At 46.0% G+C, this 144,179-nt stretch overlaps 1 protein-coding gene and 1 long non-coding RNA gene across 2 annotated transcripts; one reads left to right on the top strand and one right to left on the bottom strand.

Moving 5' to 3' along the window:
* Positions 1-45,291: 45,291 nt before the first annotated feature.
* Positions 45,292-73,781, bottom strand: SLC48A1 (solute carrier family 48 member 1). Its single transcript, XM_044285314.1, has 3 exons — positions 73,573-73,781; positions 58,258-58,425; positions 45,292-47,814 (listed from the first exon to the last, which is right to left on the bottom strand). The coding sequence occupies exons 1-3, from the start codon at positions 73,703-73,705 to the stop codon at positions 47,678-47,680; spliced, it is 438 nt and encodes a 145-aa protein (XP_044141249.1). The 5' UTR covers positions 73,706-73,781; the 3' UTR covers positions 45,292-47,677.
* Positions 73,782-73,995: 214 nt separating this feature from the next.
* Positions 73,996-98,338, top strand: LOC122931261. The gene is made up of 3 exons (XR_006388226.1): positions 73,996-74,086; positions 94,882-94,991; positions 98,101-98,338. It is a non-coding gene; the product is annotated as an uncharacterized LOC122931261 (long non-coding RNA).
* The last annotated feature ends 45,841 nt before the right edge of the window (positions 98,339-144,179 follow it).

Raw genomic sequence — 144,179 nt, 5'->3', positions numbered from 1 at the left:
TCTACCTTGTGTACCTTACCGTCATTACTAGGACCGCTCTTCACTATAAGTCCCATAGGCCACTCGATTCTTTCGGCTTGCTGGTCCTTGAGCAGAACGAGATCTCCAACTTGTATGTTAGGGCACTGTCATTGCCATTTACTGCGTCCTTGCAGAGTGGAAAGATACTCTATCTTCCAACAATTCCAGAAGCGGTTGGCAAGGTTTTGTACTCGCTTCCATTGATCAAAGCACAGATTTCCATCTTTAAAGTTTCCAGGTGGAACAGGAACGGACACAAGCTTCTGGGTAATCAGGGTAGCTGGGGTAAGGATAGTTGGGCCCTCTGGATCTGTAGACACTGTGGTCTTGAGTTGATTATGGAAGATGCTTATGGAAGATGTTGATTATGGAAGATGCTTCTGTCAAGAAGGTGGTTAGAATCTCGTGGGTAAGTCTTGTGGAGTTCAAGTCCATAAACATAGAGTCCAGTATTTTACGTGTGATGCCAATCATTCTCTCCCATGTGGGAAGAATGAGGAGAATTTAAAATCCATGTACAGCCCTTTTCAGCTAAAAGTTCTTGGATTGGCCTAGAGTTGAGTTGTAACTCTCTACAGGCTCCAACAAAATTAGTCCCACAGTCAGACTTCAGTGTTTTTACTAGTCCTCTGATGGCAAGAAATCGTCTTAGAGCGTTGGTGAAGCTTGAGGCATCCATAGATTCTATCACTTAAATTTGTACTGTGCGCACACTCATGCAAGTGAACAGCACTGCCCATCGTTTACTATTCGATTGGCCACCTCGACTTCTGCGGGCTGTTACTATCCATGGACCAAAGACATCCAATCCAACATGAGAGAAAGGTGGGTCAATACTTAATCTGTCAGCTGGCAAATCTGACATTAGCAGTTGCTGATGTTTACCGCTTAATTTATGGCACTGAACACAGCTGTGCAGCATAGCTGTAATTTGTCTTTTTGCTCCGATGATCCAAAGGCCGGCAGCTCTTATGGCACCTTCAGTGAAGTGTCTACCTTGGTGCTTAACCCTTTCATGGTAGTGCCGTATGTGCAGAGTCGTGGCGAGCAGATATTATGAGACGATTCTGTTCTTGCTCTCCCAATTCAGCCTTGCTTAAACGTGCATCAACTCTTAACATGTCATCATTGTCAATGAATGCGTTCAGGTTAGCATTTGGACTGTTTTCTTGGGAATATCCCTCTTGTCACGGATACATTTCATTTTAGAGCCAAAGACATCCTGTTGTACACTGCATATTATGATCATTTCACCTAATAGCAGCCAAGTATTTTCTGGATTCCCGATCTACTAATATGCATCACCATAATGATTTTGTCCTGGAATTATTGCAGTTTGTATTAACACATAACTACTTTGTCTTCGAAGACCGTCTGTACCACCAGCTCAGGGGCACCGCTATGGGTAGCCCTTGTGCACCTACTTATGCAAATTTGCTCCTGGGCTGGTGGGAAGACGTAACTGTATTTTCAGAAGCCATGTTGAAATGGACCAAACACATATCCCTTTGGTCCAGATTCATTGATGATGTTCTGCTCTTATGGTCAGGAATAGAGTTGAGCGAACACCTGGATGTTCGGGTTCGAGAAGTTCGGCCGAACATCCCGGAAATGTTCGGGTTCGGGATCCGAACCCGATCCGAACTTCGTCCCGAACCCGAACCCCATTGAAGTCAATGGGGACCCGAACTTTTCGGCACTAAAAAGGCTGTAAAACAGCCCAGGAAAGAGCTAGAGGGCTGCAAAAGGCAGCAACATGTAGGTAAATCCCCTGCAAACAAATGTGGATAGGGAAATGAATTAAAATAAAAATTAAATAAATAAAAATTAACCAAAATCAATTGGAGAGAGGTTCCATAGCAGAGAATCTGGCTTCCCGTCACCCACCACTGGAACAGTCCATTCTCAGATATTTAGGCCCCGGCACCCAGGCAGAGGAGAGAGGTCCCGTAACAGACAATCTGGCTTCATGTCAGCAGAGAATCAGTCTTCATGTCATAGCAGAGAATCAGGCTTCACGTCAGCCACCACTGCAACAGTCCATTGGCATATATTTAAGCCCAGCACCCAGGCAGAGGAGGGAGGTCCCGTAACAGAGAATCTGTCTTCATGTCAGCAGAGAATTAGTCTGCATGTCATAGCAGAGAATGAGGCTTCACGTCAGCCACCACTGCAACAGTCCATTGGCATATATTTAGGCCCAGCACACACACAGGCAGAGGAGAGAGGTCCCGTAACAGAGAATCTGGCTTCATGTCAGCAGAGAATCAGTCTGCATGTCATAGCAGAGAATGAGGCTTCACGTCAGCCACCACTGCAACAGTCCATTGGCATATATTTAGGCCCAGCACACACACAGGCAGAGGAGAGAGGTCCCGTAACAGAGGATCTGGCTTCATGTCAGCAGAGAATCAGTCTGCATGTCATAGCAGAGAATCAGGCTTCACGTCAGCCACCACTGCAACAGTCCATTGTCATAAATTTAGGCCCAGCACCCAGGCAGAGGAGAGAGGTCCCGTAACAGACAATCTGGCTTCATGTCAGCAGAGAATTAGTCTGCATGTCATAGCAGAGAATGAGGCTTCACGTCAGCCACCACTGCAACAGTCCATTGGCATATATTTAGGCCTAGCACACAGGCAGAGGAGAGAGGTCCCGTAACAGACAATCTGGCTTCATGTCAGCAGAGAATCAGTCTGCATGTCATAGCAGAGAATGAGGCTTCACGTCACCCACCACTGCAACAGTCCATTGGCATATATTTAGGCCTAGCACACAGGCAGAGCAGAGAGGTCCCGTAACAGACAATCTGGCTTCATGACAGCAGAGAATCAGTCTGCATGTCATAGCAGAGAATGAGGCTTCACGTCACCCACCACTGCAACAGTCCATTGGCATATATTTAGGCCTAGCACACAGGCAGAGCAGAGAGGTCCCGTAACAGACGATCTGGCTTCATGTCAGCAGAGAATCAGTCTGCATGTCATAGCAGAGAATGAGGCTTCACGTCAGCCACCACTGCAACAGTCCATTGGCATATATTTAGGCCCAGCACCCAGGCAGAGGAGGGAGGTCCCGTAACAGAGAATCTGTCTTCATGTCAGCAGAGAATTAGTCTGCATGTCATAGCAGAGAATGAGGCTTCACGTCAGCCACCACTGCAACAGTCCATTGGCATATATTTAGGCCTAGCACACAGGCAGAGCAGAGAGGTCCCGTAACAGACAATCTGGCTTCATGACAGCAGAGAATCAGTCTGCATGTCATAGCAGAGAATGAGGCTTCACGTCACCCACCATGTCCGACCATGTCCACGACCATGTCCACGTCCGCGTCCCTTACTAGATGTTTTTCTCATTGTTATGGTTCACCACAACAACAAATATATTATTTGGCCCAATGTATTGTATTCAAATTCAGCGGGATATAAATTTGAGGCCTAGTATTTAGGCGCTGGGTGACCGGTATGGATTTAGTGACAGAATTAGACTTGGAAATGCACAGAAGCGTGTGTGTGTGAAGTTATTCTGAATGACCCTATGTGCACCTTGAATATTATATACCCTTTTAGGGATAGATTTCAAATAGCTCTGATATAGCAGAAACCACTAAATTATGAAATTGCTAAATTGGGAATTGTATTTCAACCCAGAACAAAAAATGTGCTTTGACGGACACTAAATAACTTTCCCAGCCACAACAGGACAGCGGTAACGAGAGATTTAGCAGGATATAAATTTGAGGCCTAGTATTTAGGCGCTGGGTGACAGGTATGGGTTTAGTGCCAGAATTAGACTTGGAAATACACAGTAGCGGGTGTGTGTGAAGTTATTCTGAATGACCCAATGTGCACCTTGAATATTATATACCCTTTTAGGGATAGATTTCAAATAGCTCTGATATAGCAGAAACCACTAAATTATGAAATTGCTAAATTGGGAATTGTATTTCAACCCAGAACAAGAAATGTGCTTGAACGGACACTAAATAACTCGCCCAGCTACAGCACTAAGGACAGATTTAGCGGGATATAAATTTGAGGCCTAGTATTTAGGCGCTGGGTGACAGGTATGGGTTTAGTGCCAGAATTAGACTTGGAAATACACAGTAGCGGGTGTGTGTGAAGTTATTCTGAATGACCCAATGTGCACCTTGAATATTATATACCCTTTTAGGGATAGATTTCAAATAGCTCTGATATAGCAGAAACCACTAAATTATGAAATTGCTAAATTGGGAATTGTATTTCAACCCAGAACAAGAAATGTGCTTGAACGGACACTAAATAACTCGCCCAGCTACAGCACTAGGGACAGATTTAGCGGGATATAAATTTGAGGCCTAGTATTTAGGCGCTGGGTGACAGGTATGGGTTTAGTGCCAGAATTAGACTTGGAAATACACAGTAGCGGGTGTGTGTGAAGTTATTCTGAATGACCCAATGTGCACCTTGAATATTATATACCCTTTTAGGGATAGATTTCAAATAGCTCTGATATAGCAGAAACCACTAAATTATGAAATTGCTAAATTGGGAATTGTATTTCAACCCAGAACAAGAAATGTGCTTGAACGGACACTAAATAACTCGCCCAGCTACAGCACTAGGGACAGATTTAGCGGGATATAAATTTGAGGCCTAGTATTTAGGCGCTGGGTGACAGGTATGGGTTTAGTGCCAGAATTAGACTTGGAAATACACAGTAGCGGGTGTGTGTGAAGTTATTCTGAATGACCCAATGTGCACCTTGAATATTATATACCCTTTTAGGGATAGATTTCAAATAGCTCTGATATAGCAGAAACCACTAAATTATGAAATTGCTAAATTGGGAATTGTATTTCAACCCAGAACAAGAAATGTGCTTGAACGGACACTAAATAACTCGCCCAGCTACAGCACTAGGGACAGATTTAGCGGGATATAAATTTGAGGCCTAGTATTTAGGCGCTGGGTGACAGGTATGGGTTTAGTGCCAGAATTAGACTTGGAAATACACAGTAGCGGGTGTGTGTGAAGTTATTCTGAATGACCCAATGTGCACCTTGAATATTATATACCCTTTTAGGGATAGATTTCAAATAGCTCTGATATAGCAGAAACCACTCAATTATGAAATTGCTAAATTGGGAATTGTATTTCAACCCAGAACAAGAAATGTGCTTGAACGGACACTAAATAACTCGCCCAGCTACAGCACTAGGGACAGATTTAGCGGGATATAAATTTGAGGCCTAGTATTTAGGCGCTGGGTGACAGGTATGGGTTTAGTGCCAGAATTAGACTTGGAAATACACAGTAGCGGGTGTGTGTGAAGTTATTCTGAATGACCCAATGTGCACCTTGAATATTATATACCCTTTTAGGGATAGATTTCAAATAGCTCTGATATAGCAGAAACCACTCAATTATGAAATTGCTAAATTGGGAATTGTATTTCAACCCAGAACAAGAAATGTGCTTGAACGGACACTAAATAACTCGCCCAGCTACAGCACTAGGGACAGATTTAGCGGGATATAAATTTGAGGCCTAGTATTTAGGCGCTGGGTGACAGGTATGGGTTTAGTGCCAGAATTAGACTTGGAAATACACAGTAGCGGGTGTGTGTGAAGTTATTCTGAATGACCCAATGTGCACCTTGAATATTATATACCCTTTTAGGGATAGATTTCAAATAGCTCTGATATAGCAGAAACCACTAAATTATGAAATTGCTAAATTGGGAATTGTATTTCAACCCAGAACAAGAAATGTGCTTGAACGGACACTAAATAACTCGCCCAGCTACAGCACTAAGGACAGATTTAGCGGGATATAAATTTGAGGCCTAGTATTTAGGCGCTGGGTGACCGGTATGGATTTAGTGACAGAATTAGACTGGGATATGGCCAAAAAATAAACAGACTATTGCTGGTTAAATGCACTTGGTGTGACAGCTTCACCCTGATGTAGGCTTTAGCCAAAAAACAACCACACCATTGAGGGTTAAATGCACTTGGTGACAGGCGCAGCTTGCCCCTGATTTAGTATATGGCCAAAAAATGAACAGACTATTGCTGGTTAAATGCACTTGGTGTGACAGCTTCACCCTGATGTAGGCTTTAGCCAAAAAACAACCACACCATTGAGGGTTAAATGCACTTGGTGACAGGCGCAGCTTGCCCCTGATTTTGTATATGGCCAAAAAATGAACAGACTATTGCTGGTTAAATGCACTTGGTGTGACAGCTTCACCCTGATGTAGGCTTTAGCCAAAAAACAACCACACCATTGAGGGTTAAATGCACTTGGTCGCAGCTTGTGCTGGCGCACCACAAGACACAAAATGGCCGCCGATCACCCCAGAAAAATGTGACTGACAAACGGTCTGTGCAGCCTAAAAACAGTGAGCAATTGAGGATCAGCAGCTCAATGATCCACAGCTGCAGATCGATCAGTTAATCAAGTCCTTTGGAGGAGTTAATCTGCCTAATCTCGCCCTACTGTCGCAGCCGCAACCTCTCCCTACGCTAATCAGAGCAGAGTGACGGGCGGCGCTATGTGACTCCAGCTTAAATAGAGGCTGGGTCACATGGTGCTCTGGCCAATCACAGCCATGCCAATAGTAGGCATGGCTGTGATGGCCTCTTGGGGCAAGTAGTATGACGCTTGTTGATTGGCTGCTTTGCAGCCTTTCAAAAAGCGCCAAGAAAGCGTCACAAAAGCGCGAAGAAAGCGACGAACACCGAACCCGAACCCGGACTTTTACGAAAATGTCCGGGTTCGGGTCCGTGTCACGGACACCCCAAAATTCGGTACGAACCCGAACTATACAGTTCGAGTTCGCTCATCCCTAGTCAGGAACTGAAACAGAATTCCATCTGTTCATGGATGAATTGAACAGTAACCAAATAGGTCTCTACTTTACATCTGAGATCCATTGTAACAGTATTACATTTTTAGATGTTGCCCTGGAACGAGATGAAAACAATTACATCAAAACCACACTTTTTAGAAAAAAACGTCCACCAACAGCCTCTTAAGATGGGAGAGTTTTCACCCCAAGTCCCTAAAAAAGGGTATCCCTAAAGGCCAATTTTTGAGGGTACGACGTAACTGCTCCGACCCTGACATTTTTACACAAGAAGCCTCTAAACTATTTGAACGTTTTAGGGAAAGGGGCTACCCCAGTCAATGTCTTTACGAAGCCTGGAACTGGGCCAAGTCTAGGGATCGTTCCTCCCTATTACAAATAAAAAAGAAAACGATGAATACCCAAGAGCCAATTAGAATAATAGGTACTTTCGACTCTGGATCCCAACAGGTCCGTGATATTCTGAATCGATACTGGTCTTTGATTAAAACAGACCCAGATCTAACCAGAGTACTACCTGAAAATCCCTCCATTACGTTCAGACGAGGCTGGAGCATAGGGGACACCCTTGTCTATAGCCATTTTGATCCACCGGAAACCAGTACATGGCTATCTAATAGACAAGTAGGCACCTTTAGATGTGGTAAGTGCAAAGCATATAAGTACATCTCTCCAGGAAATACATTTAAAAATAGTATCAACGACAAAGTTTTCCTTATTCGCAGCTTCGCCAACTGCAATACTATTGCAATGGTATACTTGGCTACTTGCAGTTGTGGCCTAAAATACATAGAGAAAACTAAAAGGATGTTTAAAACCAGAATTTTAGAACACATTGGGGACATCCGAAATAGACGGGACAAGCCCATCTCTCGTCATGTGTGGGCAAATCATGCAGGGGCCACAGACGTGGTTCGTTTTTCTATGATTGAAGTTCTTAAATCTACAACCAGAAAAGGTGATGTAGATAAGCTTCTAAAACAGAATAACAAAACAATAACAAATACAGGTGCACTCTGCAGTCTCACTAAACCCTCAAACTGATTTTAAAATTGAGAGATTAGTCAACATGTCCTACGGTGTAGAACATGTCTAAGCCCGGGCACCACGTCAAGGTTTCTCAAGTAGCCCGAGACCTAACACTCTCCTACCTGAGCCGTATGGGCGATACCAGGAGCCAGTGGGCAAATTACAGGAGCATGAGGCCGACTCACAAACAGCTCACCAGTTACCTCCAGCATGTAGCCATGCTTGCAATGGGAGGAGGGAGGAGTCTGCGAGTCCCACTCAAGACTGACTGATATGGCCCAGGCCTCACAGGTGCACCTAAATGTGGCCTGTAGATGGAAAACAGGCACATTTAAATTGGAGTTTATACACCTCCAGGAATCTATAGAGTTGTTGCGATACCAAATTTTTGATTCGGTTTCGATACCATGAAAAAGTATTGCGATACTCGATACCATTCGATACCACGCGAAAAAAAATAAACCCAAAAAGCCACGTGCATTCCACATGTTTAAAAATGGCGAATCGCGCAGTTTTTATTAATTTTTTTCTGTTCCGGCGTTCACCACCTAGATTTTTTTTTAATATTTTAATAGTTTGGACTTTTCTGACGTGGCGATATGTAATATGTTTATTATTTATATATTTTATATATGTGAAATTGGGAAAAGGGGGTCATTTATACTTCATATTTTGGTGGGGGGTTTTTTTACTTTTTTTTTTTACACTTTTTATTTAATGACTATTTCCCCCCTTAGGCTACTTTCACACTAGCGTTCGGGTGTCCGCTTGTGAGCTCCGTTTGAAGGGGCTCACAAGCGGCCCCGAACGCATCCGTCCAGCCCTAATGCATTCTGAGTGGATGCGGATCCGCTCAGAATGCATCAGTCTGGCAGCGTTCAGCCTCCGCTCCGCTCAGCAGGCGGACACCTGAACGCTCCTTGCAGCGTTCGGGTGTCCGCCTGGCCGTGCAGAGGCAAGCGGATCCGTCCAGACTTACAATGTTTACAATGGAAGTCAATGGGGACGGATCCGTTTGAAGATGACACAATATGGCTCAATCTTCAAACGGATCCGTCCCCCATTGACTTTCAATGTAAAAGTCTGGACGGATCCGTTCAGGCTACTTTCACAGTTAGAATTTTTTTTACAATATAATGCAGACGGATCCGTTCTGAACGGATCCACCGTCTGCATTATATGAGCGGATCCGTCTCAGACGGATCCGTTCTGAACGCAAGTGTGAAAGTAGCCTTAGGGGCTAGAACCTGGGATCTTTCATCCCTTGTCCTATTCAGCTCTATCAGGGTGAATAGGACTTCACACTGTCCCTGCTGCTCTGTGCCTTGTGCACACAGCATCAGGGATGTTATCATGGCAACCAGGGCTTCTGTAGCGTCCTGGCTGCCATGGTAACTGATCGGAGCCCCAGGCTTACACAGCTGGGGCTCCGATCAGAAGCTGCCACTGCACCACCAATGAGGGGGAGGGGAGAGGTCCCTGTGGCCACTGCCACCAATGATTTTAATACTGGGGGGTTGAGAGGGGCCGGCGCACTGTGCCACCAATGATTTTAATGGGATGGGGGGTTGAGGGGCACACTGAACCACCAATGATAAATTACCCCTTTATACAGGAGGCGGGTACTGGCAGATCAGCAGTTAACCCCTTAGGTGCCGCACCTGAGGGGTTAACTGCCTCTGATCGCAGCTCCCTGTCAGAGGCAGGGTGCCGGCAATGCGATTCTGCTGCCGGCACCCGCCTCCTGTATTGTGTTAGACTGACTACTGTATATGAGTCCAGACTTTCACTATCAGGCCATACAGAGCGGCGCCCAGCGATGTCTCAGCACTCACCATTAGTCCTGGGCGCCGCTCCGTTCGCCTGCAGTGCTCCATTACTGTCTCCTTTCCTGCTCCACATTCTGCTGATTACTATCGGAGCGATGGGAGGAGACATCAGCTTCACTAGTGGGCGTTCCTTCTTCCTGGCTGTAGCGCTGTCCAATCGCAGCGCAGGGAGAAGGAACGCCCACTAGTGAAGCTGATGTCTCCTCCCATCGCTCTGATAGTAATCAGCAGCATGTGGAGCAGGAGAGGAGACAGTAATGGAGCACTGCAGGCGAACGGAGCGGCGCCCAGGACTAATGGTGAGTGCTGAGACATCGCTGGGCGCCGCTCTGTGGGAAATGGGAATAGTCCTATTTGGTAGCGCAGTGCGCCCGCCCCTCCTCCGCCCCTCTATCCTCATTGGTGGCGCAGTGCGCCCGCCCGCCCCTCCTCCCCCCCCTCTTCTCATTGGTGGCAGAGGCAGCAGCACAGGGGGAGGGAGGACAGCTTCCTTCTCCCTGTGCTGCTGAGAGAACATGAGCGCGCCGATAGCAGCGCGCTCATGTTCAGAGATGTGCAGAAGCGCAGCCCAGTATCGAAAAAACGGAAATCCCGGTATCGTATTGATACCGGGACAAAAGTATCGATTGGGTATCGAAATTTCAATACCCGCAACAACCCTAATATATAAAAACTAAAAAGACAGGGTGGCATTAGCAGGAGGTGCTCAAACCCACATGCAGTCGTGCATATATACAGGGGAGCAAATCCTGCACTTGTGGCCCGTTGCTAATGGCGATCCCCAGCAAAATGCATACGGTGGAGGATGCCCGCGGCGAACCACAAGTACCACAATAGACATCTCACACAAGGTAACAAGTGCGTATGTCATAATCAATATAACAATATAGCAAAACAACAACAAATACAGGTGCACTCTGCAGTCTCACTAAAACCTCAAACTGGAGCTTAAGCTTCTAAAACAGAAAGAATCCAATTAGATTTTTAGACTCAACACCACAGCACCAGCAGGACTAAATGAATATATTGACTTTGCATGCTTTCTATAAAGAGGTCATATATATCTTAAATTTGGGGGTTATTACACCCGAGGTATCATGCCTAAAATTTCATTCAGAGTATCTATTTTCATTTCTTTTTTATTCTTATTGGTAATCGATGTAAATTAATTCTTTGGACCCTCAATTGATCAGGGCTTACAACATATAATTCTTTCAGGGACAGTCACCAACAATTGCTACTACATATATTAGGGTAGCAGGATACCCCTTACATAAATAAATAAAAATATACAAAAATAATATAATAAAATATAATAAAAAGAAATATTTGTAAAAAATGAACAAATAATATTAAACAAATAAATTTATGTATATTTATAATATTTAAATACAAATGAAATGTAGTAACATACCAAAATTATATAAATAAATTCCAACAATATTTAATTTTGAATATAATAGGACTAAATTAATATTTTTCAAATTAAAGAGATTGGTAATAACAATTCATTAATAGATATCTATCTCACTTAGTTTTATTTATAATATCCATGTTCTTTGTAGGATTGGCATCTTGTCAGTAGTCTGTACTGGGTATTAAATATAGTTATTTATGTAAGTGGTAGAAATAGGGGCCTAGTTTAATCTGTCACATTTGATATAGCCTCATCTAGACAGACCTGTTACTAGGGACGCCGCCCTCAAACCCATGGCCGCGTCGCTGCGATCATGTGATCTCCTAACTACTGACGACAGCCGACATTAGGTCTGGTATCCAGGGACGCTCTTAGTGGTCACGTGACCGCAGCGATGCGGTCATGTGATCACTACAGCGCCTACGTCATACCCGGAAGCCGTCCCTTTAAATAGACTGCCGGGAATCTTTCAGTTGCTGCCTTGCCTCCATCTAGACAGGAGCACGCCGGGACACCACATTCAGACAAGGGCTCCGGTATGTGGCGAGACCATCATCCTTCCCACAGAAGACATGCATAAAACCGGAATCGCTGGTCACGCAAGTTGAGCGCAATTAAAGCGCAAACCACTACTTCCTTTCCTGATGCACCTCACCTGTTGGTGAAGTACATTTACTTATTACAGTATATTATCTGTTACTACACTATAAGCGGCTGCTGTTTTCTCCTTTTTCTTTGCTTGAAAATCTATTACCTCCATGGACTAGGAGGACATCTCTCATATTTATATTAATTTTTCAAGCTAGAGATTAACTATGGCTGGTTGTGACATGCTGCAAATCATCTAAGACAGGCGTCGCCCTTGATACACTTTGTATAGTGTGGTTTTTCATCAAGTCCCTCAACCTGATCAGTTGTGATATATACATATTTGTTTTATATTAAACATATATTGTATCATATTTCTTCATATTTTTTATGATATCTTTATATGGATCTAGTGACTACCATACTCTGGAGAATAAGACTCATTGTGGATTCTCCTTTATATTTATATTGTTATTGAAGTGATCACTATATGTGTATAGAACACTCTAGGTATTTTTTTTGGTCATTTGTCCCCTGAGGAGCCCTTATACCAACTGGGCGAAACGCGTTGGGACGCTTTGGGTAGGAGTGCCAACTTGACACTCTACCTATTCTGTACAATAATCTCCTGCACAAATCTTCTATGGGTGTACTGTTCACCACCACTATGCTGTGAGGGGAGGTGTTCTTCACATTTAAATTAATTTTTGTTTTTGGTATACCTACAGAACAGTCCCGGTATCTGCTAGGATCCCATTCATCTGTCACCTGCTATAGGGTCCTTTAGGGAACAGCAGGAGGCACGAGACACGGGATCGCCCTTATCAGGGCGGCTATTCCGTTTAAAGGTCCCATTCTAGCCACGATAATTACATCAGGTTGCTCACCCTGATACCAAAAACATTAGTGGCACATAGGTTCTTATTTTGTTTTTTGTTTATCTTTATTTCCATATTTAAAGGGTCCATTATATTAATTTTTGACTATTAAAGGTTATGTTTTAGAATAAAGGTCATTCTGTGAAATCATTTCACCTTTAGCAATGTCCTTTGCCGAAAGAGGCTTTTGACACGTGTGCCAACCTTGACATTGAACATCTGTTCAAAGCGTTGACAGCCCGAGATGAGTCTTTGTTCAGTTTTGGTGGCGAGGGTTATAACTTCAGGACGAATCTCTGGATCCTTGTCAGGTTCTAGAAGACCGAAGACATCAGCCGTGGTCTCTTCTGTGTGATCCAGCAGAAATTCAGGGCCTGTTAACCAGGAAGAATTTGCAAATGCACTTGCAGACACTGGCCTAGTAGCATGATCTGCAGAATTAATTTCAGATGGAACATAATGCAATTGTTCAGGTTTAGATGATTTCCTGATTCTTTCTACACGTTTTTTTATGTAGACATAGAAACGTTTAGTCTGGTTGTATATGTAGCCCAGAACAACCTTACTGTCTGTGTAGAATTTGGTGTCATCTATCTGAATGTCTAGCTCTCGTAATATGAAATCTGCAATTTTTACAGCTAGCACAGTCCCACAAAGTTCAAGCCTAGGAATTGTGTGCTTAGGCTTTGGGTTCTAACTTAACTTTCCCAAACAGAAACCCAATGTGGGTATGATTAGAAGAGTCTCTCACCTTTAGGCAGGCAACAGCCTCTTTGGCCTAAGTAGATGCGTCTGAGAAGATGTAAAGCTCTTTTCTCTGGCTCGTAGCAAGGGAAGCGGAGGTGTAGCAGCGTGGTATATGGATTCTATCTAAGGCGTGTAGAGATTGCTTCCAGGACTCCCACTTTGAAAGCTTGTCAGATGGCAGTGGAGCATCCCAATCTTTAATAGACTCTGAGAGCTGTCTAAATAAGGCTTTACCTTGTATGGTGATGGGAGCCACAAATCCAATTGGATCGTATAGGCTGTTTACCACTGACAGAACACCATGCTTAGTAAATGGCTTGTCTGTAGAGCTGACTTGAAAGCTGAAAGTGTCCTTTAATAAATCCCACCGTAAGCCCAGACTTCTCTGTATAGGTGGCATGTCCATTCCCAGATTTAAGTCCTTAAACCCTGTGGCATGATTGCCAGGTTGAAAGGCTTTTATAACAGCAACACTATTTGAGGCAATTTTGTGTAGTCTGAGGTTAGCCTCAGAAAGCATACTTTGTGTCCTTTGGAGCAGGTCTATGGCTTCTTTGTCTGTAGGTAAAGACTTAAGTCCATCGTCAACATGAATGTCTCTCTCAACAAAGTGTCGAGCATCCGCACCATACTCCTTTTCTCCATCAATGGCAGTCCTTCGAAAACCGTATGTTGCAACAGGGGGTGAGGGACTATTTCTGAAAACATGTACTTTCATGCGGTATTCAATAATCTCATTGTCCATGTTGTTGTTACGGTGCCACAGAAACCTTAGGAAGTTCCTATAGTCTTCGCATACAATGAAGCAATGAAACATCTGTTCAATATCAGCAGTTATGGCAACTGTTTCTCTTCTAAATCTCATAAGTACACCTACAAGGTTAGATTCAGGCCAGTGAGAAGAACATCGTTTAGGGATACACCTTGATGTTTGGCACTGGAGTCAAATACTATCCTGATTTGTTTTGGCTTACGTGGATGATACACTCCGAAGAAAGGCAGCTACCAGCACTCATTGTGTCTTTGAAGTGGTGTCGCAGGTTCGGCGTTATCATTATCAAAGATCCTTTTCATAAAGGCGATGAAATGGCCCTTCATTTCAGGCCTGTTCCTTAGTGTTCATCGAAGTGAGTTGAATCTGGATAAAGCCTGTTCACGATTGGTTGGAAGTTTGGCCCTTGTAGCACGAAGAGGTAATGGTGCAACACAGCTGTTAGACTCATCCAGAAAGAATTCCTTATCCATTATTTTGATAAATTCTCGGTCTTCAACTGACAAGGCTATTTTGTTGTCCTCACTTGTAGTACAAAACACTGTGGTACCTAGGTTGTCATCACAAAGGACAGGAGTAACATCAGGTACTTGGATGATGTCAAGAAGCTTCTCCTTTACTTCATAATGGTGAGGGCACTGTTTGAAGTGGGATGCACGTCCATTTCCCAACATGTAAGTCTTGAAGGAGTGGATCTCAGATGACGTAAACATCCTGTCCAAGCATACGTCGCACACTATTACCCAGCCTAGGTCAAGTCTTTGTGCATAATGGGCATCATCAGGCCCATCGCACTGATCGCGTACTTTATGTACTCTGAGAATGTCTCTTCTTAACAGGACTAAGAGTTCAGCACTCTTGTCCATTGCAGGAATCTCATTAACAAGGTGCCTTAAAGGAGGATGTTGATACGCAGCTTCTGGAGTGGGAATCTCTTCCCTTTCATCTGGTATCTGGTCGCACTCGACTAATGTTGGTAGGGGTATGCCCTCTCCCTCGTTGATATGAGAGACCATGAACCCATCAACCCTTCTGCCAAAGGTCTCTACACGACCAGAACAGGTTCTGAGAGTATATGGCGGTGTGTGACCTTCTATGCCAAAGATCTCAAAGAACTTAGGCTTAACCAGGGATCTGTTGCTCTGTTCATCTAATATGGCATACATCCCAGCAGCTTTCTCAGGATTACTCTTTGGGTATATCTTGACTAGGCATATCTTGGCACAGCATTTGTGGTCCTTGCCTTCTCCACAGACTTCTGTACATGAAGAAAAGACATTATGTTTGGTTGGAGCATGACCTTGTTGCTCCCTGCCATGATTTGAGACAGGAGTGGAAGCTGCTGTGGCTTGTCTGGAAGTGGAGTAGGATGCATGGCTGTAACATGTCTGTTGCTACCGCATTCTGTGCACTTGATGACAACTTTACAGTCTTGAGCAAAATGGCTATAAGAAGCACAGCACTTGTATCATATGCCAAGTTTCCGAAGAATCTCCCTGCGCTCTTGTAAAGTCTTTGCCCTAAGCCCATGACATTTCTTAAGCGGGTGAGGCTTCTTGTGAATAGGACTGTCATGGTCTTACCTCCTTGCTGTTCCCTTCGTTTGACATGTGCTGGCGGCCATCTTGGTTTCTGGGTTTTCTTGTAGCCTCCCACCCTGCGGCTCCTCCTTCCCACTGGGAGGAGCTGGATGCCCAGCTCATATATATAGGAGGTCTGTGGCTTCAGTTCCTTGCTTGGTCCTCCTGTGTTCACATGCTTCCAAGACTGCTGCTGCTTCTGGTTCCTGATCCTGGCCTCGTCTGACTACCCCGTTGGTTCCTGATTCCGGCTTCGTCTGACTACCCCGTTGGTTCCTGATTCCGGCTTCGTCTGACTACCCCGTTGGTTCCTGTTCCTGGCTTCGTCTGACTACCCTTCTGGTTCCTGACCTCTGTCTCCGCAAGACCCTGCTTCGGTTTAGCCATCCGTTCGGACTTTGCTTACGGCTTGCTCTTCAATAAAACCTTCTTATTTTCCACTTATCTCTTGTTGTACGTCTGGTTCATGGTTCCATGACATTAGGACCAAGCCATGAATTCTGACGGTACAGGGCCACCCTCGCTACCTACGCTGGTTGCCAGACTTGATCAGCAGGATCACCTGTTGGGTCGGTTCGCTGTGGCGTTGCAAACCCTGCTTGAACGCACGGCTCATTTAGCTTCCGTTGCCGATGGGTCGGTTGTCGCTCCTGGGCCCGCTCCTACTGCCGCTCCGGTTGTTGCGCCAGAGTCTACCCTGACACCTGTTGCTGCGCCTGTGGTGTTTCAGGGTATGACCGGTTCTGCCCCCCTTCCACAGCGCTTTGGGGGAGAGCCAACTCAGTGCCGAGGTTTCCTTAACCAGGTGGGCATTTACTTCGAGTTGCTGCCACATGCCTTTCCTACTGAGAGATCAAGGGTGGGCTTCTTGATCTCGCTGCTCTCGGACAAGGCCTTGGCCTGGGCCAGCCCTTTATGGGAGAACAACAATCCGGTGGTTGCCGAGTTTTCCGGTTTTGTTGCTTCTCTTCGGAAGGTATTCGATGTGCCGGCTCGTGCTGCCTCTGCTGCGAAGCTCCTTATGTCCATCAGACAGGGTTCACGATCCGTAGCTGAATACGCCATTGAGTTTCGTACCCTGGCAGCAGAGGTGGGCTGGAATAATGAGGCTCTGGTCGCTGCTTTCTCTCATGGTCTCTCGGATGCCTTGAAGGATGAGGTTGCAGCTAAGGACCTACCAGTGGAGCTCGAGTCTCTTATTTCTTTCCTGATTTTGATTGACACCAGACTCAGGGAGAGACCTTCCTTTAAGGAGAGCCTGCGGAGGTCTCCTAACAGATTGGCGCCTACGTTTGCTGTCCCACCCGTGCCTCCCTCTCCTCCCACGCCTCCTGGGGATGACTTGTCTGGGGGTGAACCCATGCAGCGGGGGTTTGCTCGCCTGTCTGAGGGGGAGAGGGTACTCCGGAGACGCGAGGGCCGATGCATGTACTGTGGTCTCGGTGGGCATTTTCGGTTGGCATGTCCGAACCGTCCGGGAGAACGCTCGCACCTGAGGTCCTGTCGGGGGCAATAAGAGACTCGAGCTCCACTGGTAGGTCCTTAGCTGCAACCTCATCCTTCAAGGCATCCGAGAGACCATGAGAGAAAGCAGCGACCAGAGCCTCATTATTCCAGCCCACCTCTGCTGCCAGGGTACGAAACTCAATGGTGTATTCAGCTACGGATCGTGAACCCTGTCTGATGGACATAAGGAGCTTCGCAGCAGAGGCAGCACGAGCCGGCACATCGAATACCTTCCGAAGAGAAGCAACAAAACCGGAAAACTCGGCAACCACCGGATTGTTGTTCTCCCATAAAGGGCTGGCCCAGGCCAAGGCCTTGTCCGAGAGCAGCGAGATCAAGAAGCCCACCCTTGATCTCTCAGTAGGAAAGGCATGTGGCAGCAACTCGAAGTAAATGCCCACCTGGTTAAGGAAACCTCGGCACTGAGTTGGCTCTCCCCCAAAGCGCTGTGGAAGGGGGGCAGAACCGGTCATACCCTGAAACACCACCCTCTGCTGCCAGGGTACGAAACTCAATGGCGTATTCAGCTACGGATCGTGAACCCTGTCTGATGGACATAAGGAGCTTCGCAGCAGAGGCAGCACGAGCCGGCACATCGAATACCTTCCGAAGAGAAGCAACAAAACCGGAAAACTCGGCAACCACCGGATTGTTGTTCTCCCATAAAGGGCTGGCCCAGGCCAAGGCCTTGTCCGAGAGCAGCGAGATCAAGAAGCCCACCCTTGATCTCTCAGTAGGAAAGGCATGTGGCAGCAACTCGAAGTAAATGCCCACCTGGTTAAGGAAACCTCGGCACTGAGTTGGCTCTCCCCCAAAGCGCTGTGGAAGGGGGGCAGAACCGGTCATACCCTGAAACACCACAGGCGCAGCAACAGGTGTCAGGGTAGACTCTGGCGCAACAACCGGAGCGGCAGTAGGAGCGGGCCCAGGAGCGACAACCGACCCATCGGTAACGGAAGCTAAATGAGCCGTGCGTTCAAGCAGGGTTTGCAACGCCACAGCGAACCGACCCAACAGGTGATCCTGCTGATCAAGTCTGGCAACCAGCGTAGGTAGCGAGGGTGGCCCTGTACCGTCAGAATTCATGGCTTGGTCCTAATGTCATGGAACCATGAACCAGACGTACAACAAGAGATAAGTGGAAAATAAGAAGGTTTTATTGAAGAGCAAGCCGTAAGCAAAGTCCGAACGGATGGCTAAACCGAAGCAGGGTCTTGCGGAGACAGAGGTCAGGAACCAGAAGGGTAGTCAGACGAAGCCAGGAACAGGAACCAACGGGGTAGTCAGACGAAGCCGGAATCAGGAACCAACGGGGTAGTCAGACGAAGCCGGAATCAGGAACCAACGGGGTAGTCAGACGAGGCCAGGATCAGGAACCAGAAGCAGCAGCAGTCTTGGAAGCATGTGAACACAGGAGGACCAAGCAAGGAACTGAAGCCACAGACCTCCTATATATATGAGCTGGGCATCCAGCTCCTCCCAGTGGGAAGGAGGAGCCGCAGGGTGGGAGGCTACAAGAAAACCCAGAAACCAAGATGGCCGCCAGCACATGTCAAACGAAGGGAACAGCAAGGAGGTAAGACCATGACAAGGACACTGACGATTAGGGTCTTTATCTCTCTCATCCACAACGCCCTGATCAGTAGGTGAGGTTGCGAAGGGTGAGATGTCTGTCCTTTAAACAGAGATTGCTCTTATTTAAGTCTCTACATTTAGCTGCTGTGTTATCATACCTTGATGATGGTGAGGATGAAGCAGGCAGGTTGAGCTCACTGAAGCTGAAGCTGGGATCATTTCTCATCCAGGCTTGATCACTAATGAACCTGCATAAGTATTAGAATGGAGGAAAGGATACATCATAGTCTCTTTTGAATCTTGAGCCCTGTTGTGCCCATTTCTCTTGTAGGCCGTATAGCAGTTTAGGTACCACTGGGTTGACACCATGAGCAGTGTCCAAGAAGCTTAGTCCAGGTAGACGTGGGTCAGTCTTTGCCAACTCTAGCTCCATGAGGAGGTCACTTAGTTCTTGGAGCTTGCGATATGTCTTTGTTCCCTATTTTTGGGAAGTTTTGCAGTCTCTTGAATAGAGCGCTTTATATGGCTTCAGAGCTACCATAGGCTTGCTCAAGTCTTGCCAATGCAGCAACAAGACCTGCATCTGGGTGGTCAACATGTACTGTTCTGAGTCATTTAACACAACCTGCAGATTCTGGTCCCAGCCACTTTATGACAAATCAAGCTCTTCCTTAGCAGTAAGGTTGAGATCGGCAATAGTAGCCTTTGAAGGTTGATCTCCAGGCTCTGTAGCTCTCTGGACAGTCGTCAAACCTTGAGAGGCTAGTGTTAATGAGCTCACGGTGTACCATGTATCTGGCAAAGTCATTCATGTCTGGTCTCTCACTCCTTGGTGTCAAAGTAACTTGTGGAACCCCTTGGGTGTGAAAGTTCTCTGGTGATGTAGGGTGAGGTTTACCAGGGTAAAATTATGTTGCATGAGCGTTTAACTGTGGTGTAGTCTCTAAGGCTTGTGCTGGCTTTGGTTTGAGCTGCGGCTTATCACCAGTAGTCACCTTGTTGTTGACATGGGTTGATCCGGTTTGCTGCATAGATATACTTGCGTTGTAGACTTGAAGAGGCTCAGACATATAGAGCTGAGAGGTCTCTGCGTTGGGAGTCAGAGCAGTGTTGATAGTAGGAGGTACAGGAGATGACGACTCTGTATCTTTGCAGATGTTATGCTTTAGAATGTATTCACCGGCGCATTCAGCTGGATCTTCCAGTTCTGCTGGGATAAAGCAGTCTGAATTAGTACTTTGTCCCATTGCTTGTTCAAGGACTTTCAGCCTTGCTAGGGAAGCTGATTTCTCCCCTTCCATTTGCAGAATCTTTATTTGTGAATCTGCCTCTGCTTGGAGAGTTTTGCTTTGAGCTCATCTTGGCTTGATGAGCTGCCATCTCTGCTTGACAAGCTGCCATCTCTGCTTGACGAGCTGCCATCTCTGATTGATGAGCTGCCATCTCTGATTGATGAGCTGCCATCTCTGCTTGTTAAGCTGCCATCTCTGCTTGTTGAGCTGCCCTTTGAGATTCCATCTCTGCTTGCTTTCTGGTAAAGGCTTTGCGCCTTTTTTGATTCAGCATCAGCGCGGGCCTCTATTAACTTGTCGCTTAATGTTGATCTTCTGGAACGAGAGGATCTGAAAGAAAGTGCAGTGTGATTGGTTGTTGTGAGATCTGGTCTCTTGCAGTTGAGTAATGCAGAGTTCTGCCTTAAACTTAGCATTTTGCACTGCGAGATCCCTTTGTTGGTTCAGTGCATCAGTCCTGGTCAGTTCTGCTGAAGAATCTTCTATATTAGAGTCCTGCAAGAAGGCTGAGTAGTTTGCAGACAGCTGCTGGTAGCGTACATACACAGCAAATAGGTGATTTATAGAGTCTCTTATTTTAGCTGGTTGATCATTAGAGTGTGACAAAACTAACATGCGGTGTGAGATTCTGTCCCAGAGTTCTGACAGATTACTGGAGAACTCATCTCTAGTGGCTTCATAGTTTTCTCTTAGTTTTGGTTTTATTGTACGTTTGGGTCTTACACTCTGTTCGGTAATATCTGCAGAATCTGCTCCCTGTATGTCTGCCGGTTCAGATGCATGATGTTTCTGTGTTGGTTCAGCCATAAAAGAGTGTTCAGAGCCTTGTCTAGACATTTTTTACGGTTTTGCAAAAAATGGTACTGTCTCTTTAAGAAGACGAAACACAGCTTAGACAGGTGAGGTAACACAGTGCAATGTAGAGAAACAGTTTTCAACATTCATTCGAAGTGCAGTAAGCTTGTGCAACCATGTGCTTTCACAAGATGGCGGATGGCACTGAGCTTGATTGCAGATTAGGCACCCACATATACACAGCAGGCTGTAGGAATTCCATGCATCTTTTGACTATTCTGACTCCGCTTGTTGTAATAGCGATTGATCCCTAGTGAGATCTCTATGCCTGGCCTGTATGAGCAGATATAATCACTGCGGACAATACTCATCAGGTAGCTTGAACTCACCAACACCGAGTTTATCTGTGTAAGTTGCTTTATTCTGTAAGCCAGATAACAAAGTACAGCAGAAGAGATGGATTCCGGTATTGTGCGGTCAAAAGCTGATGCTTTCATCAGCGTACATGAGAATACATGTGTACCTGTACATATGGCTGGAGCAGTAAGAAGATACAGGAAGTGAAGTACACAGAAGAAGGGGTAGAGCAAAGAAAGGAAATGAGTCACAGATATCAAAGAACAAGAAAACAAGTGCATTACCAAAAACGGCCACTAGATGGGAGCATATAACCAAATATAAAATATCATATGAATTAAACTATATATAGATTTTAACTGCGTACAAGAGATGATGCAACTGAAAGCTTTTTTCTGGGGATGTAAGGAGGAAAAGGAATACCGTGACCCCTGGATCCAAGGCATGGTGTCAGACTCTGAGGTGACATCAACATCATCCTGCTGTGACTGAGAGAAGTGAGCCTTTCAGTCCACAATCTCAATCCTCTTTGTCCTCAATAATAATGCAGTTTGTCTTTTGTTGATCTGAGGCTCCATTCCCGAGTTATGATACCTTTTCTTAATATTGATATCAGGCAAATGGCCTTAAACGGGTTATCCAACCCCTATAATGAGCCCCCCCAATGCTCAGGCCCTTCATATAGATTATACTTACCCCGTTCCCCACCACCCGCGTCGCTCCTGATGTCTGCACGGCTGCCATTGCATCTCCCTGTCATGCGGATCAAAACATCCGGACACCGGGGGAGGGGAGAAGTTAATAGCAGGCCGTGACAGGGACGAGTCTCCCTAGTGTCACCTGACTTGTCCTCGTCGCAGCCTGCTATTGGCTGCTCCCCCCATCGTGGGATGTTTTGATCCGTGCGACGGAGCGGTTAAGTATAACCTATATGAGGGCCCTGGGCATTTGGGGGTCATTATAGGGGTTGGATAACCCATTTAAGGCCATTTGCCTGATTTTTTTTATCACACAGTGGGTGGACCTCGTGCCACCCCTCACCTCCTACATGCATCCTGTTTCTTTAAAGGCCTTCGGTGTAACCAATCCTTAAAATATATTGTCATTTAGAGGGAACTGTAAAAGGTAGAACAATTCTTCATGGGGGTGGAGTAAATGATGAGAAAGTAAACGTGTGTGGGTGTGGGGGGAATCTTTAAGAGGTGCTGTGTAGAAGAGATGGTCTGAGGAGCACGTCAACCGCCTGAAGCCCATCTGTCAAGACCACAACAAACAATTTTAATTTCCTGCCTGTAAACTAACTCGTCTTATTCAGACTATTCTTATACAGTAAAAGGAAGACTAAACCTGCTCACACTTTCCGTGGCGGCTAATAAAAGTACAGAACGGTCTTACTAATGATGGAAATCCACAACCTCCAGCCTCTAGATTTCCATCATGCACAAGCTGTAACGTTCTAACCTGCAAATTAAGCTAAAAAGTTGAAAAAATGAAATTTAATGTAAAAAAATGGTGGATACAGCAGATGACATCACCAGCGAATAAATTCCACCATTACTGCTAGAGATGAGCGAATTTCATGTTATAAAATTAGTTCACATTTCGTTTGGTGGTAAAAGCAGAATTGCGTTATTGATTCCGTTACCAAGGACCATAACGCAATTCTATGACGGAATGCATAATGGAATGTCTTTAGAGGCATTCCGTTATTCATTCTGTCATAATAGAAGTCTATGGCCTGCATAACACAATTTTGCTTTTACCACCAAATAAAGCGTGAACAAATTTCTAAATATGAAATTCGCTCATCTCTAGGGGTGCACCGAAATGAAAATTCTGGTCCGAAACCGAAACCGAAAATTCAGGATACCCCTTGACCGAAACCGAAACTGCCTTTTTGCCCAGATACTTTTAAAAGACCCCCCACCCCATAACAGTGCCATCCACAGACCCCCCCCCACCTCATAACAGTGCCATCCACAGACCCCCCCACCTCATAACAGTGCCATCCACAGACCCCCACCCACCCCATAACAGTGCCATCCACAGACCCCCACCCACCCCATAACAGTGCCATCCACAGACCCCCCACCTCATAACAGTGCCATCCACAGACCCCCACCCACCCCATAACAGTGCCATCCACAGACCCCCACCCACCCCATAACAGTGCCATCCACAGACCCCCACCCACCCCATAACAGTGCCATCCACAGACCCCCACCCACCCCATAACAGTGCCATCCACAGACCCCCACCCCATAACAGTGCCATCCACAGACCCCCACCCCATAACAGTGCCATCCACAGCCCCCATTGTACAATTAATAGATTAATAGAAAATAGCGGGGAGGGACTGGGAGGAGGAGCTGGGGGCCGGTGCGTTCACTGTGCTCCGGCCCCCAGCTCCAGTAGTTATAAAATGTTGTACAATTAATAAGCATTCTATTCATTTGGCCCCCCTCTGCAGTATTACATTCAATACAGCCACATCATACTCACAGGGCTGTCATCTTAATGCTGGCCGGCCGGGCAGAGGAGCGGCAGCGTCACAACTGACGTCATGTGCCCGGCCTACTTTCTGAATGAAGGAGGCGGCGCAGGCATGTGACGTCAGTCGTGACGTTGCCGCTCGTCTGCCCGGCCGGCCAGCACAGCCCTGTGAGTAGGATGTGGCTGTATTGAATGTAATACTGCAGAGGGGGGCCAAATGAATAGAATGCTTATTAATTGTACAACATTTTATAACTACTGGAGCTGGGGGCCGGAGCACAGTGAACGCACCGGCCCCCAGCTCCTCCTCCCAGTCCCTCCCCGCTATTTCCGGCCGATATGTAAAAATATCGGCAGAAACAGATTAGGTGCATTCTCGGCCGATATTTTCGGCCGCCGAAATTTCGGTGCACCCCATCATCTCTAATTACTACTAACCCACACTGTAATAAACCACAGGAACTTACATCAAGACATGGTATCACATACATATTTCCACAATGTTAGGCCTCATTCACACTGCCATATTACAGACCTGCATTGGCCCAGTGTGCCTCTGATTAGACAAAATTACATTTAGGCTACATGCACACGACCGTTATGTGTTTTGCGTTCCGCAAATTGCGTATCCGCAAAACACGGAAGCTGCCCGTGTGCCTTCTGCAATTTGCGGAACAGACCAGGCGGCCCATTGTAGAAATGCCTATTCTTGTCCGCAAAACGGACAAGAATAGGTCATGGTATATTTTTTTTGCGGGGCCACGGAACGGAGCAACTGATGCGGACAGCACACGGTGTGCTGTCTGCATCTTTTGCGGCCCCATTAAAGTGAATAGATCCGCTTCCGAGCCGCAAAAACTGCAGCTCGGATGCTGACCAAAACAACGGCAGTGTGCATGAGGCCTTACACATAAGAAAAATGGGGCATGCTCCACCTCATGATATTACGGAGGTGGTGCACCATACACTGACACGTGAAGTGCCTACAGGTCCATAATAGGGATCTATGGACTGTATGTATGAACTCAAGGGAGGTTGTTTGCATAATTTCTCCTGGTTTTCAAGATCTCTGCTGGTTGTCATTTCATACAAATCTTGCATTATCTGTGCTGGTCATGTGATAGACACAGATGGTTTTCAAGGCTTCCATCAGAGGTATACATCTGGAGGACTTTTTAGACGTACACCGCCAACTGAAGGCCGTGATGTGCAGCATTGTAAAAGCCAGTGGTGGCGAACCAATGGCACTCAGATTGCAGGGCCGGATTATAGGCAGACCCGAACTGGCATTTTGGGGACCGGCCTGTCAGCTCTTTAAATGTGAGGCACTGTGACGCATCCTGGCTGGCCACTGCACCCATCCTCCAATAGCTCTGTGTGGGACGTCGGCAACATTGCCAAGCACAGGAAGGAGTATGCTTCCAGCTTCCGCCCTCCCGACTGCAGCCTCAGCGTGTGGTGGATTCCCATACAGTTTTGGACCTTTGAGGCGATGTAGGCAGGCCTCAGGCCTCATATGGACTCCATATTACGGAAGTCCTCCCTTGGAGGATGTATGTAAGGAGATGGTGAGCTATGTAATATACTGCCCTGTGTATGGATGATGTATATATGGATGCTGTAAGGAGTTGATGACCTATGTATTATACTGCCCTGTATATGGAGGGTGTATGTAAGGAGCCTATGACCTTTGCTTCTACCTATTTAAGTAGAAGAATGCAATGGTGATTTCCTCATCTCAATTTATTGAAACAAAATCCAACACCAATGGTGGATATACCCCCACAAAAAATTTCAATGTCTCAATAACTCGTCGTGGCCTAGAGCATCAATTACAGCTTGACAACAACGTCTCATGCTGTTCACAAGTCGACTTATTGTCTGCTGAGGCATGGCATCCTACTCTTCTTGAAGGGCAGCCCTCAGGTTATTGAGGTTCTGGGGTACAGAGTTAAGAGCATCTACACGGTGATTCAGCTGATCCTATAGCTTTTCAATGGGATTCAAGTCTGGAGAAAGTGCAGGCCACTCCATTTGAGGCACCCCAATCTCCAGAAGCCGTTCCCTAATGTTGCAACCTCGATGAGCTGGTGCATTGTCATCCATAAAGATGAAATTAGGCCTGTGTTGTTCACACAGAGGCACAATGACTAGATGAATTATGTTATTCAAGTAGTATGGGCTTGTCACTGTACCATTCACAAAGTGTAGGGCAGTTCTGTATTAACTAGACATACCTGCCCACACTGTAACACCACCAAAGGCTCGTCAGGTGACAACAGTGGCTGGTGCATAGCGCTCTCCTTGACGTCTCCAACATCATTATCAGCCATCATTTCTGCTCAGCGGGCCCTGGGAATAGACTATAATCAGTGAACTGCATTGAGGCCCACTGGTCTCTAGTCCAGCGTAGATGCTCCCTGGCCCATGCAAGGTGATGACGCCTGTGCCTGGTGGTGTGGTCAGTTACCTTGTAGGTCATCTAGCACGTAGACCATGCAGATGTAAATGGTTTTGAACGGTCTGACAAGACACTTGGGTGTCTCTCCGCATTCATCATCCGGTTCCACAGGGCATTATTCCCAATGAAGCGGTCATCAGTGTGGGATGTGGCCAAAGGACGTCCCCTTCTATGCCTTTCTGTGACTCTTCCAGTCTCTGTTTCTCTGTGGTAACCTGCTGATGACGCTGTGTGACACTCTAAGCTCAGTTCCCACTTCCATCTAAGAACATCCTGCTTGAAGCCTCGCAATGACAAGCTACTGTTGATCACTTGTTAGGAGTCATCCTGGTCTCCTGATGTCAAAAGGTGAACGGCATGATGAGGAGGACTGTTTAATTGTTTTTAAATGTTTAAATACCAATTAAACTGGCTGACATTAGCGATGTTCTAACCCTAACCCTAACTAGCCTATTCCTAGTTTTCTCCATGCCCTTTTATAATATGCAAATTAGCATCTAGGAGCCAGGGGTGGGGGCGTTGCCGTTCTCCCACCTCTGTCACCTCCCTCCAGGTCTTGATTGACAGGGCCAGGCAGCGTTCGCATCCTCCTGCCGGCCCTGAGGCAATTGGTAAATTTCGCGCCTGCGCCGTTCAGTATTCAGCGCAGGCGCAGTAAGGAAGTCGGCAGCCAGTAAGCGTCCTTCCTTCACTATGCCTGCGCCGAATACTGAATGGCACGGCGCAGGATTTACCATGCGCTCAGGGCCGGCAGGATGATGCGAACGCTGCCTGGCCCTGTCAATCAAGACTTGGAGGGAGGTGACAGAGGTGGGAGAACGGAGCAGGAACAACATCCCCCCCCCCTCTCCTAGAGGCTAATTTGCATATTATAAAAGTTACATTTATGGCGTAACGGGGCATGGAGAAAACAAGGAATAGGCTAGTTAGGGTCAGCTGACATTAGCACATCTCTAATGTTAGCCAGTTTAATTTAGGTATTTCTGGTGACAGAAACCCTTTAAGCTCCTTGTTAGAGAACAGCAAGTTGTGCAAAAAGTACTGAAGCACTGAGCAGTTGGACATGTGCATTCAAAGGTTTAGAGAAGGTCACATTAAGTTCACCTGTAAAGGTTAGCGTGCATTTCAGGTTCATCCTGAAATTTCACCCACAAGCCAAATATCCCTAACTTTTTGTGTAGCAAGAAAATTTAGACTAAAACCTTCAAAGGTGCATATCCATGAGGCAAACATAATTACAAAAAACAAAATGGCTGCACACCATTATATATACAAACAATAGAGCTAAGAAATGAATGTCATTCTAGATAAAAGTGGTACAATACCGACTATAAATGAGTATACATGAATAATGGAAGCTCTTAGCGCACATACGTGTCGGGCCCATCTACCAGGCGTCAAGGTGGCTTCCACAGATGGGTCCCTATCACTAAAGAAACTGCCTCTCTTTGGACTTACTAAAGTCTCCAATATTCAGGGCTGTGTAGGAACCAGCTACAAACATACTCTGCTCAGAAGTCCCAGGTAGATGGGCGTGTTCAGTCTAAAAGAGGTGCCAACCACAACATATTGTCGGGCCCATCTACCAGGCGTCAAGGTAGCTTTTTGTGTATGTATGGAGACTATGAGCTATGTATTATACTGCCCTGTATATGGAGGATGTATGTAAGGAGACTATGACCTGTGTATTATACTGCCCTGTATATGAAGGATGTATGTAAGGAGACTATGACCTATGTATTATACTGCCCTGTATATGGAGGATGTATGTAAGGAGACTATGACCTGTGTATTATACTGCCCAGTATATGGAGGATGTATGTAAGGAGACTATGACCTGTGTATTATACTGCCCTGTATATGGAGGATGTATGTAAGGAGACTATGACCTGTGTATTATACTGCCCTGTATATGAAGGATGTATGTAAGGAGACTATGACCTATGTATTATACTGCCCAGTATATGGAAGATGTATGTAAGTAGACTATGAGCTATGTATTATACTGCCCTGTATATGGAGGATGTATGTAAGGAGACTATAAGCGGTGTATTATACTGCCCTGTATATGGAGGATGTATGTAAGGAGACTATGACCTATGTATTATACTGCCCTGTATATGGAGGATGTATGTAAGGAGACTATGACCTGTGTATTATACTGCCCTGTATATGGAGGATGTATGTAAGGAGACTATGACCTATGTATTATACTGCCCTGTATATGGAGGATGTATGTAAGGAGACTATGACCTGTGTATTATACTGCCCTGTATATGGAGGATGTATGTAAGGAGACTATGACCTGTGTATTATACTGCCCTGTATATGAAGGATGTATGTAAGGAGACTATGACCTATGTATTATACTGCCCAGTATATGGAAGATGTATGTAAGTAGACTATGAGCTATGTATTATACTGCCCTGTATATGGAGGATGTATGTAAGGAGACTATAAGCGGTGTATTATACTGCCCTGTATATGGAGGATGTATGTAAGGAGACTATGACCTATGTATTATACTGCCCTGTATATGGAGGATGTATGTAAGGAGACTATGACCTGTGTATTATACTGCCCTGTATATGGAGGATGTATGTAAGGAGACTATGACCTATGTATTATACTGCCCTGTATATGGAGGATGTATGTAAGGAGACTATGACCTGTGTATTATACTGCCCTGTATATGGAGGATGTATGTAAGGAGACTATGACCTATGTATTATACTGCCCTGTATATGGAGGATGTATGTAAGGAGACTATGACCTGTGTATTATACTGCCCTGTATATGGAGGATGTATGTAAGGAGACTAATACCTGTGTATTATACTGCCCTGTATATGGGGGATGTATGTAAGGAGACTATGACCTATGTATTATACTGCCCTGTATATGGAGGATGTATGTAAGGAGACTATGAGCTATGTATTATACTGCCCAGTATATGGAGGATGTATGTAAAGAGACTATGACCTGTGTATTATACTGCCCTGTATATGGAGGATGTATGTAAGGAGACTATGACCTGTGTATTATACTGCCCTGTATATGGAGGATGTATGTAAGGAGACGATGACCTATGTATTATACCGCCCTGTATATGGAGGATGTATGTAAGGAGACTATGACCTATGTATTATACTGCCCTGTATATGGAGGATGTATGTAAGGAGACTATGACCTGTGTATTATACTGCCCTGTATATGGAGGATGTATGTAAGGAGACTATGACCTGTGTATTATACTGCCCTGTATATGGAGGATGTATGTAAGGAGACTAATACCTGTGTATTATACTGCCCTGTATATGGAGGATGTATGTAAGGAGACTATGAGCTATGTATTATACTGCCCTGTATATGGAGGATGTATGTAAGGAGACTATGACCTGTGTATTATACTGCCCTGTATATCGAGGATGTATGTAAGGAGACTATGACCTGTGTATTATACTGCCCTGTATATGAAGGATATATGTAAGGAGACTATGACCTATGAATTATACTGCCCTGTATATGGAGGATGTATGTAAGGTGACTATGACCTATGTATTATACTGCCCTGTATATGGGGGATGTATGTAAGGAGACTATGCCCTGTGTATTATACTGCACTGTATATGGAGGATGTATGTAAGGAGACTATGACCTGTGTATTATACTGCACTGTATATGGAGGATGTATGTAAGGAGACTATGACCTGTGTATTATACTGCCCTGTATATGGAGGATGTATGTAAGGAGACTATGACCTGTGTATTATACTGCCCTGTATATGGAGGATGTATGTAAGGAGACTATGACCTGTGTATTATACTGCCCTGTATATGGAGGATGTATGTAAGGAGACTATGACCTGTGTATTATACTGCCCTGTATATGGAGGATGTACGGTATGTAAGGTGACTATGAGCTATGTATTATACTGCCCTGTATATGGAGGATGTATGTAAGGTGACTATGATCTATGTATTATACTGCCCAGTATATGGTGGATGTATGTAAGGAGACTATGACCTATGTATTATACTGCCCTGTATATGGAGGATGTATGTAAGGAGACTATGACCTGTGTATTATACTGCCCTGTATATGGAGGATGTATGTAAAGAGACTATGACCTGTGTATTATACTGCCCTGTATATGGGGGATGTATGTAAGGAGACTATGACCTATGTATTATACTGCCCTGTATATGGAGGATGTATGTAAGGAGACTATGACCTGTGTATTATACTGCCCTGTATATGGAGGATGTATGTAAAGAGACTATGACCTGTGTATTATACTGCCCTGTATATGGAGGATGTATGTAAGGAGACTATGACCTGTGTATTATACTGCCCTGTATATGGAGGATGTATGTAAGGAGACTATGACCTGTGTATTATACTGCCCTGTATATGGAGGATGTATGTAAGGAGGTGATGACCTATGAATAAAATACGTGGGTTTTGGGTTGCAGTTTGGATACTTGGTATAAGCATAAAGTGGCATCCATGAAGAAGAAATGTTTTTTACTGAATGCTTCTGCACAGAGGCCTCCGCTGCAAAACCGCAAACTACATTAAACTGCAAATCTACACATGGCGCAGTTTTGGCTGTGGAGCATATGTAATGCATGTACCCAGCCTTAGGGTATACTCGCATATCTGTAGTGGGGGGCACAAAACTGTATCAGTACTACACTGAATAAAGAACCCCACGCAGGCTGCGGACATGTTTTATGCTACAGTTCTCCAGTGAAGACTATGAAAGAAAAAAAGGCAACATAAATGCAATGATGCCATTCACACGTCAGTGTTTGGTCAGTGATTGTGAGATGCTGTAAACACAGAACAGGAGCAGATCTCTCCATTATACCTTATGTCTGTGGAGGCTCCAATCCTGGTTTTGGTTCACAATCACTGATGGTAATCACTGACCAAACACTGATGTGTGAAGGAGGCTTAGGGTCCATTCACACGTCCGTTGTTTCTTTCCTGATCTGTTCCGTTTTTTGCGGAACAGATCTGGACCCATTCATTTTCAATGGGTCCTGAAAAAAATCGGACAGCACAATATCTGATTTTTTTTCAGGACCCATTGAAAATCAAAGGGTACAGATCTGGTCCAGATCTGTTCCGCAAAAAACGGAACAGATCAGGAAAGAAACAACGGACGTGTGAATGGACCCTTAAGGTGTAAAACTGAATCACGCTGGAAGTAGATTCAAATGCGTGTTTTAAAAGTCCCATTCAAACCTTGCCACATATGACTACAAGCATATATGAATAATTACAGTTTGTTATGAGGGTCCGACCGCATCTGTAAATTATAAATAGAAGTGACACATACGTCTGGCATAAAAACTAAAGAATAAGACAACATATTTGTCAACTGTACTAAAAAAAAACATTGTGAGATCAGAGCCTTAGAACCTCAGAAGCAATGTTTCCCTCTGCACAGCTGCCCCCTTGTGGTTATTTACTTGCAATACAGCTTTATCAGCCATTACACTAAAACCATCTGCCTCAGGCCTCATGCACACGACCGTTGTGTGCATCCGTGGCCGTTGTGCCGTTTTCCGTTATTTTTCGCGGACCCATTGACTTTCAATGGGTCCGTGGAAAAATCGGAAAATGCACCGTTTGGCAGCCGCATCCGTGATCCGTTTTTCCTGGCCGTGAAAAAAATAAGACCTGTCCTATTTTTTTCACGGCCAACGGTTCACGGACCCATTCAAGTCAATGGGTCCGTGACAAAAACACGGATGCACACAAGATTGTCACCCGCGTCCGTGATCCGTGTCCGTTTTTTCCTATCATTTCAATGGCAAACTGGACTTAGATATTTTTTTCATTTTTCATGTCTGTGGATCCTCCAAAAATCAAGGAAGACCCACGGACGAAAAAACGGTCACGGATCACGGACCTACAGACCCAGTTTTTTGCGGACCTTAAAAAAAAACGGTCGTGTGCATGAGGCCTCAAGGCCTAGTTCACATTTACGAAAAAATCAATACATGTTACATCCTTGAAGATTTCCATGAAGGATCAGTGTTTGGTCCGTGTGGCATCAGGTGAAAATGAATTTCCAGAGCATCTCCTACCAGTGGTCAGTAAAGACGGATGCCATCCGTGTGGTGCGATTTCGTTTTTGATTTTCACAGACCCACTGATATCAACGGGCATCTGCATCATGGACAAAAGTAGCGCATGTCTCAGTGAATTTTTTTCAATGGTTCACGGTCAATAAAAAAAATACTGATGTGGAACACATTTAAATCAATGGGTATGTGTGCTGTCAGTGGAAATGTGAATGAAGCCTAATATAGCGTGGACCCCTTGTCCACCTCTGATGTGTTGCGGCATGGACCCCACAAGCCCTGTGAAGGTGTCCTGCAGGATCCTTTAAGTCCTGTAAGTTATAGGGTAAGGAATCCATGGACTGGACTTGTTTTTCCAGCACATTCCACGAAGGTTCCACTGGCCTGACATCTGTGGAACTTGGAGGCCAAGTCATCACCTTAAACATACGTCACATTCTTCAAAACATTCCTTTTTTTAAATAAGATTTTTTTTTTTATTAAACAAGTATTCAAGATACAGAAAAAAAAAGGAATGAGTACAGACAATCAAATTTGGCATTTAGACAATAGTTAAGACTTTTTCCATAATTGACATCCATATTTCAAAAGTGAGAGCAAAAGAAACTAAAATATACCCTTTCACATGCAACACAAAAACTAAATACTATAACACTTGTATACAGGGCCGGCTCCAGGTTCATGTGGGCCCTTGGGCGATAAATCTCAGTTGGCCCCCCACACAGTATAATGACCCCATGTGCTACATTTTTGAGGTGCGGCGGCACGTACAGTAAACCCACGGAAGCACTCCGTAGTGCTTCTGATCCGTGCCTCTGTTCCACATCTCCCAGATTCAAGGGAATGGGTCTGCGATCCGTGATGCACATGCGGGTGCCCGTGTATTGCGGACCCACCGTATGTGGACCGCAATATGGCCACGGCCAGGCAACGGCCGTGTGCATGGGCCCTTAGGAAAGTGGCTGCTCTCCTCAGAGCCAGGTGAAGCCATGAATGAGGGGAAGGAGCAGCTCTCCTCATGCTGACTGAAGGCTGGACTACACAGACATCTCCTCCTCTGCTTCTTTTCCTATAAGCACCAGTGTACCCTGCTGTGGATTTTGGGGCTCCCCGTCCATGCTGAGTGACAGGAGGGATCGGTGGGGTTCACATGACTGGAAGGATAATGAACTTTTGGGGCTGATTTGACCCGGACACTGGCCATATCGATTCTGTGCTAATGGTGACAGGCTGTTCCGTGTTGGAGGAGGTAAAGCTATGAATGGTGCCTGTTGTGTGGCTGCTGAGGGAGATTTGTGATTTATCACACACATATCGCGACTGGCCATATCATTAATACCACCGCACCCTAAGTCACTAGCCCTTCTCCTGTCCCATACACTGGCAGCTCTCTGTGGCACTGAACGCTCCTGATGCGATGCCTCGTAGGCACCAAGTTACTGGACCTGGTCTCACCTGTCTAAACGCCTAGTTTCTTCCAGCTCGGCTGCTATGCTGTGCGCTGTCTTCTGCAGCTGCGCTGCTGATCCGCTCCGCCCCTGCTGGAGATTCTGTGAGATGGCAGCAGCAGTAAATGTTTAAAACTACAACTTCCACAATGCCCTGCTGTAGGTTGATAGCTGTAGGCTGTTCAGGCATGCTGGGAGTTGTAGTTTTGCAACAGCTGGAGGGTCACAGGTTGAGCATGCTTGCTATAGGGGATTCATTTTCTATAATGTGGGCTATCAGCTGCACAGATGCGTTGTCCCCAGGGGTCCTTCCACAACCTCTCAATTGCTGCAGCAGAGAGGAAATAAAATATAACCATGGACTAGGAATAGAGAGACCCCCTGAATTCTTCCCTCTTTGTAGAGTATCCAACCGCATCCTGGCCCTTTTCTGCGCCAAATCAAACTTCAGAATAAACCTTGTATTCTAAAAAAGATCTGTTGTGGGATCCAAACAGGAGAGTTATGTAAGACATACATAGGTTTCGGCATAAGTATAATTTTAAGGAGGTTAGGTTACTTTCACACTTGCGTTCAGAGCGGATCCGTCTGGTGTCTGCACAGACGGATCCGCTCCTATAAGGCAGACGATGGGATCCGTTCAGAACGGATCCGTCTGCATTATAGTTTAGAAAAAATTCTAAGTGTGAAAGTAGCTTCAGACGGATCCGTCCAGACTTTACAATGAAAGTCAATGGGGGACGGATCCGTTTGAAATTGAGCCATATTGTGTCAACTTCAAACGGATCCGTCCCCATTGACTTACATTGTAAGTCTGGACGGATCCGTTTGCCTCCGCATGGCCAGGCGGACACCCGAACGCTGCAAGCTACATTCTGGTGTCCGCCTGCTGCGCGGAGGCCAAACGGTGCCAGACTGATGCATTCTGAGCGGATCCGCATCCACTCAGAATGCATTAGGGCTGGACGGATCCGTTCGGGCCGCTTGTGAGAGCCTTCAAACGGAACTCACAAGTGGAGCCCCGAACGCAAGTGTGAAAGTAGCCTTACTTCTACCTATTTCAGACATTGGGAGTTTACACCACACACTGATTTTTTCAGACATGTTTAGGAGTGGATCCACATTTTTTTTCACATAGTGCCCAATATTCGATGAGACCACAATTCCAAAGTACTGTACTTAAAACTGAGAGCAACCTGCAAACGGGTGGACAGGAGGGAAAAAGTCCAACGGAAACAGAATAGACTTGTCCCAGTTTGTATGAAGACCAGACTGGTCTCCAAAGGCTTGTATAAAAGGACATTAGTGGGCCCAACGACCCCTCCACATCCCTCACATATATGAGCATGTCGTCCGCATATAGGGAGATGCGTTCCTCTCTGACTCCCATTGGGAACCCCACAATTCTATTAGATGATCGAAGCAGGCATGCAAGTGGCTCAATTGCAATGGCGAATAGAAGAGGGGATAACGGGCATAATACCTGCCATAGGTAGCGCCATTCAACACTATCGAAGGCTTTGGCGGCATCAAGGGATAGTATAGCCCGACTTCCTATCAATTCCGACCACCTCTGGATATTAAGAAATAGCCGTCGAAGGTTAATTGAAGTAGGGTTATCAGGCATAAAACCGGCTTGATCACTATGTATAATGGTCAAGATTACGGCTTGTAGCCTGTTCGCCAGAATCTTAACGATCTATATGAATCAGGGAGAGTCGGGTCTTTCCCAGGTTTTTGCAATACAACGATTATTGCCTCCTTCATAGAAGCAGGTAATTCTCCTTTTTGAAGGGAGTCGTTGAAAACCAATAGCAACTGAGGTAGTAAAAGGATGCTATATTTTTTAAAGAACTCCGCCGGTAGTCCATCTAAACCGGGAGCTTTTTCATTCGGGAATGATTTAAGCACCACTTCTAAATCCGTCAATGACAGAGGTTGATCTAAGTAGGCCACACGCTCTGCTGGGAGCCGTGGGGTAGAGATCTTAGCAAGGTAATCTGCAATATTTTTGGGGCCCACCGTTAACTTAGACTTATATAGAGTTTTATAATACGTGTGGAATACCGCCAGAATATCAGAGTCTGCCGTGACCAAAGATCCATTGGCTCTCTGGATGGACAATATTTTTGATGGACCATCTTGTGCCCGAACAATTTTGGCCAGCAGCCTGCCAGAGCTCTCTCTCCCCAGCTTCAAAATATTTTTGCTTGAGAAAAAAGCGTCTTATCAGCGGTATGGAATAAAAGGTTTCTTTAGGACTGTCTGTGCCGTCACCAACAACGTCTCATGCTCACGTGAGGGGTGTTCAACAAATCTCTTTTCCATCTCCATAACTAGGTCCTGGAGCGGTTTTAAAGCGTCTCAGGACCTCGTTTTGTGTTGACTAACCCGCTGGATGTATAGTCGACGGATAAATGCCTTACAGGCATCCCACACTACTCCCGTAGGTGCCGACCCTTCATTGTTAGTAAAAAAAAATCCCGCAGCTCTCCCGCGATACCCCCACCACCATCTGCAACCAAAAAGGGTTGATCCTCCATGTACCAACACCAAAAGATCTCCTTTCACCCAATTTAAGAACTAAGTGAATAGGGGAGTGGTCAGATAGACCTCTCGGTAGGTAGATAGCATCCACTATCAAAGACAACATATCCAGGGACCCTATAGCTAGGTCAATCCTAGAAAGAGAGTGGTGAGAGCTGGAGAAACAGGAGAATCTGCGTATGTTTGGATTTCTCATTCGCCAGATATTGTGCAAATCCAGCTCTCGTAGTACTGTGGCAAAGTTAGTGTCTCAATCTGCATCCAACGCCCCCATCCTGTCCAACCTTGCGGATGGGCAAGTATTGAAATCACTAATTATTAGAATGGGACACGGAGGGAGCTCCTAAACATAGGCCATTATCTCTTTCAGACCTTCACCACTAAAGTGGGGAGGAATATATACCGCGACAAAGGATAAAGGAGAAGTGGTAACAGGTACAATACAGGCACACATATCTACCCATAGGATCTATACGAGACGAGTGACATGTAATTTGCAGAGATTTGTATATAAATCACCCCCTAGAATGCGTGGAGTGTCGAGTGAGATGAGTGGCCCACCCAAGATTTGTGTAGCAAAGGAGTTGTGTTGGGAACCAGATGCGTCTCTGACAGGCAGATCACCGCAGGCGGACAATGCTGCAGCGCAAGAAACACTGCAGCACGTTTTGCTGCCTCTTCCAGTCCCCTTACATTCCATCCTACAAGTTTGTCAGCTATATTCTGCATGGTAATAAGACATGCCAGGATAAGTATAATCTCGGGAACTCTGGTGCTCTGACCATCGCTCCATCCAAAACCAGATCATCAGTGTACCCGTCTCACCGCTAAACCCACCCAATCCCCAAACCCATATAAACAGTTTAAACATAAAGACATTTTCCAGAAATGAGTTCCATGAAGAATGTAACAAATAAAAAACATTACTGTAGCCGGGCACCGGCATAGTTAAAAATAAAAATAATATCAAAAACATATTTTGAATAAACATTAAGCAATATCGCTGTAGTAGGGATCTGTTGGATCGTATACGTGTAGTCTTTCTATATCCTTTGGCTTTGCTGTCTGAGATAGAAAGTATACTCATTGGCGTCAAAGAAACACGTGATCGCAACTATGAATGAAAAGAGTGTATTCAAGTGCTGAAGTTTATGAATGAAGATGTGTAACTTATTAGTGGTTGGATTTCAACACGTGATCGGAACAACCTCTGAATGAGTAGATACTTTGTTATGGTTTATTTATGAAGTAAAAGGTGAATAACAGATGTTTTTATGTTAGGCTAGGTCTGCGCAACATTTTGTCGCACCAATGTCACGCGGCGATTTTTCTAATAATAGTCTACGGTGTCGCACTGCGACATGCTGCGACTGTCGCAAAAAATCCATTCAAAATGGATTTTTCTGCGACTGTTGCGTCACATGTCGCAGTGCGACACCGTAGACCAGGAGTAGGCAACCTCCGGCACTCCAGCTGTAGTGAAACTACAACTTCCAGCATGCATCCTTCCTCTACTCTTCTCAGAACTCTCATAGAAATGAATAGAGCATGCTGGGAATTGTAGTTTCACAACATCTGTAGTGCCGAAGGTTGCCTGCCTCTGCCGTAGACTATCATTATAAAAATTGTCGCGCGACATTGGTGCAACAAAATGTTGCGGGACACATGTTGCAGTGTAGTTATGCCCAATGTGTCGCGCGACACATGTCGTCATGTAGACCTAGCCTTAATGGATGGATATTTAATTAAAGAAAAAGAGTGCTTATGGTTGATTAAGTTTTATTTTGGAAGTTTTTGTGATCGGGGAGGAGCGAAAGTTCACTCTTGACCAAATAAATTGATTGCATTAAGGTGAGGAATGAAAGCGCCCCTGATGAAGCGAAAGCGAAACCTAGGTCGGGTGAACTGAGGAGGACTGATAGGATTTTGTGATATGCGCATTTACTTGCTGTGTTTGTGAGTATAATAAATTCTTTTATCTAAGTTTGGTTGGTGGTCCTTCACTATTTTGCACCGATTTGGCTTTCACAGAAAGGGACTTGGGACCAAGAAATCCTTTGGGTTACCGAGTTCCACCAAGATAGATGTGAGGATCGTGGTCTCAAGGAAAGTGTGATACCAGCGGAGAAGTAAGAGCAGCTTAATAAACATTAAGCAAGGTTGCTTCTCTAACCTGCCTCCTAGGCAGTACAGTCTGCAGTGTGCAACATACAGACGTGGACAAAATTGTTGGTACCCTTTGGTCAATGAAAGAAAAAGTCACAATGGTCACAGAAATAACTTTAATCTGACAAAAGTAATAATAAATTAAAATTCTATAAATGTTAACCAATGAAAGTCAGACATTGTTTTTCAACCATGCTTCAACAGAATTATGTAAAAAAATAAACTCATGAAACAGGCATGGACAAAAATGATGGTACCCCTAGAAAACACAGAACATAATGTGACCAAAGGGACATGTTAATTCAAGGTGTGTCCACTAATTAGCATCACAGGTGTCTACAACCTTGTAATCAGCCATTGGGCCTATATATATGGCTCCAGGTAATCACTGTGTTGTTTGGTGATATGGTGTGTACCACACTCGACATGGACCAGAGGAAGCAAAGGAAAGAGCTGTCTCAAGAGATCAGAAAGAAAATTATAGACAAGCATGTTAAAGGTAAAGGCTATAAGACCATCTCCAAGCAACTAGATGTTCCTGTGAGTACAGTTGCACATATTATTCATAAGTTTAAGATCCATGGGACTGTAGCCAACCTCCCTGGACGTGGCCGCAGGAGGAAAATTGATGACAAATCTAAGAGACGGATAATCCGAATGGTAACAAAAGAGCCTAGAAAGACTTCTAAAGAGATTCAAGGTGAACTTCATGCTCAAGGAACATCAGTGTCAGATCGCACCATCCGTCGTTGTTTGAGCCAAAGTGGACTACATGGGAGACGACCAAGGAGGACACCATTGTTGAAAACGAATCATAAAAAAGCAAGACTGGAATATGCCAAACTACATGTTGACAAGCCACAAAGCTTCTGGGAGAATGTCCTGTGGACAGATGAGACAAAAATCGAAGTTTTTGCCAAGGCACATCAGCTGTATGTTCACAGACGAAAAAATGAAGCATATCAAGAAAAGAACACTGTCCCTACTGTGAAACATGGAGGAGGCTCTGTTATGTTCTGGGGCTGCTTTGCTGCGTCTGGCACAGGGTGTCTTGAATCTGTGCAGGGTACAATGAAATCTCAAGACTATCAAGGAATTCTAGAGAGAAATGTACTAGCCAGTGTCAGAAAGCTTGGTCTCAGTCGCAGGTCATGGGTCTTGCAACAGGACAATGACCCAAAACACACCGCTAAAAACACCCAAGAATGGCTAAGAGGAAAAAATTGGACTATTCTAAAGTGGCCTTCTATGAGCCCTGACCTCAATCCTATTGAGCATCTTTGGAAGGAGCTGAAACATGCAGTCTGGAAAAGGCACCCTTCAAACCGGACACAACTGGAGCAGTTTGCTCATGAGGAGTGGGCCAAAATACCTGCTGAGAGGTGCAGATGTCTCATTGACAGTTACAGGAAGCGTTTGATTGCAGTGATTGCCTCAAAAGGTTGCGCAACAAAATATTAAGTTAGGGGTACCATCATTTTTGTCCATGCCTGTTTCATGAGTTTATTTTTTTACATAATTCTGTTGAAGCATGGTTGAAAAACAATGTCTGACTTTCATTGGTTAACATTTATAGAATTTTAATTTATTATTACTTTTGTCAGATTAAAGTTATTTCTGTGACCATTGTGACTTTTTCTTTCATTGACCAAAGGGTACCAACAATTTTGTCCACGTCTGTATAAACGAATTGTCTACTATATAAAATGCGTCCTCTCAACAGAGTGGCCTAAAACGGACGTATACACTCTAGTAAAAGTACACTACCTCTTGTGAACCAATAGTAAGTATTATTACAGTTCTATCAGAGGTCTAATACTAAAAGAAAGAAACCACAGTAACAAGGTCCTGCGAACCGAGCGGGATCCACAAAAGTCCCAAGCAATTGTAGGAGACGTATTCAGCCTGTGCTCACCGAAGCTTTAGCGTTCGTTGGTTTCCAACCACTGCACCGCATCCAACTGTGTTTCAAATATGCAAACTTCTCCATGCGCTACCACCCGCAGCTTAGCAGGGTACAACATAGAATAGGGAATCTGTAAGTCCTGCAAGTCTCCTGCGCTGGACCTCAGCGGAAAGATAGATAGTTTATTTCCATTGATTAGGAGATCAGGATGATCCCTGGCCTTCTTGAGGATCGTATCTCTGTCCCTGAAGTGCAGCAGCTTCATCAGGACTGGACGAGGGGGGCCCCTGGTGGCGGAGCGCGGAATGGCACCCTATGTGCTTTTTCAATGGCAAACACACGAGACAGAGTCGTTGCCAAAATTAAGGGTCAGCCAATCTTCAAAAAAAACAAAACACTGGGTCAGATCCCTCAGCCTTTTCAGGGACATTAATCAGCCTGAGATTACCTATTTTCTAGGTCGTCAGTTTTGCACATTAATAAAGACACATTATGTATAATTCTGCCGAGATCCCTCTTCACTGGGGGTAGCTGATCCTTAATAGTGCTCACTCTATCTTCCACCTGTTCGATCCTCACATTCACCTGCCTAAGGTCTTGCCTGATGAGAGACATTTTCCTACAGACTGCCCATGTGCGTATTAAGAATATGCAATGAGCTGCTGCAGTGTTACACAGCCGTAAAGATATCTTTAATGGTGGGCTCATCTCCAGTAGTAAGAGTGCTCCAACTTCATAGGTTTGACTGGTACTTCACCGGATGGGGCATTTTCCTGTATAACCTTTTCCCCTGCTGGGTGTAAGGCGGCCATTGTGGGGGCCATGTGAACCTTTTCAGAGCCTCCAGAAGGGTTTAGCATTAGCTCCACTAAGGGGTGTCTACTGCTAGTGTCGGAGGGGGGCACAAAGGAGGAGCGAGCGTATTTACCCAGACAGGCTGCGACCTCTGCGGCACCATCTTATTTCGGTGTTGCCAGAGGCCCGATGTCTCTCTGCTCTCTCTTCCTTCTTCCCGATGCAAGTCATTCTGGCACAGGGGGAACCACACAGCTCGGGGAAGCTGCCCAGCGTCTATAGAAGCGGTAAGTAGCGCTGCAGACTGAGGATGTTGGAGGAGTAAAAAAAAGGCAGGACAGGAGCCTCTCAGTGCTGCGTCCTCTCACATGCCCGACCAGGCTACGTCCCTATCCTTCCAACTATTCCTGAACAATTTAAAATAGGCACTGTCATTATGGAATGGTTACCATGAAGGGGTGCACTCGATCTGTCACAAAAGTGTAGGTAGCAAAGTAACTTCCACATGAATGCCCAGAACCAAGCTTTCCCAGCAGAACATTACCCACAGCATCACATTGCCTCCACCGACTTGCCTTCTTTTTTTAGTACCATCTCCTCCCCAGGTCGGCATGGGCATTTTGGCCGGTCTATGGCAGTTGCCTTGTGTGTTCTGATACCTTTCTATTAAAGGTGCAATAACTTTTTCAATAATCTGTGCTGTCTCAAGAATTGGACCTGACGACCTGTCTTCATTCTCCACTTGCATCACTTTCATGACCTTGTCACCAAGCATAGTTTCTTCTACCAGATTTGTTAGGCACTAAGGCACACCACCCAAGTTTTGGAGATGCTCTCAACCAATCATCTAGCCATCACAATTTGGCCTTTGTTAAGGTTGAACAGATCCTTAAACTTGTCAATCTTTTCTGCTTCCAAATAACTTGAAGAACTGACGATTCAACATATAACTAGAGATGAGCAAATTGAATCATCTCATTCACAAGAGTTCTTGACCTACAAAGGGTGGTTCCTGCTGGTGAAGAAGCTCCTGCTTGATTGACAGGGATAGACATCTTGCCCCACCCTGACAATCTCACGCTCTGCTTAGTCTTCCGGAGCAGTGACTGTTCATTTGCCACTACTCTATTATTTCATCTTTATGTTTGTTTCAATTACTTTTTTTTCCTTCCTAAATTAAAAAACAATGTCTAACCAGCCTGGCTACAGCATTTCTGTTCCAGCACCACTTCTGGTCCCTGCTGGACCAGAAGCAGCATGACGTGCCATCTACACACGTCACCACTGCTGGCCAGTGAGCGGCCTCAGCAGTTGTCCTGTGCAGTCTCTGTAGAGGACACTACTGAACGTCTATCAATGGTGACGTGTGTAGATGGCACACCATGCTTCTGACCAAGTGGAGACCAGAAGCGAAGAAGGCAGCTGGGTGTTGTGTGACCGAAGCCCCAGAGACAGGTCATTTATTTTTATTTTTTTATAAAACCCTTGCAACCTCACCTGCACACTTCAAAAAAGGGGTTCCTAGGCTCAAAGAACCCCTTTTAATAAACGCCTCCCTCCATGTATTTTACTGGGGTTCATGAATGATTTGTGTCACTATAATTTTTTGGAAATAAAGAGAAAATTTGGCTCACCTGAATGCTGGATCATCCTGTTTTTTTTTTTTATGCGAATACCATTCCTGCAAAAAAAAAAAAAAAAAAAAAAAAAAAAAAAAAGTGTGGGGGCTGCCCACAGCCCAGGGATATAAAAAAAAAAAAAAAAAAACAAAACAAAAAAAAAAAGGTAAATAACCAGCCACAACATCACATAAAAGCACTAAACGCTGTGCGTCATATTTATTTAAAAAGAACTGACCAAAGTTACAATGACCAATGCCGTATACATCATGTATGAAAAGGTTACTTGTTCCAGGTTCTTAAGGAGATCAATAGAACTGTAAAAGTGATACATATAGAAAAGGACATCCCTTACACATCAGTAACGCCCCCTAAACCTTCTTAACGAGCCGCCATGTGCGGAGCAGAATAGAACATGGATCCAGCGCAAAGCTATAGCTGACAGTTCTGAAGGACTGCACCCAACATAAAAGTATAGTATAGCAGTTCTAGTATGAAAAATACGTCTTTTGTACTCGTTTCTTCAGAAGGATTGGCACAATATGCAGAATTGTACAGAAAACGTAGAAATTGCAGCTCGACTTCTAGGTGTTACATCGCTCTCATCAACGTACTTGTGCTTTACAATGGGGTCGTGTGATCAGGTCTTTGAAACAGGGGCTGCAATACCATGACTTTCCTGTCGATGGCAGCATGTCCCCAGTCATATTGACTGCAATAATTGAGCAACGTACAAAAAGCGAGAAATAAAAGGAACTGTGGTGAAGGCAAGAATGCCATGCTGCCATAACGGCTCTTATGTGGTGAGCTGCGGTGTCCTTCTGCCCAAACAAAAAGACATGATAAATGGGGAAGCACTGGAAAGGACAGAATAGATAGTTTTCCTCATTATATAGTCCCTTTTAACACCTTTAAAAAAAAAAAAAACAAAAAAAAAAAACACAGACATGAACTTGGTTTGCGCCCTAAGACCATTGCACTGAATAATACCTGCCATATTACGGTGCTATAAGGGGACACCATGTGGCAGTAAATGGATGGTCTGACTCATCTGCACCCTCGTGGTCAACGATTTCTTCTCTGCCACATGAAACACCCGACAATGCAATAGATTTATTACCCCTTTATTCTGTTCTGGTTTGCTAGCCTTAAAGGGGTTATCCATTTTTTTTTTATGGTTCTTCCCTTCATGTGACTCAGTGATAATGTTGAAAACATCCCTGGCAGGCCAGCACAGCACTCCCTTGTGTCATCAGGCTGCAAGCACTTCCAAATGTACGGCACAAGATCCCAGTCCGATTATGCCCTGCATATATTGGGCACTGGCTGCTCACAGTGACCGAGGCTGCCTGATGGCGGGTTGTAACCGGGCGACCATCACATGCCGAATGTATGGCACGTGATTCAAGAAGTGCCCGCAACCTAATTACACAGGGGAGCGCAACGCTGGCCAAGTAGGAGTCGCATGAAGGGGTGGGGTACATAATATATTTCACATAACCCCTTTACTACATTTTGATGTATAATTGTGGCATAACAAACGCCAACTAATAGACGGTATAAGGGTGAACTAGACAGCCGGGAGATGTACCTGACACCGGCCACTGTGGGCGACATGCTGCATCTTTATACTGGGTCTAAATGTTCGGATCAGTAGATCTGTTACATTGTACTGCCATAAAACTGGAAATGCTCTTCTAACATTCTCCCTGCATTTCTATAAATCACAGCTGTAGAAGCGACGTCTACAAGTGTTTGCTTCAAACTCGAGGACTCTCACGTCTTACTGAGCCTGGACACTCGGCATACCTATTGCACAAAGCCCCTCCGATTCATCTGCAGCCATGTAGATTCTTCTCAGAGCGCCTCGCAGCCAAGAGCTCTGCAAAGTGCAGTCTAAGAACTTACGGTACATTCACATTCATCCGATCCGTTCCGCATTTTGCGGAATAGATGCGGATCCATTCATTCCTATGGGTGAATAAAATGTGCAGACAATGTTCAGTATGTTGTCCCCATCCGTGTTTCTGCAAAAATATGAAGCTTGTACTACTATTGTCCGCACAGATCGGTCCGCAGCCCCTTTTAAGTCAATGGATCCGCAAATTGCAGAATACATACGGAATGGTTTCCGTATGTCATCCGTTTTTTGCAGATCCGTTTCCGTATTATTGAAAGCCTTAATAATAATTTCGTTTTTCTTGCGGACTGTAAAAAACGGAAGACATAGGGAACCCAAACGGAAGTCATTTGTCCGCAAAATGCAGACACACGGCTCCGTTTTTTTGTGGACCGCAAAACGGAAAGGATTACACAGGGTCGTGTGAATGTACCCTTAAACAGGTTTTCCAGGACTTGGGCTACTTTCACACTCACATTTTGGGCGGATCCGTTATGGATCTGCCCAGTTTGATCCGTTCAGATAATACAACCGCATGCATCCGTTCAGAACAGATACGTTTGTATTATCTGTAACATTGCCAAGACGGATCCATCATGAACTCCATTGAAAGTCAATAGGAGGACGGATCCGTTTTCTAATGTGCCAGATTGTGTCATAGAAAACGGCTCCGTCTCCATTGACTTACCATACATTGTGTGCCAGGACAGATTCGTTTGGCTCAGTTTCGTCAAGCAGGCAGCAGAAAGCTGCAAGCAGTGTTATGGTGTCCTCCTCCAGAGCTGAATGGAGACTGACCGGAGGCAAACTGATGCATTCTGAGCGGATCCTTTTCCATTCAGAATGCATTAGGGAAAAACGGATCCGTTTTGGACCGCTTGTGAGAGCCCTGAACAGATCTCACAAATGGAAAGCGAGTGTAAAAGTAGCCTTAAAGGGGTTGTCTCATCTTTACGTTACTAAGGGCTCATGCACACAACTGTTTGTCTGCGTCCGATCCAGATTTTTTTGCGGGTCGGATGAGGACCTTCATTTCAATGGGGCTGCAAAAGAGGTGGACAGCACACCATGTGCTGTCCGCATCCGTATGCCCACTCTGCTGCCCCTCAAAAAAACATGTCCTATTTGTTTTACGAACAAGGATAGGACTTTTGTATAGATGGCAGGACGTTCTGTTCCGCAAAATGCAGAACGCACACGGCCGGTATCAGTGTTTGGCAGACTGCAAAAACGGCAACAGTTGTATGTGTGAGCCCTAAGGCTGGATGAGACTAAATCCTGACTACCACGTGGCCGGGAAAACAGCAGAGCAGACTAGTGCATGGGAGCCAAGGAAATGAAGTAGCACAGCAAGCCATGCTGGTTCCCCAACTCGGACCGCAATGGGACCTACTGAAACAGCTGAGCGCCGGGTGCGCTGTTATCACTTTACCAGGAGCAGCGCTGCAGTAACCAGGCACAACCACTACATGGTGTACAGAGCTGCGTAGTTATGGTCTCACAACCTAGTAAAAACAGGTGATAGTCAGACCCCCTCCAGGTGTATATTGAGGAGCCATCCTAAGGATAGGTCATCAATAAGCAAGTCATGGAAAGTAGACCCACAGATTACGGATGATCGCAGGGCTTCAAAGCAGAGGGAAATTGTGCCATCAACCGCTTTTTAAAAAGTAGGATTTGTCTGAAGTGAGGAACCCTTTAAACCTTTCATACAGCTGTTCCTAGAAGGTGACAGCGTGCAGCATCTAGCTACCCATACGGAAGACTCTGCTTAATATGTTGTGCCAGAAGCTAAATGGCAATTTCAGTAAATCTCAAAAAAAATAAAAAAAATATAAGATCTTGTTCTATAGTGTTTTCCAGTTCTGGAAATCTGAAGGGGTGCGAGACTGTACACTTCACTAATGAGATCCTCTCTATGACAGAACTCATCTCCTATCCACAGGATAGGGGATAACGGACTGATCACTGGGGGTCAGGCCACTAGGACTGGGAAGAGAGACGAAAGGTGGAAATAAGTATTCAGTACGACTTAAATCTTGGTCAGGAAATTCTCCTCAAGATAGGCCATCAATATCAGATCAGAGGGAATCCAAGTCTCCACACATCTGCAAATAAGCTCTTTGAAAGGACCTCGGAGCCCTAAGGGCTCTTCGCCGTCTACACAAGGCAGTCAGCTTAGTAGCGGAGGTGCAGGATATTGCAGCTTCCCCCGATTCAAGAGAATGGAACAAAGCTTCAATACGCTGCACCGTCACTACCAAGTACATGGCGTGCGGATAAATGGCCCCATGTAAGCAATGAAGACCCTAAAGGGAAACCCCTTTAAGAAGTTCAGTTTTATCTTAAGATTCCGTTTTCAGAACAGATTCCAAAGATCCTCTCCAAATGCACAGACGGGTCACACATAGTGCAGGTTATGAGGGTCATACACTGAGATGCTGAATAAGTACATCAGGGCCGGGGCTGTAGTTTACCATCCAGCGTCCTAAAAACTGTTTATTTGTAACTTTGGAGGACAAACTCCAAAAATATCCATTATTTTAAGTTGCACAAGGACACGGACATTCAGTTAGCATGTGTTAAAAAGAAAGTAAAATCCTTGTGATGTAATTCACCAGACATCTTCATGAAGACATGTGCCGCTTTGCGGAATCGCCAGACCTAACCAATCCATTTCCATTTGCGCAGAGCCGCGATAAAGTGACTGTGCCGATTAGCTCTGTCTGAGAGAAGCAGCGCTCAGCTACTCCTCTTAAATCACTGCAAATTCCATAACCAGAATAGGTTACGAAATAAGAAAAAAAAAAAAAAATACTAGTTATGGAGGAAGCAGGTGCAGAAACAAGAGTGTGAATGCAATGTTCTTCTTCCCCAAGGGTCCTTCAACTCCTTAGAGCAGTTTCCTTCAGAAGCCATTGTGGAACAGCTGAGCAAAAGACGGGCTTGTTATATATCCAAAGAATTTAAAAAATCCACTTTCAGTCACTCAGAATGAGGGTCAGAAGTCACTGAGGATACTGATGTCAGCAAACTCTTTTCTGTAGCGGTAGGCGTAGAGGCCCAGCAGGAAGGACCACTTCATGGACATGAAACTCCATACACAGGACAAGTAGAAACTCTTTGGATCAACGAAAGCTAGAAAGAAGGAAAAACAAGCAGAAAATGAGAGTCTGAATGCATTAAATGTGTTATCTAGTAATAAGTATTGATGGCAAATCTCTGGATAGGTCATCAATATCAGATCAGCGGAGGTCCGACAACCGGGACCCCCCACCAATCAGCTGTTTATTTGAAAGTGCCATTAATTCCATGGCGTTGTGCATCAAGAGGGGTTACAAATACATAAAAATACAATCATCAGGAAAGTATTAGACTGGTACAGAGGGGGAGAGGATCCTGCCCACAAGAGCTTACAATCTACAAGAGAAGGGAGAAGAACCCAGAAGGTGTGGGTAAATGCTGCCCATCTGGCTGTGTGGTGGCAGCACACTTATTGAAAGTGGTAGGCTTTCCTGAAGAAGTGGGTTTTCAGGTTACCTTTGAAGGTTTGGAGGGTGAGGGAGCATCTGATGTGCTGGGGGGAGTTCCAGAGTATAGGAGATGCACATGAGAAATCTTGTAGTTGATTGTGTGAAGAATAGATGAGAACAGAGAAGTAGGTCCTGTGAGGTAAAGAAATTACGAGTGGGGATGTATCGAGAAAGCAGGTCAGAGATGTAAGGAGGGGACAGGTTGTGGACGGCCTTACATGTATGTACAGTGCCTTGCAAAAGTATTCACCCCCCCCCCTGACTTTTTTTCATATTTTGTTACATTACAGCCTGAAGTTCAATGTTTTGTTAAGGCCTCATGCACACGACCGTTGTGTGCATCCGTGTCCGTTGTGCCGTTTTCCGTGATTTTCTGCGGACCCATTGACTTTCAATGGGTCCGTTGAAAACTCGGAAAATGCACCGTTGTTCATCTGCGTCCGTGATCCGTGTTTCGACAGTATATTCTAACACAGAGGCGTTCCCATAGTGATGGGGACGCTTCAAGTTAGAATATACTACGAACTGTGTACATGACTGCCCCCTGCTGCCTGGCAGCACCCGATCTCTTACAGGGGGCTGTGATCCGCACAATTAACCCCTCAGGTGCCTGTAGGAGATCAGGGGCTGCCAGGCAGCAGGGGGCAGACCCCCCTCCCTCCCCAGTTTTAATTTCATTGGTGGCCAGAGCAGCCCCCCCCCCTCCCTCTACTGTATTAATTTCATTGGTGGCCAGTGTGCGGCCTCCCCCCGGCCCCCCCTCCCTCCCTCTATTGTATTAATTTCATATACCATCGGATTGGATAAAACTCTGATCCGATGGTATAATAGGGACTCCTGACTTTACATTGAAAGTCAATGGGGGACGGATCCATTTGCAATTGCATTATATTGTGTCAACGTCAAACGGATCCGTCCCCATTGACTTGCATTGTAAGTCAGGACGGATCCGTTTGGCTCCGCACGGCCAGGCGAACACCAAAACGACTTTTTCCTTAATGTCTGTGGATCCTCCAAAAATCAAGGAAGACCCACGGAAGAAAAAACGGACACGGAATTACGGAACCCGTTTTTGCGGACCACAAAAAAAAAAGTCTGTGTGCATGAGGTCTAATCTGAATTGTATGTGATGGATCAGAACACAATAGTCTAAGTTGGTGAAGTGAAATGGAAAAAAAAAAAATTTGAAAAATATATAAATAAAACTATTGTTTAGAAATGGAAAACAGAAAATTGTTATGTGCATATGTATTCACCCCCTTTGTTAGGAAGCCCATAAAAAGCTCTGGTGCAACCAATTAACTTCAGAAGTCATATAATTAGTGAAATGATGTCCACCTGTGTGCAATCTAAGTGTCACATGATCGGTCATTACATATACCAACTTTTTTTTTTCTTAAAGGCCCCAGAGCCTGCAACATCTAAGCAAGAGGCATCACTAACCAAACACTGCCATGAAGACCAAGGAACTCTCCAAACAAGTAAGGGACAATGTTGTTGAGAAGTATAAGTCAGGGTTAGGTTACAAAAAATATCCAAATCTTTGATGATTCCCAGGAGCACCATCAAATCTATTATAACCAAATGGAAAGAACATGGCACAACAGCAAACCTGCCAAGAGACGGCCGCCCACCAAAACTCACAGACCGGACAAAGAGGGCATTAATCAGAGAGGCAGTACAGAGACCTAAGGTAACCCTGGAGGAGTTGTAGAGTTCCACAGAAGACAGGAGTATCTGTACATAGGACGACAATAAGCCGTGTGCTCCATAGAGTTTATGGGCTTTATGGCAGAGTGAAAGCCATTACTTTTAGCTAAAAACAAAAAGGCATGTTGTGAGTTTGCGAAAAGGCATGTGGGAGACTCCCAAAATGTATGGAGGAAGGTGCTCTGGTCTGATGAGACTAAAATTGAACTTTTCGTCCAAAGAAAACGCTATGTCTGGAGCAAACCCAACACATCACCCAAAGAACACCATCCCCACAGTGACACATGGTGGTGGCAGCATCATGCTGGGGGGATTGGGACTGAGAAACTGGTCAGAGTTGAGGGAAAGATGGATGGTGCTAAATACAGGGATATTCTTGAGCAAAACCTGTCCCACTCTGTGCGTGATCTGAGGCTAGGATGGAGGTTCACCTTCCAGCAGGACAATGACCCCAAACACACGGCTAATGCAACACTTGACTGGTTTAAGGGGAAACATGTAAATGTGTTGGACTAGCCTAGTCAAAGCCCTGATCTCAATCCAATAGAAAATCTTTGGTCAGACTTAAAGATTGCTGTTCACAAGCGCAAACCATCCAACTTGAAGGAGCTGGAGCAGTTTTCAAGGAGGAATGGGCAAAAATTCCAGTGGTAAGATGTGGCAACTGCTCATAGAGACTTATCCAAAGCGACTTGGAGCTGTGATTGCCACAAAAGGTGGCTCTACAAAGTATTGACTTTAGGGGGGTGAATAGTTCTGCACATTGACTTTTTCAGTTATTTTGTCCTATTTGTTGTTTGTGTCACAATAACATTTTATATATATATTCAAAGTTGTGAGCATGTTCTGTAAATTTAATGATGCAAATCCTCAAACAATCCATGTTAAATTCCAGGTTGTGAGGCACCAAAACACGAAAAAAGTAATGGGGGTGAATACTTCGGCAAGGCACTGTAGTTGTTAGCATTTTAAACTGAATTTGCTGGGCAATGAGGAGCCAGTGAAGGGATTGGCAGAGGGGGGAGGCAGAGGACAAAACGAGGGGACAGCTGAATTAACCGGGCAGCGGACTTGAGAATAGATTGGAGGGTAGCGAGTAGAGTTGTTGCGATACCAAATATTTGATTCGGTTTCGATACCATGCGAAAAAAAAAAAAAAAAAAAAAGCCACGTGCATTCCACATTTTAAAAAATGGCGAATCGAGCAGTTTTTATTTATTTTTTCTGTTCCGGCATTCACCACCTAGATTTTTTTTTATATTTTAATAGTTTGGACTTTTCTGACGTGGCGATATGTAATATGTTTATTATTTATATATTTTATATGTGAAATTGGGAAAAGGGGGTGATTTATACTTCATATTTTGGTGGGGGGTTTCACTTTTTTTTTTTTTTACACTTTTTATTTAATAACTATTTCCCCCCTTAGGGGCTAGAACCTGGGATCTTTCATCCCTTGTCCTATTCAGCCTGATAGATCTCTATCAGGGTGAATAGGACTTCACACTGTTCCTGCTGCTCACAGCATCAGGGATGTTACCATGGCAGTCAGGGCTTCTGTAGAGTCCTGGCTGCCATGGTAACCGATCGGAGCCCCAGGATTACACAGCTGGGGCTCCGATCAGAAGCTGCCACTGCACCACCAATGAGGGGGAGGGGAGAGGACCCTGTGCCCACTGCCACCAATGATTTTCATACTGGGGGGTTGAGAGGGGCCGGCGCACTGTGCCACCAATGATTTTAATGGAATGGGGGGGTTGAGGGGGGGCACACTGCACCACCAATGATAATTACCCCTTTATACAGGAGGCGGGTACTGGCAGATAAGGGGTTAACTGCCGCTGAGGTGCCGCACCTGAGGGGTTAACTGCCGCTGATCGCAGCTCCATGTCAGGGGCAGGGTGTCGGCAATGCGATTCTGCTGCCGGCACCCGCCTCCTGTATTGTGTTAAAGACTGACTGACTGACTACTTTTCCTGGGTCCAGACTAAGTATCAGGCTACACACAGAGCGGCTACACACCCAGCGATGTCCCAGCACTCACCATTAGTCCTGGAGCGCCGCTCCATTCGCCCGCAGTGCCCCATTACTGTCTCCTCTCCTGCTCCACATTACTATCAGAGTGACGGGGAGGAGACATCAGCTTCACTAGTGGGTGTTCCTTCTTCCTGGCTGTAGCGCTGTCCAATCGCAGTGCAGGGAGAAGGAACGCCCACTAGTGAAGCTGATGTCTCCTCCCATCGCTCCGATAGTAAATCAGCAGCATGTGGAGCAGGAGAGGAGACAGTAATGTGGCACTGCGGGCGAACAGAGCGGCGCCCAGGAATAATGGCGAGTGCTGAGACATCGCTGGGCGCCGCTCTGTGTGGGAATAGTCCTATCATTGGTGGCACAGTGCACCCGCCCCTCCTCCGCCCCCCTCTTCTCCTTGGTGGCAGCGGCAGCAGCACAGGGGGGAGGGAGGAAGACAGCTTCCTTCTCCCCGTGCTGCTGAGAGAACATGAGCGCCGATATCAGCTGTATCAATTGAATACACAGTAAAAAGTTGAAATAGGGCCACCAAGGAGATAATAATCACCACAATCCAATACTCAAAAAAAATAAAAATACGACAGTTATACTTTAAACATCTCAGAGTGGTCAACCCTGCTCTGAGGTCTTGACATGCATCGATTGTACTGCCACCAGCACAAATGCAAGATTTGCGGGCCCGGCATTGGAGCAGCGAGGGTGCCTGACCACATGTAGGCGAGTGGTAACAGGAAGAAGTGGAGCAAAGATCTAAAAATAAGAATTTTAAGAGATTATCATTGTGACAGGAGCGCCAGCACCGAACGGACTGCGTCCAAGCCACCGCACTAAGCCCGCCAGATATGTACTCTACACTGATGAGGGCAACCGCCCGAAACAGCGGTCTGTGTACAGATATCTGGCATGGTTACTTCTCCTTGTCCCGTTCCAAGGTCAGTTAAATCATCGATTCTTAGGAAGTCCCAACAGATGGTACCATGTACTGTATGGTTCTCTTTCCCCGGAATATACCTTTTAGCATATTTTTTAGCTTTAGAACATTTGCATCTGTTTATAATTTTATTTTATTTTTTTTGTTATCGGACATCCCCTTTAAAATTCGCAGGGCTGCCGTCTATACAGTTAGCCATGACAGTTCCAAGTGAATGGTGTGCAAACAGAATTAGGGAGAAAAATCTAATTATATTGTCATCATATTATACTCCTGCTATATAATTAAGGCCTCATGCACACGACCGTTGTTTCATTCCGTGTCCGTTGTTCCGTCTTTCGTGATTTTCTGCGGACCCATTGACTTTCAATGGGTCAGTTGAAAACTCAGCTAATGCACCGTTTGTCATCCGCGTCCGTGATCCGTGGTTCCAGGCCGTCCAAAAAATATAACCTGTCCTATTTTTTTCACGAAAAACGGTTCGCGGACCCATTCAAGTCAATGGGTCCGTGAAAAAACATGGAGGCACACAAGATTGTCATCCGCGTCCGTTTTTTTCCCCTATCATTTGCATGGCAAACTTGACTTAGACATATTTACTTTCCTTCATGTCTGGAGATCCTCCAAAAATAAAGGAAGACACACGGAAACAAAAACAGAAACGGATCACGGTACAACGGAACCCCATTTTGCGGAACGGAACACAAGAACGGTCGTGTGCATGAGGCCTAATACAGTTTATAAGTAGGTCTTGTCCAGATAACATTTGCAGTTACAGCACACAGATGTCATAGTGTTCTCATCCTGGGAGGTGCGATCACATGTGTGGTATCACCTGATGTTAAGCATTGTACGTCCGGTCACATGGAGTGAGGAACGATATGGCAGTGACAAGTAACACGTATGCAGATATCTGTTCTAATCAAAGTGTTCCCTCAGCCAAATGTTCCGATTTATGTCCACTCTAGTAATGAAGCTTAAAGGGAATTTGTCACCTGGTTTGACCATATTAAGCGGTCACCATTGCCATGTTTAATAAAATTATCTCCTGCAGTGGTTTTCTCTTTCTTATATTCATGCTTTAATTTTGCTAAAAAAGCAATTTTTTTATTATGCCTGAAGATGCCCAGAGGGGCATTATTCTTCACCCTCTGATCCCAGTAATGCCCCCCTGCGGTGCCTAGAGCTCAGCTCGTTATGCATTATCGTCCCACAGCCTAGTTTAACGGCGCCGCGCTCTCTGCTACGTCAACTAATTAATTCAAGCCACGCACCTGGAATCTTCAATTCATCCGTCTGAAATCTCGTGCAGGCGCAGTACCGCCTACTGCCTGTGCGATCCAACCGCTCCTGAGGGCAACAGCCTCAAAAGTGTCACTAGGCATGCGCCGAGCTCAGTGACGTCGTGGTTGGATCACACAGGCGCAGGCAGTACTGCGCCTGCGCGAGATTTCAGATGGATGAATTGAAGATTCCAGGTGCGTGGCTTGAATTAATTAGTTGACGTAGCAGAGAGCGCGGCGCCATTAAACTAGGCTGTGGGACGATAATGCATAATGAGCTGAGCTCTAGGCACCGCAGGGGGGCGTTACTGGGATCAGAGGGTGAAGAATAACGCCCCTCTGGGCATCTTCAGGGTTCATTTGCATAATAAAAAAATTGCTTTTTTAGCAAAATTAAAGCATGAATATAAGAAAGAGAAAACCACTGCAGGAGATAATTTTATTAAACATGGCAATGGTGACCGCTTAATATGGTCAAACCAGGTGACAAATTCCCTTTAAGCTTCATTACTAGAGTGGACATAAATCGGAACATTTGGCTGAGGGAACACTTTGATTAGAACAGATATCTGCATACGTGTTACTTGTCACTGCCATATCGTTCCTCACTCCATGTGACCGGACGACAATCTTGTGCGCCTCTGCGTTTTTTCACGGACCCGTTAAACTAGGCTGTGGGACGATACTGCATAACGAGGAGGCGTGCTTGGGCTCTAAATTAAGTCGGTCTAGGCACTGCAGGGGGGGCCTTACTGGGCTCAGAGGGTGAAGAATAACGTCCCTCTGGGCATCTTCAGGGTTCATTTGCATAATAAATAAAAAACTAAACAAAAAATAAACGCTTTTTTAGCAAAATTAAAGCATGAATATAAGAAAGAGAAACCCACTGCAGGAGATAAGGTATTTTATTATCTTTAAAGGCTGATGGACACCTCTGCACTGAGATGTTTTTTTTTATTTATTTATTTTTTGGGTGTTCATTTACTTCCCAAGTTCAAAATTAAGCAACTTTCCAAAAAATCTTCATTAAACATGTTGCCGCTGCAGAACTTGTGGTGCTGCTGTTTCCTATATACAGCTGGCTGTCTCGTTCCCCCTCTCCACCATGACAGCTCCTGCAGCCAATCACTGGCAGCAGTGACTGGCTCCTCTTATAGCATTACAAATGGTCACATGACTCAAGGGAATCCGATCACTGCCACGGCCAGCGACAGGCTGTAGGTGGCGTCAAACCAGATGTTTTCAGCAAGGGAGCCCAGCAGAGCATCGCCGGCCAGAAGAAGGAGCCAGAAACAAGTAAGTAAACTTCCTTTTACAGGGCCGACCAAGTGGGAGGTTTGCCAGACCCCCTCCCATTATTGCACAACCCTTTTAATGATATCGTACTAGACCTTACTCTACAGAGGAACATGAAAATATTTTTTGATCACTTTATAGATAAGAACCCCTCCCCCTTAGATGGACCACTAGGAACAATTTTTTATAGTGCCCAATTTTGGGCACCAGCGTACAGGTAAGGCATAATGGAGTTCAAGCAGGTTCAAAGGTGGGCAATTAAGTAATAAATGGAACGGGTGGACTACGGCACCCAGATTTTAATTACTGAACTCATGGTTATTTAGTATAGAAAAAAAAAAAAAAAGATGGCTGAGGGGAGATCTAATAACTACTGTATGTATAAGTACAGCGGTCCCTCAAGATATTATGTTAAGGGTCCATGCACACGTCCGCAAAATGGGTCCACATCGTGCTGTCCGCATCCGCATTTGTGGATCCGCACTTTCTACGAGTGCTGGCGATGTGCGGGCCGCACATTGCCGGTGTCCATGTGAATGGACCCCAATTGTTTCTGGAACGACCATTGTAACCCAGTGACATAACATGCTGGGTCCTGTATAGCACACAGTGTACCAGAAAAATTAAATGGGGCCACCATCACCTGACATGCAAAGGAGTAGCTTATCCTGGCACAGACAGAGGGCATGTAGTACTGCACTGTACTGTAAAAAGGGGCTACTAGACCAGGGATGGCCAACCTGTGGCTCTCCAGCTGTTGTAAAACTACAATTCCCACCAAGCCTTGCTGTAGGCACTCTGGGCATGTTGGGAGTTGTAGTTTTGCAACAGCTAGAGAGCCGCAGGTTGGCCATCCCTGGTCTAGTATAGTAAAGATCAACAGATCAATACACAGCTCTCTCTCACGATCTATTTATCCCCAGGACGGTGACTGTGACGAGGGGACATCCTCTGCGTCTGGAGGAAAGAAGGTTTGTACACAAACATAGAAGAGAATTCTTTACGGTAAGAGCAGTGAGACTATGGAACTCTCTGCCTGAGGAGATGGTGATGGGGAGTTCACTAAAAGAGTTCAAGAGGGGCCTGGATGTATTTCTGGAGTGTAATAATATTACAGGTTTTAGATTCCTGGAGAAGGGTCATCAATCAATGGAGTTATTCTGCTGGTTGACAGATTGGGTGCCAGGAAGGACCCCCCCACCTAGATGGATTCTACCTCACGGTGGTTTTTTGTAGGGGTGCACCGAAATTCCGGCGGCCGAAAATATCGGCCGAAAATGGGCCTAATCCATTTCGGCCGATATTGGTACATATCGGCAGAAAATAGCAGGGAGGGACTGGGAGGAGGAGCTGGGGGCCGGTGCGTTCACTGTGCTCCGGCCCCCAGCTCCAGTAGTTATATAATGTGTACAATTAATAAGCATTCTATTCATGAGGCCCCCTCTGCAGTAGAACATTCAATATAGCCACATCCTACTCACAGGGCTGTTATCTTAATGCTGGCCGGCTGGGCAGACGAGCGGCAGCGTCACGACTGACGTCATGTGCCCGGCCTACTTTCTGAATGAAGGAAGCGGCGCAGGCATGTGACGTCAGTCGTGACGCTGCCGCTCGTCTGCCCAGCCGGCCAGCATTAAGATAACAGCCCTGTGAGTAGGATGTGGCTATATTGAATGTTCTACTGCAGAGGGGGCCTCATGAATAGAATCCTTATTAATTGTACACATTTTATAACTAGTCTGTACTGGAGCGGCAATGGGGGGGGGGGGTGGGGGGGGTCTGTGGATGGCACTGTTATGGGGTGGGTGGGGGGGTCTGTGGATGGCACTGTTATGGGGTGGGGTCTGTGGATGGCACTGTTATGGGGTGGGTGGGGTCTGTGGATGGCACTGTTATGAGGTGGGGGGGTCTGTGGATGGCACTGTTATGAGGTGGGGGGGTCTGTGGATGGCACTGTTATGAATATCATTTAAAAAAAAGTATTTTTAAAAGTATTTGGGCAAAAAGGCAGTTTCGGTTTTCAGTCAAGGGCATCCTGAATTTTCGGTTTCGGACCAGAATTTTCATTTTGGTGCACCCCTAGTTTTTTGCCTTCCTCTGGATAAACACTGCAGGATTATAGGCTAAACTGAATGGATGCACTTCTTTTGTCTGCCTTATAAAAACTAGGTTATGTCACTGGGTGTGATCACGGACATGTCTAAGCCTCCCACCTCGGTTGTTTGTTGGCTGAACTGACAATCTAAGAAGCCACAGAAATAATAGTCTGTCTGCAGATCATCCTGCCAAGTAACAAGTGGATGAGCTTCTGGCAATGTGCAGACTGCATGCGTGATCGTTGCATGATTAATGATTGTTCGCTCTGAATGCAGTTTGCATCGGCCTGTGTAATGGCCTTCCAGACAGGCACCAATCAGTGGACCATGGAAAAGGATCTGTAGCCTTGGTCCAGCAGTAGTGATCATCAGCAGCTTCACTCTGAACACCCACTGCTCTGTCCTGCAGGATAAACTACCTTACATGCAAGGAATGGGACATCAGCCACCAAACTACTCTTGTAGGCCATCAGTTTATTTGCAGTTCATTACATTGAGAAGTCACTAGTGATCCTGTAGGCACCTCAGCTCCAACTTGCCAAACATCAGAGCATTATCTGGACATTCCTTGGCCTTTTTGGAAAGATCCAATCATTAGGACCAGTTACACATTGCCACAACTTCAAAATACCTGGTCAGATCATGCTACATGCAAGTTCTACCTACTACAGTGGTCATTTGGCTGAAGGCTGGATACTTACATTGATGATTGGTTATGGCTAAAGCAAGGAATGTGATGAAAGCTATGGCAGCCAGGATAAAGAAGAAAATCCCAATAGAGAGGAAGAAGCGCAGTCCCTTCAGCCATGTTCTCCAGAAGTCCTGGACATACATGATGTGTGTGATGAGGGCCCACAGGGCCAAAACGCCTACAGGGGAAAAAATACACACCAGATTACATTGTTGAATAAGGAGAACATCGTTTTCCTACAAGAATCAAGTTCAAGGGCTTAGGAGGCTTTCTGCACTACACATTTATAGCACACCACCAGAATAGACCATAGGCACATCCACAAATTTTCGGAAATGCTGTGGATTCCCCAACCGGATTTGTGGAGGAGAACTCTGCAACAGTATACAGTACCAGCAAAGTGGATGAGACGATCACTATTTTTATTGGTCCATATCAGTAACAATGTTTCTATATGGTGTTTTATTAAAGGGCTTTTCCAGCTAGACAAAATCTGCTTCAAATAAAAATAGATGTAGCTTACTGATACAATTCTAGGGTTCTATGATGTCAGCGGCGATCCTGGTACCTACATATAGACTTCCTCCCTTTCATTGTGTCAGTGACGTGGCTGGCTGACTGGCTCATTCCATTAGCTAAGCCAGCTCCCTTCCCCATTGTGCCTAATGCGGCAACAGAAAAGGACACTGGCTTAGCTACTGAACCGAGCCAGCCAGCATGCCCCTTTCCAGTACATCACCGACACAGGTAGGGGAAGGAAGCCTTCTCCAATGTCAAACTCTATGCAGAGCTAAAGGTGTTGGTGTTATCCAAAGAACAAAGTCCAGACACAGGGAATTCTGTGTACTAATCCCGGTACTGTATTTAATCACCATAAAAAAAAAATATATATAAAACGTTTCTGATGACAGTGTCCTTCTTCAGGGCTGAATGAAGCTTGGCTGAAGTCTACATTCCATGGTTTCAGAGAGGTGGACTGACAAATCTGTGAGTACTATGCTGACGAAGTGAAATATTAGTGAATACATAAATAATATCAGTACAATACCAAGCATACTGCCACTATACGATGTATGGCACAGTGCTTGGAAGGCTGGTGGGGAGCCTGCATTGCTCACCAGAGCGCCTGCGAGTCCTGAAACAGCTGATCGGCGGGAATGCCAGGATTCAGACCCCTGCCAATTTTTTTGTCGGACAAGAATAGGCATTTCTATAATAGCCCGCCCGTTCCTCAAACTGCGGACCGCAAAACACGGTGTAAATGCGCCCTTCCTCAAAGATTTTCAAAAAGGCACACCAGTTACTCTCCGTTAACTCTAGTTGGAACTTTGCACATGGACCAATCTGTAAACAGGCACTCAGGCTTAAAGGGGGTGGCCCATTTGGGACATTGATGGCACCACACTAGGATATGCTGTCAATGTCAAATAGGAGTGGGTTCCAGAGGTGGGACCTGCACCTATCTAGAAAACTGAGCCCCCGAAGTGAAGGAGAGCACGCCGTGCTCTCCATTCATCTCTATGGGAGTTCAGAAAATAGCCTAGCGAGCAGTGAACAGAGGATGGCCATGCATGCGTGGCTGCTGTCTGTTCACTTAAAAGGAGTTGCCCCATGATTAATGTAAAAAATGAAAATCAAACTTAATACAGTACATGACAATCTCTTTCTAACAAAGCTAGAACCAGCCCTGCACCTCACATGGATCCAGAGATCTCCACAATCATTGCTCTGCTAGATTTATATCAAGCTGACAGCTCAGGGGCGTGTCTGTTCTGCTGCAGCTGAGGGGGCGTGTCCATGCTCTCCCTATCACAGCCCAGGGGGCATGTCCATGCTCTTTCACTATCACAGCTGAGGAGGCAGCTGAAAAGTGAAACTGAGCATGTGCGGCCTTCTCAGTGAGCAGGGCAAATAAATAAGAAAAAGAACAAGCAGCAGGTGGCGCTATACAAAATACATTATATTGAATAACTCAGTGGCTATGCTAAATTTCTAATTACACGCAGTTACAAAAGTTTTCAGATACAGGTGCTGGTTAAAAAACGGTAGAATATTTTTTGTAGGACAACCCCTTTAAGTTGTCCTGTTCTGGAGCTAGGAGAAGGTCCCAGACACTAATGCCATGGCCAACCTGCGGCTCTCCAGCTGTTGTGAAACTACAACTCCCACCATGCACTGCTGTAGGCAGTCTGGGCATGCTGGGAGTTGTAGTTTTGCAGCAGCTGGAAAGCCTCAGGTTGGCCACTCCTACTGCTTGTGCCTGGCAGCAGCTGTGCCCCAGATGTCAGTCCACACAATCACATTCTAACAGGAACACATGAAAAGTGTTAACCACCTGAAAACCTTTCTGGCCCTCAAAAATGTGCTTGTGTACAGTCACTACAATACAACACTGCAGTACTGTATAGCAGGAACATGTTTTTTTTTAACCCTTTACCGTTGCAGCCAGTTTTGACCTTTATGAGGTGATGATTTTCCATTCTTTTGCTGGATGAGCTGTAGTTTTAGCTGCACCATATTGGGGTACATTCAATGCATTGAAAAATGTATTAAATACTGTTACTTAGAGGGAATGGAAAGGGGGAGAAAATATAAAAAATAAAAATTAAAAAAAACAACCTTCTGCAAGCATTTTTTTACGCTGTTGACCATGCAGTATAATTTTAGTCTGAGGGTCAGAACAATCATGGCCATACCAATTTTTATTTTTTAGGTTTTACATTTTGCATCTCCACATTCAAAGAGCCAGAACTTTTTTTTTTTTTTTTCATGGACACAGCTGTGTGAGGGCTCGATTTTTGCGGAACGAGCAGTAATTTTCTTGTTTCTGTTGTTGTACCATATTGTTTTGTGGAGGAGAGATGTATAAAAAATAAAAAAAATTATCAACTATGGATTTGTTTTTTGTCTGCTGTTTACCATATATGTTACACATCATAACTTTAATTCGTTAAGTTTTATATTTCAATTTAAAAAAACATTTAAAAAAAAACTTTAGTCACACTACAGGACTTGAGTTAGGCCTCATGCACACGACCGTATGTATTTTGCGGTCCGCAAAAAATACGGATGATGTCCGTGTGCATTCCGTATTTTGCGGAACGGAACAGCTGGACCCTAATAGAACAGTCCTATCCTTGTCCATAAAGCGGACAATAATAGGACACGTTCTATTTTTTTGCGGAACTGAAATACAGTCATACGGAAATATGTAACTTCCATTTTTTTGGGCAGACCTATTGAAATAAATCGTTCCGCATACAGTCCGCAAAAAAACAAAAACGGAATGGACACGGAAAGAAAATACGTTTGTGTGCATACTGTGATTGCTGGTATAATGCAGTGCAATCCTTCTGTATTGCAGTGTGCTATACCTGCCAGCATTATACCGACAGCCTGCCTATTATAGAGCAGTCTTCTATACATGTTTTTATTGGGTTGAGTCAATGAGATTCCGATGTTGCCCCTACCTCCATAAAATCCCCTGCCGAACATAAATACCGGAAAAAAATAATATATATATGTGAAAGTAGCCTTTAACAAATGACAAAACTGCTGACAGACTCCCTTTAAATGGTCCCAGCATAGGTTATACCTAGTAAATAAGTACCAACATCAAAATAAATAAAACCATGTTCACATTAAAAGGTTTTCAGGATCATGACCCCATACGCAGATAAAATACAACAATTATATTTATCGTTTCCTCCAATTTTACAAAAAAACTGTCAAAATGGACAATATTTAAAATTTTTAAGGGGTTGGCCCACAAACAAAATGTATCGCCTATCCACAGGATAGCTGATAAATGTATGGTTGCTGGGAGAGGGGTGGATTCCTGGGACCCCCAACGATCACAAAAACGGGGTCCAAGATAGGGTTGGCGATATACCGGTATCACGATATACCGCGGTATTAAAAAAAAACTTCGATATCGCAGTTTCCTAAATACCGCGGTATTTTGTGACGTCATAGAAGCGGTCATGTGCGCTGACCGCTTCTAAATCTGCGTCCGCGGCCACCCGCCCCAGCATGAACCGTACTGCACATTTACAGAGTACTTGTACGCTAGTGGCGGCGCTCTTAGCCATTGGGCCGGCGTGAGGGAGGGAAGGAATTCTGTGACTCGTATTCCCGGCACCCGACCTCTGAGAGGACGCTGTGATCCGCGCAATTAACCCCTCAGGTGATCACAGCGTCCTCTCAGAGGTCTGGTGCCGGGAATGTTCTTAAGCCCCTGCATTGGTGGCAGTGCGCCCCTCCCTCCCCAGTATTAATCATTGGAGGCCACAGGGTCGTCACCCCATAATTGGTGGCAGTGGGCAGTTCCAATCGGAGTCCCAGCAGTGTAATGCTGGGGCTCCAATCGGTTACCATGGCAGCCAGGAAGCTACTGAAGCCCTGGCTGCCATGGTATGTTAGTGAGCAGCATTATACTCACGTGCGCCGTGGCCGCCGGTCGCTCCTTCTCATAGGTCTGTGTGGCGCATTGCTAATGCTATAAGCATTAGCAATGCGCCGCACAGACAGAAGAAGGAGCGCCCGGCGGCCACGGCGCACGTCAGTATAATGCTGCTCACTAACATACCATGGCAGCCAGGGCTTCAGTAGCGTGACTCCTGGCTGCCATGGTAACCGATCGGAGCCCCAGCATTACACTGCTGGGACTCCGATCGGAACTGCCCACTGCCACCAATTATGGGGTGACGACCCTGTGGCCTCCAATGATTAAAACTGGGGAGGGAGGAGGGGCCCACTGCCACCAAAGATGTGAGGGGGACCCTGTGGCCACTGCCACCAATGATTCATACAGTACAACGCCTCCCTGTGGCTGCCCCCATACAGTATAACGCCTCCCTGTGGCTGCCCCCATACAGTATAACGCCTCCCTGTGGCTGCCCCCATACAGTATAACGCCTCCCTGTGGCTGCCCCCATACAGTATAACGCCTCCTTGTGGCCCCAAGTGGTTTTTTTTTTCTTCTAAATGGGCATTTATCGCGATATATATTGTTATCACGATAAATTTCTTAATATCGTTATTGTGGGAATATTTTTGATATCGTCCAACCCTAGTCCAAGAGTACTCTGGTGAATGGAGCAGTGACGGGCATGTGTCACCACCACTCCACTCACTTGTATGGGACTGCCGGAGATGGCCAAGTGCTGAAGTCCCATAGACAGCGAATGGAGACAGGAGCAGACGTGCGCACTGCACCTCTATTCTCACAGGGGGGATTCGCTGTTTGTGGGCAGAGCAGCCTTTGTGAACGCGGTGGTGTATTATGTAATGTGCTGGTGACGCTGCACTGTCACAATGTAGCTGAAACCAATGACTTGGCAGAGGGGTTTCACAAGTCTTCCTGATAACCAAGCAAAACACACAGAAACCATGGACATACAGATGTAGCAGAGCTCAATTTGTCACTGCAGTAGCTTTGGTTATAACAGGGATGCCCAACCTGCGCTCCCTCCAGCTGTTGCAAAACTACAACTCCCGGTATGCCCGGACAGCCTACAGCTATTAGGGCATGCTGGAGTTTTGCAGCAGCTGGAGGGCTGCAGGTTAAGCATCCCTGGCTTATAGACCGCACTTGAAGAAACTTAGATCTGATTAACTTTTGGATTTCTTGACTTGAGCGTAGATATATAAAAGAGGACCTGTCACCTCTCCGGGCATGTGTTTTAGTAAATAATTCAATCCCCCTTGCAAAAAAATTCTGTTCTTTACAATTCTATTATTTCTACTAGAAGCTTTCGATCAGTCTTCAGTGAAGGCCAAGATGGGTGTCCCTGCAAAGTCTGACCCCAGCAGCACCGACTGAATAGTGCCTAGGGACACACAGCCTACTGGACCTTAGCTACTGGTTGTTGGAAATTAATTCCTACATTTCTAGTAGGAATAATAGAGGAATGGTACGACAGAGTCCTAAAAATTTATTCTCCAGAATTGTTACTACTTCCTAAAACCAGACGACATGTCAGGAGGGGTGACAGACCCTCTGGAGGCCCCATGCACAGACTCTTGCCTCTTGGCTGGTGAAAGCAGCTTTCCCTCTACTTTTTTGGGTATATTCACATATAGCTAACTTTGTTTCAGAAATGACTACAACTGCCCGACTCATCGGAAGGGGGCTTGTAGACATCAATGTGCTTACCTCCAACCGCATTCAGATGAATGGAACGGATTAGCTGATTTTCAGTAGCAGAAATGTCTGCAAGAAACGCGCCATGTGTGAATGCACCCTTAAAGGGGTTTTCCCCACTACCTATCGCACCTACGCACCTCCACTCCATTACCAAAGCTGTAGTCGACAGTCAGATAGAAGTGGGGTCCACCTATCCTCATAGGGTACTCCGGGAACTGGTTTTTCATCATCGCGGGGGAGGCGGGTCCCAATAGTTGGACCCCCAGTGATCCTGTGGACAGGGGATAAGTAGTGCAGTGAGAAAGCCCCTTTAATATGACAGGTGATCATCAAGGAGCATGGCTCATACACATAGATATGGCCTCCTGACCAGGCTCTGACCATTACAGGTGTGCTCTCATCTGCAGCATGAAGCTGTTCAGACCAAATGGAAGCCAAATCTTAGATAGCCATAGTATGAATGCCTGTTCGGCCGATCGTTATTCCACCCTCCTCACACATACACATGCATGCTCAGTTTGACGGACTGTCCATTTGTTTCAGATTGTGAGAGGTACATGAGCAGCTACCAGACACCTCAGGCAGCTCATCTCCACTCAGAACAAAAGGATGTTGAAATCTTACTACTCAGCCCTGCTCTGACATATGGAGCTGGGGGAAAGTCAGGACACTCCCATACAATGTCATGGTTGGTCAGTCACTCTAAAAATGGTGGGATCGGACAACGTCAATCTAATCTGTAAGACCAGCTTTACCCTCAGGTCATGGTCCTAGTAGTGTTATCTTCATATTTCATGTAATAAAGGGGTTGTCCAGGTTCAAAGCTGATCCCTCATCTTCAAACCCCCCCCCCCGCCCCGATATGAGCTTCATAGCATTTCATGCTCCGATGCTGTCCCTTGCCCTGCGCCGAATTGTTTTTAATACTACTCGGCGGAGGCCTCCACCTAACAGTGAGCCCAGCTAAGCGACATCGCCGGCTCTGATGGGAGGGCTTTAGCGCTGCCTTACCGTTTTACAGGCTAGAACAGCTCTAAAGCCTGCCCATCAGTGCCGTTGACATCACTGGGCTCACTGCTAGGCTGAAGTCCCCATGGAGAGCCCGGTACATCACCACATCTAAAAGCACCTTTGCCCGGCACGATTCAGCGCAGAGCAATGGAGAGCATCAGAGATGCTAATATCAGGAGGCATTGTCTGGGTGAAAATGGGGGCATGTCCGAGCTTAGCTCTGAACCCAGACAACCCCTTTGAATCTCCTAAGATTATGAATACTGTGGAAAGATCAGTTCTCATCAGAAGGTTATAGAGGTTGTCCCTTTATTATAAGTCTCTATTAGATGAACGACATTACAGAATTTAAAAGAAATACGTTCTTAGACAATGTTACATACTTGTTATTGTGCCCCCTGATGTTTTTTTGTAATCTTCTCATAACATCCACCTCATGAGTCCAGTACCGGTGGTCACACATGCTCAGTCAGACCACCTGGATCCTCTTGTACACGGATGGTGGAATGATTCCTGCCACCGTGCAGGCCAGCCAGTAAGAATCAGTGCACTAGAAGTGGTTTCTTATTGATACTGGACACATTAGGGTGGACATCGTGAGAGGGAATCAAAGATACAACAGGAGGCGCCATAACACGTATGTAACAGTCATAGGAGCAATTTTCTGAAATGATTCCAATTCAAAAGATGCTATGTTCTACATGAACAAAGAAATATTTACGTGAGGGACAACCACTTTAAGAAGCATCATGTGGCTGAAACCATGAATCAACAAGAAATATTGCATACTTCATATATTTGCCCTGCTACAAAATCACAAAAAGGGAACAATTTCTGAAGTTGGACCTTTTTTTTCCTCAAAACAAGGGAAACCATAGAGCGTGATTCAGCAGCTTTAGAAAATCTGCAAAGTAATGGTGGAGAGCCACGTGAACATATCAGCCGATTTCACTGCTCGGTCAGGAGTCAGACCAAGGTTAGACACTGTTCACTTCACGGTAAAATAATTCCATGGGGCGAATACGCCAGGAAAGTCATCTGTACTGTACAGGAAATAGTTAAAGGGGTAGTCCCACTTCAGACATCGATGGCATATCCGCGCCACCCTCCTGTCTCCGTTAATGGAGTTCTGAAAATAGCTGAGCTATTTATGGCGGTTCCATAGTGGTGAATAAAGAGGTGGCGGTGAACGCGTGGGGCACTTTCCAGTCAGTGCTAAGGGACTTCAAAAATAAGCAAACGCAGTCGCTTGCCTTTTTTTGGAACTCCAGTGGCGAGCCACAGAATGAAGTTGCAGTGAATGGAGATAGAAGCGCCAGAGGTGGGACCATCACCTATCTGACATAGGGTGGCATAGTCTAACGATATTCCAATGTCTGAGATGAGAAGACCCATTTAATCAGCCATCTTGGGGAAGAGGCTGGCACCCTGTAGAGGGAAATATAGCAACCCAAGTTACGAGATGAGACATCTGGCATTGAGGGACCTGGCTCAATATTTTTTCTGCTTGGCCTTTGTGTAAATGGTGACTTAGGCCTCTTTCACATGAGCGAGTATTCTGCGCGGGTGCAATGCGTGACGTGAACACATAGCATTCGCACGGAATCTGGACCCATTCATTTCAATGGGTCTGTGTACATGTGCGTTGGTTTTAACGCATCACTCACGCGTTGCATGAAAATCGCAGCAGGTTCTATATATTCGATATAGCCTTAGGTCCTTTCTGCTTCAGACATGGGGATTAAAGGGAATGACCTCTTAATCATTTGTGTGAGTAGAGTGCACCAACAATAAGCAGGACACCTACCGTAATTAGCACTAATTTGTGGGGGGAACCCAGCATATGCAGATTGAGCTGATGGGGTAAAGGGACCCTCCTCTCATTTCAATGCCTGAACTGTGTATCTGAAAATAGGTTTTCTAAACCAGATAAGTCCTTTAACCACTTAACGCCCAGCGCCGTACATGTATAAAGACTTCTTATAGCAGACACCCGCTGCTCATATCCGCAAATGGCAGTAATGCCGATCGCGGACATTTAACCCCTCAGATGCCGTGGTCAATCCTGACCACAGCATCTGAGCGTGCTGAAACCCACTCTCAGTTGTGCTCTGGCTCCCCCGTGTGGCGATTGGAGGAGCTGGAGCGTGTATGCAGCAGCCCGTGTGTTTACGACTGACACAAAGCTGCTGCATAGCATTTCCTATGGAGCCCTTGTCTGGAAAACGAAAATGCAAAAAAAAAAAAAACTCCGGGCTTAAAAGGGTTAAAGGGAATGTTTGAGTTAGGCAAAAAGTGAGAAATATGTGATAAATAAATAAAAAAGTTTCCTGACAAAGCAGTGCTGGATATGAATAGGACAAACCTGTAATACCCAACTCTACCACTGCTAAGTAGATAGCGGGCAGGTAGACAGATCAAGGTATACAACAACCTCACACGAGTGCCGCAGCTGATCGGTGGCAGTGCCGAGAGTCAGACCCCCAACCGATCTGACTAGATGTCCATCAATATACTGTATCTAACCCACAAACTTCCCACATAGTGAAAAGAAAATCTGTTCACATTTGTGAGGATTACATCCTTTATAGGTTTCTCAAAGAAGCTGCAATAGTTTATGTAAATTTTACAAGACTCTTTTCTCTCCTCCAAGGTTCAGGAAAGCAGTCATCTGGAAAACATTATGCGTAGGAGGCAAGAACTATTAGGCAATAAGTTAAGGAAGATCTTCCAGTTACTGGGAACCCCCTTTCATATTTACAGGCAGGGAGCAGGCGTTGAGGAGGGGTGAATTTTTCCTAAATGCTCCAGTTCCAGCTCTGAGCAACCTTCTCCTCATTGGACCAGAAGTGCGATGTGCCGTCTACTTGCATGGCGCTCCTGCTGGCCAACCAAATGACCTCAGCAGTGACACGCGCAGGCATGTTCTTTTATTAAACTCTGCACCCTGCCTGTAAAAATGAAAAGGTGTTCCGGGTTTTGGAGAACCCCATTAGGAGATAAGTCAATACTCGCCTCATCGATCTGCCACCGCTCCAGGTCAGGCATTATATGGTCCCCTGCTGATCTCCGCTTCCTGCTCCATCTTGACATAAGATGCATCTGATCAATGACTGGACACACAGATGGCCCACCAGAGCAGTACATGGGGACCTTTCAGAGGCCCATATAAAAAATAAAGATGGGAGGCAGAGTTCGCAGCAAGAAGAAAAACAAAAAATTGGATGGAGCTGCAAAGAACATATAGCTAAAAGCTTCTGTTGAAACTACTTTGCCTTCTCAGAGGTTGCATGGTCGGTCCACTATAGTCAATGGCTGACCATACAGCCGCCAACAAAGCTACTCATCCCGTAGAACGTCTGATATTTTCTGATGTCCAGAAAAAAAATATCTTACATATAATGATAGAGCTGTTACAACGTAGAACTGATAACCGTACGGCAAGGCCTAAACTATGACCCCACAGTTTCAGCCAGTGGTAACAAGGCTCAAGCTGCATCATGCAAAACTTGGACATTTCAAAACTTGAGGGGGAAGAGGGAACTGAGCTCCATCAACATACCATGGTCCATCAGGTCATGTCCCCACCATTACCAAAACAAAGCTCAAGGAACCTCAGGCCTGACCATGGAGTCTTGAGGTTCAGTGAAACCTGTCTGGAGGACCACAGTGGTAGCCAATTCTTCAATTTGGACTACAGAATTCCTTCAAACTTGGTCAAAGACAACCAAGTCCTTAAACAAGATTCTGAGCATCTTACTTCTCACTTTTTGTCAGTGCTCCAAAGCAGCAGATGTTAGCAATGACTCTACTGCTACCAGTAGATAACCAGCACATACTGGGACCACCAAAGCACAAAGCTAACTGAAAATGTTAAGTACTGGCATCAAACTTGACTGGCGCTCTAGCCTGCTAGGTATGCTACAGCCGCGGTTAATGAAGGTAAGAATTCATTTAGTCCTGAGGTGCATAACAGACTTATTGGCAGCAGATTTGCCTTATCTTGCAAAAAGCAGCTGTTTTTAGCAGAGCCAAGCAGAAAATATCCCATCCAGAGAGAGCAAGTCCCCTTCCAAGAACACCCAGAGGGATTTACAAAAGAAAGACTCACACAAATCGTACTGCCACAAAATAACTAAAATACCAGATACATGAATATACATTAGACCAAGAAGAAGATCTACCGGACGTCAAGATGCTCACGTACAGTGACATCAGGTGATACTGACTGGAAGAGGACCACCAACTAATCCTCTCAAAAAGGACTGTAAAAGTAGTGAACAGCACCCCATCTTCTGGCCTAGGGGCTGTACTGTGGACCTGCTGCTTAAACCCAAGTTGTCCATATTTCAAGGTTGTCCTACAAGATGGTTGTACTTTAGCAAATTTTCCTTACCACGTAGCACAGAGCTATGAGGACATCTGCAGTGGGAGCTCCATCAATACATTTGATGGGAGAAAAAAAAAATATATAGTGGTACCTGCAGCTTTTTAAAAAAATGAAGGAAATATCCATTGTGCTTTTGTTCCTTCTTCTAGGGCAGCAAAGAAAAATTGTAAATCATACAGCAGATGTGAACAGAGCTTAAGGAGTAGTTTGACCCCAAAAATATAGTTTAGTAAGAACAGGGAGGGAGGAAGGAAAGCATTGTCCTACTAATGCTGTTCAGGTTCAGCAGCAAGACTCCTTTTCCCGCTCTTCAAGGCTGTTGTGCAGTGCTTAGCTATTGATCTATCCTCAGGATAGGTCATCAATATCAGATTGACACCACCGCTGATGAGCTGGCTGAAGAGGCCCTCATGAATGGGAGAGGAAGGTGCCAGCCGCTACAGCAGGCACGCTCAACCTGCGGCCCTCCAGCTGTTGTACAACTACAACTCCCACAATGCACTGCTGATAGCTGTAGGCTGTTCGGGCATGCTGGGAGTTGTAGTTTTGCAACAGCTGGAGGGCTGCAGGTTAAGCATGCCTGCGCCACAGTCTAGACAGTGAAGAGGACGCGATGCTCGCATGAGCGCCACGGCCTCTTCAAAAGGCTGATCAGTGGAGGTGCCAGGTGTCAGAACCTGGTCCTCAATATCTCACCTCTCTGGCAGAGTGGAGGTGTGAATTCCCATCTGTAGTCACGTGCACTGCTGCAGCCATCTACTTAGGCTCAGTGGTGATGTGTCCCCAAGTGGAGGCTGCAGCAGTGCACGTGATCATGGAAGGGACGTCACATTTACAGTCTGCTGGGGACGGGAACCTTGTCGGTGCGCGATTTTCTTTCATTTTAACTCTTTTCCTGCCCTCAATAAAATTTGGTTTGGGGTTGGACAGCCCCTTTAAACAACCACAGAAATGTTCAGCCCACTATAGAGCTGCACTTGGAAAGTAGTCACTGATCAGCCTTGGTCTCCTACTTAAAAGGATTATCCGAGATTATTTATTTATCCCCCCCCCCCCCCCCATTTTGCCACCGAGGCTGCCTCATTGGGTAGGTGCTACCCAGGTACATGGTGCATGTGATCCTAACCTGGTTACAACCCACAATGTACGGCACGTGATCCCAGAAATGCCCACAACTTATTAGACAGTGGAGCGCAGCGCTGGCCCAATGGGGAAACTATAATCATCATCAACGGAACAGCTGTAATTCACATCAAGGGGGAAAGAGGACATGGGGAAAAAGATAGTATCTGGACGACGAGCTTGTAGGGGGGTCACTATCCTTCCTCCACAGCCACCAAATGGGAAACCTCTCTCTGCGTCTAATCCGTCTATCACCCAAAGAAGAATGCCTCATATAAGGGGGAGCCGAGAATGTGGCACTGTGGTCTCGATAACAGAGTGGTCCTCTCAAAGAGGTGGTCTTTTGGGAAGGTCTCTCTGAATAAAAATATCCTGTAAGGTCTCCAATCCAGTTGGATCCTGCTGGCTTGCTCTATGCCATGTGTGTATGGAGCGTGGCATTGCAGCACAAAGCGCCGGTATACGCCTTACGTATGGTGCCATGGACAGGGGTCGGGCTCAGCATGCACTTACCCGTTTCCAGAACTACATGGATTACAGTGGACAGAGGGGAACCCGCGCTCTCCGCCTCCCTCTCACTTCTCCTCCCCTTTGCAGGTGAATTTTAGGGCACCAGGGGGAACACAGGACCCCTGTTCTCCCAGCTGGTTAGGGTCCTAACCATGGAACCAGACATTTAGGCAGAACCTATGAATATGCCACCATGGTCTTCAACCTTGCCATTCCTAGAGTGCCCCTTTAAAGCTCCTTTGCTGAGAGGCACTTTAAACAAGGTAATTAGGGGTTAAATACATATATACAGGCAGATAACTGTGGGCTGAACCTGACAATTTCAGCAGGGTCAGCCGACCATCTAGTATGTATGGGGGCCTCCCGACTCCCAGCAGGCAGATGTTGGTTGAGATAAGGATCGGGCAGCTGCTTTTCGAAAGCCTGATGCTTTTGATCTTGTGGAGATAAGCGGCTGCCAGAATTTCCTGGAGGGGGAGGCATGTTTGCTACACTTGTCATTCAACTGAAGCGGACACTTGGGGGGATACTCCAAGCGCCTGTCTGCCAGCCGGCCAATCAGCGTGCTGCTGAATGGCAGGTTCTCCTCACAGTCCAATGCCATGAGCAATGAAGAGGCCCAACATGCTAGTCCTGGTATGAGCAACCTCCGTCTGTTCAGACACTACAACTCCCAGAATCCTGCTTTTACTTCTATAGGAGTAAGGCCTCATGCACGTGGCCGTATTGCTGCCCGCAAACAGCGGGTCTGCAATATGCGGGCACCGGCCATGTGCTTCCCACATCGGAGGGGTCCACAATCCGGAGCTGTGGTGCGGAACGGAGGCACGGAACCCCGCGGAGTGCTTCCGCAGTGTTTGTCCGTGCCTCCGCACCGCAAAAAAATGGAACTTGTTATTTTTTACAGTGCGGACGGATCACGGACCCATCAGTATAAAAGTCTCAGAGAACCCCTTTAACAACAGATTGTGCTGCGCTCAGGCAGGAGCCGCTCATACACAGGGGGTCTCCAGCGACAGATCCTCATACGCACTCACAGGGTATATGGACATCAGATCCCCTCCATTCCAGCCATCGTTGGGGTCTCCAGCACAGGGGGTGCTCCTCACCCAAATCTTCCTCCTCCCTACAGTACAAGTGCCGTCATGACATGTCACTGACAGATTTCATTCACAAGGAGCATAAACCGCTCTGTACATCACCCCCTCCACCGCAGACCATCGGGCGGGTTAGGCCACACTTTGGTCACATGATCTTCGGTGCAAACTCCAACTACATGTCTTATCTAACGTGTTTCGAGCCATTCAGCGACATTCCTGTCACTGTTAACGTAGGCTATAACTCTGACCTGTGCATTAAGGGGGTATTCCCATCTCAGAATATGGGGGCATATCACTAGGATATGCCCCCATTGTCTGATAGGTGCAGATCCCACCACTGGGACCCGCACCTACAACGAGAACGAAGCGGGGAGAGCTGTGGCTGGAGGACCCCAGGAAATTTCCCGGGGTCCATCCACCACCAAGGGCTGATCCCATAGAAGTGAATGGGAGCGCACCGCACACGCGCAGCCCCAGCTCCCATTCATTTCTGGGGGAAGAAGACGGAAATAGCCGAGCCAGCACTCGGCTATTTTCCGCGGCCCTATACAAATGAATGGAGGGCGGCTGTGCATGCGCAGTGCGCCTCCATTCACTTCCCCGATCCGTTCTCATTGTCGGTGCGGGTCCCCGCACCTATTAGACAGTTGTCTGAGATGGGACAACCCCTTTAATTGGGTATAAGCAGCACAACAGAGACGTCTGTAGCTCAGCCACCGGATGGCGCTGTGCTGATAATCAACCTGTGCGACCTAATCATCTAGATCAGGGGGTCTGCAACCTCCAGCTGTTGTGAAACTACAACTCCCAGCATGCACACTTAGTCACCTGTTCCCAGAACTGTCATATAAGTGAAGGGAGCATGCTGGGAGTTGTAGTTTCACAACAGCTAGAGAGCCAGAGGCTGATGATCCCTGATCTACCTCTCTCCTCAGGGGGCACCATCTACCCTGTAAGGTGCCACCATGCCCCCACCCACAGTGCCCACTCCACGCGATGACGTCATCCAGATTCACACCTGCGGCTCATTAACAGTGCCCCTACCTGACAGGCCACCCATGGCCGCAGTCCAGGGCTGCCCAAAAGCCACATTCCAGGCCAGGAAAGCCGACAAACCAAATATGGTGCCCACTGTGGCGTAAACGATCCGGATCCAGAGCTGCTTGGTGACCGCCATGGAAAGCCAGGAGATCACTCCGCTACCACAAACCTCAGTCCAGACCAGGGGGACGCAAACAAGATCACTCTCTTCATTCCTAGCACCGATTGGTCAGCACAACTGCCAGCTAAACTGCTGGGAACCAATCGCTGCATGGTAAAGGGGAGGGTTTAAAGGCCGTGACCAATCAATAAAGTCAAACCAGATGTCCAATAGAAGGAGCGCTAATTTCTCCTGTTGCTAGGCAGATATTGTGGCTCACATACAGACGGGACTCAGGAGTGTATTACTGCTGTAATGTGACGTCGGCTCAGGGTCATCAGTGCAGGTCAGGTGAAGAGGGGGAGTCAGGTCGGCATGGAAATATGGGCGTGTCTACAAAGGTGTGCCTTCTTACAGGTATTATGCCATTGGAAGGGGCGGGGCTTCGTATGGAAAGTACCAACTCAGCGGCGGTGCGCCTGCGCCGATGTGGTAGCGAGGCAGGCGCCTATGTCCAGCGCGGTCCTGAGCATTAGAGTACATTATGCCCTGACCTTACAGACTACAGAGGAATATGGCGAACAGAGACTGGTTTGGATAACAAAACAAACAAAAAATGCCTCAGGTCTTGAACTCATTAAAGTGAACCTGTCACCGGGGCCGCTAGCACATCCGCAATACCCGTCCCCATAGCTCTGTGTGCTTTTATTGTGTAAATTGTATATATATGCAAATTAACCTGAGAGGAGTCCTGTCCCTGGGATGAGTCCTGCGTGAAGGAGCCCAGCAACGCCCCGCATCCTCAGAATCTCCACCTTGCTCCCCAGCGTCAGAAAGCTAGAGCGCCGTTATCTTGCGATTCGTGGTGTCGTCATAGTGTTCCTTCCCTGTGCTGACAGCCTCAGGGAAGGAACAGCGCATACGCTAGCTTGCGCATCGTGCTATTACGGCGCTCTAGCTTTTTGATGGGGAGCAAGGAGGAGATTCTGAGGATGCGGGGCGGTGCTGGGCTCCTTCACACAATAAAAGCACACAGAGCTATAGGGACTGGGTATTGCGGATGTGCTAGCGGCCATCTAGCAACCATGTCCTCAGCTCTATACACAAAATCCTGGTGACAGGTTCCCTTTAACTTTTTCACTTTTTTCTTCACATAGCCTTAGACTACATGCATACAACTGCGCCGTTTTTTGCGCTCCGCAAACCGCGGATCCGCCCATTGTAGAAATGCCTATCCTTGTGCGCAAAACGGACAAGAATGGCACATGCTATATTTTTTTTTGCGGGGCCACGGAACAGAGCAACGGATGCGGACAACACACAGAGCGCTGTCCGCATCTTTTGCGGCCCCATTGAAGTGAATGGGTCCGCACCCGAGCCGTAAAAAATGCAGTTCGGATGTGGACCCGAACTACGGTCGTGTGCATGAGGCCTAATGAGGGCTTGTTTTTTGCAGGACAAGTATTTTCTAATGGAAACAATTAATATTCCGTATAATGAAAAAAAATCTAAATGAGATGGAATTGGAAAAAAACCCACAATTCCCCCACAAGTTTCTGGGTTTAGTTTTTACGGCATTCCCCCTGCAGTTAAACTGCTTGTACCCTTCACTCTCCGGGTCAGTGAGATTACGATACCACATAGTCAGTGGCGTACCTACCATATAGGCAGACCACGCAGCTGCTATGGGGCCCGTGAGGAAGAGGGGCCCGCAGCGGAGGAGAATCCCCGCCCCCGTCTATCTTCCTAACTGTCTCCCGTCTGCTAGCCCCGCCTCCCGTCAGCTAGCTCCGCCTCCCGCCTGTTAGCTCCATTATGCCTGATTCCTCTCTGGATTGCCACTGCCCCACCAGTAATGAAGTAAGTGACCGCTTGTAGGTGAGGACAGTGGGGGTGGGGGGTCACTCAGCTTTCCCAGGCTATTCCTCTGCACATAGGCCATTCAGAACAGGAGGAAAGCTGGGTGCTATTATGTAATGTGACTCGGCTTTCCTGATGTCCTGCATGGCACAAGTGCAGAGGCAGGAGAAGAAATGGGGGGAGGTGGGAATTGTGTTACTCAGCTTTCTCAGACTATTCTCATGTTTCTCCACATGGGCCATGCAGGACAGCAGAAAAGCTGGGTGCTATTACATCATGCAATGTCCCTCAGATTTCCTGCTATCCTGCAAGGCATACATGCGGATAATAAGGACATGGAAAGGCAGGGGGGAGGGGTTCACCCAGCTTTCCCAGAGACTCCTGTCTCTGCACATGTGTCATGCAGGATAGCAAGTAATGACAGTGTCTCCCAGCTGTCCTGCATGACACAGAGGATGGGGGAAGGGGGGCACTCGCTTCCTCAAACTGGACAGCAGGAAAGTTGGGTGGTATTACATCATGTAACGCCCCAGGTTCTTGTCAATATATGCTGAACACCGCCGGGACCTATCAGATCCCATTCTCTATAAGGCTACTTTCACACTTGCGGCAGGACGGATCCGACAGGCTGTTCACCATGTCGGATCCGTCCTGCGGCTATTTAGCGCGACCGCCTCTCCGTCCCCATTGACTATAACGGGGGCGGAGCTCTGGCGCAGCATGGCGGTGCATGGCGAAAGCTGCCGGACTAAAAGGTACTGCATGTCTGACTTCTTAGTCCGGCGACTTTCGCCGTGCACCATATAGTCAATGGGGACGGAGCGGCGGTCCGGCGGCACGGCGAAATAGCCACAGGATGGATCCGACATGGTGAACAGCCTGTCAGATCCGTCTTGCCGCAAGTGTGAAAGTACCCTAATGGGTCTGTTGGGATCCGGCATGAGTACTGCCATTTTGTAGAACAAAATACTTCTGCATGAGGTGGGGCAGGGGAGAAGTTAGGGAGGGCAGTGAGAGGAGCCAGGGTGCATAGTAGGAGGGACTAGGAACGGGCATGGGGGCCCAATCTAAATTCTTGCTATGGGGCCCAATGATTTCTGTGTACGCCCCTGCACATAGTCTTTCTTCTTATTGAGGAATAGAGACATGTTACGGTACATCAGAAATGCAGGCTCCGTCGTAGACATGCCGCCATTCATTTTCTGATTAAGGTTGTATAACAAGTAAGACAAGAAAAAACTAAAACATCCCCCCTACAGCAGAGAACTTATCTCCCCCCCCCCCCTTAAACATTAAACAATAAAATCCTAACTGCAACAATATCATACATTTTCTGAACTTCTCTTTTTTTGCGCAAGTCATGGTGAAGTCATTGTCGCTTCCCATAACTTTTACCTCCGTTATCTCCTAAGCTGCTAACCCGGCACGACTCGTTGGCAGTGGCTTTGATTGGGTTTCACTCGCAGCCATCCCCTTATTGTAGCCCTTTAAGAACTGCCCTAGCAGAAAAGGCCCCCAACAAATAGAGACAAAGCCTGAACATGTTCCCCCTTTTGTATCTCACATGTCCTTTCTGGGGTTCAGTCCTCTGTCAATCCCACTCTGAACTCTGGCTTGGGGGTTGCGAGGATTCGGCGTTGTTGGTCCCGATGGGCTTCCTCGGGGGTCCGCGGCGTCCTCCTGTCTTTTCTCTTCGTCCCCTGCCTGAGATCAGATCTCTCTGTGATGGGCTTGTCTGACGGGGGAAGCTCATTTTCTAGATTCAATGCTTCAGAGGCCTCTTTGGGAGTAAGGAAGGTCTCTATAGTTCCATCTGGCTGGAAAACTCGCAGCGTGGATGGGTAAATTAGCGCAAACTTGGTTTTCTGTTTGACCAGAGCGGAGCAAATGTTTGAATAAGCTCTCCTACGCCTCGTTACCTCCGCAGAGGTTTATATTTATTTTATGGGAATAGGGGGTTGATTAGAATTTTTATATATTTTTTAAAAGCTTTTTTTTACTTTTTTAATACTATAAGAAGCAATTAGATTACTTATCCTTTACATTGCGATATATTGCGGACTGGCCGTGTTCTTATGAAGGCCTGCCACCTGCAGGGCTCCATTGGAACTACGACTGCAATTGCATGAGTTTCTTGTTTAGAGAGACCTAGGCTATCGCAGGGGAGCAGTTCAGGCCCTGGGAGTGCAGTGCTTCCAGGGAAAGCTGCCTCACATGGTCCGTCACATGATCTACCATGGTGACCACTGCGGTCACCATGGTGATAGATCATGTGACGGACCATGTGATGAGCGTAGTGACGTCATCAAAGGTCCTATTCCTCACAGAAGACAGACAGAAGAGATGCCGGCTGCGCGAACAAGTGGATTAAGGTGAGTTAAATTATTATTTTTTAAAAATTTAACCCCTCCAACCCTATTGTACTATGCATTCTGTATTCAGAATGCTATTAGTTTCCCTTATAACCATGTTATAAGGGAAACTAATAAAGATCGGGTTCCCATCCCGATCGTCTCCTAGCAACCGTGCGTGAAAATCGCACCGCATCCGCACTTGCTTGCAGATGCTTGCGATTTTCATGCAGCCCCATTCACTATGGGGCCTGCGTGAAAAACGCACAAAATAGAGCATGCTGCGATTTTCACGCAACGCACAAGTGATGCGTCACAATCACCGCTCATGTGCACAGCCCCATAGAAATGAATGGGTCCGGACTCGCGTTCAACTCACGTATTGCACCCGCGCTGAAAACTCGCCCGTGTGGAAGGGCCCTAATACACAGATTATTAAAGGGTTTCTGTCACCCCCCAAAACAAATTTTCATTTTTGGGCACATTAAAATCCTTATTGTACGACTATTCCCTATATAGGGCTCTTACCTTGTTCTGTGGCTTTGTTTCATAAAAAATAGAGCCTTTAAAATATGCAAATGACTTCACTACCAGCAAGTAGGGCGTCTACTTGCTGGTAGCCGCCGCATCCTCCTTTAAAAAATACACCCCCTCTCCCTGTTGTTTGACAGGGCCAGCGAGCGCTCTCCTCCTCCCGCTGGCCCTGTCTGCAATTCAAATCCCGCGCCTGCACCTTACGTGTCTTCATTTGGCGCTCTGAGAGAAGGACGCTCGCTTCCTCAGCACTTCCTCAGTGCGCCTGCGCCGATTACGTCTTCTCTTTCGGGTTTAGAGGTGACGTCATCGGCGCAGGCGCACTGAGGGAGTGCTGAGGAAGCGAGCGTTCTTCTCTTAGAGCGCCTGCGCCGAATGAAGACACGTAAGGTGCAGGCGCAGGATTTGAATTGCAGACAGGGCCAGCAAGAGGAGGAGAGTGCTCGCTGGCCCTGTCAATCAGCTGGAGGATGCGGCGGCTACCAGCAAGTAGACGCCATACTTGCTGGTAGTGAAGTCATTTTCATATTTTAAAGGCTCTATTTTTAATTAAACAAAGCCACAGAACAAGGTAAGAGCCCTATATAGGGAATAGTCGTACAATAAGGATTTTAATGTGCCCAAAAATGAAAATTTGTTTTGGGGGGTGACAGAAGCCCTTTAAATGGTACTGTTTTTTTTTTTCTATAGTCAGAGGCCAAATTAAATGTCCCTTACAGTCTATAAACACACTGGTATTGACAATTTACAATGGTAATGCAGTTTTTGTAGTCAAATCCTTCTGCTTTAACACTGGTATCTTGCAGAAATATACAACACGTTCAATAACTTGTGTATAATAATGGTGTTATTGCAGTATTACTTTTGTTATAACACTAAATGGTGTCTTGCATTAATATACAATGCGTTCAATAACAGGCCCAATTGCAAACTGTAAATAGAAACAGGTTTTTTTTTGGGGGGGGGGGGAAGGGGGCAATTCCTCAGTGTTTGCAGCAGACGGTATGCTATTGGGGTGCTGGCAATAATCCTATGAACTGTAGAAAGAAAAAACTGGCTGCCTGTTCATACAGAAAAATGAGTTTCTTGCAGGATTCTCTAATGAAGAACTTGCCAGCACTCTTTATGCTAAGCTTCCCCTGATAAAACTCCAGTTCATATCTCCAGTTCTCTTCCTACAATGTCCCTAGTAACTGGATTATGTCACACATTCTATCACATCCACAAATGAGAAAGAAATGACGTCCGGCTCATTCTCAGCAGAAGGATTTGGCTGAATGTAATATTGAATGATCAAAAAAGCATATGTACCCAAAAATGGTATCAATAAAAACATCAATTCTTCCCGCAAAAAACGAGCCCCTACACAAGACGACTGGCAGAAAAATAAAAAAATATGACTTCAAGAAAATGGAAAAACAAAAACTTTTTTTTTTTCAAAAACGCTTTTATTGTGTAAAACTTAAAAAAAATTAACAAAATAGACATATTAAATATCGCTGTATCTGTAATGACCTGCTCTATAAAAATATCACATGATCTGCCCCCCCAAGTGAATGCCCTAAAAAAATAAAAACTGTGCCAAAAGTGCAATTTTTTTGGTTACCTTGCCCCAAAAAAGTATAATATTGAACAATCAAAAAATCATATGTACCTAAAAATAGTACCAATAAAAACGTCAACTCTTCCCGCAAAAAAGCAAGCCCCTACACAAGATGACCGGCACAAAAATAAAAAAAATATGGCTTTCAAAAACTGGAAACACAAAATCATGTAACACTGAAGCAAAAAAATAAATAAAATATAGACATTTGGTATTTCCGTGTACGTAACAACCTGCTTTATAAAACGAACACATGATCTAACCTGTCAGATGAACATTGTAAAAACAAAAAATAAAAATCCAAAAGAGTACCAATAAAACTGTCAACTTATCCCATAGTTTCCAAAATGGGGTAACCTTTTTAGTTTCTACTGTAGGGGTGCATCAGGGGGATTTCAAATGCAACATGGCAAATTAAAATTATCCCAGTGTAATCGGCCCCCCAAAATCCATATGGTGCTCCTTCCCTTCTGCACCCTGCCTTGTACAGCAGTTTACGACCACATATGGGGCCACATACCCTGCAGAATTAGGGTAATAGATATTGAGTTTTGTTTGACTGTTAACCCTTTCTGTGTTACAAGAAAAAAATGATAAAATTGAAAATCTGGCAAAAAAGTGAAATTTTGAAATTTCATCTCCATTTTCCTTTAATTCTTGCAGAACACCTAAAGGGTTAACAAAGTTTGTAAAAATCAGTTTTGAATAACTTGAGTGTGTAGTTTTGAAAACAGGGTCATTTATGGGTGGTTTCTACTATGTAAGTCCCACAAAGTGACCTCAGAACAGAACTGGTCCTTAAAAAGTGGGTTTTGGAAATTTTCTTAAAAACTTTAAGAATTGCTTCAAAAATTCTAAGGCCCCTTTCACACGGGCGAGTATTCCGCACGGATGTGATGCGCGAGTTGAACGCATTGCACCCGCACTGAATACTGACCCATTCATTTCTATGGGCTGTTCACATGAGCGGTGATTTTCACGCATCACTTATGCGTTGCGTGAAAGTCGCAGCATGCTCTATTTTGTGTGTATTTCACGTAACGCAGGCCCCATAGAAATGAATGGGGTTGCGTGAAAATCGCAAGCATCCGCAAGCAAGTGCGGATGCGGTGTGATTTTCACGCACGGTTGCTAGGAGATGATCGGGATGGAGACCCGATCATTATTATTTTCCCTTATAACATAGTTATAAGGGAAAATAATAGCATTCTGAATACAGAATGCATAGTAAAAGAGACCTGGAGGGGTTAAAAAAATAAAAATAAAAAATTCACTCACCTTAGTCCACTTGATCGCGCTGCCCGGCATCTCGTCTGTCTCCTTTGCTGAACAGGACCTGTGGTGACGTCACTCCGGTCATCACATGTTCCATCACATGATCTTTTACCATGGTGATGGATCATGTGATGACCGGAGTGACGTCACCACAGGTTCTGTTCCTGCAATGAATGCTCACCACAGGTCCTGTTCAGCAAAGGAGACAGAAGAGATGCCGGGCTACGCGATCAAGTGGACTAAGGTGAGTTAAATTATTTTTTATTTTTCTTTAACCCCTCCAGCGCTATTTTACTATGCATTCTGTATTCAGAATGCTATTATTTTCCCTTATAACCATGTTATAAGGGAAAATAATACAATCTACAGAACACCGATCCCAAGCCCGAACTTCTGTGAAGAAGTTTGAGTTTGGGTACCAAACATGCGTGATTTTTCTTACGCGAGTGCAAAACGCATTACAATGTTTTGCACTCGCGCTGAAAAATCGCGGGTGTTCCCGCAACGCACCCGCACATTTTCCCGCAACGCCCGTGTGAAAGAGACCTAAGGTCCCTTTTACACGGGCGAGATTTCCTCGCGGGTGCAATGCGTGAGGTGAGCGCATTGCACCCGCACTGAATCCGGACCCATTCACTTCAATGGGGCTGTTCAGATCAGCAGTGATTTTCACGCATCACAGAAATGAATGGGGATGCGTGGAAATCGCAAGCATCCGCAAGCAAATGCGGATGCAATGCGATTTTCACGCATGGTTTCTAAGGAGACGATGAATGAGTTACCCGGGATCCCATTTACTTTATTATTTTCCATTATAACATGGTTATAATGGAAAATAATAGCATTCTTTAATTCAGAATTCTAAAAGGTCCATTGTGGGGATTAAAAAAATAAAATAATGTAACTTAGGCTAAATCAGGCGCAAAATAAGGCGCCACTACATAACTAGGTCAGAAAATATGCGCAAAAGGACCTTCGGTGACATCATCGTGCTCACCATGTGGTGAGCGCGGTGATGTCAGCGCAGGTCCTGCTGAATGAAGATAGAAGATTTCTATCTTCATTCAGCAGGACCTGTGCTGCCTTCACCACGCTCACCATGTGGTTAGGGCGATGACATCACCGAAGGTCCTTTTCCAGCCAGGTCCTGCAAGAAGAAGAAGAAGGAAGACCAACCCGGCTGCGCGATCAAATGGAGGGGAGTTACTTTTTTTTTTAACCCCAAAATGGACCTTTTACTTAGCATTCTGAATTAAAGAATGCTATTATTTTCCATTATAACCATGTTATAATGGAAAATAATAAAATATACAGAACACCAAACCCAAACTTCAGTGAAAAAGTCCGGGTTCGGGTCTGGGTACCACATTCAGTTTTTTATCACGTGCGTGCAACACACATTGCACCTGCAAGATAAAACTGAACAACGGAACGCAATCTCAGTCAAAACTGATTGCAATTGCGTACCTACTCGCACGATTTTCCCGCAACGCACCCGCATCCTTTCCGGCCCTCACACGTGACACCCTTGTGAAAGAGGTAAGCCTTCTAATATCCCCAAAAAATTAAATTACATTTACAAAATGATCCAAACATAAACTGACATATAGGAATGTAAAGTAATAACTATTTTATGAGGTATCAATATCAGTCTTAGGGCTCAAGCACACGAACGTGTTCCGGCCGCGCCATATTGTGGCAAACAATGGGTCCACAATATACGGGCAACGGTCTTGTGTGCACCGTATCACTTGAATGGGTCTGCAATCCAGAAAATACGGAGCCTCCACACCACAAAAAAATAGAACGTACTCTATTTTGTGCAGTGCGGACGCATTGCGGACCGATTCAAGTTGATTGGGTCTGCATCTGTCAGCGCCAGCCACACGGACGGTGCCCGTGCATTGGGGACTGCAGTTTGTTTTAAACAGTCTAATTTTATTATGCACAATTACTACCGAAACTGCATCTGTTTTGGAGGCATTTACTCCTCGTTCGACAGTTTTACATTTTTAGACTAATTCAGAAGTTTTCTAACTTTTGTAACCTTTTTTCAATCTATTTATGTTGGGGCGCCTATTTTAAGTATGAATTAGGCTCAAAAACTGTCTCATTTTTATTCCACTGCACGGCTGGCTAATTTTTATTCAACAGTTTTGAGTTGTAAAGTCTGACTTTTTTTTTTGCATTAAGGCCTCTTTCACATGGGCGTCATGGTTTTGGCCCAGATATGATTTTCGTTAATACTTGATTGTTGTATAATTTCATTGTAATACATGTCATGACATTTAATGCTATGTGACCAATCTTATTTACGTTTATGATATAGATTTTCATTATCATTTTATTGTAATACAGAATTATTATTTTTTGAACTTTCAAAATTTGAATAAAAAAAGAATTTAAACAGATAAGGTGCGAGTGCGTTGCGGAAAAATGTGCGATTTTTCAGCACGAGTGCAAAACATTGTAATGCGTTTTGCACGCGTGAGAAAAATCGCCATGTTTGGTACCCAAAGGTTATAAGGGAAAATAATAGCATTCTTAATACAGAATGCTAAGTAAATTAGGGATGGAGGGGGTTAAAAAAAATAAAAAAATTTAACTCACCTTAATCCACTTGTTCGCGCAGCCCGGCATCTCTTCTGCCTTCATCTGTGAGGAAAAGGACCTGTGATGACGTCAATGCGCTCATCACATGGACCATCACATGATCTTTTACCATGGTGATGGATCATGTGATGGACCATGTGATGGGCGCAGTGATATCATCACAGGTACTTTTCCTCACAGATGAAGGCAGAAGAGAAGCCGGGCTGCGCGAACAAGTGGATTAAGGTGAGTTAAATTTTTTTATTTTTTTTAACCCCCTCTATCCCTAATTTACTTAGCATTCTGTATTAAGAATGCTATTATTTTCCCTTATAACCATGTGAGCTTGATAAACGTGCCCCAATACGCCTAGTCTATATCATCAGCAAAAGACTGACAACCGAATCAAATGCGCCAGTCTAATTTTATTCCTAAAAACAGTTGAGCTTGATAAATGTGCCCCAAAATTAGTATGTGAGGGGACCCTCAGGAGGCCTTCACACACGCAGATTTTGTTGCAGAAAATTTATTCGACTGAAAATCAGTTCCATTTATCTGACTGTGGCTTGCAGAAATCCAGGTGCTTTTATTTTTCTGGCGTAAATGATGACTGAAGTCTATGGCAGCTACGAGCACAGACTGCTGGAGGATGTATTTCATTTATGACAAGGCCTGCACCTCCTCAAAAATTAGATGCATCCTCTGGCCTCCTTCACATCAGCATATTGAAATGTGTCTGTAATCTGGCCCAGGATAAGGCCTCATGCACACAAACGTATTTTCTTTCCCTGTCTGTTCCGTTTTTTTTTTCAGACCGTATGCGGAACCATTCACTTCAATGGGTCCTCAAAAAAGATGGAAGTTACTCCCTGTGCATTCCGTTTACGTATTTCCGTTCCGCAAAAGAATAGAACATGTCCTATTATTGTCCGCATTACGGTCAAGGATAGGACTGTTCTATTAGGGGCCAGCGTTCCGTTCCGCAAAATACGGAATGCACACGGACGTCATCCGTATTTTTTGCGGATCCGTTTTTGCGGACCGCAAAATACATACAGTTGTGTGCATGAGCCCTATGGGACGGACTGACTGTCATCAGTATTGCTTCAGTAATTCATCCGGATTTAGGCCTCATGCACACGACCGTTGTTTGGTTCCGCATCCGAGCCATAGTTTTTGCGGCTCTGGAGCAGACCCATTCACTCCAATGGGGCCGCAAAAGATGCAGACAGTACTCCGTGTGCTGTCCGCATCCGTTGCTCCGTTCTGTGGCCCCGCAAAAAAATATAACCTGTCCTATTCTTGTCCGTGTTGCAGACAAGAATAGGCATTTCTACAATTGGCCGCCTGTTCCGTTCCGCAAATTGCGGAAGGCACATGGGCGGAACAGTCGTGTGCATGAGGCCTTCCTTCTTGTATTTTTGATGCTCTCCCATTGACTATAATGGGTGTATTTGGAAGAAAATATCCACAAAACTAGGACATGCTGCGTATTTCAAATACTGATGAAAATTTTACGCCCACGTGAATAGCTTCATTAATATTAGCAGCAGATTCCGGTACACAAAATACGCACCATATGCGGATTGTAAATGCGCCTGTTTAAAAGAGGCCTCTGGCAGTACAGGGGATATCAAGACCAGAGTAGCATACACTGGTTTTGGTAAATTAAGTCCCTAATGATTATATACTCTCCCCTCCCACCCTATGGGGGGGACACAAATTGTAAAATATGAAAAATAAGGACAAAATAAGAAAAGCAAAAAACACGCCGCCACATGCCATACCACAGCTTGTAGCCCGTCCCCAGTGACCATAACAAAAATAACTGTTATGGAAGGGGGTTATAATCTATAAAAGTATTTTAGTTGTGTTTTGGGCCTCATTTATCAAAATTGTCTAAAAGTAAAACTGTTTTCATTGCCCATATCAACCAATCAGAACTCATATGAAAGAGGCCTTACTTTTAGGCCTCATGCACACGACAGTATTTTTTCACTGTCCGCAAAACGGGGTCCGTTGGTCCGTGATCCGTGACTGTTTTTTTCGTCCGTGGGTCTTCCTTGATTTTTGGAGGATCCACGTCTGGCCGTGCGGAGCCAAACGGATCCGTCCTGAATTTCAATGCAAGTCAATGGGGACGGATCCGTTTGACGTTGACACAATATGGTGCAATTGCAAACGGATCGGTCCCCTATTGACTTTCAATGTAAAGTCAGGAGTCCCTTTTATACCATCGGATCGTAGTTTTCTCCAATCCGATGGTATATTTTAACTTGAAGCGTCCCCATCACCATAGGAACGCCTTTATGTTAGAATATACCATCGGATTTGAGTTAGATCGTGATCTCAGATCCGACAGTATATTCTAACACAGAGGCGTTCCCATGGTGATGGGGACGCTTCAGTTTAGAATATACTAAAAGAACTGTGTACATGACTGCCCCCTGCTGCCTGGCAGGTGCTGCCAGGCAGCTGGGGGCAGACCCCCCCCCCCCTGTATTTAACACATTGGTGGCCAGTGTGACCGGCCCCCCCTCCCTCCCCTGTAGTTAACACATTGGTGGCCAGTGCGGCCGCCGCCCCCTCCCTCCCCTGTAGTACTGTAGATTCATTGGTGGCCAGTGGGCCCCCCCCTCCCCCTCCTAATTAAAATCTCCCTCCCTATCATTGGTGGCAGCGGAGAGTACCGATCGGAGTCCCAGTTTAATCGCTGGGGCTCTGATCGGTAACCATGGCAACCAGGACGCTACTGCAGTCCCGGTTGCCATGGTTACTTAGCAATTTGTAGAAGCATTATACTTACCTGCTGCGATGTCTGTGACCGGCCGGGAGCTCCTCCTACTGGTAAGTGACAGATCATTAAGCAATGCGCCGCACAGACCTGTCACTTACCATTAGGAGGAGCGCTGGCCGGTCACAGACATCGCAGGTAAGTATAATGCTTCTACAAATTGCTAAGTAACCATGGCAACCAGGACTGCAGTAGCGTCCTGGTTGCCATGGTTACCGATCGGAGCCCCAGCCTGCGGCCACGGACGCGGATGCCAATCTTGTGTGCATCCGTGTTTTTTCACGGACCCATTGACTTTAATGGGTTCGTGAACCGTTGTCCGTCCAAAAAATAGTACAGGTCGTATTTTTTTGACGGACAGGAAACACTGATCGCAAAACGGTGCAATTTCTGATTTTTCCATGGACCCATTGAAAGTCAATGGGTCCGCGAAAAAAACGTAAAACGGCACAACGGCCACGGATGCACACAACGGTCGTGTGCATGAGGCCTTAGGAAGTTTTGATAAATGAGGCTCTTCATGCTAGCAAAAAGAAATTGTGAAAAACGAAACCTTTTCAACTACTTTATACGTCGCAGCAGTAGACGCCTGTCTATAAATTAGTCGGTTTAACATTGCGATCTGCCGGTGGCCCGTGCCGCTGCAGATCGCTGTGACTGCGCTGTGACAGCTGCAGTCACAGGGAGAAGTGCCGTGACCAGCTGGAGAGGTCTGGCTGTGATAGAGGCTTGCAGCACTCCGCTACAAGTATCTTTCACACTGTAAAAATGTAGAGCAGGGAGCACTTTTTCTTATATAAGATCGCCACCTGCTGGCCTTAAAATTAACAGCCTGCAGGCTGTGACTTAAAGGGAACCTGTCACCTAGAAAATGCATATTAAACCGCCAGCAGTACCTTATTGCAGCCTGTACCATGATTATAAAGGTGTCTGTGTTTTTTCTGTACAATGCTCCAAAAGTCGGAAAAAATACTTTTATTCAACTTGGTGCACTATGTAAACGATAGTCTTGAAGTCAAGGGGGCAGCGGCTTTCTCGCCTGAAGTCAAGCATGCCCCGCCCCCTTTCCGGCCCCTTAGCATTTGATTGATAGAAATTCCAATTCCTTCACCACTGGACGCTCAAACGTAGTCGTGTGTGTGCGCTATGTCACTGCAGTGCCGACGCCTGCGCACTGTTCCACTCTGCTGTGAGGTAGGCTCAATGATAAGGCACTCGCACATGAGAGCCTGCGCATGCGTGAGACTACGCTCAAGTGCCCAACAGTGAAGGAATAGGACATCCTATCAATTAAATACTAAGGGGTAGGCACGCTTGACTTCAGGCGAGATATAAATAATTAACAAAAAAATTAAATAATAATAAAAAGAGCAATTTTTTAAAAGTTATAGAAATAGTTGCTAGTATTAGCAATAGTATAGCAGTTTTAGAAATAGTACAGTGGAATTTGTCTGTAAAATATACAAACATACACACATTTTTTTTTTTTAATCTAGGTATTTGTTTTTGTATAGCTGTTTTTTTTTCTGCGTAAAATATATAAACATTTACACATTTATTTTTCATTTATATAAAAATGTAAAAAAAACACCTTAAAAGGTTCAAATGAATACCTAACATACAGGTCCTTCTCAAAAAATTAGCATATTGTGATAAAGTTCATTATTTTCTGTAATGTACCGATAAACATTAGACTTTCATATATTTTAGATTCATTACACACCAACTGAAGTAGTTCAAGCCTTTTATTGTTTTAATATTGATGATTTTGGCATACAGCTCATGAAAACCCAAATTTCCTATTTCAAAAAATTAGCATATCATGAAAAGGTTCTCTAAACGAGCTATTAACCTAATCATCTGAATCAACTAATTAACTCTAAACACCTGCAAAAGATTCCTGAGGCTTTTAAAAACTCCCAGCCTGGTTCATTACTCAAAACCGCAATCATGGGTAAGACTGACGACCTGACTGCTGTCCAGAAGGCCATCATTGACACCCTCAAGCAAGAGGGTAAGACACAGAAAGAAATTTCTGAACGAATAGGCTGTTCCCAGAGTGCTGTATCAAGGCACCTCAGTGGGAAGTCTGTGGGAAGGAAAAAGTGGGGGAGAAAACGCTGCACAACGAGAAGAGGTGACCGGACCCTGAGGAAGATTGTGGAGAAGGACCGATTCCAGACCTTGGGGGACCTGCGGAAGCAGTGGACTGAGTCTGGAGTAGAAACATCCAGAGCCACCGTGTACAGGCGTGTGCAGGAAATGGGCTACAGGTGCCGCATTCCCCAGGTCAAGCCACTTTTGAACCAGAAACAGCGGCAGAAGCGCCTGACCTGGGCTACAGAGAAGCAGCACTGGACTGTTGCATGTCATTCGGAAATCAAGGTGCCAGAGTCTGGAGGAAGACTGGGGAGAGGGAAATGCCAAAATGCCTGAAGTCCAGTGTCAAGTACCCACAGTCAGTGATGGTCTGGGGCGCCATGTCAGCTGCTGGTGTTGGTCCACTGTGTTTTATCAAGGGCAGGGTCAATGCAGCTAGCTATCAGGAGATTTTGGAGCACTTCATGCTTCCATCTGCTGAAAAGCTTTATGGAGATGAAGATGTCATTTTTCAGCACGACCTGGCACCTGCTCACAGTGCCAAAACCACTGGTAAATGGTTTACTGACCATGGTATTATTGTGCTCAATTGGCCTGCCAACTCTCCTGACCTGAACCCCATAGAGAATCTGTGGGATATTGGGAAGAGAAAGTTGAGAGACGCAAGACCCAACACTCTGGATGAGCTTAAGGCCGCTATCGAAGCATCCTGGGCCTCCATAACACCTCAGCAGTGCCACAGGCTGATTGCCTCCATGCCACGCCGCATTGAAGCAGTCATTTCTGCAAAAGGATTCCCGACCAAGTATTGAGTGCATAACTGAACATCATTATTTGAAGGTTGACTTTTTTTGTATTAAAAACACTTTTCTTTTATTGGTCGGATGAAATATGCTAATTTTTTGAGATAGGAATTTTAGGTTTTCATGAGCTGTATGCCAAAATCATCAATATTAAAACAATAAAAGGCTTGAACTACTTCAGTTGGTGTGTAATGAATCTAAAATATATGAAAGTCTAATGTTTATCAGTACATTACAGAAAATAATGAACTTTATCACAATATGCTAATTTTTTTAGAAGGACCTGTATATCACAAAGTTACTTTGAAAGGGGCTTGTAACGTTTTGGCGCTGTACAAGATTTTTCTCGCAGTATGGTGACATAGTACCAGCAATAGAAAAAATGCACTCCAGTCTTTTGAAGTCTTGCTGCGGGCCCAGCCAGTAGATAAATTACATAAATAGCGTCCATTTTCAGGGCACAAGCCTACGGTAATGGTTTTAGAAATGTTTTCTCTTGAAACCTTTTGTATTAGAAAACAAATTGGTAAGAAAGGAAAAAAAAATAATTTTATTCATCATTTTGTTTTTCCTTAATTTTTTTTTTTACCTATTATATCCATCATCTAATAGGCCCAAAAAAAGGTCTAAGGTGTCCCGTGAAAAATTAAATTAAAATACATGTAGATTGGCTCAGAAATTAATCATTTATTTGCCGTTAGATAGGCCCGTTGCTACAACAGAAAAATTGGCAACACTCCGATAATGAAGCAGTTAACATTTTCTGGGATATAAAAAAATACTAAAATAAAAATTACATAAAAATATAGCCCCAAAAAAGGCGCAAAATGATTTAAATATCCAAACAGAAAAAAAAAGTAATGGCTTAAAAAAACATTTGCTTGGTCAGGAAGAGGAAGGAGAATACATGGCTGGACCTTTAACTGGTTAAAAATGTGTAATGTGATGCAATGTGGGTCATTTACTAACGCCGGTTTGTAAGACCTCTTTTTGTGAATTTGTAAACGGGCTTTCCGGGAGTTTATACTGATGACCTATCCTCTGTATAGGTCATCAGTGGGGGTCCGCCCCAGTGGGGCAGCTGTTTGAGAAGGCTCCGGTGCTGCCTTCTTTCAGAAAATAGAGCACAGAGCCGTACATTCAGAGCATCAGTATAAAACTCCTGGAAAACCCTCCCTGCAACAATATTTTGTCACAGGTGGCGTTTTTACTCCTCGCCACTGGGGAGTGGGGGTGTATGGCAGGGCGAAAATTTTGGGAAAAAGCTGCTCCAGTCAGGGATGAGGTGTGCGTCTGTCATAATTTAGGTGTATCCAGACCAATTTTTACAATTCTGCACTACACTACTTTCACGGTTTATTGCTCGGTCATACAACTTACCACCCAAATGAATTTTACCTCCTTTTCTTCTCACTAATAGAACTTTCATTTGTATTTCATTGCTGCTGACATTTTAACTATTTTTTATATTAATCGAAATTGACCGAAATTTTTGGCCAAAAAATTAAAATTTTCACTTTCTGTTGTAAAATTTTTCAAATAAAACTACATTTCTATATAAATTTTTATCTAAATGTATTGTTCTACATGTCTTTGATTAAAAAAATGCAATAAGTGTATATTTATTGGTTTGGGTAAAAGTTATAGCGTTTACAAACTATGGTGCAAAAATGTGTTTACGCACTTTGACTTTCTGAGCACCTGTCATGTTTCCTGAGGTTCTACAATGCCCAGACAGTAGAAACACCCTACAAATGACCCCATTTCGGAAAGTAGGCACCCTAAGGTATTCTCTGATGGGCATAGTGAGTTCATAGAAGTTTTTATTTTTTGTCACGTTAGCGGAAAATGATTATTATTTTTTTCTTACAAAGTCTCATATTCCACTAACTTGTGACAAAAAATACAATTTTACATGAGCTCACCATAACCCTCACGGAATACCTTGGGGTGTCTTCTTTCCAAAATGGGGTCACTTGTGGGGTATTTATACTGCCCTGGCATTTTAGGGGACCTAAAGCGTGAGAAGTAGTTTGGAATCCAAATGCGTAAAAAATGCCCTGTGAAATCGTAAAGATACTCATTGGAATTTGGGCCCCTTTGCGCACCTAGGCTGCAAAAAAGTGTCACACATGTGGTATCGCCGTACTCAGGAGAAGTAGGGCAATGTGTTTTGGGGTGTATTTTTACATATACCCATACTGTGTGAGATAAATATCTCTGCAAAAGACAACTTTTTACAATTTTTTTAATACAAAGTTGTCCTTTTACAGAGATATTTCTCTCACCCAGCATGGGTATATGTAAAAATACACCCCAAAACACATTGCCCTACTTCTCCTGAGTACAGCGAAAAGGTGCGGGTGCGTTGCGGGAAAACACGATTTTTCCACACGAGTGCAAAACATTGTAATGCGTTTTGCACTCGTGTGACAAAAATCGTGCATGTTTGGTACCCAAACCCGAACTTCTTCACAGAAGTTCGCGCTTGGGACGGTCTTCTGTAGATTGTATTATTTTCCTTTATAACATGGTTATAAGGGAAAATAATAGCATTCTGAATACAGAATGCTAAGTAAAATAGCGCTGGAGGGGTTAAAAAAATAAAAAAATTTTTACTCACCTTAGTCCACTTGATCTCGTAGCCGGCATCTCCTTCTGTCTTCATCTTAGCTCTGTGTAGCAACAGGACCTGTGGTGACGTCACTCCGGTCATCACATGATCCATCACCATGGTAAAAGATCATGTGATGGATCATGTGATGACTGTGACGTCACCAAAGGTCCTGTTGCTACACACAGCTAAGATGAAGACAGAAGGAGATGTCGGCTACGCGAGCAAGTGGACTAAGTTGAGTTAAATTTTTATTTATTTTTTAACCCCTCCAGCGCTATTATACTATCCATTCTGTATTCAGAATGCTATTATTTTCCCTTATAACCATGTTATAAGGGAAAATAATAATGATCGGGTCTCCATCCCGATCGTCTCCTAGCAACCGTGCGTGAAAATCGCACCGCATCCGCACTTGCTTGCGGATGCTTGCGATTTTCACGCAACCACATTCACTTCTATGGGGCCTGTGTAACGTGAAAAACGCAGAATATAGAGCATGCTGCGATTTTCACGCAATGCACAAGTGATGGAGCCTTACAGAGGGGTGATCAATGACAGGGGGTTGATCAGGGGTTAATAAGTGACAGGGGGGGGGGTGTAGTGTAGTGTGGTGCTTGGTGCTACTTATTACAGAGCTGCCTGTGTCCTCTGGTGGTCGATCCAAGCAAAAGGGACCACCAGAGGACCAGGTAGCAGGTATATCAGACGCTGTTAACAAAACAGAGTCTGATATACCTTTCAAGGGTTAAAAAAATCGAATCTACAGCCTGCCAGCGAATGATCGCCACTGGCAGGCTGTAGATCAGCTGGTTTACCTTCCGATCCTGTGAACGCGCGCTCCTGTGTGTGCGCGTTCACAGGAAATCTTGCCTCTCGAGAGATGACGCGCCGGCTCGTCAAGGAGGAACAGACCGTTAGGCGGTCGGGAGATGGTTAAACAGTAAGTACATAAAAAATTGGGCTGGGCATAACATTTTCAATAGTTCCACAAAAAAACGGAACGGATATGGAAGACATACGGATGCATTCCATATGCATTCCGTTTTTTTGCGGAACCATCGACTTGAATCGTTATTTGTGGGCAATAGGACAAGTTTTATCTTTCAGCGCAACGGAAATACGGAAACGGAATGCATACGAGGTACATTCCATTTTTTTTCCCCCCCAGAACCATTGAAATGATTGGTTCTGCATACGGACCACAAACGGAATCCGCAAAAACGGAACGGAAACAGATTTTTTTTTTTGTGTATTCAAGTACCGGTATGCTAAATAATTTATACTGTGCCATTTGTAGTTCTATCAGTTGTATTGTCATTGGCCTGTAGAGGGCAGCATTGCACATAGCATGTAGGAGGTGTAGCATATTTCGGCATGTTTTTTTTTAATGATTACAATTAAAAAATTAAAACTGTAACATTCTAACAGTAAAATCTGATACTTGAATTGTAGGGCGGCCCCTTTACAGCTATAGGCTGCCATTTGTTTTATATCATTGGCTATGTAATCAGAAAATTTTGGGCAGTGTATGAAAAAATCTGTGAATCAGGGCGCCAGCTTATTATTGCATTCGTTTTTTGCAGGAGTTTTTGAGGCAGATGTTTCTACAGGTTTTTCAGCCAAAGCCAGAAGTGGATGCAGCAGGAAAACGTATAAGGGTCGGGCAACACAAAGGGTTATGGCTACATAGCAATATGTGTCTCGCGACATTTGATATAATGTATTCCAATGGTGTTGCAATGCGATGTGCCACAGTTACTTGGGATGATTTTTTGTGACTGTTGCAGTTGTGGCATGTAGCTTGTCCTATAGCGACACCATTGAAATGTATTAGTTGATGCCGCGTGACACCTAAGTACTTCCTTTATACGTTTTTGGCATAAAAATAGTCGCAAGACCCCTTTTTTCGACTTTTTAAATTACCGTGTGACAATATTTTGCCGCACTGGCATTTTTACGCGGTCCTTGCCACTTGGGAGTGGGGAGGGAGTGGTGGGCACCCTAATAAATGCCCCCCAGTTTTCCTGGAGGTGGGCTGCTTTGAATACAACTATAAAATAACAAATCAATCAACAGCAGCTTGTTGACTGTTTCCAATGCACCCAATTTGCCGTATGGCTCCATTGTATAGTTATGGAAATCAATGGTCACAGTGGGGAAGATTTATCAAACTGGTCTAAAGTAGAACTGGCCTAGTTGCCCACAGCAACCAATCAGATTCCACATTTCATTTTCCCAAGGGGATTGGTTGCTATGGCCAGTTCTACTTTAGACCAGTTTGATAAATCTCGCCCAGTGTGTATGGCTAGATGATAGCGATTCAGTCTGAATGCATGGCACATGAAGGGCAAGTCACCGCCCTGTGCCACGTCTCCCTTGTAGGCTGCCATACTTCAGTGGCGATGCCTTTTGTGGATAAACAGCGCTGCAATGAAATCCATCTTGAAGCCTTTAAGGAAGGAAGTGCTGATTACAGAGCAAGTAATTAGGAAATGGATGGTCGTGGGGAGGCCGCCTTGTGCTTACTTCCTTTACCTTTAAATGTTAACTCTTCTGCTGCCAGTGTATCTCTAGGACATTTCACATGCAGCAGTTTTGCTGCGATTTCTGCCACACTCCTGTCCTTCTAGTAAAATAGTACTTACGTGACTGCGCTAATAACGTTGATCTTGCTTCTTTATAGGTTTTCACAGATGAAGACGTTGGAAGATTCTCCAATCGGGATCCATCTTTATTGTCTCATGCCAGACCAGAAGGTTCTTCAGGTTAAACCATTCCTTCATCTGCTACCAGGTAAAGCCTCATTCACACGTTTTGCTCAGTGTTTTCTATCACTGATTGGAGCCTCCACAGACATAATGGGAAGATCTGCTCCTGTTCTGTGACCAGTGATGATCGGCAGGGACAATATTAAAATTTGCGATATTTTGCGAATATTCGTCATATATTCGAGAGTTCGTGTTCTCCAGTCATTATTTTCTTGATTACGAAAATCGGCAATCGGAAAATATGTGATAAAAATTTGCAATACGAAAATTCGCGATTAACACTACTCCTAAAGTTAAAGATATTGCAGCCTTCTCATTGGCCCACAAGCAAGAAGCAGTGAGGGATCATGGGTACCGATAAAAGAAAATTTAGAATAATTGCGATTACGAAGATATAGCACTAAATTCTAGATATTCGCAAATTCTCGAAGTGCCAATGCGATTAGAATATTCGTGATCAACACTAGTTTAGACACACACCTGGTTTTGGCTCACAATCACTGATGGAAATTACTGACAGAACACTGACGTGTGAATAAGGCATAAATAGAATTCACTATATTAGGCCGCATGCACATGGCCGTTGTGTGGCCATTCCGTGCATTGGGGACTGCACAACGTTGTGGATCGAGTGGCCCATGGTGGCGGTGGGGTTATGGTGTGGGCAGGCGTATGTTATGGACAACGAACATAGGTGCATTTTATTGATGGCATTTGGAATGCACAGATACTGTGACGAGATCCTGAGGCCCATTGTTGTGCCATTCATCCACGACCATCACCTCATGTTGCAGCATGATGATGCACGGCCCCATATTGCAAGGATCTGTACACAATTCCTAGAAGCTGAAAACATCACAGTTCTTGCATGGCCAGCATCCTCACCGGACATGTCACCCATTGAGCATGTTTGGGATGCTCTGGATCAGCGTATACGACAGCGTGTTCCAATTCCTGCCAATATTCTGCAACTTCGCACAGCTATTGAAGAGGAGTGGACCAACATTCCACAGGCCACAATCAACAACCTGATCAGCTCTATGAGACAGAGATGTGTTGCACTGCGTGAGGCAAATGTTGGCCACACCAGATACTGACTGGTTTTCTGACCCCCCTCCCCAGTAAGGTAAAACTGGGCACATTTCAGAGCGGCCTTTCATTGTGGGCAGTCTAAGGTACACCTGTGCAATATTCATGCTGTCTAATCAGCACCTTGATATGCCACACCTGTGAGGTGGAATGGAGTATCTCAGAAAAGGAGAAGTGCTCACTAACGCAGATTTAGACAGATTTGTGAATGTAACGGATCTCCTAGCACCCCGACCGGGTACCTCCGTTGATAGATGCTCCTAGCACTTCCCAAGGACTCCAAGCACTTGACGCCGTAAGCACTGCAGACCCCACGAACCGCCGAAGCTTATTTGAGGTCTCGCCGTCTCCTACCCACCCTGGACCTACGACAAGGCTCCAGGCTCCAGTGGGTGAACCTCTCCTAAATCCAGAGAGAAGGAACAGCTCTTACAAGATCCAGAGAGCAGGAACAGCTCTTACAAGAGCTAGTAGTTATAGCCAGGGGAGTATAGCAAATCTTCAGCATATAGCAATCCCCCAGTGTTGATCAGTTACCCAAACACCAGCCTCAACATGATGAAGGGTAAAAACACTCTTTAATGGGTTATTTTTCAGCCTTTTATGCAGGTCTCCTAGCAAGGGACACTCCCGCTGGGGCCCTTGTAGAAGACTGTGACAGTTTATATTTTAGCCAATCACATGCATTTACAGTATTGAAACCTTCCCAGCATTTGTACACAAAACCCCCTTCCCTCTGTCTGTAACGCAATCAACAAAATGCAATGAGCATTGTCTTTGACGCAATTAACTAACACACTGGCATTGTCTGAGACGCAATTAACTAACACACTGGCATTGTCTGAGACGCAATCAACAAAATACAATTACCAATAACACAAAAGCTACAACCCACATAGAATCCTCCCCTCTGCCTGTGATATAATCATGGTACACCATTGTTAACATAATCATCACAGGCAGGAGAATACACAATGTCCTCTGTCCTGGAGACAACCGAGTTGTAATTCAATTATCTCTCAGGACAGAGGGCAATCGCCAATACACACAGAGAGACAATGGAACAGACCTCACTACTCAACGTATACAATGTCCCACCCTTTACAATACACATAGACATTTAACATCCCAACATAGCATGAATTAGTTTTAAAAGTCTCTTGGGCCTGGCTGTACTCATGGCTTTTCTGTCCAAAACAGTTCCACAGATTTAAGCTGTGCGGCCGGTCTGTCTTCTCCTTCAAAGTTAGTATGGGCCATAATCCTGGGGCAAGAGGCTGGCAACCAGGCCCCTCCAAGACCCAGTGGCGAGGTTGGTTTCGCCACAGTGAACAATATTTGAGATGGGTCTTTTGTGTATGTAGAAAATGTTTCAGATCTTTGAGCTCAGCTCATACAAAATGGGAGCAAAACCAAAAATGTTGCGTTTTTTGTGTATTTTGCGTATTTTTGGTCAGTGTAGTACCATAGTCTATAGTGGCTGTACATGGTACTACATGGCACGCTGTCTCGTTCGCGGAGCTGCAGTACCACATACAGCTGATGCAACTGTACTTGACACTTGGTAAATAATGAAGAGTAGTCATTTTCAAACAGGTGGGCCTTCACCGATCTAATATTGAGGCTTATCCTAAGGCCTCTTTCTCCATAGACACCACATGTACCCATTGATCAGTGGTTTTACACTGACAGTTGGGCAGTTTACGGGAGCATTCACTACTTTGGTCTATGATTCGGACAAAACACGCCCAATGAAGTCTGATGGCCTCCGTGTTTTATCAGGGGTTTATCACAGACCATTAGGGCTCATTCAGGTGTATGTATTTTGCGGTCCGCAAAATAAATATACGCAAAAAATACGGATGATGTCCATGTGCATTGCGTATTTTGTGAAACAGAACACCTGGCCCCTAATAGAACAGTCCTTTCCTTGTCCGTAATGCGGACAATAATAGGACATGTTCTATTTTTTTGCAGAACAGAAATACGGACATATGGAAACGAAACGTACACAGAGTAACTTCAGTTTTTTTTTTTTTTTGCAGACCCATTGAAATGAATGGTTCCACATACGGTCCGCAAAAAACCCTGAATGGACATGGAAAGAAAATGCGTTCGTGTGCATGAGCCTTAAGTAGATGATTTTCTATAAAGTAACTCCCAGTTGAGCAGTATCTGTGGAGTACGGATTTCACACGGAGAGCAAAAAACGGACACGTGGAACAAAAACAGATTCTTCACGGACATCTTCCCAATGAAACACGGATGTATTTTTAACGGATGTCTAAGGACATGGAAATGTGATTGAGGCCCAAATATAGGTCATTAAAGTATAATCCTGCAAACCCCTTTTAATCATATAATGAGGAGTTATGGCATTTCCTAACATACTTTCTGTATAAAAAAACCTTAATTATTTGCTTCCACAGACTGAAAATCCACAACTTTCAGCCTTTGGCCAGTTTCAGGCGAGCATGTTCACTGCATGAAACATGCTCCTTATGGAAACGTGAATTTCCCTAGTGGACTCTGCTCCTTTGACAAGACCGCTCAGCATTAGGCCTCATGCACACGACCGTTGTTCTGGTCCGCATCCAAGCCGCAGTTTTTGCGGCTCAGGTGCAGACCCATTCACTTTAATGGGGCCGCAAAAGATGCGGACAACACTCCGTGTGCTGTCCGCATCCATTGCTCTGTTCCGTGGCCCCGCAAAAAAAATATAACATGTCCTATTCTTGTCAAATTTTGCGGACAAGAATAGGCATTTCTACAATGGGTCGCCTGTTCAGTTCTGCATATTGCGGAAGGCACACGGGCGGCTTCCGTGTTTTGCGAATTCTCAATTTTCGGACCGCAAAAAACTGAAGGGTCGTGTGCATGAGGCCTTATAATGATTTATTATAATGCTGTGTGTCTCTTTACCCAACATCAACTGTAACGATTTGCACCAAGTGCATTATGTGAGTACAAATCATTACAGTGGAGGTCGGGCAGAGACACACAGCATTTCAGTCTAGAGGCACAGACTGCCAGAGGATACTCCTAATATATGTCTAGGGATAAAATGCCAGTCTATAATAAATTCCCCATTTCCAATCATTGAGTACACAGAGGGAACGTAAAAACTGTGATAAATTGATACCCAAATAAATCATAAAATAGCAAAATTTTACTCTGTAGTTTGCTGAAACTAGAAAACCCCCATGAAGTGCTGGCCCACCTCTTTCTTCTAGTAATACATTAGATAACCACTTAAAAAGTTAGGCTACTTTCACACTCGCGTTTGGTGCGGATCCGTTCAGATAATACAAACGTCTGCATCCGTTCAGAACGGATCTTATTATATTATATTATCTTTAACATAGCCAAGACGGATCCATCTTGAACACTGTTGAAAGTCAATGGAGTACAGATCCGTTTTCTATTGTGCCATAGAAAACGGATCCGTCCCCATTGACTTACATTTTGGCTCAGTTTCGTCAGACGGACACCAAAACGCTGCAAGGTGTCCGCCTCCAAAGCGGAATGGAGACGGAACTGAGGCAAACTGATGCATTCTGAGCGGATCCTTTTCCATTCAGAATTAATTAGGCCAAAACGGACCCGTTGAGCCCTGAACGGATCTCACAAACGGAGTGTGAAAGTAGCCTAATTCCATAACCAGAATTGTTCAACTGCCCTGCGGCTCCCCGTTGTTACGGTGTGTCAGACAAAGTGTGCAGCCTCTATAGTCTGCTGATGGATTTGGGTTAATGGCAGGTAACCCAGGGTCGGCGTCATAACCTGGCAAACCCGGGCAAGTGCTGCTATGAGCACTTCCATCAATACAGATGGAAGCTCTCATTGCTGTCATTTCACTTACGCAGTACCCCTTTTGGTGGGCCCTCTGAGTCACATGAGGCCGGCTGCTGCAGAGACTCAGACACGCCCCTTCTACACAGGACATGCTGCCTGAGGAGAGAGACTAGCAGGGCTGGAGCAGAAGTGTGAACACAGGTTGTCAGTGAGTGCACTGTGAAGGGCTGGAGCAGAAGTGTGAACACAGGTTGTCAGTGAGTCTGCACTGTGAAGGGCTGGGGCAGAAGTGTGAACACAGGTTGTCAGTGAGTGCACTGTGAAGGGCTGAAGCAGAAGTGTGAACACAGGTTGTCAGTGAGTCTGCACTGTGAAGGGCTGGAGCAGAAGTGTGAACACAGGTTGTCAGTGAGTGCACTATGAAGGGCTGGAGCAGAAGTGTGAACGCAGGTTGTCAGTGAGTCTGCACTGTGAAGGGCCGGAGCAGAAGTGTGAACACAGGTTGTCAGTGAGTGCACTATGAAGGGCTGGAGCAGAAGTGTGAACACAGGTTGTCAGTGAGTCTGCACTGTGAAGGGCCGGAGCAGAAGTGTGAACACAGGTTGTCAGTGAGTCTGCACTATGAAGGGCTGGAGCAGAAGTGTGAACACAGGTTGTCAGTGAGTCTGCACTGTGAAGGGCTGGAGCAGAAGTGTGAACACAGGTTGTCAGTGAGTCTGCACTGTGAAGGGCTGGAGCAGAAGTGTGAACACAGGTTGTCAGTGAGTCTGCACTGTGAAGGGCTGGAGCAGAAGTGTGAACACAGGTTGTCAGTGAGTCTGCACTGTGAAGGGCCGGAGCAGAAGTGTGAACACAGGTTGTCAGTGAGTCTGCACTGTGAAGGGCCGGAGCAGAAGTGTGATCACAGGTTGTCAGTGAGTGCACTGTGAAGGGCTGGAGCAGAAGTGTGAACACAGGTTGTCAGTGAGTCTGCACTGTGAAGGGCCGGAGCAGAAGTGTGAACACAGGTTGTCAGTGAGTCTGCACTGTGAAGGGCCGGAGCAGAAGTGTGAACACAGGTTGTCAGTGAGTCTGCACTGTGAAGGGCCGGAGCAGAAGTGTGAACACAGGTTGTCAGTGAGTGCACTGTGAAGGGCTGGAGCAGAAGTGTGAACACAGGTTGTCAGTGAGTCTGCACTGTGAAGGGCTGGGGCAGAAGTGTGAACACAGGTTGTCAGTGAGTGCACTATGAAGGGCTGGAGCAGAAGTGTGAACACAGGTTGTCAGTGAGTCTGCACTGTGAAGGGCTGGAGCAGAAGTGTGAACACAGGTTGTCAGTGAGTGCACTGTGAAGGGCTGAAGCAGAAGTGTGAACACAGGTTGTCAGTGAGTCTGCACTGTGAAGGGCTGGAGCAGAAGTGTGAACACAGGTTGTCAGTGAGTGCACTATGAAGGGCTGGAGCAGAAGTGTGAACGCAGGTTGTCAGTGAGTCTGCACTGTGAAGGGCCGGAGCAGAAGTGTGAACACAGGTTGTCAGTGAGTGCACTGTGAAGGGCCGGAGCAGAAGTGTGAACACAGGTTGTCAGTGAATCTGCACTGTGAAGGGCTGGAGCAGAAGTGTGAACACAGGTTGTCAGTGAGTGCACTGTGAAGGGCTGGAGCAGAAGTGTGAACACAGGTTGTCAGTGAGTGCACTGTGAAGGGCTGGAGCAGAAGTGTGAACACAGGTTGTCAGTGAGTGCACTGTGAAGGGCCGGAGCAGAAGTGTGAACACAGGTTGTCAGTGAGTGCACTGTGAAGGGCTGGAGCAGAAGTGTGAACACAGGTTGTCAGTGAGTGCACTATGAAGGGCTGGAGCAGAAGTGTGAACGCAGGTTGTCAGTGAGTCTGCACTGTGAAGGGCCGGAGCAGAAGTGTGAAAACAGGTTGTCAGTGAGTGCACTGTGAAGGGCTGGAGCAGAAGTGTGAACACAGGTTGTCAGTGAGTGCACTGTGAAGGGCTGGAGCAGAAGTGTGAACACAGGTTGTCAGTGAGTGCACTATGAAGGGCTGGAGCAGAAGTGTGAACACAGGTTGTCAGTGAGTGCACTATGAAGGGCTGGAGCAGAAGTGTGAACACAGGTTGTCAGTGAGTCTGCACTGTGAAGGGCTGGAGCAGAAGTGTGAACACAGGTTGTCAGTGAGTCTGCACTGTGAAGGGCTGGAGCAGAAGTGTGATCACAGGTTGTCAGTGAGTGCACTATGAAGGGCTGGAGCAGAAGTGTGAACACAGGTTGTCAGTGAGTGCACTATGAAGGGCTGGAGCAGAAGTGTGAACACAGGTTGTCAGTGAGTCTGCACTGTGAAGGGCTGGAGCAGAAGTGTGAACACAGGTTGTCAGTGAGTCTGCACTGTGAAGGGCTGGAGCAGAAGTGTGATCACAGGTTGTCAGTGAGTGCACTGTGAAGGGCTGGAGCAGAAGTGTGAACACAGGTTGTCAGTGAGTCTGCACTGTGAAGGGCCGGAGCAGAAGTGTGAACACAGGTTGTCAGTGAGTCTGCACTATGAAGGGCTGGAGCAGAAGTGTGAACACAGGTTGTCAGTGAGTCTGCACTGTGAAGCGCTGGAGCAGAAGTGTGAACACAGGTTGTCAGTGAGTCTGCACTGTGAAGGGCTGGAGCAGAAGTGTGAACACAGGTTGTCAGTGAGTCTGCACTGTGAAGGGCTGGAGCAGAAGTGTGAACACAGGTTGTCAGTGAGTCTGCACTGTGAAGGGCTGGAGCAGAAGTGTGAACACAGGTTGTCAGTGAGTCTGCACTGTGAAGGGCTGGGGCAGAAGTGTGAACACAGGTTGTCAGTGAGTGCACTGTGAAGGGCTGGAGCAGAAGTGTGAACACAGGTTGTCAGTGAGTGCACTGTGAAGGGCTGGAGCAGAAGTGTGAACACAGGTTGTCAGTGAGTGCACTGTGAAGGGCTGGAGCAGAAGCGTGAACGCAGGTTGTCAGTGAGTCTGCACTGTGAAGGGCTGGAGCAGAAGCGTGAACACAGGTTGTCAGTGAGTCTGCACTGTGAAGGTGTAACGGTCAGCAGAGGAAGAGACCGTAGAGCAGGACTCAAGTACAGTGAAGCAGACAAGGAGGCTGAAGTTGAAACCGGCTTTATTAAAGGAGAACTCTAACTGCCGGAGAAGCAGATTTACAATATGAACAGCTTGAGAATTCACAACAAAGATAATGGAAATTTGCATAAAGAACACAAATGAATCACAAACACAAGTACAGACAATAGCAGGCTACTCTCTTCTAGGTAGTCCTATCTGTCCCCGCTACCCGGGGTGCACCTCTACGGTGCACTAAACTAAATCCTATTCCACTATGCCCTAGCTCCGGTTAGCATCAGTGCACTCACAGTTCGGTGTCCGGCACATGCAGGCAGATACAGTCTGGGTCCCGATCTGGTTGCTTGCTTGCTTGCTTCAGCGTGGCTCAGCTCTGGCCTCTCTTTGTAGTCTCTGTAACTCTGGTTAGAGATAATCAGCAGCTCTGGACGTGTAATCAGGCAGGGCCTGGAATTCACTCACAGTTCCTCTGGTAAGTGCCTCACACTACAGCAGTCTCTCTTCTACACCAGGACACATCAGCTCAGTCAGAGAGCAAACACACTCTAATGTCCCAGATACCATGTCACAGCAGGTTGGCAGGGAGAAATCACTCTAATCTTCCCTGTGGATCTCCCTCTCAGTGCACAGCGTCCTTCTTCCTGTGTACTCAGACACCTTCAGCCCAGGCTCTCTGCTCAGCCCGGGAAAAACACTTAACTCCTTGTCCTCTGGAAAAACCTCCTCACACTGTCCTACTCAGCCACAGTGGCCTCTGGTGGCTGGAGGGAAACATGACAGTCTGCTATATATATATGTGTTGGAAATGTTGCTGGATGATCAGGGCTGCCTCTTACATGCCTCCCCACTTAAAGGTGGCCGTCCTCGGCCTTGCTATATAGTCCATAGAAATAATGGTTAATGTAACTTTTTATACAGCAGTACAACATTGTCCACAATACATACAGGTGGACCAAATGAACTCATCAGCAGCGTACCTGTTTGGTGGAACCCCTGCAGTAAGCCTACTGGATCTCCGGAGGTCCTGGCTATCTGTTACGACCTGACTCTCTCCACTAGGAACTGCCAGTCTGGATTCATCCACCACAATAGGAGGTTCGGGTGTGTCCGAGGGCCCCTCTCAATTACGGGCTGGCAATGGTTCTGTGACAGTGCCTTCATCACCTGTAACCTGGGAGGCTCCTTCAGTGTTGGGAGCAGTCCACCAGTCTTCACCATAATCTCCATCAGAGATAACAAGTTCTGAGTATGGGGCAGGAGGAGGTGTCCTCTGAACAGGTGCGGGATCTTTGGACCGGCATGGCCGTAACATATTCCTATGTAGAGTCCGTGAAGCAAATTCCTCATTCTCAACCTGCACTTCGTAGACCGGACCATTAGGGTACACTCTCTTGATCACTTTATACGGCTGTACTTCCCAACGCTCACTCAACTTGCCTCTGGGACGTTTCTCTCGTACCAGTACCCGATCCCCAGGCTGCAATGGAACCTCCTGAACTGGAGGACGGTCTGTATGAGCTCTCTCCTGTAACCGCTGACCTGCCAACCGGCGAATGGTCTGGAGACGCCGACGGTGTTCTTTCACCCATGAGGTGGTTGATCGCTCTATTAGGTCCTCTGGCTGTTCTAGGTTTAATTCCACGATCTCTCGACCAGCCCTACCGAACAGTAACATGTATGGGGTGTAACCGGTGGTGGTGTGGACACGATTATTGTAAGCCCAGACTAATTCTGGCAGGTAGTCAGGCCAGTGTGCCCTCTTGTCTTCCTCTAGCGTCCTCAGCATTTGCAGCAATGTGCGGTTAAAGCGCTCACAGGCTCCGTTTCCTTGGGGATGATAAGGAGTTGTCCTGGATTTTTCAATGCCGTACAGTCGATGTAGCTCTTCCATCACTTTTCCTTGAAAGCACGCCCCTTGATCTGAATGGATCCGCTTTGGACACCCATAGACCCGAATGAAGTCTTGACAAATGGCTCGTGCCGCGGACTCGGCCGTCTGGTCCCGAGTTGGGGTGACTACTGCAAACTTGGAGAAGTGGTCGATCATGACCAGGCAATACTGTGGACCTCTTGACGATTGTCCCACAAGAAGATAGTCTATCATCAACACTTCCAGCGGTTCTGTGGTCTGGATGGACTGTAGGGGTGCTCTCTGTTCTGTACTCTTCGTGAGTTCACACACTCGACACTGTCGGCAAACTTCTTCAACTGTGGCCTCCAGTCGCGGACAATACACATAACGCTGCAGCCACTGGTATGTCTTGACTGGCCCGAAGTGAGCTCCAAACTCATGAGCCTCTTTGGCTATCTCCCGTGCCATTCTTCTGGGTATCACTACCTGCCACCTCGCCTCTAGGTCGGCAGGCTGTTGCCACTTGCGGAACAAAACAGCTCCATGCACTTCCAGTCTGTCCCATTGATGTAGAACGGACTTCATCTCGGCATCCAGATCAGTCCTTTCTTCTTTGTTGGGTTTCCTGCACTGGGTTACCCAGCTTTTCATTTGCTGCAGTCCAATGTCTTCATCTTGCAATCTGCCCCATTCTTCATTAGTTCTCCCCAATGCTTTGGGTAGCTTACGGGCCTCCCTACTTGTCTGGGCCACGACTGTTGGGGGAGCGAACTTGCGGAAGTCAGGAGTTTCATCTTCTTCCTTTTGTTCATCCATATCCCCTACTGGAGTTTCAAAAGTAACCCTCGAGAGACCATCAGCATTAGTGTTCTCTGTAGCGGAGCGGTAGCGAATTGAGAAGTCATACTTTGCGAGGCGAGCCGCCCAGCGTTGCTCCAGGGCTCCCAACTTGGCAGTACCCAGATGGGCCAGGGGATTGTTATCCGTCCGTACGAAGATCTTAGCTCCTGTCAGATATCCTGCAAATTTCTCCGTCATAGCCCACACCAGGGCAAGGAGTTCCAGCCGGAAGGAACTGTAGTTATGGGGGTTTCGCTCCGTATCTCGCAAGGATCTACTGGCATAAGCGATCACTCTCTCATGTCCATCTTGTACCTGCGACAGGACTGCCCCAAGTCCGTAGAGGCTGCCATCAGTAGCTAAGATGAATGGTTTATCAAAATCGGCATAAGCCAAGATGGGGGCCGATGTCAGGGCTTCTTTCAGGGCCTGGAAGGCCTCTTCCTGTTTCTGTCCCCAGGGGATACTTTGGCCCTTGGGTTGCCCAGCCGTTCCTCTCAACAACTCATTCAGAGGGCCCGCTATTTTTGCGTAGTCTTTGATGAACCGCCGGTAGTACCCAGTCAGTCCCAGGAAGGCCTTCAACTCACGCAGTGTTCTCGGCACTAGCCATTGTCGTATTGCAGCCACTTTGTCTTGGGACGGTAGCACTCCGTCTTGGGACACCCTATGGCCCAGGTACTCGATCTCCCTCTTGAAGAGATGACACTTCTTTGGCTTTACCTTCAGGCCATGGGATCGCAGTCGCTCGAGTACCTGCCCTAGCCGATTCAAGTGTTCTTGAAAAGTAGCAGAGTATACGATGATATCGTCTAGGTATATCAGAGTGGCTTCAAAATTCAGGTCTCCCAGGCATCTCTCCATCAGTCGCTGGAAGGTTCCAGGGGCATTAGTCAGTCCGAATGGCATCCTGTTGAATTCAAATAACCCCATGGGGAGTATGAATGCTGTCTTTGCCTTGTCCTGCTCAGCCACTGGTACTTGCCAGTACCCACTTGCTAGATCCAGGGTGGAGAAGTATTTGGCTCGTCCTAGAGCCGTCAGAGACTCCTCGATGCGTGGCAGAGGATATGAGTCTCGCGCAGTGCAAGCATTCAACCGCCGGTAATCCACACAAAATCGAATAGTGCCGTCCTTCTTCTTGACAAGCACCACTGGGGCTGCCCAAGGGCTCTGGCTTCCCCGCACCACTCCGGAATCTATCATCTGTTTCAATAGCGTCTTCACTTCCTGGTACAACTTGGGCGGAATCTGTCGATATCTCTCCCGAATTGGTGGAGTGTCCCCGTCGGTATATCATGTGTGATAGCATTCGTGCAGCCAAAGTCATCGGCGTGGCGGGCAAACGCAGCCTGATTCTCCCACAGCATGGTTTCAACTGCTCGCTGTTGGTCTAAACTGAGAGCCTTAACATCTATCTCCATTTGATCCAAGATGGTTCCCCCATTCCATTCTGGGGTCGGCGCCTCTTCTGCACTGGCAGTAACTGCCAGGGTCCAACCAGCATCCCCTACCGGAGCTAGAGTCACTTCTCTCTGACTCAGGATTTCTCCCTGATGTAGGTACACACGAGCCAGTTCCACCCCTGGCGTCAAGGGAACTTCTAGATATCCCACATTCACAGCTCTTATGGGTACTCGTCCATTCTGGACCACTCCCAGTGTCCGGGCCACCAGGACGTCCTGACCCAGCTCTCCTAGGCCTGTTGGTTCAACGAAATCCTCCATGCCTTCAAGATTACGGAAAGTTCCCACGGGTAACGTCAGCACGGTCTCCCGACCAGGGGGAAGGGTGAAGGTAGCCTTTCCTGGCGCTCGGATCGTTCCCACCGCCTGGTGTGCTGGTACACTTTTCTGTGTTCCACAAAAACGGATTAGCCGTTGAAATGCTTTCTGGGTAGGTTTGTGCGGGGTGGCTTGTTTCCAGTAACCCGGCCCCCGTTTGGTGAACATGATCTGATCCAATTCTCGCAGGATATTCATGCCCATTATCACCGGCACATCTTCTTTGAACGTTTCGGGGACCAACAAGATACCTTTCCGCCCCACTTCCTGTCCACATAGCCGTACATTCATCCACACGACCCCTGTGACAGGAATCTGTTGTTGGTTAGCCGCTGTAACCCGGACCAGTGTCTCTCGTTCCGGCTTGGCCAGCGCTTGAAAGTAACGGTAGAAGAATGACTCGGGCATAGTTGTCACTTGAGACCCAGTATCCACTAAGCAGTCGACAGGAACACCTTCGAACTCAGCTCGTATAGTGGGGCACCCTGCGACCAGGTGTTCGGAGCTTTGCTGGGTAACTTGGCTCTCCACCTCCCCTGCAGTACGCCCCACTACTGCAGGGGTCGGTAGTTTAACGGCGGCTCTTGGCGTCCAGCTGGATTATTCCGACACTCTCTGGCGAAATGTCCTAGATCTCCACACCGCCAACACTGTGCCCCTTGACGGCCCACTTTTTGCCTGCGAGTGGGAGGTGCCCTCAGAGCTTGGCTGGATGGCCCCACTGAATGGTAATGAGGGGCTTGATGGTATGGTAAACTAGCATAAGGGCATTCGGGTGTAGGAACCCACGGAGTCGCCTGATAGGTTTGTTGTCGGGCTGGATAGGCAGCCTCAGTAGTATGGCGCGACTCTATCCGTTTCTCCAGGTGTGTCAACTTTTCGTGCATGGCACTCAGGGAGCTCTGCAAGTCTTGTACCACTCTGACCAGGGCTTCCTCATTTCTTGTAACCCCGGGGGGTGTAACGGTCTGGGTCCGTATTACTCCAGAAGCATAGCCGTCTTCTTTGTTTCGCGTCACGGCCTCTGCCAAAATTTGTCGAAAGGTTAGGGTAGGGTCTACTCTGACTCGTTCCCGCAGAGCCTGTTTCAGGGGATTGCTGTAGAGCCCCAGAATAAATTGTTCCCGCAGTATCCGGTCTATGGGTCCCATGCCAGTAACCCCATCTGCCTCTTTTTTTTGTACCTCGGCCAACACTTCCTGTAGGGCTGTAGCGTACTGAGAGACACCTTCGTCTTCCCGTTGAATCCGGTAAAAAAACTTCGCCCGGAGGTGCCCTGCACTGGCTGTTTCCCCATATATTTCTTCCAGGAATCTCACCATCTCTTGCAATGTATTGCGCGTGGCTTCTGGTTGTAGGAGAACATTTCTTCGGGCCTCACCCTCGAGAGCGGCCAAAGCAATTTCTACTTGTAGTTCTGGGCTGACATTGTAAATCCTAACAGCACTCTGTAACCTTGTCACCCAGTCTGACAGTGTCATGTTCTGGCCATCAAATTTGGGTAGCAAGTTGAACAACGTGCCAATAGGAAGGGCCCTTGCAAGGGTTCCACCATTGCCTGAGGTACTCACATTAACATCATGCACATTGCCTTCAGCCGCCTCCATCTCTGTGACTGTACCCTGCTCGCAGCGCCACTTGTAACGGTCAGCAGAGGAAGAGACCGTAGAGCAGGACTCAAGTACAGTGCAGCAGACAAGGAGGCTGAAGTTGAAACCGGCTTTATTAAAGGAGAACTCTAACTGCCGGAGAAGCAGATTTACAATATGAACAGCTTGAGAATTCACAACAAAGATAATGGAAATTTGCATAAAGAACACAAATGAATCACAAACACAAGTACAGACAATAGCAGGCTACTCTCTTCTAGGTAGTCCTATCTGTCCCCGCTACCCGGGGTGCACCTCTACGGTGCACTAAACTAAATCCTATTCCACTATGCCCTAGCTCCGGTTAGCATCAGTGCACTCACAGTTCGGTGTCCGGCACATGCAGGCAGATACAGTCTGGGTCCCGATCTGGTTGCTTGCTTGCTTGCTTCAGCGTGGCTCAGCTCTGGCCTCTCTTTGTAGTCTCTGTAACTCTGGTTAGAGATAATCAGCAGCTCTGGACGTGTAATCAGGCAGGGCCTGGAATTCACTCACAGTTCCTCTGGTAAGTGCCTCACACTACAGCAGTCTCTCTTCTACACCAGGACACATCAGCTCAGTCAGAGAGCAAACACACTCTAATGTCCCAGATACCATGTCACAGCAGGTTGGCAGGGAGAAATCACTCTAATCTTCCCTGTGGATCTCCCTCTCAGTGCACAGCGTCCTTCTTCCTGTGTACTCAGACACCTTCAGCCCAGGCTCTCTGCTCAGCCCGGGAAAAACACTTAACTCCTTGTCCTCTGGAAAAACCTCCTCACACTGTCCTACTCAGCCACTGTGGCCTCTGGTGGCTGGAGGGAAACATGACAGTCTGCTATATATATATGTGTTGGAAATGTTGCTGGATGATCAGGGCTGCCTCTTACAAAGGGCTGGAGCAGAAGTGTGAACACAGGTTGTCAGTGAGTCTGCACTGTGAAGGGCCGGAGCAGAAGTGTGATCATAGGTTGTCAGTGAGTCTGCACTGTGAAGGGCCGGAGCAGAAGTGTGAACACAGGTTGTCAGTGAGTCTGCACTGTGAAGGGCCGGAGCAGAAGTGTGAACACAGGTTGTCAGTGAGTCTGCACTGTGAAGGGCTGAAGCAGAAGTGTGAACACAGGTTGTCAGTGACCCTAAGTTCACACCTGAGCGTTTTACAGTGCGTTCCTACGCGCTGTAAAACGCTCAACAAGGAGAAACCAATGCTTCCCTATGGGAATGGTTCTCACCTGGGCGTTTTACAGCGCATACGATCGCGCTGTAAAACGCCCGACGCTCAAAAAAGTTCTTGAGCTTCTTTGGGGCGTTTTGTCGCGCGTTCCCGTACATAGACTTTCGGGAACGCGCGACAATGTGTGTTCGCCTGTCTCTGTATCCGCGATTGTAAACGCCGGTACAATCGCGCATACAGAGTGCTCCTTTCAGAACGCTCAGGTGTGAACCCAGGGTGAGTCTGCACTGTGAAGGGCTGGAGCAGAAGTGTGAACACAGGTTGTCAGTGAGTGCACTGTGAAGGGCTGGAGCAGAAATGTGAACACAGGTTGTCAGTGAGTGCACTGTGAAGGGCTGGAGCAGAAGTGTGAACACAGGTTGTCAGTGAGTCTGCACTGTGACTGTCTGTTCTTTGTGGGACAGGAAGAGACAGGCCCGTCCCAGGGGTAAAGTCATGACGTGTGTCTCACTGCTGCAGCGGGCCTCAGGAGAGAAGGAGCGCAGGGAGTGAATGACAGGACCGCCGGCTTCCCTGCGGTCCAGCAATGATAAGTATGTGAGGGGGACACTGGGGGGTCATTACACTTTATGGGCCCCTTACACAATATAATGCCCCCCATTTAGTATAATGATCCCCATTGACCCTCCATTTAGTATAATGACCACCAGAGCCCCCATTCAATATAATGACACCCAGTGCCCCCTCCATACAGTATAACCCCCAGTGTGGAGACGACTGGGGGGTCATTATTCTGAATGGAGGGCCACTGTGGGGTCATTATACTGTGAGGTCCCTTTACATAGTATAATGACCCCCAGTGTCCCCCATTTAGTATAATGATCCCTAATGACCCTCCATTCAGTATAATGACCCCCAGTGACCACCATACAGTGTAATGACCCCCAGTGCCCCCTCCATACAGTATTCCCCCAGTATGGGGGCTACTGGGGGTTATTATTGTGAATGGAGGGCCGCTGTGGGGTCATTATACTGTGTGTGGGGCCACTGGGGGTCATTATACAGTTGGGGGGGTATTATACTGTGTGAAGGGCCACTAGTGGTCATTATACTGTATAGGGGCCACTGAGGGTCATTATACCGTGTGGGAGCCTCAAGGGGACCCACTGGGATTTATCGCCCAAGGGCCCACATGAACCTGGAGCCGGCCCTGAGGTAACCACACTTTTCCCTGCAGCCATTATTACCTTCCTTCTGCTTTTAGCGTAAGGCCTCATGGATCTTGCCGAAATTCACTGGCATAAAAGCTGCCTGGGCTGTTTTTTTATGGCCGCATTGCTATGGGATTACAGCAGGTCTTCTTCTGTTTTCAAATTTGAAAGCCACCGTTAAACCTGCAGCTAATGACATGCTATGTATTGTAAGGCCTCATGCACAGGACAGTTTTTTCAGGTCCGTTTTTGCGGACCACAAAATACATACGGTTGTGTGCATGAGCCCTAAGGGACGGACTGACTGTCATCAGTATTGCTTCAGTAATTCATCCGGATTTTGGCCTCATGCACACGACCGTTGTTCGGGTCCGCATCCGAGCCACAGTTTTTGCGGCTCGGATGCGGACCCATTCACTTCAATGGGGCCGCAAAAGATGCGGACAGCACTCCGTGTGCTGTCCGCATCCGTTGCTCCGTTCCATGGTCCGCAAAAAAAATATAACCTGTCCTATTCTTGTCTGTTTTGCGGACAAGAATAGGCATTTCTAGAATAAGCGGTTTACGGACCGCAAAAAACAGCACGGTTGTGTGCATGTAGCCTAAACCTGCAGCCCAAGTCAGTTTGCACTGCAGTTTTTTTCCAGAATGGGTAGATGAGATTTCAGAAATTCAGAGTTTCTGCATGCAGTTCTGCTGAAGAGAATCCGCAGCATTTGCGCCATGTGTGGCTCTACGCATTTGAAAGCCACGGGCGGAACCTGCTGCATAGATTGGCATGCTATGGATGGAAAACCCCCAGCAGAAGTTTGTTTCCACAGCAGGTGAATAAGATTTCTGATTTTCCACATGCAATTCCACTGCAGAGAATCGTTAATTTCTAACGATAATTTGTTTTCCCTTAGTCCTAACAGCAGCACAGATGGGGTTAACTGCCCCTGTGGACTGGTAGGACCGGCGGAATTTTAATGAGCCCAAGAACCAATAAACGATCTTCAGCTCCCTGAAAGGGAGGAGATCACCCCCCAGCCCACCGTGTCTTTAACAAGTATGATGTAAGTTAGGGAGGGATATTTGTGTGCTGCTGTTAGGACTAAGGGAAAACAAATTATCATTAGAAATTAACGATTCCCTTACGTCCTACCAGCAGCACAGATGGGGAGATAGCAAGATAAAACCCCTAGGGAGGGTCCTCATGCCTTGCAGAAGTAAGAACTGTCTGCCCGAAAGCCGAAAACTCTGCCATCCTAGCATCTATCCTATAATGGGAGATGAAGGTTGACTCAGAGCTCCAGGAGGCCGCCTTACAGATCAACTCTAAGGGGAGAAGGCTTCTTTCCGCAACCGAGGTGGAGACCGCCCTAGTAGAATGGGCTCTCACAAACTCGGGAGGATCTAAGGTTTGGGAGACAAAAGCTTCCTTAATGGCCTCCTTGATCCAGCGACTAATGGTGGCTTTAGACGCTTTACGGCCTTTAGACTTACCGGCAAACAGGATAAGGAGATTCTCATCTATCCTGAACTCTCTGGATCTATCCACATAGATCTGGAGGCATCTAGAAATATCCAGCGGATCTCTAGCTGGAGTATCAGAGGAGGAGGCTGTAAACAAAACTGGTAAGGAGATTACCTGGTTGATATTCTGAAAAGTAGGCACCTTAGGTCTGAAGTATGGTAAGAACTTCAGGAGTACTCTGTCCTGTAAGAAAATAATATATGGATGAATTGCAGAGAAAGCCTGCAATTCAGAGACTCTTTTGGCTGAGGCTATAGCCAGAAGAAAGACCATCTTTAGAGTTAAATATTTGAAATCAACCTCCTCCAAAGGCTCGAAGGGGGGAGATGCTAGACCCCTGAGCACTACTGAAAGATCCCACTGCTGAAAAGGAGAGGGGAGGGGGACATCCCGCTCCCCGCGGTCCCCAGGTATAGAAAAATCGCCGCGATCCGCCTGAAAATAAAGGCAAAAAAGAGAGCCATGTAAAAAAAAATGGGGCGATCCTTTACATTAGAAAGAAAAAAGGAACCCCTAACTCTCAGCTCCAAAAAGGAGCGATACGCCAGTCCAACCTGTCCAAAGGACAGAAAAAAACACGGTGGGCTGGGGGGTGATCTCCTCCCTTTCAGGGAGCTGAAGATCGTTTATTGGTTCTTGGGCTCATTAAAATTCCGCCGGTCCTACCAGTCCACAGGGGCAGTTAACCCCATCTGTGCTGCTGGTAGGACGTAAGGGAATCTGCAGCATTTATGCCACCTGTGGTCGTACACTTAGGCCTCTTGCAGATGAGCGAGTATTCCGAACACATTGCGCCTGCACTGAATCTGGACCCATTCATTTCAATGGGTCTGTGTACATGAGCGTTGTTTTTCACGCATCACTTGTGCGCTGCGTGAAAATTGCAACATGTTCTATATTCTGTAATTTTCATGCAACGCTGGCCCCATAGAAGTGAATGGAGCTGCGTCGAAATCACATCGCATCCGCAACTGCGGAACGCACAATGCCGGTGTCCGTGTTTTGCGCATCCGCAAAACACCTACGGACGTGTGAATGGACCCTAAGGGCTCATTCACATGACCGTATATTTTTCAGTTTCCTATCCATTTTGTTTGCGGACTGTATGCAGAACCATTCATTTCAATGGGCCCGCAAAAAATAAAACTGAAAGTACTCCGTGTGCATTCCGTTTCCGTATTTCCGTTCCGCAACATTTTGAGTCTTGTCCTATTATTTCCGCAAATCACGTTCCGTGGCTCCATTCAAGTCAATGGGTCTGCAAAAAATACAGAATGTGTATGGAACACATCCGTATGTCATCCGTATTTTGCGGATCCATGCCCACTTTGCCCATGTGTTTACTGTTTGTAGCGGGCCAGCCAGAGTCATTAGGAGGATGACTCTCAATCTCCTCATCCTCTCCCTCCTCTTCTGTCCATCCACGCTGAATAGATGGAATAAACCTGCTGTGGTTACTACCCTCTGTAGCGGAGGCAACCGTCTCCTGCTCCTCCTCATAATCATCCAATTCGTGCTGAGAAGACGAACGGACGTTGGTCTGGCTATCCCCCTGTGTACTGTCTTCCCCCATTTCTACCTCTTCCACATGCAAAGCGTCCTCCTTCATTGAGAGCAGCGAGCGTTTCAGTAGACACAGAAGTGGGATGGTTGCGTAGATAACAGCGGCATCGCCACTCACCATCTGTGTTGATTCCTCAAAGTTGCGTAAAACCTCACAGAGGTCAGACATCCATGCCCACTCATTGCTTGTGAAGAGCGGTAGCTGACTGGAAAGGCGATGACTATGTTGCAGCTGGTATTCCACTACTGCCCTCTGCTGCTCACAAAGCCTGGCCAACATGTGGAACGTGGAGTTCCAGCGCGTGCTCACGTCGCACAACAGTCAGTGAGCTGGCAATTGCAAGCGCTGCTGCAGTGTTGCCAGATCGGCGGCAGCTGTAGATGACTTTCGGAAATGGGCACACACGCGGCGCACCTTCACCAGTAGCTAAGGCAAATTGGGGTAGGTTTTGAGAAACCGCTGAAATACTAAGTTGAAGACGTGGGCTAGGCATGGGATGTGTGTGAGCTTGCTGAGCTCCAAAGCCGCCACCAAGTTACGGCCATTGTCAGACACAACCATGCCTGGTTCTAGGTTGAGTGGCGAGAGCCACAGCTCAGTCTGGTCCCTTATACCCTGCCACATCTCTGTGGTGGTGTGCTGTTTGTCACCCAAACATATTAGTTTCAGCACGGCCTGTTGCCGCTTCCCCACTGCAGTGCTACACTGCTTCCAGCTACTGACTGATGGCTGACTAGTGCTGCAAGATGATAATTCAGAGTTAGAAGTGGAGGAGGAGAAGGGGGGGGGGGGTTGCAGCCACTAATGTAGGTGGTGGTGGAAATCCTGATGGAAGTAGGGCCTGCAATCCTTGGTGTTGGTAGCACCTATAGTATATGTAAGGAAACCGCAGAACTCACTTGTCTTTTGATTTCCAAAATGTTATCACCAACTTAGTGCGACGTTTCGACCAGTGTGGTCTTTTTCAAGCAACAAACAGTGTGAATATAGTCAGATATACACTCACCTACAGAATTATTAGGAACACCTGTTCTATTTCTCATTAATGCGATTATCTAGTCATGGCAGTTGCTTCAATGCATGTAGGGTTGTGGTCCTGGTCAAGACAATCTCCTGAACTCCAAACGTAATGTCAGAATGGGAAATAAAGGTGGGCTACAACAGCAGAAGACTCCACCGGGTACCACTCATCTCCACTTCAAATAGGAAAAAGAGGCTACAATTTGCATGAGCTCACCAAAATTGGACTGTTGAAGACTGGAAAAACGTTGCCTGGTCTGATGAGTCTCGATTTCTGTTGATAGTACATAGAACCGCGGCACTCGAGTTTAAGTGAATATTTATTTATCCATCCAGAAAATTAGGCTAAGGCCAACGTTTCGGTCTCATCCCGAGACCTTGTTCACGGCCTACAGTAAGACAATAATTATAGTACATATATTATATATAGGATTGTACATAATCCTGTATTTTTGTAAAGATATACATCAGAGTTATATTGTTATGAAAATCCATACAACGTGTGATAATATAACAAAAGTAGAGATAAAGATGATGGAGTAAGGATACAAGATACACAGATATGTGATAATACTTGAACATCATATACCTATATGTACAGTACAGACCAAAAGTTTGGACACACCTTCTCATTCAAAGAGTTTTCTTTATTTTCATGACTATGCAAATTGTAGATTCACACTGAAGGCATCAAAACTATGAATTAACACATGTGGAATTATATACATAACAAAAAAGTGTGAAACAACTGAAAATATGTCATATTCTAGGTTCTTCAAAGTAGCCACCTTTTGCTTTGATTACTGCTTTGCACACTCTTGGCATTCTCTTGATGAGCTTCAAGAGGTAGTCACCAGAAATGGTCTTCCAACAGTCTTGAAGGAGTTCCCAGAGATGCTTAGCACTTGTTGGCCCTTTTGCCTTCACTCTGCGGTCCAGCTCACCCCAAACCATCTCGATTGGGTTCAGGTCAGGTAACTGTGGAGGCCAGGTCATCTGGCGCAGCACCCCATCACTCTCCTTCATGGTCAAATAGCCCTTACACAGCCTGGAGGTGTGTTTGGGGTCATTGTCCTGTTGACAAATAAATGATGGTCCAACTAAACGCAAACCGGATGGAATAGCATGCCGCTGCAAGATGCTGTGGTAGCCATGCTGGTTCAGTATGCCTTCAATTTTGAATAAATCCCCAACAGTGTCACCAGCAAAGCACCCCCACACAATCACACCTCCTCCTCCATGCTTCACGGTGGGAACCAGGCATGTAGAGTCCATCTGTTCACCTTTTCTGCGTCGCACAAAGACACAGTGGTTGGAACCAAAGATCTCAAATTTGGACTCATCAGACCAAAGCACAGATTTCCACTGGTCTAATGTCCATTCCTTGTGTTCTTTAGCCTAAACAAGTCTCTTCTGCTTGTTGCCTGTCCTTAGCAGTGGTTTCCTAGCAGATATTCTACCATGAAGGCCTGATTCACACAGTCTCCTCTTAACAGTTGTTCTAGAGATGTGTCTGCTGCTAGAACTCTGTGTGGCATTGACCTGGTCCCTAATCTGAGCTGCTGTTAACCTGCGAATTCTGAGGCTGGTGACTCGGATGAACTTATCCTCCGCAGCAGAGGTGACTCTTGGTCTTCCTTTCCTGGGGCGGTCCGCATGTGAGCCAGTTTCTTTGTAGCGCTTTATTGTTTTTGTGACTGCACTTGGGGACACTTTCAAAGTTTTCCCAATTTTTCGGACTGACTGACCTTCATTTTTTAAAGTAATGATGGCCACTTGTTTTTCTTTACTTAGCTGCTTTTTTCTTGCCATAATACAAATTCTAACAGTCTATTCAGTAGGACTATAAGCTGTGTATCCACCTGACTTCTCCACAAGGCAACTGATGGTCCCAACCCTATTTATAAGGCAAGAAATCCCATTTATTAAACCTGACAGGGCACACCTGTGAAGTGAAAACCATTTCAGGTGACTACCTCTTGAAGCTTAACAAAAGAATGCCAAGAGTGTGCAAAGCAGTAATCAAAGCAAAAGGTGGCTACTTTGAAGAACCTAGAATATGACATATTTTCAGTTGTTTCACACTTTTTTGTTATGTATATAATTCCACATGTGTTAATTCATAGTTTTGATGCCTTCAGTGTGAATCTACAATTTGCATAGTCATGAAAATCAAGAAAACACTTTGAATGAGAAGGTGTGTCCAAACATTTGGTCTCTACTGTATATGATGTTCAAGTATTATCACATATCTGTGTATCTTGTATCCCTACTCCATCATCTTTATCATGTTTTATTATGAATTACACACTATATATAATGAATTGGTGACATGTATATCTTGATTTAAGTAACTGGATCACACAAATGGGCGGTATGTATTCAGCATATTTGATTTGTAATTAACATATTTGATTTGGTCATGTGATCCTCTGGTAGGGTATATATATCTGACTATGTTCACACTGTTTGTTGCTTGAAAAAGACCACACTGGTCGAAACGTCGCACTAAGGGTACTTTCACACTAGCGTTTTTGTTTTCCGGTATTAAGTTCCGTCACAGAAGCTCAATACCGGAAAAAAACGGATCAGTTTTATCCTAATGCATACTGAATGGAGAGCATTATGTTCAGGATGCATCAGTTCAGTCCCTTTTGCGTTTTTTGCTGCTGCAGTTTTATCTCTGCCCAAAAACACTTAACACTTGCCGGAATTCCGGATTGAAGTGTATTAGTGCCGGATCCGGCATTAAGTCTTATGGCAAAACGGACCTGTCTTTTTGGTCTGCGCATGCGCAGACTTTTAAAAATGCAAAAAAAAAATTAATACCAGATCCGTTTTTCCGGATGACACCTGAGAGATGGATCCGGTATTGCAATGCATTTGTCAGACAGATCCGCATTCGGATCTGTCTGACAAATGCCATCAGTTCTCGTCCGGATTGCCGGATCCGGCAGGCAGTTCTGGCGACAGAACTGCCTTCCGGAATCCTCTGCCGCAAGTGTGAAAGTAGCCTTAGTTGGTGATTCATTTTTGGAAAACAGAAGACAAGTGAGTGCAGTTGTTTCCTTACATGTACTATGTATAGCTGGGGGAGCTTCAGACTGGCACCCAACACTGCTGGCACCACAAGGTTTTGCATTTTTTTTTGTGCTGCTACAAATTAACTTTTTTTTTCTATGATTATGGCAGTCTGGTAGCTTGCACATGATACCACATAAGAATTTTTTTTCTATGTTGTGGCCTGAAGTGGGAGTCAACAATGGATTCACCAAGCAAGTGAGTTTATTCCAGTGAGGAGGTGACACGGATCCTGGATGGCGCAGTGGGTGAAGGTTCCTTTTTGAATAAAACCTACTAAGGACTTAATTGAAAGAAAATGGGAAATGAAGATTAAACAATACATTAATTATGAATTACACCTTTCCATCTTAAGAGAATATTATTTTGCTGAGCGGATACCGAGAGGATTGAGAACACCTCTGAGACCTATCTTATTATCAAAGAACTCTGAATTTTGTACAAAATTTGCACAGATATCAAATCGCTATTCTATGGACATAATACTATTGAACATGGAATATCTCCAAAAGGAATTAATTGAGAGTAAGAAAAGAATTGAGGGACTAGAACTCCAGCTGAGATCCATGACGACAACTCAGGATTTCACTATGATTAAAGAGCAATCAGATAAAGACCTCCAAGTGTATCGTACTTACGTTGAGACCTCTAAAAGACAGAAATGGTTTCTGGATCAGAAGGACTATCTGAAAGGTGATATATGTAAGAAAAACCCAACTGAAGGAGGACAGAGACAGAAAATCCAGGGAAGACAGAGATTCACGAGACGCCGGGTAAAGAAGACATACAACACAGAATCCTCTGGAGAAATGAGTGGGGATCAACGTTTTTAGAACAGAGAATGACCCAAGGAGACAAAGACCAACAAGGAGAGGAGGACGCAAACACCACAGGTGCAAGAAACGACATTACAAGGGTGACACGCTAAAGGAAACCGCTATTGGACAACAGAGGTTCACAAGCAACTCCAAGACAACAGGAGAAACAAGGCCAATGGAAGTAGAAAAAGAGAAATCAACATTGGTGGTAAATATATCATCTATTGACTTGTCTAATGATGAACTATCTTTGCTAGAAAAGGGACTGTCTTTCTGTCCTACTGCTTTAATTGTGACATAGATTTATATAAATTTTTCAGGCGTATCAAGTTGCAAGTTTTTTAGGATGATAAAATTGAAAGATATGGGTCTATATCTATATAGTGATTTTCAACCCCCAGTGTTTAAAGATGCTGTTAACACATATATAGATCTGGTAAATAAAGGTACAGAAGAAATCAGGTTCGATACCAACACACATGATATTAAGAGCAACATGAGCCAGGGAGATATTAGGGCATTAAAGACACTATGCAGCAGGAAAGATATTACAATCAAAAAAGCGGATAAGGGCGGGGCGATAATCATAATGGATACTGTCAAATATGTAGCAGAGATTCAGCGACAGTTGGGTGACACAGACGTATACCAACCAGTGGACTCTGACCCTAAGTTTGCCATTATGCAAAGGTTAAGATTACTTATTGACGATGCCTTTGCTATTGATTTAATTCATGAGAAACTGCATAAGTATCTACTGGTTACACCTATACTGTATACATTACCAAAAATACACAAAAGTCTTGAAAATCCCCCCTGGACGCCCAATAGTGTCAGGTATTGATTCAGTCTTTTCGCCATCAGCCACCTTTCTTGACAAATATCTGAGAAGTTACGCCATGTCAGCTAGGTCATATGTGAGGGACACTACAGACTTCCTTAAGAAATTGCAAACACTACATTTTGAGGAGGGACAATACTTAGTTTCTTTCGATGTTGTAAGTCTTTACACGAGCATTGATCATATGAAGGGACTAGAAGCTGTTGAATGGGCCCTCTCCAATGACAAGGTTGAGCAAAATCTGTCACAATTTATCCTTTCTCTATTGGAAATAGTACATACCTGTAATTATTTTTTGTTTGGAGATATACTGCCTGTTGCCACCTGGATTTAACTAAGCAAATAGTTTTGAGCCTCATATTGGATAATTACTGCATCTGCGATTATCTTTCAGCTGGTAACAAGTTATTTAACCCCAACTGGTGCATTGAGTTGCTTCTCATTTCTTAAACAACCATGTTGAAAGACACATCTCGTGTTCGTGGTAAAGATGTTATTCTGTTTGAGAAGGGTCAAATCATTGGCATGCATCAAGCAGAGAAAACATCTAAGGAGATTGCAGAAACTTCTAAAATTGGGTTAAGAATAGGGATGAGCGAACTCGAACTGTATAGTTCGGGTTCGTACCGAATTTTGGGGTGTCCGTGACACGGACCCGAACCCGGACATTTTCGTAAAAGTCCGGGTTCGGGTTCGGTGTTCGTCGCTTTCTTCGCGCTTTTGTGACGCTTTCTTGGCGCTTTTTGAAAGGCTGCAAAGCAGCCAATCAACAAGCGTCATACTACTTGCCCCAAGAGGCCATCACAGCCATGCCTACTATTGGCATGGCTGTGATTGGCCAGAGCACCATGTGACCCAGCCTCTATTTAAGCTGGAGTCACATAGCGCCGCCCGTCACTCTGCTCTGATTAGCGTAGGGAGAGGTTGCGGCTGCGACAGTAGGGCGAGATTAGGCAGATTAACTCCTCCAAAGGACTTGATTAACTGATCGATCTGCAGCTGTGGATCATTGAGCTGCTGATCCTCAATTGCTCACTGTTTTTAGGCTGCACAGACCGTTTGTCAGTCTCATTTTTCTGGGGTGATCGGCGGCCATTTTGTGTCTTGTGGTGCGCCAGCACAAGCTGCGACCAAGTGCATTTAACCCTCAATGGTGTGGTTGTTTTTTGGCTAAAGCCTACATCAGGGTGAAGCTGTCACACCAAGTGCATTTAACCAGCAATAGTCTGTTCATTTTTTGGCCATATACAAAATCAGGGGCAAGCTGCGCCTGTCACCAAGTGCATTTAACCCTCAATGGTGTGGTTGTTTTTTGGCTAAAGCCTACATCAGGGTGAAGCTGTCACACCAAGTGCATTTAACCAGCAATAGTCTGTTCATTTTTTGGCCATATACAAAATCAGGGGCAAGCTGCGCCTGTCACCAAGTGCATTTAACCCTCAATGGTGTGGTTGTTTTTGGCTAAAGCCTACATCAGGGTGAAGCTGTCACACCAAGTGCATTTAACCAGCAATAGTCTGTTCATTTTTTGGCCATATACAAAATCAGGGGCAAGCTGCGCCTGTCACCAAGTGCATTTAACCCTCAATGGTGTGGTTGTTTTTTGGCTAAAGCCTACATCAGGGTGAAGCTGTCACACCAAGTGCATTTAACCAGCAATAGTCTGTTCATTTTTTGGCCATATCCCAGTCTAATTCTGTCACTAAATCCATACCGGTCACCCAGCGCCTAAATACTAGGCCTCAAATTTATATCCAGCTAAATCTGTCCCTAGTGCTGTAGCTGGGCGAGTTATTTAGTGTCCGTTCAAGCACATTTCTTGTTCTGGGTTGAAATACAATTCCCAATTTAGCAATTTCATAATTTAGTGGTTCCTGCTATATCAGAGCTATTTGAAATCTATCCCAAAAAGGGTATATAATATTGAAGGTGCACATTGGGTCATTCAGAATAACTTCACACACACCCGCTACTGTGTATTTCCAAGTCTAATTCTGTCACTAAACCCATACCTGTCACCCAGCGCCTAAATACAAGGCCTCAAATTTAAATCCCTCTAAATCTCTCGTTACCCACCGCTGTACTGTTGTTGCTGGGCAAGATATTTAGTGTCCGTCAAAGCACATTTTTTGTTCTGGGTTGAAGTACAATTCCCAATTTAGCAATTTCATAATTTAGTGGTTTCTGCTATATCAGAGCTATTTGAAATCTATCCCTAAAAGGGTATATAATATTGAAGGTGCACATAGGGTCATTCAGAATAACTTCACACACACGCTTCTGTGCATTTCCAAGTCTAATTCTGTCACTAAATCCATACCGGTGACCCAGCGCCTAAATACTAGGCCTCAAATTTAAATCCCTCTAAATCTCTCGTTACCCACCGCTGTACTGTTGTTGCTGGGCAAGATATTTAGTGTCCGTCAAAGCACATTTTTTGTTCTGGGTTGAAGTACAATTCCCAATTTAGCAATTTCATAATTTAGTGGTTTCTGCTATATCAGAGCTATTTGAAATCTATCCCTAAAAGGGTATATAATATTGAAGGTGCACATAGGGTCATTCAGAATAACTTCACACACAACGCTTCTGTGCATTTCCAAGTCTAATTCTGTCACTAAATCCATACCGGTGACCCAGCGCCTAAATACTAGGCCTCAAATTTAAATCCCTCTAAATCTCTCGTTACCCACCGCTGTACTGTTGTTGCTGGGCAAGATATTTAGTGTCCGTCAAAGCACATTTTTTGTTCTGGGTTGAAGTACAATTCCCAATTTAGCAATTTCATAATTTAGTGGTTTCTGCTATATCAGAGCTATTTGAAATCTATCCCTAAAAGGGTATATAATATTGAAGGTGCACATAGGGTCATTCAGAATAACTTCACACACACGCTTCTGTGCATTTCCAAGTCTAATTCTGTCACTAAATCCATACCGGTGACCCAGCGCCTAAATACTAGGCCTCAAATTTAAATCCCTCTAAATCTCTCGTTACCCACCGCTGTACTGTTGTTGCTGGGCAAGATATTTAGTGTCCGTCAAAGCACATTTTTTGTTCTGGGTTGAAGTACAATTCCCAATTTAGCAATTTCATAATTTAGTGGTTCCTGCTATATCAGAGCTATTTGAAATCTATCCCAAAAAGGGTATATAATATTGAAGGTGCACATTGGGTCATTCAGAATAACTTCACACACACCCGCTACTGTGTATTTCCAAGTCTAATTCTGTCACTAAACCCATACCTGTCACCCAGCGCCTAAATACTAGGCCTCAAATTTAAATCCCTCTAAATCTCTCGTTACCCACCGCTGTACTGTTGTTGCTGGGCAAGATATTTAGTGTCCGTCAAAGCACATTTTTTGTTCTGGGTTGAAGTACAATTCCCAATTTAGCAATTTCATAATTTAGTGGTTTCTGCTATATCAGAGCTATTTGAAATCTATCCCTAAAAGGGTATATAATATTGAAGGTGCACATAGGGTCATTCAGAATAACTTCACACACACGCTTCTGTGCATTTCCAAGTCTAATTCTGTCACTAAATCCATACCGGTGACCCAGCGCCTAAATACTAGGCCTCAAATTTAAATCCCTCTAAATCTCTCGTTACCCACCGCTGTACTGTTGTTGCTGGGCAAGATATTTAGTGTCCGTCAAAGCACATTTTTTGTTCTGGGTTGAAGTACAATTCCCAATTTAGCAATTTCATAATTTAGTGGTTCCTGCTATATCAGAGCTATTTGAAATCTATCCCAAAAGGGTATATAATATTGAAGGTGCACATTGGGTCATTCAGAATAACTTCACACACACCCGCTACTGTGTATTTCCAAGTCTAATTCTGTCACTAAACCCATACCTGTCACCCAGCGCCTAAATACTAGGCCTCAAATTTAAATCCCTCTAAATCTCTCGTTACCCACCGCTGTACTGTTGTTGCTGGGCAAGATATTTAGTGTCCGTCAAAGCACATTTTTTGTTCTGGGTTGAAGTACAATTCCCAATTTAGCAATTTCATAATTTAGTGGTTTCTGCTATATCAGAGCTATTTGAAATCTATCCCTAAAAGGGTATATAATATTGAAGGTGCACATAGGGTCATTCAGAATAACTTCACACACACGCTTCTGTGCATTTCCAAGTCTAATTCTGTCACTAAATCCATACCGGTGACCCAGCGCCTAAATACTAGGCCTCAAATTTAAATCCCTCTAAATCTCTCGTTACCCACCGCTGTACTGTTGTTGCTGGGCAAGATATTTAGTGTCCGTCAAAGCACATTTTTTGTTCTGGGTTGAAGTACAATTCCCAATTTAGCAATTTCATAATTTAGTGGTTCCTGCTATATCAGAGCTATTTGAAATCTATCCCAAAAAGGGTATATAATATTGAAGGTGCACATTGGGTCATTCAGAATAACTTCACACACACCCGCTACTGTGTATTTCCAAGTCTAATTCTGTCACTAAACCCATACCTGTCACCCAGCGCCTAAATACTAGGCCTCAAATTTAAATCCCTCTAAATCTCTCGTTACCCACCGCTGTACTGTTGTTGCTGGGCAAGATATTTAGTGTCCGTCAAAGCACATTTTTTGTTCTGGGTTGAAGTACAATTCCCAATTTAGCAATTTCATAATTTAGTGGTTTCTGCTATATCAGAGCTATTTGAAATCTATCCCTAAAAGGGTATATAATATTGAAGGTGCACATAGGGTCATTCAGAATAACTTCACACACACGCTTCTGTGCATTTCCAAGTCTAATTCTGTCACTAAATCCATACCGGTGACCCAGCGCCTAAATACTAGGCCTCAAATTTAAATCCCTCTAAATCTCTCGTTACCCACCGCTGTACTGTTGTTGCTGGGCAAGATATTTAGTGTCCGTCAAAGCACATTTTTTGTTCTGGGTTGAAGTACAATTCCCAATTTAGCAATTTCATAATTTAGTGGTTCCTGCTATATCAGAGCTATTTGAAATCTATCCCAAAAAGGGTATATAATATTGAAGGTGCACATTGGGTCATTCAGAATAACTTCACACACACCCGCTACTGTGTATTTCCAAGTCTAATTCTGTCACTAAACCCATACCTGTCACCCAGCGCCTAAATACTAGGCCTCAAATTTAAATCCCTCTAAATCTCTCGTTACCGCTGTACTGTTGTAGCTGGGAAAGTTATTTAGTGCCCGTCAAAGCACATTTTTTGTTCTGGGTTGAAGTACAATTCCCAATTTAGCAATTTCATAATTTAGTGGTTCCTGCTATATCAGAGCTATTTGAAATCTATCCCAAAAAGGGTATATAATATTCAAGGTGCACATTGGGTCATTCAGAATAACTTCACACACACGCTTCTGTGCATTTCCAAGTCTAATTCTGTCACTAAATCCATACCGGTCACCCAGCGCCTAAATACTAGGCCTCAAATTTATATCCCGCTGAATTTGAATACAATACATTGGGCCAAATAATATATTTGTTGTTGTGGTGAACCATAACAATGAGAAAAACATCTAGTAAGGGACGCGGACGTGGACATGGTCGTGGTGGTGTTAGTGGACCCTCTGGTGCTGGGAGAGGACGTGGCCGTTCTGCCACATCCACACGTCCTAGTGTACCAACTACCTCAGGTCCCAGTAGCCGCCAGAATTTACAGCGATATATGGTGGGGCCCAATGCCGTTCTAAGGATGGTAAGGCCTGAGCAGGTACAGGCATTAGTCAATTGGGTGGCCGACAGTGGATCCAGCACGTTCACATTATCTCCCACCCAGTCTTCTGCAGAAAACGCACAGATGGCGCCTGAAAACCAACCCCATCAGTCTGTCACATCACCCCCATGCATACCAGGGAAACTGTCTCAGCCTCAAGTTATGCAGCAGTCTCTTATGCTGTTTGAAGACTCCGCTGGCAGGGTTTCCCAAGGGCATCCACCTAGCCCTTCCCCAGCGGTGAAAGACATAGAATGCACTGACGCACAACCACTTATGTTTCCTGATGATGAGGACATGGGAATACCACCTCAGCATGTCTCTGATGATGACGAAACACAGGTGCCAACTGCTGCGTCTTTCTGCAGTGTGCAGACTGAACAGGAGGTCAGGGATCAAGACTGGGTGGAAGACGATGCAGGGGACGATGAGGTCCTAGACCCCACATGGAATGAAGGTCGTGCCACTGACTTTCACAGTTCGGAGGAAGAGGCAGTGGTGAGACCGAGCCAACAGCGTAGCAAAAGAGGGAGCAGTGGGCAAAAGCAGAACACCCGCCGCCAAGAGACTCCGCCTGCTACTGACCGCCGCCATCTGGGACCGAGCACCCCAAAGGCAGCTTCAAGGAGTTCCCTGGCATGGCACTTCTTCAAACAATGTGCTGACGACAAGACCCGAGTGGTTTGCACGCTGTGCCATCAGAGCCTGAAGCGAGGCATTAACGTTCTGAACCTGAGCACAACCTGCATGACCAGGCACCTGCATGCAAAGCATGAACTGCAGTGGAGTAAACACCTTAAAACCAAGGAAGTCACTCAGGCTCCCCCTGCTACCTCTTCTGCTGCTGCCGCCTCGGCCTATTCTGCTGCTGCCGCCTCGGCCTCTTCCTCCGCCTCTGGAGGAACGTTGGCACCTGCCGCCCAGCAAACAGGGGATGTACCACCAACACCACCACCACCACCTCCGTCACCAAGCGTCTCAACCATGTCACACGCCAGCGTTCAGCTCTCCATCTCACAAACATTTGATAGAAAGCGTAAATTCCCACCTAGCCACCCTCGATCCCTGGCCCTGAATGCCAGCATTTCTAAACTACTGGCCTATGAAATGCTGTCATTTAGGCTGGTGGACACAGACAGCTTCAAACAGCTCATGTCGCTTGCTGTCCCACAGTATGTTGTTCCCAGCCGGCACTACTTCTCCAAGAGAGCCGTGCCTTCCCTGCACAACCAAGTATCCGATAAAATCAAGTGTGCACTGCGCAACGCCATCTGTAGCAAGGTCCACCTAACCACAGATACGTGGACCAGTAAGCACGGCCAGGGACGCTATATCTCCCTAACTGCACACTGGGTAAATGTAGTGGCAGCTGGGCCCCAGGCGGAGAGCTGTTTGGCGCACGTCCTGCCGCCGCCAAGGATCGCAGGGCAACATTCTTTGCCTCCTGTTGCCACCTCCTCCTTCTCGGCTTCCTCCTCCTCTTCTTCCACCTGCTCATCCAGTCAGCCACACACCTTCACCACCAACTTCAGCACAGCCCGGGGTAAACGTCAGCAGGCCATTCTGAAACTCATATGTTTGGGGGACAGGCCCCACACCGCACAGGAGTTGTGGCGGGGTATTGAACAACAGACCGACGAGTGGTTGCTGCCGGTGAGCCTCAAGCCCGGCCTGGTGGTGTGTGATAATGGGCGAAATCTCGTTGCAGCTCTGGGACTAGCCAATTTGACGCACATCCCTTGCTTGGCGCATGTGCTGAATTTGGTGGTGCAGAAGTTCATTCACAACTACCCCGACATGTCAGAGCTGCTGCATAAAGTGCGGGCCGTCTGTTCGCGCTTCCGGCGTTCACATCCTGCCGCTGCTCGCCTGTCTGCGCTACAGCGTAACTTCGGCCTTCCCGCTCACCGCCTCATATGCGACGTGCCCACCAGGTGGAACTCCACCTTGCACATGCTGGACAGACTGTGCGAGCAGCAGCAGGCCATAGTGGAGTTTCAGCTGCAGCACGCACGGGTCAGTCGCACTACAGAACAGCACCACTTCACCACCAATGACTGGGCCTCCATGCGAGACCTGTGTGCCCTGTTGCGCTGTTTCGAGTACTCCACCAACATGGCCAGTGGCGATGACACCGTTATCAGCGTTACAATACCACTTCTATGTCTCCTTGAGAAAACACTTAGGGCGATGATGGAACAGGAGGTGGCCCAGGAGGAGGAGGAGGAGGATGAGGAAGAGGGGTCATTTTTAGCACTTTCAGGCCAGTCTCTTCGAAGTGACTCAGAGGGAGGTTTTTTGCAACAGCAGAGGCCAGGTACAAATGTGGCCAGCCAGGGCCCACTACTGGAGGACGAGGAGGACGAGGATGAGGAGGAGGTGGAGGAGGATGAGGATGAAGCATGGTCACAGCGGGGTGGCACCCAACGCAGCTCGGGTCCATCACTGGTGCGTGGCTGGGGGGAAAGGCAGGACGATGACGATACGCCTCCCACAGAGGACAGCTTGTCCTTACCCCTGGGCAGCCTGGCACACATGAGCGACTACATGCTGCAGTGCCTGCGCAACGACAGCAGAGTTGCCCACATTTTAACCTGTGCGGACTACTGGGTTGCCACCCTGCTGGATCCACGCTACAAAGACAATGTGCCCACCTTACTTCCTGCACTGGAGCGTGATAGGAAGATGCGCGAGTACAAGCGCACGTTGGTAGACGCGCTACTGAGAGCATTCCCAAATGTCACAGGGGAACAAGTGGAAGCCCAAGGCCAAGGCAGAGGAGGAGCAAGAGGTCGCCAAGGCAGCTGTGTCACGGCCAGCTCCTCTGAGGGCAGGGTTAGCATGGCAGAGATGTGGAAAACTTTTGTCAACACGCCACAGCTAACTGCACCACCACCTGATACGCAACGTGTTAGCAGGAGGCAACATTTCACTAACATGGTGGAACAGTACGTGTGCACACCCCTCCACGTACTGACTGATGGTTCGGCCCCATTCAACTTCTGGGTCTCTAAATTGTCCACGTGGCCAGAGCTAGCCTTTTATGCCTTGGAGGTGCTGGCCTGCCCGGCAGCCAGCGTTTTGTCTGAACGTGTATTCAGCACGGCAGGGGGCGTCATTACAGACAAACGCAGCCGCCTGTCTACAGCCAATGTGGACAAGCTGACGTTCATAAAAATGAACCAGGCATGGATCCCACAGGACCTGTCCGTCCCTTGTCCAGATTAGACATTAACTACCTCCCCATAACCATATATTATTGGACTCCAGGGCACTTCCTCATTCAATCCTATTTTTATTTTCATTTTACCATTATATTGCGATGCTACCCAAAGTTGAATGAACCTCTCCTCTGCCTGTGTGCTAGGCCTAAATATATGCCAATGGACTGTTGCAGTGGTGGCTGACATGAAGCCTGATTCTCTGCTATGACATGCAGACTAATTCTCTGCTGACATGAAGCCAGATTGTCTGTTACGGGACCTCTCTCCTCTGCCTGGGTGCTGGGCCTAAATTTATGACAATGGACTGTTGCAGTGGTGGCTGACGTGAAGCCTGATTCTCTGCTATGACATGCAGACTGATTCTCTGCTGTCATGAAGCCAGATTGTCTGTTACGGGACCTCTCTGCTCTGCCTGTGTGCTAGGCCTAAATATATGCCAATGGACTGTTGCAGTGGTGGGTGACGTGAAGCCTCATTCTCTGCTATGACATGCAGACTAATTCTCTGCTGACATGAAGACAGATTCTCTGTTACGGGACCTCTCTCCTCTGCCTGTGTGTGTGCTGGGCCTAAATATATGCCAATGGACTGTTGCAGTGGTGGCTGACGTGAAGCCTCATTCTCTGCTATGACATGCAGACTGATTCTCTGCTGACATGAAGCCAGATTCTCTGTTACGGGACCTCTCTCCTCTGCCTGTGTGTGTGCTGGGCCTAAATATATGCCAATGGACTGTTGCAGTGGTGGCTGACGTGAAGCCTCATTCTCTGCTATGACATGCAGACTGATTCTCTGCTGACATGAAGACAGATTCTCTGTTACGGGACCTCTCTCCTCTGCCTGTGTGCTAGGCCTAAATATATGCCAATGGACTGTTGCAGTGGTGGGTGACGTGAAGCCTCATTCTCTGCTATGACATGCAGACTGATTCTCTGCTGTCATGAAGCCAGATTGTCTGTTACGGGACCTCTCTGCTCTGCCTGTGTGCTAGGCCTAAATATATGCCAATGGACTGTTGCAGTGGTGGGTGACGTGAAGCCTCATTCTCTGCTATGACATGCAGACTGATTCTCTGCTGACATGAAGCCAGATTGTCTGTTACGGGACCTCTCTGCTCTGCCTGTGTGCTAGGCCTAAATATATGCCAATGGACTGTTGCAGTGGTGGGTGACGTGAAGCCTCATTCTCTGCTATGACATGCAGACTGATTCTCTGCTGTCATGAAGCCAGATTGTCTGTTACGGGACCTCTCTGCTCTGCCTGTGTGCTAGGCCTAAATATATGCCAATGGACTGTTGCAGTGGTGGGTGACGTGAAGCCTCATTCTCTGCTATGACATGCAGACTGATTCTCTGCTGACATGAAGCCAGATTGTCTGTTACGGGACCTCTCTGCTCTGCCTGTGTGCTAGGCCTAAATATATGCCAATGGACTGTTGCAGTGGTGGGTGACGTGAAGCCTCATTCTCTGCTATGACATGCAGACTGATTCTCTGCTGTCATGAAGCCAGATTGTCTGTTACGGGACCTCTCTGCTCTGCCTGTGTGCTAGGCCTAAATATATGCCAATGGACTGTTGCAGTGGTGGGTGACGTGAAGCCTCATTCTCTGCTATGACATGCAGACTGATTCTCTGCTGACATGAAGCCAGATTGTCTGTTACGGGACCTCTCTGCTCTGCCTGTGTGCTAGGCCTAAATATATGCCAATGGACTGTTGCAGTGGTGGGTGACGTGAAGCCTCATTCTCTGCTATGACATGCAGACTGATTCTCTGCTGTCATGAAGCCAGATTGTCTGTTACGGGACCTCTCTGCTCTGCCTGTGTGCTAGGCCTAAATATATGCCAATGGACTGTTGCAGTGGTGGGTGACGTGAAGCCTCATTCTCTGCTATGACATGCAGACTAATTCTCTGCTGACATGAAGACAGATTCTCTGTTACGGGACCTCTCTCCTCTGCCTGTGTGTGTGCTGGGCCTAAATATATGCCAATGGACTGTTGCAGTGGTGGCTGACGTGAAGCCTCATTCTCTGCTATGACATGCAGACTGATTCTCTGCTGACATGAAGCCAGATTCTCTGTTACGGGACCTCTCTCCTCTGCCTGTGTGTGTGCTGGGCCTAAATATATGCCAATGGACTGTTGCAGTGGTGGCTGACGTGAAGCCTCATTCTCTGCTATGACATGCAGACTGATTCTCTGCTGACATGAAGCCAGATTCTCTGTTACGGGACCTCTCTCCTCTGCCTGTGTGTGTGCTGGGCCTAAATATATGCCAATGGACTGTTGCAGTGGTGGCTGACGTGAAGCCTCATTCTCTGCTATGACATGCAGACTGATTCTCTGCTGACATGAAGCCAGATTCTCTGTTACGGGACCTCTCTCCTCTGCCTGTGTGTGTGCTGGGCCTAAATATATGCCAATGGACTGTTGCAGTGGTGGCTGACGTGAAGCCTCATTCTCTGCTATGACATGCAGACTAATTCTCTGCTGACATGAAGACAGATTCTCTGTTACGGGACCTCCCTCCTCTGCCTGGGTGCTGGGCCTAAATATATGCCAATGGACTGTTGCAGTGGTGGCTGACGTGAAGCCTCATTCTCTGCTATGACATGCAGACTGATTCTCTGCTGACATGAAGCCAGATTCTCTGTTACGGGACCTCTCTCCTCTGCCTGTGTGTGTGCTGGGCCTAAATATATGCCAATGGACTGTTGCAGTGGTGGCTGACGTGAAGCCTCATTCTCTGCTATGACATGCAGACTGATTCTCTGCTGACATGAAGCCAGATTGTCTGTTACGGGACCTCTCTCCTCTGCCTGTGTGTGTGCTGGGCCTAAATATATGCCAATGGACTGTTGCAGTGGTGGCTGACGTGAAGCCTCATTCTCTGCTATGACATGCAGACTAATTCTCTGCTGACATGAAGACAGATTCTCTGTTACGGGACCTCCCTCCTCTGCCTGGGTGCTGGGCCTAAATATATGCCAATGGACTGTTGCAGTGGTGGCTGACGTGAAGCCTCATTCTCTGCTATGACATGCAGACTGATTCTCTGCTGACATGAAGACAGATTCTCTGTTACGGGACCTCTCTCCTCTGCCTGTGTGCTAGGCCTAAATATATGCCAATGGACTGTTGCAGTGGTGGGTGACGTGAAGCCTCATTCTCTGCTATGACATGCAGACTGATTCTCTGCTGTCATGAAGCCAGATTGTCTGTTACGGGACCTCTCTGCTCTGCCTGTGTGCTAGGCCTAAATATATGCCAATGGACTGTTGCAGTGGTGGGTGACGTGAAGCCTCATTCTCTGCTATGACATGCAGACTAATTCTCTGCTGACATGAAGACAGATTGTCTGTTACGGGACCTCTCTCCTCTGCCTGTGTGTGTGCTGGGCCTAAATATATGCCAATGGACTGTTGCAGTGGTGGCTGACGTGAAGCCTCATTCTCTGCTATGACATGCAGACTGATTCTCTGCTGACATGAAGCCAGATTCTCTGTTACGGGACCTCTCTCCTCTGCCTGTGTGTGTGCTGGGCCTAAATATATGCCAATGGACTGTTGCAGTGGTGGCTGACGTGAAGCCTCATTCTCTGCTATGACATGCAGACTGATTCTCTGCTGACATGAAGACAGATTCTCTGTTACGGGACCTCTCTCCTCTGCCTGGGTGCCGGGGCCTAAATATCTGAGAATGGACTGTTCCAGTGGTGGGTGACGGGAAGCCAGATTCTCTGCTATGGAACCTCTCTCCAATTGATTTTGGTTAATTTTTATTTATTTAATTTTTATTTTAATTAATTTCCCTATCCACATTTGTTTGCAGGGGATTTACCTACATGTTGCTGCCTTTTGCAGCCCTCTAGCCCTTTCCTGGGCTGTTTTACAGCCGTTTTAGTGCCGAAAAGTTCGGGTCCCCATTGACTTCAATGGGGTTCGGGTTCGGGACGAAGTTCGGATCGGGTTCGGATCCCGAACCCGAACATTTCCGGGATGTTCGGCCGAACTTCTCGAACCCGAACATCCAGGTGTTCGCTCAACTCTAGTTAAGAACTGTCCAAAGCATTATAAGAAACTGGAAGGATAGTGGGGACCCATCGTATTCGAGGAAGAAATGTGGCGGGAAAAATCCTGAATGATCATGATCGGCGATCAACAGTAGAACTCAGGGCTATGTTTATTAGTTAAAGTAAGAGCATTTCCACACGCACAATGCAAAGGGAACTCAAGGGATTGGGACTGAACAGCTGTGTAGCCATAAGAAAACCACTAATCAGTGAGGCAAACCAGAAAAAAAGGCTTCAATTTGCTAGGGAGCATAAAGATTGGACTCTGGAGCAATGGAAGAAGGTCATGTGGCCTGATGAGTCCAGATTTACCCTGTTCCAGAGTGATGGGTGCATCAGGGTAAGAAGAGAGGCAGATGAAGTGATGCACCCAACATGCCTACTGTACAAGTCTGTGGGGCAGTGCTATGATCTGGGGTTGCTGCAGTTGGTCAGGTCTAGGTTCAGCAACAGTATGTGCTCCAAGAATGAGGTCAGCTGACTACCTGAACATACTGAATGAACAGGTTATTCCATCAGTGGATTTTTTCTTCCCTGATGGCACAGGCATATTCCAAGATGACAATGCCAGGATTCATCAAGCTCAAATTGTGAAAGAGTGGTTCAGGGAGCATGAGACATCATTTTCACACATTGATTGGCCACCACAGAGTCCAGACCTTAACCCCATTGAGAATCTTTTTTTTTTTGGGTGGCGACTTTTTTTGGGGGACAGGCAGTGTATATTGTATGTCCAGCAGCGAGGGACTGCAATGGGGTCAAATGTGGCCCCGACATATGCAAATATATATGAGCAGGTTTGAGGAGTCTTTTGTATACCCATCCGGCCTCTTTACATTTGTGAGGGACTGAATGAGGTATATAGACGACATTTTCTTCATCTGGACAGGGACATTGGAGAGACTACTTGAGTTCCAACAGTACATCAATTCAATACATGACGAACTACAATTTACATTAGTCTGTTCACAGACAAGACTACAATTTTTAGACACTACGGTACATTGTGTTGAGGGGACTTTACGAACGGATCTATTCGTGAAACCCACGGACAGGAATAGTATGCTTCTGTTCAAAAGTGACCATCCTAAATTTGGTACAGAGGAGTAAACAGAGGGTTAATAAGTTAAGACGAGCTGAAGTACTTAATGATAATAGGCAACGAAGGGAGAATAAAAGGATCCCCTTTGTTTCAACCTATACAGCATATAGTAAACAAATAGCACAGGTCCTAAAATCTAATTGGCACATACACAATCGTTTCAGGACATTGAAGAATTCCATACCACCCCCTTCTTGTCTTACAGAAGGTCACATAACTTAGGGGATAGATTGATACATGCAGACACAAAACATTTAGAGATACCCAAGATCAAGAAGAATGGTTGCTTTCCCTGTTTGGGTTGTTGCAACTGCAATGGCATGCTAAAAGACAGTTGCTTTACACACCCTAGAACAGGCAAAAAATATCAAAAAAGGAGATATTATACATGCAGATCAGAATATGTAATTTATGTACTACAGTGCCCATGTGGATTATTTTACGTGGGGGATACAACACAGGAACTCAGGAACAGACTAAATCAACATCGTGACCAAATACGAAAACTATTCTCAGGAGAGAGACAGGCTGACACTCCAAGAACTGAATTACCAGTACTGGAACATTTTTTGAAGTTTAGACATAATGTCTCTCAACTTCAGTTTCGCGTGATTGATGGGGTATCTTCCCAAAGGAGAGGAGGAGATAGAGAAAAATTATTAAAAAGGTTGGAACTAAGGTGGATTTTTTTAATTACAAACAGTTGAACCTAAAGGCCTTAACAGGGAATTCAAGGTTGGTTCACTCTACTGAACCGAACAGTTTTGTGTTTTTTTCCTCACTTGATATGATCATTATACCTAATCCTAATATTCTGGAGTGCTGCCTTCTTTGCTCTACTATTAATCCTAATATTGGATATGGTTTTTTTTAAGTAATGTACCCAACCTTATTTGGTTGTGTTTATTTATTTATTTTTTTTAAATTCTTTATTTAAGCAAATATCAAAGTCCAAATATGCATTCGTAAGGACATACAATCCTTGTAACAAAAATATAGCACATAAAATAAAATTACACCAAACAACAATTCCCATAATAATATCTTATGGCACTTGTGGCATAATGGAAGGCATCTCGCCCAAGCAAGGACCCTTTATAACTGGCCCATAAAAATAAAAAAAAAGAGACAAACCCGACACGGACAACATCCTAGCCTCATACCGAAAATTCCCAGAATGAGTAAAATGCCTAAATGGGCACAGACCCGGACGAGCGACCTTAAGCAGTAACAACAGGTGAAGGATGACAATACACACAAACAGTAGACATTAAAGGGGGAGGGAGAGGATATCACATAAGGAGTAAATAAAAAGTATCAAGTGGAATCCACCAATTAGACCAGAAGGTCCAGGAACTCCTGAGACTCCTGAAAAGAAAACCAGGGAGCCCATGAATCAAGAAAGGCTTTATGTTTGGCTCTCAGCTGAGAGGTAAGTTCCTCCATTCTCCGGATCTCCTCTACCTTCTGGATCCAAAACCCGACAGTCGGAGGCACCGAGAGTTTCCATCTCGCGGGGATACAAGACCTAGCCGCTATCACCAGGGAGCACAGACAGGACTTCCGGAGCACACTCATTGGCAGATCCGAGAAAAATAATAAAAAGAAACCAGGGGTGAATGGAATCGTGAGTCGGAAAATTGAAGACAGGGTCTTATGGACCAGCTGCCAAAAAGGACAAATTTTTGGGCACTCCCAGAAAATGTGTAACATGGAGCCCATACCGGAGTCACAGCGCCAGCAATTAGGGGACGCAGACGGGAACATTTTCTGCAATCTGGTTGGAACGTAGTACCACCTGGACATTATCTTGTATCCCGCCTCTTGGAACCTACTCGCTATGGATGCCCTGTACAGTAGAGTGAAGAGTTTTAACCAGTGGTCGGGGGGGATGTTAACACCTAGGTCTTGTGACCATTTGGCCACAAACGGAGGAAGGTAGTCCTGACGAGGAGCTATCAAAGACTGATAACATTCAGAAAGGGAATGTCTATAGGCGCCTACCCCAACACATATCTTCTCAAACGATGTGAGAGCCCTATCATATCCCGTAGAGTTCGGAATAGAAGATAGAAAATGTGTCAACTGCCTGGCTCTCCAGAAGCCCAAAGAGCAGGGATCTGTTATACTTAGGATCTCGTCATAAGAGCGCCATCTACCTGAGGTTCTGAAGAAGGGAGCTCGGGACCTACCATTAGTTCTCCACTGCAAGAACGGACCACCCTTACATCCCGCTGGGAAAGTGGGATTCCCCAAGATGGGAAATAAAGGTGAGGGGGAGGGGGAGATCAGAGGATTATCTCTAATTCTATGGAACTGTGAGATAGTGGGTCCAATTGTGAGATGGTTAGCTAGGGCTGAAGGTAGTTTAAAAGTCACCCAAGGTAGGGACCCTAATGGGCAGTTCGAGCATAGTTGTTCAATGGATACCCACTGCTTGAGCTGTGAATGCCTACACCAATCCACTATCCTCTGAAGCAGGGAAGCTGAATGGTATTTACGTAAGTCAGGTACTCCTAGTCCTCCTTTGTCCCTCGGTACATGTAAGAGAGATCTGGCAAGTCTCGGGCTACCCTTCGCCCAAATGAACCTAAATATGTCTCCATGCATCTTGTTAAAAAAGCTAGCGGGTAGTTTGATAGGAAGGGTCTGAAAGAGGTACAACACTCGTGGGAGAATATTCATTTTGAAAATGGCGCATCTGCCAAACCAAGTGTGCAGCCCTTTCGACCATCTCTTAAGATCTTCCCTAATCCGTTCCCGGAGAGGGATGAAGTTTCTGTGATACACCTCTTTCAGATCTGTGGGGATATATGTACCTAAGTATTTCACTGCCCCAGAAGCCCACTTGAAAGGGAATGAGGCCACCAGGTCGGCCACAAGCGTAGCAGGAAGGGAGACATTCAAGGCCTCCGATTTCTGAAAGTTAATCTTCAGATTCGATAGACCATGAAACGTATGGAATTCCGCCATTGGTTGTGTTTATTAACCCCTTAAGGACCCATGACGTACATGTACGTAATTTCTGTCCGGGACTTAAAGACCCATGACGTACATGTACTTCATGGTGATCGGGCGGGTGCAGGAGCTGCGTCCGCCCGATCAGCGGCAGGGGTCTGGCAGTCGCTGATAGACAAACCCCTGCTGCATGTGTCAGCATTGGTGAAATCACCGATGCCGGCGCATTAACGCTTGATCTGCCGCGGTCAGCGCTGACCGGGGCATGTGCTGCTGTGACAGGGACCCGATGGCATGGAAGGCAGCCCGATGCCTTCCTTAGGCATTGGGGCTGCCTTCCGGGGGCGAGCCTGTGAGATCCAGCCCCCTGGATCTCGCAGGCAGGAATCTGTATGTGTAATACACATACGTTAGCCGGCGCATGCGCATTAATTACTGTGATGCCGTACAAGGAATGGGCATCGCAGTGCGCATGTGCCGGCCGACGGACTGAGTGCACAGGCGCGGGATCTCGGCGAAACAAGAAGTTAGTAGATAGGCGGTCAGAGGGAAAGGATTGGCGGGCGGAGGAAAGGAAGGGGCGGGGGGATGCAAAGAAAAGGCTGAGCTAGCAGGGCACCTACGAGGATAACGCTGCCCCTGGGCACTTGCGAGCCCTCATTTGCATATGCTATAAAGATGTTTTTTGTCCAGGATTGATCATAAAGGTAACGTTTTTATTAACTGTAAGGATGCAAGAAAGCTATGGGAAGGGTTACAAAGGTGAAATGTTGATGACAGACTCCCTTTAAGTGGACCTTCCCAATGACTGTGTTGGTCAGGGCACAGGTGATGTTACGGGACACATGCTGGTGTAAGGCAGGGACCGAACACTGGGAAAAATAGTGGCGGCTGGGGACTGAGTAACGAGGGACCACCGCCATCAGGCTGCAGAAAGCCTCACTGTCCACAAGCCTAAATGGCAACATTTCCAGGGCTAGCAATTTGGAAAGGTGCACATTTAGTGCTATGGCCTGTAGGTGGGTGGCTGGGTATTTGTGCTCCCTTGGCAAGGGAGATTGCTGCAAGGGGTGCTCCAGGGAACAGTTGCGGGCCTGTTTGGTGTGGCCTGCCTTCTCCCTTTTGCCACCCCACTGCCTCTTCCAGCCTGTTGCGGTGCTGCGGATCCCTCTCCCTCTGTACTGCTGTCCTCGCTTGGCTTGCCACTTTCCCAGGTTGGGTCAGTGATTTTATCGTCCACCACCTCCTCCTCCACTTCCTCACTCTGGTCAGCCTCCTGACTTGTTGACCTAAAAACAACCTCAGTTATTGACAACTGTGTCTCATGCTCATCGTCAACCTCTTGAGACACTAATTGCCGTTGACTTATTGGCAACTGTGTCTCATCATCATCATCCACCTCGTGAAACACTAATTGCCATTCCCCACCGTCATCTTCATGTGGCTGTGGATGCTCAAGAGCTTGGGCATTAATGCACTCGATCTCCTCTTCAAATGGGCTTGGTGAGAGTCCCAAACCAAGGAATGGCGATGAAAATAGCTCTTCGGAATATCCAAGTGTGGGATCACTTCTTTGGCAAGACTCTCCATGGTGGGAGGAAGGAGGATCAGGGTGATGATTCTGTTGGCCAGACTCTAGACTACTGAGACTGGACTTTGTGGAAGACAGGGTGGTGCTTAACCGACTGGAAGCATTATCTGCTACAATCCAACCGACCACCTGGTCGCACTGGTCTGACTTCGATGTGCAAACGTTATACAGGAGATGTAGCGTAGGTAATGTCGCTGTGACCAGCGGCTAATAAAAAATTACAGGGAATGTCGCAGCTATTTGGGATGTGCAAACGTTATACAGGAGATGTAGCGCAGGTAATGTCGCTGCTGTCACCAGCGGCTAATAAAAAAGTTACAGGGAATATCACTGATATTTATGATGCGCAGGTAATGTCGCTGCTGTCAGAGGCGGCTAATAAAAAAATTACAGGGAATATCACTGATATTTATGATGCGCAAACGTTATACAGGAGATGTAGTGCAGGAAATGTCGCTGCCACCAGGGGCTAATAAAAAATTACAGGGAATGTCACAGCTATTTCGAATGCGCAAACGTTATACAGGAGATGTAGCGCAGGTAATGTCGCTGCTGTCACCAGTAGCATTTTTTTTTTACTGAATGTCACTAATATTTATGATGCGCAAACGTTATACAGGAGATGTAGCTCAGGTAATGTAACGGTCCTCGGCGGACATCGTCTACGGAAAAAGTACACTGGATGTCAGATATTTTTAGTATGTGCACGCGTTAAACAGGAGATGTAGCGCAGATAATGTCGCTGTCCGAAGCGTGTACGTAAAAAGTACACTGGATGTCACAGATATTTTTAGTATGCGCAAACATTATACAGGAGATGTAGCGCAGGTAATGTCACTGTCTGCAGCATCTACGGTAAAAGTATACTGGATGTCACAGATATTATTCGGATGCGCAAACGTTATACAGGAGATGTAGCGCAGGTAATGTTGCTGTCTGCAGCGGCCAAACAATTGCAAGCTATTTAGCGCAGGTTGCGCTAAAAATATATATTACTGCCAGATATAACAATAGTCCTTAAAAGGACTTTTGGGTCTATAACAATTGCACGCAATTTAGCGCAGGTTGCGCTAATAATATACAGGTGAAACTCGAAATATTAGAATATTGTACAAAGTTCATTTATTTCAGTAATGCAACTTAAAAGGTAAAACTAATATATGAGAGAGACTCATCACATGCAAAGAGAGATGTTTCAAGCCTTTATTTGTTATAATTTGGATGATTATGGCTTACAGCTTATGAAAACCCCAAAGTTATAATCTTAGGTATCCTTTGCTCAGGGGTATGGATTAATTAGCTGACTAGAGTGTGACACTTTGAGCCTAGAATATTGACCCTTTTCACAAAATTCTAATTTTAAGCTGCATTTATGCAATTCCTTTTAATTTGCATTGCTGAAATAAATAGACTTAAAAGCACTTTTGGGCCTCTAATCGCATGCAATTTAGCTCAGGTTACGCTAAAATATATATTGCTACCAGACACAACAATAGTCCTTAAAAGGACTTTTGGGTCTTTAACACTAACCCTGCCTAAAAATAAAATTCAATTCCCTACACTATCTGTCTCTTCTACAGCACAGCTCTCCCTGACTAAGACTGGCCAAACCACGTGTCATGGGGTGCTTAATAGCACCCGATGACACGTTCCGGCCAGCCAATCACTGTAATGCCAGTAACAAACATGGCTACAGCATTACAGTGGCAGTGCTTACCAGCATGTTTATTGGCTGCGTAGCAGCCAACAAACTTGCGGGGAGGAGATTCGAACATCGCGCTTGAGCACACGCGGTATTCGGCCGAACACCTCGATGTGCCGAGCATACTCGATCAACACTAGTGGTAATACATGGCTTCCACACCCAGGGGATAGAGAAGCTGGAGCCGCAGCAGTCGGCTTCCATTGACAAATGGGCTAACTTCATGATAAAAGCCCTTTAGGTCCCTTTGCTTCACATTACATTAGGCTCTCCCAGTAATCTAATGTGATGCAGCCATTTGCTGACACTGTCCAGACTTGGCATGTTCCATTTCATTTGCTCCTCAGTGTTTTTATACTTGTAACTCTCTCGAGTGATCCTAGACAGATACAGTGCAGGGCAGCGTGGGTTAACAGCCTGGTATTTCCATCTTGGTATGCCTGTCTTTCACAAGTCTCTCTACAGGAGAGGCCTGCATATTGTGCAACCAAAGTAAATGCAAACCGCCGGCAATTGCTTCCTTCCTGAGATGAAACGCAGAGCAGCCCCTATTATTAACTTTTCTCCTTTCAGACCTGGTTCTGTTTATTTAATGTGGTTTGAAATGCCTCCAGCGAATTACATGGGGGTGGGGGACACGTATGTGTATGCACTAGAGGGGTTATTCATAAAGCGGCTACGGTCATGGCACAAATGTGTCCCAGTGTGCATTATTCCAGTGATGTGAGGAACCCCTGACGTCCTTCAGCTCAGAAATACCAGAACTATGAAGCCCAAGGGTTTTACTTCACTGCTGCACATAATGTGCAGTTGTCAGTTCCTTGTTAATAATTTTCATTTTTTTACACGATTAAGCTGCATTTACCTATTCTCGTTATTAGCCTTATCTCAACAATCTCCACCTATGAATGTCAAAATGCAAGAGGGGATCAGTGTGCACTAGTGTTGATCGAGCATGCTCGGCCGAACACCAGTTCGGCTCTAGCATCTCGATGCTCGGCACATGGCGGTATTCGGCCGAATACCGCATGTGCTCGAGCGCAATGCTCGAGTCTCCTCCCCGCACGTTTGTTGTACACAGCCAATAAACGTGCAGGTAAGTACCGCTTACTGGCGGTTACTGGCATTATAGTGATTGGCTGGCCAGAACGTGTCATCAGGTGCTATATAGCACCCGATGACATGTGTTCGGCTCAGTGTTAGTCAGGGAGAGCTGTGCTGAAGAAGGGAAATTTTTTAAGTTGAAAAACTTGTCTGAGACCCAAAAATCCTTTTGAGGACTATTGTGTCTGGCAGCAGTAATATATATTTTTAGCGCAACCTGAGCTAAATTGCTAAAACTTTACAGACCCAAAAGTCCTTTTAAGGACTATTGTGTTTGGCAGCAATATCTACTTTTAGCGCAACCTGCACTAAATAGCGTGCAATAGTTAGGCCGTTGCAGACAGCGACAATATCTGCGCTACATCTCCTGTGTAACGTGTGCACATCCCAAAAATATCAGTGACATCCAGTATACTTTTTCTGTAGACTGTTTCCGCTGCGGACAGTGACATTACCTGGGGTACATCTCCTGTGTAACGTTTCCACATCCCAAATACCTGTGACATTCCCTGTAATTTTTTATTAGCCGCTAATGACATCAGCAACATTATCTGCAGTATTTCTCCTGTGTAATGTTTCCACATCCCAAATACCTGTGACATTCCCTGTAATTTTATATTAGCCGTGGTGACAGCATTGACATTATCTGTGGTATTTCTCCTGTGTGATGTTTCCACATCCCAAATACCTTTTTTAATCTTTTTGCGCATACACTTACAAATCCTACGCTACTGTACATGTGACATACTTTCAAGGATATATAACATTTAATATGAAGAAAGCGAGCAGTAAGGGACAGGGAAGTGGCCCTGGGCATGTTGAAACTGTGCCTGCTGCCAGAGCACAAGAAAAACAATCATCCACGATACCTAGCTTCATGTCCCAGTTTGCAGGGCAGCGCAGGACAACGCTCTCGAAGTCAGACCAGTGCGACCAGGTTTTCGGTTGGATTGCAGCAGATAATGCTTCCAGTTGGTTAAACACCACCCTGTCTTCCACCAAGTCCAGTCACGGTAGCCAAGAGTCTGGTCAACACAATCCTCACCCTGATCCTCCTTCCTCCCACCATGGAGAATCTTGCCAAACAAGTGATCCCACACTCAGATATTCCGAGGAGCTCTTTTCAGCACCATTCCTTCATTTGGGCCTCTCGACAAGCCTGCTTGAAGAGGAATATGAGATCTTGTGCCCTGATTCCCAAACTCTTGAGCATCCACAGCCACAAGAAGATGATGGTGGGGAACGGAAATCAGTGTTTCGCGAGGTGGATGATGATGAGACACAGTTGCCAATAAGTCAATGGCAATTAGTGTCTCAAGAGGTTGATGATGAGGATGAGACACAGTTGTCAATAACTGAGGTTGTTGTTAGGTCAACAAGTCAGGAGAGTGAGGAAGTGCAAGAGGAGGTGGTGGACAATATGGAAGTCACTGAACCAACCTGGGAAGGTGGCAAGCCGAGCAAGGACAGCAGTACAGAGGGGAAGGGATCCGCAGCACCGCAACAGACTGGAAGAGGCAGTGGGGTGGCAAAAGGGACAAGGCGGGCCACACCAAACAGGCCCGCAACTGTTCCCCGGAGCACACCCTTGCGGAAATCTCCCTTGCCAAGGGGTAGGTGTTCTGCAGTCTGGCGCTTTTTTGAAGAAAAAGCGAACGATAAAAGAATTGCAATTTGCAACCTGTGCCATACAAAAATGAGCAGGGGCATGAACACTAGCAACCTCACCACCACTAGCATAATCCGCCACATGGCATCAAAGCACCGTAATAGGTGCAGGTGACACCACTGCCCCCTCTTCCCCTGTGTTACGTGCTGGACAATGCCCTGTCGAAGGTGCAGGCCCGGATGCCTCCCGCCCTGCACCTGGACCTTCGCAAGCACCATCAGCGACCACATCCACTTCCGTGTCCCAGTGCAGCGTACAAATGTCCTTACCCCAGGCATTTGAATACGAGCGCAAATACCCAGCCACCCACCCACAGGCCATAGCACTAAATGCGCAACTTTCCAAATTACTGGCCCTGGAAATGTTGCCATTTAGGCTTGTGGACACTGAGGCCTTCCACAGCCTGATGTCGGCGGCCGTCCCTTGTTACGCAGTCCCCAGCTGCCACTATTTTTCATGGTGTGCCGTGCCCGTCTTACACCAGCATGTGTTCCGTAATATCACCCGTGCCCTGACCAACGCAGTTACTGGCAAGGTCCACTTAACAACTGACACATGGACAAGTGCTTGTGGCCAGGGACGCTACATTTCCCTGATGGCACACTGGGTGAATGTTGTGGAGGCTGGGAGTGCACAGGTGCTACCGAGGCCAAGGATTGCAGACCCTAATTCCATCAGGGTTTCCGCCACCACCTACATTAGTGGCTCCAACCCCCCCTTTACCTCCTCTGCCTCCTCCTCCACTTCCACCTCAGAATTATCCTCTTGCAGCACCAGTCA

Source organism: Bufo gargarizans, chromosome 3 (genome assembly GCF_014858855.1).
Source record: "Bufo gargarizans isolate SCDJY-AF-19 chromosome 3, ASM1485885v1, whole genome shotgun sequence".
Lineage (NCBI taxonomy): Eukaryota > Metazoa > Chordata > Amphibia > Anura > Bufonidae > Bufo > Bufo gargarizans.
This window is presented reverse-complemented; position numbering and strand designations above follow the sequence as displayed.

Bases quoted from the DNA above. Each gene is read 5' to 3' on its own strand.
- SLC48A1 (XM_044285314.1), bottom strand. From the start codon at position 73,705: ATGGCGGTCACCAAGCAGCTCTGGATCCGGATCGTTTACGCCACAGTG. The intron at 58,426-73,572 runs GTAGGGGCACTG...TTTCCCCTGTAG, and splicing joins GGCCATGGGTGGCCTGTCAG to GCGTTTTGGCCCTGTGGGCC. The intron at 47,815-58,257 runs GTAAGTATCCAG...CCTTCTTTCTAG, and splicing joins AGCCATAACCAATCATCAAT to CTTTCGTTGATCCAAAGAGT.